This window comes from Ochotona curzoniae, unplaced genomic scaffold (genome assembly GCF_017591425.1).
Source record: "Ochotona curzoniae isolate NIBS_2020 unplaced genomic scaffold, NIBS_Ocur_1.0 contig_54, whole genome shotgun sequence".
NCBI lineage: Eukaryota > Metazoa > Chordata > Mammalia > Lagomorpha > Ochotonidae > Ochotona > Ochotona curzoniae.
The window spans coordinates 4,190,963-4,317,500 of NW_024466464.1; the positions used below are offsets into that span (position 1 = coordinate 4,190,963).

General features: G+C 49.9%; 1 protein-coding gene and 1 long non-coding RNA gene across 2 annotated transcripts; both read left to right on the plus strand.

Moving 5' to 3' along the window:
* The first annotated feature begins 29,652 nt into the window (after positions 1-29,652).
* LOC121162826 lies at positions 29,653-50,350 on the plus strand. Its single transcript, XR_005884860.1, has 3 exons — positions 29,653-30,348; positions 48,821-48,922; positions 49,412-50,350. It is a non-coding gene; the product is annotated as an uncharacterized LOC121162826 (long non-coding RNA).
* A 942-nt stretch (positions 50,351-51,292) lies between these two features.
* On the plus strand, positions 51,293-100,971 carry LOC121162766 (rho GTPase-activating protein 20-like). Its single transcript, XM_040989971.1, has 19 exons — positions 51,293-51,834; positions 53,007-53,150; positions 56,470-56,511; positions 57,275-57,359; positions 63,636-63,713; positions 66,532-66,598; positions 68,655-68,834; positions 72,189-72,313; positions 73,758-73,919; positions 77,425-77,528; positions 78,295-78,481; positions 79,846-79,999; positions 82,430-82,471; positions 85,471-85,512; positions 86,929-86,970; positions 94,132-94,170; positions 96,979-97,016; positions 98,741-98,778; positions 100,534-100,971. The coding sequence occupies exons 1-18, from the start codon at positions 51,659-51,661 to the stop codon at positions 98,747-98,749; spliced, it is 1,716 nt and encodes a 571-aa protein (XP_040845905.1). The 5' UTR covers positions 51,293-51,658; the 3' UTR covers positions 98,750-98,778; positions 100,534-100,971.
* The last annotated feature ends 25,567 nt before the right edge of the window (positions 100,972-126,538 follow it).

A 126,538-nucleotide genomic window follows, 5' to 3' on the forward strand; every position in this document is an offset into this window, starting at 1 on the left:
CCGTGCACTCTCCCCTCCTCAGGGTGCCATCCCCTGGCTGGGGCACAGGCAGAAACTGCACTCTGAATGCTGGTCTTTGCGCAGGCTCCGACATCTGGTCAGTCCTCTCTTGTAACACTGGGAGGGACGCCACTGACCCCCTCCTGTGCTGTGCTGCTGAGCTGCCTTACTCAGCACATCAGGTGGGTCTAAGGGGACCACACATGGGGGAAACACCTTGAAGCAGGCGTGAGATGCCCTGGAGAGAGGCAGCCAGGGATGGGGGGCAGTGGGACAGCCGTGCAGGTGGTGAGGGGCTCCAGGGAAGCTGTGGTCAGAGCGTCTTGGGGTCAGGGATGGGGAGGGTTGAGGATGGGCACCAGGAAGCTGGGTCTCCTTGGCCGGCTGTGGGACTGGGCGGGCAGGCTGGACACTGTAGACCAGGCAGGACTCCCTCCCCTAACTGCATGAGCACAGCTCCTTTTCTCTCCAGAGTGGAGGCCTGGCTGGGACTGCGGTTTGTGCCCTGCCTCTGGGCTTCTGGTTATCTGCTGCTCTGTTCTGAATCCCAGCCTAGCCCTGCAGCATGCTGCCCAAGGCCGTTCTCCTGGCCGGCTGGGGCAAGTCTTACGCCCACACCCTTTCTCCTCACGGGTCACTCTGAAGGGCAGGGTGGACACAGCCCTAGGACTGAGTGGTGGCCACCAGCTGAGGGTGGCAGCCGCTGCCCAGGAAACTGTGGTGTTTCCAGATCAGACACACTTACCTGCTGGTCCATATGATGCTGTGTGTTCCTCACAGGCACAGCCTGGGTGGAGCAGCTTTGAGATCTCCCCTGAGGTGGTTCTCTCTGGGAGACAGTTCTGTGCTGGCCTCCCCAAGGCCCTGCCCCTCCTCATACCCAGCCCAGGCCTGACCTGGACCTCCAGCCCAGCCTGGGACTCTCCGTGCTGGCCCCCAAGGCCATGTCCCCCCTTGCCGCTCCTCAGGCCCAGGTCACTGACTGTCAGAGTCTAGTTCCTGACACGGGAGATGACCATGGAGAACCACCTAGTGACCACTTCCTGTCACAGTGGCCTTCCTGGAGACCCACGTCATGTGGGCCCTGGAGCTGGGTGCCCGGAACGCCACTGTGGGCAGGTGAGGGGCCGCTTCCTGAGGTACCCACTGGTGAGCGCTGGCTGAGTGGGGTTGTGGTGGCCTGGTTACATTGAGTGTTGAATTCCCCTGCTACTAGTTCAAGGATGTTTGACTCACATGAGCAAGCGGGCCACATCTTCCTGTATCTGCTTCTGTCTCCTAGTCAAAGGGGAAACCTCCGAGAAGCCTCTGGTGGGGTTACTCTCTCCTGTTCTTGCAAGCCACACAGGCTGGATTCCCACGACCAACAGGCAGCCGCCAGCGGTGCACTGGCACAGCCGGTCTCAGCAAGGACTCAGCGCACAGATCTTAGTACATGCGTGTACACACGTACAACATGCCGACATGAAGAGGGGCTCAAGGCACGCCCATTGTGCAGACACGGGCACATCAACGCACGCGTGCCTCCCTGCACTTGTGTGCTTGTCCCTCGAGGGTACATGATGCATGCGTTTGTATTGCCTGCACCGTGTGAACTCATAGTGACACAGGAAGTCTTTCAAAGTGCAGGAACTGAAGCCGAGTCCTGCAGCCAAGACCCTCGTCTCCAGGAGGATCCAGACCCTCCCAGGTCCTGGGCCACACTGCCCTCTCCCAGGTCCGCACCCTCACTGCCCTCTCCCAGGTCCTGGGCCACACTGCCCTCTCCGAGGTCCTGACCCTCGCTGCCCTCTCCCAGGTCCTGGGCCACACTGCCCTCTCCCAGGTCCTGGGCCTCGCTGCCCCCTCCCAGGTCCGCACCCTCACTGCCCTCTCCCAGGTCCTGGTCCACACTGCCCTCTCCCAGGTCCTCACCCTCGCTGCCCCCTCCCAGGTCCTGACCCTCGCTGCCCCCTCCCAGGTCCTGGTCCACACTGCCCTCTCCGAGGTCCTGACCCTCGCTGCCCTCTCCCAGGTCCTGACCCTCGGTGCCCCCTCCCAGGTCCTGACCCTCGGTGTCCCCTCCCAGGTCCTGACCCTCACTGCCCTCTCCCAGGTCCTCACCCTCGCTGCCCTCTCCCAGGTCCTGGTCCACACTGCCCTCTCCCAGGTCCTGGTCCACACTGCCCTCTCCCAGGTCCTGGTCCACACTGCCCCCTCCCAGGTCCTGACCCTCGCTGCCCTCTCCCAGGTCCTGGGCCTCGCTGCCCCCTCCCAGGTCCTGGGCCTCGCGACAGTCTGCAATCCGTTTGCTCCCCACTCTCCCCGGGGAGCAAGGAACTTAGAAGTGGAAGTGTAATGTTTTTGTGCCTGAAGACAGAGTCTTAGTGTCACGCTTGATTTGTAAAAACTCAGAATCCACAGGGGTGGGGGACATCGGCCCTGCAGATGCCGCCTCTGACTGCTCTGGGGGACACTGCTTCTGCCTGCCACACGTAATTGCAGCTGGCAGCAGAGGGTGGCTGCGTGGAGTGTCGGGGAGGTAGAAGAGGGGCTGCCACCCCGGCACCCCCAGGGCAGGGAAGACGTGGGCGTGATGCCAGAGTCTCTTCTGATGCAGCATCTCTCAGAGAGTGGGCACCCTCAGCAGCCAGAGCCTGGGGCCCCGTCTGCCTTGTGGTGCCCACCTGGGCTGCGCATCTGGCCCCCTAGGGTGATGGGTGCCATAGGGTCGGGGAGGCTTGGACTGTGGCACTGGGCCCACACCCACGTGTCCAGTCCATACATTGGCCTCCACGGTAGCAGGAGACACACAGGGCACTCGTGACAGGCTCACCAGGCAGAGAACACAGGGCCTGGCCCAGAAAAGAGCAGCGCTGGTGAAGAGGCTGGGGGCACTTTCCCAGCGTTCCTTGAAGGAAAGCAGGCAGAGGCTTGCGTGCAGGCCAAGGATAGATGAACTGAGGACAAACGCAGAGTGCTGGTCATTTATCACGGAGGGCCCGGAGAGGAGCGCAGCGCGCTGGCCTGCCCTCCTGGCTCAAGGTCGGAAGCTGCTGCCTTCCCTCATTATTTCTATTTTTAACAATTGTGTTCAGCCCTCCTGCAAAAATAGCGAGAGGTGAGACCGTTTCCAGAGCCAGCATGTTCTACTTTTGTCCAAAAACCGCAGGGTGCGGGAAAAGCAGCCGTTCTCCGGCAGCCGACCTGAAGGCCCCAGCCACTCACTGGGCAAACCAGGCTGTGCCCACTGAGCTCAGAGACGGTGGGCACCGACCTGCCCAGGGCTGCTCAGTGTCTGGGACCTGGAGCAAAGGGTACAGACCCACCTGCAGTGCAGGGTTGGGGCCACACAGCTGGCGAATGGTGGCTGGGGTTGGCCTGCTACATGGTTGCAAGGCTGACCTTGTGGCCCCGTGGTACTGTGTACCCTCCTGGGTCACAGCCTTGCTGCGGAGGCTCTGCCAGCCCCAGAGGTGCCTCTGCCCCCTACGAAGGGCCCAGGAGCTCTGGAGCAGAGGTTAACCTTAGGGATCCGCTCAGCTGGCTGTGAGAAGGCAGATGGAAGAAGCCAGCAGGACACTTGGGGAATACCAGGCCGTGCTGGCTGCCACCTGCTTGCAACCCCCAGTGCTCATCCCTTGCTGGAGACTGTTGCCCAAGAATGACCACTGGTGACCTCAGATCCCAGCCTCCCTTTCTACTCTCTGGATGGTTGAGCCCCTGGGGTGACTCATACCTGCAGGAAGTGACACCCCAGAGATCTGTGTGAGTGACTGCGCTCTGTCAAGGCAAGGTCCCCAGCTGAGCCCCTGGGAGTTCCAAGATCTGGGCTCTGGGGCCCGGGCTGGGCTTCCACACACCCTTCCGACTCCTGCCAGGTGGCCTCACAGCCAGCAAACACAGTCCTGCACATGCAGGCCATGCTGGGCTGACCTTGCACCTCTGCCAGCCAGTCAGTGCCCGTCTTCCTCATTCTCCTTGGGCAGCCTGCAGTCTCACCAGCACAGGTGTCCGTGGCCTCCAAGGCCTGCTCAGCTGTTCACAGCGGCCAGCCAAGGAGGGGAGATAGGGAAGGGGTGCTTCCTGGACTGAGGGATGGGAGGGTGAGTACTTGGGAAGTTAGTGTTGATGGTGACAGTCACCAGGAACAGGTCCTAAGGAAACAGGGTTCATGCAAGTGAATCGGAGTGACACATTTCTGAGATGGTGCTGAAAGAGACAGGGAGAGAGCTGAGGTGTGTGGTGGCCACTCAGCAATGCAAGGCTGCATTTGTGAGAAGGGTCCTGGCGGGGACAGGCCTGGGAAGGAGCCTGCTGCCCACACAGCCTCTGCTCAGGCCTCCCACCGGATTTATCACAATTAACGGAGCGGGATCGATGGCGCCAGGGCTCTCCCAAAATGATGATGGAGAAACTAATTACTGAGAAAGAAACACTTTGAGGTGATGGGAAGTGAGGTGTGTGCACGGGAATATGCCTGAAATCAATTGTGATTATAAAAGCAGCATCTTGAGCTGTCGTGGGGACAAGACACATCGCCTCCTTCCACAGTTCTGGCCATTACTTAACCAGGGGCCTGACGGCAGGACACAAATCACAACGGGGCGCGTTTTCCGGCTCATTAGCCAGCCGAGCAGACACTCATTACTGCTGTTCGGTATTAAGGAGACTTTGAAACGTATGCATTGCTAATGACACTGGAATTAGTGGAGGTCAGAACAAACATTAATGGAATCCCTCTCCGCACAGAGCAAGCCGACCCATTTCCTCCTTCTGGTAATGGAGTGGGTGCTATTAAAAGCCAAAGAGGAGCTGTTCTCCCGGCCAGAGGCATCCACCGTGGCTACCGTGACAAGGACTGAGCGGCTGGTGGCTGTCCTGGGGTGGGGGAGTGTTAGGTGGGGGTGCAGAGAAGCTGGCATCTACTCCCCTGGGAAACACCCCCTTGGGGTTTCACACTGAAGTGTTTGGATTTGATGGTGTCATGCTCATGTTTTAGACTCCGAGCAGCTACACACAAAATTGAACAAAACCAGAGCAGCTGTTGAGGGGCTGCAAGGCCCAGCCCTGGAATCCTCCAGGGGTCCTCTATCCTGCTAGCCCTGGGCTCCAGGGGCATCTCACAGTCCTGCCGGGGCCCAGCCAGTGAGGGACCTCACCCAGGCACAGCCCGAGACAGGAGGCTGCAGGGTACTGCCACTGCCCTGCCTGGTACCTCCTCCACCTTCCTTTTAGGCAAATGGTGATTCTGGGGTGATGCTCCCAGCACCCTAGAAGCTCTGGGCATTCTGTCCAGCATGAGCTTCAGGCCAGTGTCCAGGGCTTAGAAACGAGAGGACAACAGTGAGGACCGTTGCCTTGACTGTCACTCCCACACGGGAGTCAGGGGCCCGCACACTTTGAAGGCCTGCTCCCCACCACTTTCCAACAGACTCAAGTCACTTCACTGACCTAGCAGCCCTGGGGCTTTGTCCTCAGATCCCTGTGGGGTCTGTGAGGTGGTAGCGGCCTCCCTCCTGCTCACCCTGTGGGCGCACAAGGTGCTGAGTGGCACTGAGTGGCACACTCAGTGCAGTGACTTCGTCTTATCTTGGCACCAAGTCCCTGGAAGCTCATGAGAGTTTATCCTGGGGGCGACCATCCTCACCCCCTCAGCGTGGCCTCCTCTGACCTGTGAGCACACAGCCCAACCCCTGTTGCCCACCAGCAGGATCCCTCTACTCTACCCACGCAGCCCCCTTCCAACTACTGTCAGCCTTACTCGTCCGAGACCACCGGCTCCTGTGCCGTCTCTCTGCCTCCACCAGGGCTGAGATGAACAGACCCAGAGGGCTAGTTCCAACCCCTGCCTCCCCACCCCCCCAAGGCTAGGGTTCAACTGCTCAGTGTCAACTGAACACTTTGTGGCGGAGAAAGCCCGCCACCAGCACAGCCACAAACAACAGGTGCAGAATTACTGAGCATGCGCGGAGGACTCCCGCAGGAGCGAGGAAGCCGGAGGATTCCGATAGACTCTTAGAGCAAGGGCAAGCAGAGGCCTCTGGTGGGCTGTGCGGAGGCAGGACACTCTCATGCCCAGCCCCGAGGGACGTGGGACGTCACCCCATGGAGGGCGAGCTGCATCCCTGGAGCCTCCATCATCCCAGAACAGGTGGGCTGACGTTGTTCACAGAGCAGGCTGGACTCAGCCTGGACAGAGAGCTAGAGGCCTGCAGCTGCCGGGCCTGCTTGGCAGCTCTACTACCTGACCCTGGCCTTGGGAAGCGTCTCCTCCACTCTCAAAGGCGCCCCCGCCGCCATCCCCCAGTCACACATCCTTCAGGCCCCACTTTAACGTCTGCCCATCAGTGTCCTGCTGTCGGCGTCCAGCCTTGGCTCCCAGGCCATGCCCTGAAGGTGCCTGCGACACACCAGGGACTCCCTAGCACCCAGGTGCTGAGTGAGAAAGGCCGTTACAGCTGTGTAATCGGGAACATGTGGCTCCCAGACCCCTGTAAATACTCTCCCAAGCCTCGCAGTGCCCCTGCTCTGCAGTGTAAAAGGACTCTCTCTCCTGACCTTCCAGCTGGAGAAAAACCACTGAGTGACAGGGGTCCTTAATGTCGCTGTTTATCTGTGGTGCCTGGGAAGCTGCGTTCCATGCTGTGTGGGCCCCAGGCCTCCCTGGCTTGTCACAGAAAAGAAATGGGTGGTCAGATTCTGCAAGAACACCTGCATGAGGCCGGGGATCCCACCTGGCTCTCCATTTAACCCCTGCTCACACACAGGCGCTATGCGTGCTGCGAGGTGCGCTCCAGTGGCCCAGCCTCGCAGGGAGCTGGGAAGGGATCCCTAAGGCCACACAAGAGGTACACCTGCCCCGGGTTCTCTGCACCCTGGCTCTCCTGAGCAGGCACTGACCCTGCCCAGTCTGGCCAGGGATAGGCTGTGAACCTCCCAGGGCCAGGACCACTGTGCATTTGCAGAGGGCGGAGGGAGGAGCGTGCCTGTGGACATCCTGCCAGAGACAGGGTCCAGTGCACTGAAGGCTCTGGGAAAGCTCTCGTCTTTGGGGCCGCTGTGTCCTCATCTGCTGGCTGTGCTGAGTGTAGGGGCCAGGTCCTCTTGCACAGTCACTTCTGGAGTCATCCGTTCCATTTACAAGGGAGCAGATGCCAGGGTCTGCCAATGTCTCGAGCCGTGTTTGTTTCCTCCTTAATTATGCCCTGGCAGCAACATTGCCCATGTGGACAGTGGTGGAGGCGGCAGGCGGGGCTCGCGCAGTAGCCTAAGGGACAGGGAGTGAGGGAGGGGAGAGGCACTGCACCACTTCCACACTCTAGGGCAGGAGTGCCTTCCCTGGGCTCCCCCTGGTCTGGGGGTGATGTCCTGGGAGTCCCTTGTCACAGCACAACCCTGGTCCTGCAGCAGGCCTCCAAGAGGGGAGTGTCGCTCCTGCATGCACCTCACGTGGGGGAGAACCCCACTGACATGGCCTCTTGGGGAATGAGGCAGCAGCTGATGAAAAACGTTTTTCACTCTCTGTTTTCTGTCACTCTGCTTTTCAAACAAACGCTTTAATCTTAAGCAGAAAATGAGCAGTCTGTCTGAACCCCAAGCATTCCAGGATAGGATGTGGCCCTTCCAAGTGGCAGCATTACCTCCTGGACCCCAACACCTGTGCCAAGGTCATTGCGTCCCAAGGGTCACTGGCCTCTTGACCACTAGGCCCACGCCTGGTCTGGTTGTTGGCATGTTCCTTGAAAGGACAAGTCTTGTCGGTGAGGTCGGTGAGCTGTGGGGTTGGGCCAGTGTGGCTCATGTTGGTTTTATCCTTTCAAAGGCAGGCCAGCTGTGAAGTACACCCTGGTGACCCAGCAGGCCTGTGCATCACTCTGGCCCTCTGACCTCAACCTTGGGGTGCCCACCAAGTGCTAACCTGCCCAGGGTGACGCGGTGTGTACCACGCAGCACCTGATGAGCCAATTGCTGACCCGCCCAGTCAGCATGAACATGAAGTACATCCCTAACTGTGCAGATCTGGTTGTGCCATGAGGTGGTTTCCTTAGAAACCAGGTGACCCCAGCAAGCGGTGCCTGGCCCCTGCAGCACGGCAGGTGTAGAACCCGCAAGGACTTAGTCTGGTGAGGAAGGAGGCAGACCCAGGCACGCTGTGCTGGCAGTATTCCCCTCACTGACACATGCACACCTCTAGGACTAATCTTAGTGACCCAGCAGTCACAGCTCATTCAAGTCCTGAAACAGAGCACTCCTTTGTCGTAAACGCCAGGTGACCAGCTGGTTTTCGCGGAGAGCTGCTGTTATTTTTGGCCGAGTCGTGTGTCTGTCAGGAGGTTGGGCTGTGTCTCACCAGGAGGGTGCAGTGACCACTTAGCAACTGGGGGGCATGTGGAGGTGCCCCCTCCTCTCTCGCCAGCAACCTGCCTGCTGCACTGGGTTGTTGTCACTGGGGGCCGGTCCAGCCCTCAGCGTCCCAGTGTGACAGCTCTGACACACCGCACCATCTGTTGCCTGCACCATGTCTTGGGGACCAGTGTTCACTGGATGAGGGCTGCCCTCAGCGGGGAGCTCAGCTGTCAATGGAGAGAGAAGCAGGGCAGGAGGGAGTCAGGGCCCCCTTCTGGCCGCAGCCTCTGCCAGTGCTCCTCATGGCTCCCCTTCAGCGCCTGCTGCGCCAGCGAGGACCAGGTGGCCTGTCTTTGTTGGCTCATTTTCCCAGTACGTGCTCCACCCCCACCTCTTCAATCTCCCAATTAAAAGCCTGCAGAGGAAGATGTCCAGTGCCTGAGCTTCCTGCTGGGACATGGCTGCCGACAGAAGCCACAGCTGGCCCTGGTTCCAGCAGGGCCATGGAACCAGGATGACTGCATAGGGCAGTCAGGGCCACCGCAGGCACAGTGGGAACCAGAGGGGCCCCGACAGAGGTCTACCGACCCAAATGGCAACAGTGACAGCGATCCTGTGTGGCTGCTGGCGAGAGGGGGTTGTGATGTGCCAGGGCGGGGCAGGTGTTGGGGGGGCATGCACCACCCACCTGCTAGGGTCTGACCGTGCCCCAACGTGCAAGCGTAGGAATCCTCACGCAGGTCCTGCTGAGGGAGGTGACCCATGGGGAAGCTGGCCTCTCCATTCCTTTTCCCTTGCAGGGTCGCAGGGCAAAGAAGGGCTGTGAGGAGGAGCCTGGGTCTGGGACAGCCAGTCTCAGCCCCTGAGAGGGACCACCTACTGTTATGGGCACATCCGGCTGCTTGTGCCACTAAGAGGGAGAAGCAGCAATGGTGAAGTGTGAGTATAAGGAAATGTAACTGTGGCAGGACTTCAGAGACCCTTGCTTAATCAACACTCTCAGAGTCAGGAACGCCGACCCAGGGGAGTCTGTCTATGCCCACTACTCCAAGCACATCCTCTGTCGACCGCACAAAGCGATCGCCAGACAGAAGTGCGGAGGCAGAGCCAGGCAGAGCCCGCAGTGCTGGGGACAGCCGGGACCTGGAGACCAGACAGGTATCCACAGTCGCAGTTAAGAGCAGAGCTGGCAGTGGGCACACGGGGGAGCAGGGCCGCCTCAGACCCCGCTCCTTTCAGCGGGCACACGGGGGAGCAGGGCCGCCTCAGACCCCGCTCCTTTCAGCGGGCACGTCGGGGAGCAGGGCCGCCTCAGACCCTGTTTCTCTGACACACTAGTGCTTCTGTGTGCAGTGTGTTGGTTCTGCTGGCTGCTGCGGGGCCCAGCTCTCTCTGTCCTGTGGCTGTCCTGGCTGCTGTGGCACTCTCTGGACGGTGGCTCCTGTCTCGTGTCCACAGCCTGCCTTGTCCTGGTGGCTCATCCTGCCACTTAGTGGCCTCCCCCTCTCATTCGCAGGTTGGTCTGTGGCAGATGACTCTACAACAGCTTTTCTTCCTGGAAACTTAGTCGTGACAAAGTGTCTAGCAGTGTAGCATGTAGTGGCTTGTTTCACCATCCACGCCAAATTAGGAAGGGACTGTGTCACTTGGGGGTCATTTACCCCATGCAGAATTACCCACCAACAGGCTGACAACCCTGACAATCAAGGGGAGCTGCTGAAGGGGGATAGACATGGGGCTTCCAGGGACGGAGACCAGACGGGGCTGAGGGGCCTCCCAGGTGGTGCAGACAGAGGGACACCGTCCCCCCTTCCTGTCTCCCCACCTTGATCTCAGAGACCTTGGCGCTCCCAGGCAGGCCAGGCCATCATCTCTCAGTCCACCCAGGTGACAGACACTGGTGTCCAGGTCAGTGTCCCAAGTGCTGTCCTTCACTCTGCCTTTGTGACCGATGTGAAATGGCCAGTGTCACAGAACAGGTGTGACCAGTGTGAAATGGCCAATGCCTCGGAGTCACATCATTTCTACATTGGTCCATGAATGCCTTTGGCAGGGGTTCACCGCACCCTGTGGGGTGACCTGGGCTTTGTCTTGGGGGGGTTGGCCTCGGGGAGTGCCTGAGTCCCCACTTAGGTAGGCTGAGCCTCCATTCTGGGGTTAGAGGATGGTCTTGGGAGCAGGTCTTCTCACTTCAGGATGTGCCAGGAGCAGGGCCTGTTGTGACCCCCACGACATCTGACTCCCAGGGCTGGATTTGCCAGGAGCAGGGCCTGCTGTGACCCCCATGACATCTGAATCCCAGGGCTGGGCAGAGCCTTCTCCATGGGGACGTCCAGGAGGTGGCTGCAGGGTCGTGGCAGGGCCCTACCCTCTGCTCCTGCAGCTTGACCACCTAGGCCCGAGATGAGCTAGGCTCCCAGACCCAGCAGGGCCACCCAGGCCTCCACAGCAGCTGTCCTGCTCATGGCCTCGTGTACCATATGAGGACTGGAGAAGGCAGAGACGGCTCCTTGCAGAAACTCTGCACCACCCACACTTGGAGCTGAACATGCCCAGAAAAGTTCGGTGAGCTCCTGGCTATCTGGGGCTTCCTTCACACTCCTTCCTTCTCTGCTCACATGCTGGAGAGGAAGCTGCAGGCTGTCTGTCCACTGGGCACCTGGCTGCACAGACAGGGGCGCTCAGAGAGGAAACGCATGCCCAGTCTCCCCAGATGATGAAATGTGCAGAGATCTCGTGCTGTGGCACATGGCAGTGACCGTCCCTCCCGCAGCAGAGCCACAGATCTGAGTGGAACAGTGCGCAGCCCTGAGATTATCTTTTGAATAAACAGGTGTTCAACACATCTCAGGCTTGCTGGAGGGACCTGAGACTTTCCTGTGAGTGGGGGTGCTGACACCGTGGGCTCCCTAGTTTACCTTGTTAGGATTCTAGCACAGGCGTTTCCTGTCGGTTAGGTGACACTCATGAATATTCAGAATATTCATGTGACCCCAAGTTCAGTTAGCTTTTCTTCCCTACGATTTATTTATTCTGTCTTAAAGAGTTATGCCTATAGATAGATCTCCCATCTGCTGTTTCAGTCCCTAACTGGCCATGGTGGCCTGGCAGAAGCCCACAGCAGGAGCTTCATCCAGGTCTCCCAGGTGGGTTCAGAGGCCCAAGGAGCTGAGCCATCTGCTACTGTTTTCCCAGGCATATTAGCAGGGAGCGGGACCAAACTGGAGCAGCCAAGTTGGGTCCCATAACCATGCTGGTGCTGCAGGCAGCTGCTTAACCCGCTGTACCCCAGTATTGGCTCCTCAGTATTTCTACCCAGTCCTTACTTTAAAGTGGAACTTTTAAAAAAATACTTTTTTTTTTTAATTGGAAAGGCAGAGAGGAGAGACAGAAAGATGTTCCGTCTGCTGGTTCACTCCCCAAGTGACCACAGTGGCTGGAGCTGAGCCAATCCGAAGCCAGAGCCAGGAGATTCCTCTGGGTTTCCCACATGGGTGCAGGTCCCGACTCTGGGCCATCTTCCACTGCTTTCCCAGGCCATAAACAGGGAGCTGGATGGGAAGAGGAGCAGCTGGGAAATGAACTGGCTCCCACATGGCATCCTGGCACGAGCGAGGTGAGGATTTAGCCGTTGAGCTGTTGTGCCTCTGTAAAGCAGTTTCTGAAAGCAGCGTCTTTTGTGCAGATGCTGGGGTTCTGCAGTTGGAAATGAATGCACATGTGGAACTTAAGTTTTGTGGAAGATGCATTTCTTCTTTCCCTTTGAGAGCAACAGATGGAAGAAGCATTTTCCCAAACCATGGTCTGGTAGCAGCTGATTTTAAGAAGGCAATAAAAAGCATAAGAAAGCAAACACCCAGTTATTTTAAACAAAAATGTGTAAATATTTATTCATTAGCTTTTTGTAACAAAGGTAGTGGTGTGGGTGAGTTCTGGCTTTACCAGTGCATCAGCACGCTGGTGAGTTCAGGAGTCATGTGCTAGGGAGCTAGTTCATTTGTTTTTTAGGATTTATTTCTATTGGAAAGGCAATCGACAGAGAAGAGACAGAGAGAAAAACATCTTTCATTTTCTGGTTTACTCCCTAAATGGCCGCAATGGTGGGAACTGAACTGTTCGGAAGTGAGGAGCCAGGAGCTTTTTCTGGATTTTCCATGCAGGTGCACGGTTCCAAGGTTTGGGGCCACCCTGCACTGCTTTCTCAGGCCACAAACAGATGGGAAGTAGAGCAGCCAGGACGTGAATTGGCACCCATAAGAGATGCTGGCACTCTTAGGTGGCACTATTGCGCCAGCCCCTAGCCAGTTCCTAACCTTGAAAGCCCCTCCAGGCTTGTCCCCCCCACCTGAGTGCCCCTTGCTCTGGCACCATTCATGAACCTCGGCCCCCCACACTGCTCCCTTTCCTGCTTTGGTGCTCAGCCTTCTGTCCCACACAGCCACTAAATCTATCCTTCCAGGACTCCAACTTGAGTGTTCTTTGGAATTATACAAAGTATATACCAAGACTCAGAATTCCTGTAAATACTTACAAATCAGGTTTCATTTTCAAAGAGTTAGCTTGTCTAAATCAAATTCAGTACCTGTTTTTAAAGGAACTGCAACTTTCTCTGTTCACTTAGCTGGTTTTAACAGAAGCACTGTGTTAAGTGTTGTAGCAAGGGGAGAGGAGCAGGTGGGGGCAGCCGTGACTCACCTCACCAGGCAGCAGCAGGCAGGCAGTACCCTGTGTGGTCAGCTGAGTACGCCCAGGTGGGCAGAGTTGGCTGCCACTGCGTGGTGTTGGTGGCTTCCTTAAAACACTTGGGTCGGGCTGGGTTCTTTTTGCCTTGGAAAGTAGGGTTCCAAGAAAAGACAAAACAAAAAACAAAACAAACAAAAACCCATGGCCTCTTATTCTGAGCTCAATAAAGAAGCAGCTCACGAGGCTATGGAAAACAAAGAAAAAATGGGGTTTCACCTTGCTCTGAGGGTCAGCCTGCCCAGAGCCCCCGTGGGTGTGCCCGGGACTTTCTGCATCTCCCTGTCAGACACCTGAGCCCAGAACCCCCACAGAGCAGGGATGCCCGAGAGAAGCATGTGACAGCCAGGCATGCCTTTCCCCGGAGCTGTGCCTGACCCATGGCGGGCAGCACGGACTTTCATTCCTTGCCTGCCAGCTCCAGGGGCCTCAGCCCTGGGTCCTTGCACCTCTAGCATGGGTCATTTCACCAAGGGTTCTGGTGGCTCCTTGACTATCCCTCCTGGTTCAATGGCTGCTGTCATTTTGGGACAGCTCAATGACAGTAACAATTGTAATGACGCTAAAGCCCCACTCCTCAAGGAAGCCTTGGGTGTGGACTCATGTCCACTCCCTTGGCAGGTGCTGCTGCAGGGGCAGGCGGCAGTGCCTGCTGTGAACGGTCCCTTTGGAGAAATCTGAAAGTTTTCTGAAAGTCTGAGCTGGAGATGACGAACAGAGACCATTGCTGGTTGGCTGTTGACTGGGCCCTCCGCTGTCCAAGGCACCCTTGTCCCCTGAGGGCTGACTGGGCCCTCCGCTGTCCAGGGCACCCTTGTCCCCTGAGGGTTGTTGATTGGGCCCTCCACTGTCCAGGATGCCCTTGTCCCCTGAGGTCACCCCACTAGCGTTTAGGCTGTTGTGATAGGTGTGGGATTGCTGCCTGTGGAAACGGGGATGAATTCAACGTGTAGGGTGTGGTTGGGGTGGGTAGAGACCGGTCTTGCAAGTGCTTGGGAATGCAGTCTGCTCCCTGGTTCATGAGCTAAATAAACATGTGGCCTCTGCTCCTGGGCGTCCGTTCCTGTGCGCCTCACATGCTTGCTTGGGAAAGTACACCTTGTGGTCCCACCAGTTCCCGAAAGTGTCTGCAGAGGCAACGCAGGAGGCCGCTGCCCTTGACTTTCTCCCAAACATAACACAGCTCTGCTATTTACTCAGCTTTAGCCCTTTCCCTGGACTCCGTGAGTGCAGTTGCTAGGGTTAGGCGATGCCTGCTTCTGCTCCCAGGTGCCTGTGGTCCTGCTCGTCCCCTCTCGCCCGTTTCCCAAGGCCTGGTTTTGCTTATTTAGGTAATAAATAAATAAACAAATAAATACAAATGCATCTGCCACTCAACCCAGTGAAAAATGCACCACCTCAAATTAGGAGGTAAATGTAAATTAGAGCAAGGTTTTTACGCTTCTGTTGGAGGATGGAGATTAAGGCAATCCCAACGACCCACCTGCAGAGGGCTGCAGGGCACAGACCACCTGCTCAGTGGACTTGCAGCAGGCCCCACTGCTGGCTGCACGGTGATGGCACGGTCCTTAGAAAATCTCAGAGAAAAGCCCTCAGGTCCCTGTGGGGGGATTCCAAAAATGCATGGGGTGCATTCACTCCATAAGGTTGATCCTGCTCCCTGCACCCAGTGTGTCTCGACCTCGCTCCTGCCCACCTCACCTCCTGCCCACCTCATCTCCTGTCCTCCTCATCTCCTGTTTTCTTCGTTTCCTGCCCGCATCATCCCTCCTGCCGGCCTCACCTCCTGTCCTCCTCATCTGCTGTCCATATCACCTCCTGCCCATCTCATCTCCTGTCCTCCTCATCACCTGCCCACCTCATCTGTCCACTTCAACTCTCCTTTTCAGTTTCTTCAAGAATCTGTCCTCCCGAGCTCCCTCTGCCTAGTCAGCCACTGACTGACAGGCAGCCTGGGTGCACAGCACGTATTGCCCTGTGTGTCCTGCTGTGGATTTTAAGCCACATGTCTGTTTCCAGGGCACTCACACTCTCCTATGTGTAGCTCAGCCATGCTCACAGAAACGTCAAGGATGGAATCTACTGAGTCCTGCTGTGAGGCCAAGGAGGCTTGGGTTCCTCCGTTCTTCAACATCCTACAAGAGTGTGGACGTGGGCCCCTTCCTTGGTGGTCCTACAAGAGTGTGGACGTGGGCCCCCTTCCTTGGTGGTCCTACAAGAGTGTGGACGTGGGCCCCTTCCTTGGTGGTCCTACAAGAGTGTGGACGTGGGCCCCCTTCCTTGGTGGTCCTACAAGAGTGTGGACGTGGGCTCCTTCCTTGGTGGTCCTACAAGAGTGTGGACGTGGGCCCCTTCCTTGGTGGTCCTACAAGAGTGTGGACGTGGGCCCCCTTCCTTGGTGGTCCTATAAGAGTGTGGACGTGGGCTCCTTCCTTGGTGATTCTACAGAGCATGCATGGAACGTGGGCTCCCTTCCCTGGTGGTCCTACAGGGTGTGGACAGGATGTAGGCTCCCTTCCCTAGTGGTCCTACAGGGTGTGGACGGGAGCAGGAGTGGAGTCTGACTAACGTATGGGCTCTGAGGGTGGTGGAACTGGCAGCAACTTGCTCTCAAGGCTGTCAGAAGGAAAGTCCTCATTGGCTCTTCAGAGTACCCAGTGTGCCTGGGGTGGCCAGACAGACACTCACTGCCCATAGCCTTTGGGCAAATATGAAGTCCTCAGCCAGCAGTTCTACTCTGGGAATCTCTCCGGGGAGAATGGAAGTGTCTTTTTGCCCAAGTCGTGTGTAAGGAGATGTTCAATGGGGCTGACACTGTGGTGTAGTGGCTGTACCATGTCAGCTATGGTACCATCCGTTTAGGTCTCCTGGCGTCCTGCTGCCGGCCCTCCTGCGTTTTCTCAAACTGTCTTGAGCTGCAGGGCCTCCGGCCTCTTTGCTGCCTTCTCGCCCCTGTCCTGCTCATCTCATCTGGGACGAGCTGCTGACCCAGCAGTCAGGCTTGTGCCCTTGGGGCAAGACGTTTGTCCCCTGTGTGGTCATGGCCTGCCAGGCTCGTGCTGTCTCCCAACCCCTCCCTGAGGGTGGACCCCAGTGCTTCGCTCATCAGCTCTGCAGTGATGGGTCAAGTGACGGCTGCTAGAACTCAGTGTCTCCGCTCCCAGATGCACTTCATCCTGGTAGGCGTGACACAGAATGTCCCAGAGACACAAACAACCGGGCCTGGCGAGATTGTGTCTGCTTCCTCTGTGAGCTCAGCAGGTGTGACTCATAACTCGCCTGTAGCAGCCCACCTAGGACACCTGTGCTCTGTAGCTGAGAGGGGGTCCTAACCTCTGCTGACTTCCTGTGAGTTACCCTGAGTCAGGTCCGTGAGTAACGAGGAGTGTATGAGCACCCGGGGAGCAATGGGAGGGACAGCTCCCGGTCGGTGTGCCAAGTGGCCCCAGAACAGCAGCCCGCTGTGCCCAGCCTCTCCCTTTGCAGAGAACGAGGCTGAGCCAGGGGCAGCAGTGTCCCCAGCCCGTACCAGGGCTGCTGCTCTTGGTGCCTGCTGGCCTGTGTGCCCTCCTTCTCCGTCTTGCAGGCGATTGTTCCTGTACCATAAGCAGCTTTGTCGAACTACACACGCTCACACAGCTCCCCGTTCACGCTGTGCATGTCCTTGTCCAGTCTTGCTCTCCTGTTCACCCTGTGCCAGTTGTGACCTCACAGTCCAGCTCTGGTGTTGGCGGGTCAGGGACTTGGGGAAACAGGTGACATTTGGAGGATCAGGCTGGGCTGCTGAGCCCCTGCAGGAATTCGGTGCCTGTGACTGCCAGGGTCACCCCCAGGAGGGGTTAGTGGGTGCCGCGGGGGGTGGCACACTCACTGCTTGGTAAGAGAGGACGGGCCCAGTCTGCGGCTTGTTCTCACGAGCTTTATTCGTTCCTGTGCCTGGTACATCCTGGCAGGGACTTCAGGGCTACCTCCCCAGGCCTTCTACCCGTGCTGCTGTCTCCTCCCTGCTTCCTGGCTGGCCACGTGCTTTCTGCACATGTCCCACCGCATGTCAAGCCTGTGTTGCACCATGGGGACTGGAGGCGACGTCACTTCTTTTTCCCTCCTCAGCACGGTGCTCAGTGCAGGCGTGAGATGCTGGCCCCGCCCGTCTGTCCTCACAGTGCCCTTCCCTGGGATGGGCAGCTAGGAGGGGCAACACTGGCTCTGCCCTCCCACTCTTCTGCATTTCTTCTTGGGTTAAGCAGGTGCGGAGAGAACTTTGTTCTAGTTGGCTTTTTACTGCCCTCTGGAGGTGGCGAGGGGTATTTCAGGTCACAGTTTAAGGTCAGACAGCTTGGTCTGGCCTCTGGTGAGGCGGGCACAGTGGCGGCCCACACAGAGGGAGGACCACTGGTGAGCCTGGAAGCAAAGAGGCTGGGCAGAAGGTGGCTCCAATAGCTGGACCGCTTCTCAGAGCCCACCAGGGCAGCCCCTGGCAACCTGAAGCCTTCCTGATTCCGCTGGCTGTCACCGGGTCAGTCTGACGTGCACGTCTCCATCTCCTGCTGCCCCTCCCCTGCCCCTCCACCTGCTGTGCCTCCCTTCTGCCTGTGGGAGCCCCGCCCGTCCTTCTCACACACTCAGGCCACTGTGGGTTCTCGGGTGTGGGTAGCGGTTTCCCTTCCAGACAGGGCCTGATTGCGCTGTGACCTCTGCAGCAGAGGAGAAAACACACAGATTCCAAGTGTGACTCAAGGGACGTGAGCGAGCTACATGCATCAGGCGGCTCTAAAAGTGGGTGGGTAATTGCTGGTTTCTCTTCCTGGAATGGCTCTGGAGGATCACGCGTGTTTCCTCCCCCGCAGAAACCAGCTAGAGGCTGTGCACAACGCAGAGAGGAGCTGCTGAGGCGCTGGGGAGAACTCCAGCCAGACCTGCAGAAGAGCGCGGAGCCAGTTCCTGGCTTTGTGCAGTGAAAGTGGGGCTTCTCTGGGGACAGCCACCATCTCCTGGGCCACGGAGGAGGGGGAGGAGAGGGAAGTGGGGGAGGATGGGGAGGTGGGGGAGGAGAGGGAGGAGGGGGAGGAGGGGGAGGAAGGGGAGGAGGGGGAGGAGGCAAAGGGCAGTGCCCACACCCGCCCACCCTTCTTTCACTTGTCTGTGTGAAAGGCGGTTACAGAGTAGTGGGTGTATGCAGAGAACCCTCCATTCACTGGTACGCTCCCCAAATGGCTGCAATGGCCAGAGGGAAGCCAGGAGCCAGGCACTCCATCCAGGCCTTCCACGTGGGTGCTGGGACCCAAACGCTTGGGCCATTGACAGGGAGCTGGGTGGAAAGTGGAACAGCCAGGACTCAAACAGGTGTTTGTAAGGGATGCCGGAATTACAGCTAAGCACAGCTCCTATGCCACAGCACCGACTCCTACCCGTCTTCCTGGTGGGTGCTAGACTGGGGCAGTCATCTGGCTGGAGGCCCGTGTGAGACTGGGGCTGCTGTGCATGGTCCCCTGCAGATCACCATCCACTAAAGTGCAGAAATGGACAATAGGCTCCAGAATCTACCCCACCCTGACGTAATGTGCAGGACCCCAGAGCTGTGAACACCTGGGCAAGGAAGTGTGTCCGTGGAGATAGACCCTCAGGTGACCTGGTGCAGTTTCCAGTTAGCATCTTACCTCGCAGAGCCACAGGTGCAGGGACACTTAGCGTTGCACCTTTGCTTGACAGGTGGGACATTTCAGTATTGTTTGTTGAGGTGCCTTTTTCTGTTCTCTTTTTGGGATTCCAGTTAGGTCTATCTAATTACTGCTTCTCTCTTAGTTTCTGCTCATAGGCAGGGCTGCTTTCCCTCTGTATTTGTCTCGGAATGGTTCCATCCCACGCTTTCAGCTCACAAGTCTTGTGTTTCTCAGCGTCTCATTTGGTGCCATCACAGGCTTTGTTGGACGTGTGTTTGCCCTCCACATCTGCACTTTGCCACCTTCCTCCGCCTTCCCCCACACGTGGATGTGACACTGACTGCTGTGTCCCATCTCTGTGAACTCCTTCCTGTGCCTTGTCTCTGAGTTCCAGCTCACTGAGTTTCCTGCTCAACACATGATCTGTTTTCCGGCTTCTTTGCATACCTGGTGCTACTTGGAGGTCCAGGCTGTGTGCTGTGTGTATTCCTAGGCCTGTACTGGGCACAGCTGGCCACAGGGACCTTGGGCACCTGTGTGAGCGGAGGACTGTGTGTCCAGCATCCGTTCTGCATGCTGCATGTCACTCCTGTGGGGATGTGACTCTCCCGGGTTCAGGGCCCGTGGGCCTCGTCTCGTCACCGCTGTGTTCCACTGAACCCTTGGAGCAGGCTGGCGTGTGGTGCTGTAGGGTAAGCTGTGGCCTGTTGGGAGCCATCATCTACTTCCTCTCAGGCACATTTACAGGAAGCCAGATTGAAGTGGAACAGCTGGGACTTGAGCTGGTGCTCTGAGGTGGAGTGTGAGCCCCAGCAGCGGCTTCCACCCTGCAGTTCTCAGAGAACCAGGACAGCTGTCGTCACGGGCCTATGCATCTTGTTGCATGAAGGTAATGGGTCTGACCCACTGGCCACAGCAGCCTCCACCAGCTGCTGCTCTTCAGACATGGGGTCTCAGACCCAGCGATGGGCACGGCTGTGGCTCCTCTGTCCATGTGGGTCTGAGGCTGCTGGTGACGCACCTGGCCCGGTGGGTCCTCGAGTGACAGCATTTCCTGTGGGTTCTGCTGCACTTGAATAATTCCATGGGGAAGTTGCTTACCAAATGAAAATGTTGAACAGGGACCCCTCTATAAATATTTGGGCTTAAAGTGAAGAAGGGGCCTTCAGAGGCCTCCCCGTGAGGCACCTGGGTCCCGATCCCTGTGTGGGTTCTTGCAGGGGAATCCAGTCCAGCAACACGCAGGCCCCTAGTGAGTCCCCCACCTGGGTGGGAAGCAGGAGGTGCTGCGAGGAAGCACCTGCACACTGCCGGATGTGGCTGGGGACCCTCATGACTGTGTGTGCAAGCTTGCACAGGGATGTGAATATATGTATGTGAGCGGGGTGTACACTGTACGTGCATGAGTGTATGTACAGAAACACGCACCTCAGTTCACGTGAGCATACATGTGTGAATGTGCATACACGAGTGTGTACATTCATATATGTGTGTGAGCATAGTGCATGTGCACATGCTTGGGGAGATGCTTTCCTGGCCAGCAATGCATTGTCATGAGCTTTATGGGCAGTCCTGCATTTGTTTTTCAAGGCTAAAGTTCATGTTAGAAAAGTAATGGACACAGCAGGACTTTGGGCTCAGCACCAGCTTGCAGCTGGTGGCATCTGGCTTGAGCATGGCACCCTGGTCACCGACTGGCTGTGCAGAAGCCCCAGCGTACTGGGGTGCCCAGTTTTCCCTTCACGTCCTTGTCACGGCAGAGCCACGTGGACAGCACGACTGGACCTTGTGTCCCTACGGCTGCCATGGCATTGCCGGGCCTCACACTTCCCTTGAGGGCAGTGGCGGGGATGGCCCAGCTCTGGATCTGCTGTCTTTCTACGATTAGTCTGTGGGGATGAGGAGGGGGCAGGTCCCTCTTGTCACAGCACGTCGAGGGCCCTCGCCAGCCTTGGGACCCCGTCTGGCTGGGGCCAGCCCTGGTCATCTGCTTTTGGCAGTCAGCAGCTCACTGTTGTGCAGTTATGTCCACTGCTCACACTCTGGAAGACACCGTATTCACTCTATACAGTTAGAACACTTTGCCTTGCGGCCGGCGGCCCCCCACACTATGAGAGGCACGGTGCTGTGGGCTTGCTGCTTCTGAGCATTTCTTAGGACCGTGTGCACACAGTGCAGGCCTCAGGGATGCTTCTATCACGTGGGCAGACTGAGGTTCATGCCTGCAGCGTGTGGTGTCTGGGTCATTTCCACCTGATGCTCAGCAGGTAGCACTGCCATGAACGTGTGCCCGCAGGTGTCTAGCTGGGAGTGGTATTGCTGAGCACACGACACCCAGGTCATGGCCTTGGGTCTGGGAGGGCTGTTCTGCCGTCGGGGGCAGCGGGATTCTGTCTGCAGATGTGTGCTAGGTCGAACTGGTTCTGAGCATTATGCCAAGCTCATGGTGCTTGCCGCTCTACCTGCTTGTTCTGGGCCTCCAGAATGCCAGCTGTGCCCAGAGTGGGCACAGCCCTCCCTGCAGAGGCAGCCCTGCTGTGGCGTGCACAGGTGTGCGGCTCGGAAAGCTCAGGTGCCTAACAGTGACGCCCATGGTTCCAGACCCCTTTTTCGTGTATTTTTTAGACTTGTTTATTTGTTTGAAAGGTAGAATTAGAGGGACACACACACACACACCCAGTTCTCTCTACTGGCTCACTCTCCAGACGGCCACAGTGGAAAGTGCTGGGTCAGGCCAAACCAGAAGCCAGGAGCTTCATCCAGTCTCCCACAAGGATGGTAAAGGTCTGGTGTCCCTCCCAGGCTACTAGCAAGCGGCTGGATCAGAGTGGAACATGCAGGATGCCAAGGAGTGCCCATATGGGATGCCAGCACTGCAGGCGGAGCTTCACCTGCATACCGCACCGGCCTCAGTATGTTCTCACATTTCTAACATACCTCTTCCATTTGGCAGGATGTTTTCCATTTGGCAGGATGTTTTCAATTTGCCAGGTTCTGGGGAGTGGGTTTGCTGGTCCCCAGGAGGACCGAGAACTGGCTCAGGGCCTTGGACCCTGTCTTCCCCTCCCATCACATTTTTCTTTTGTTCACCTTACAAGATTTGACTTATTTATTTCCACGGCAGAGTTACACACACACACACGTACACATGCACACACACACGTACACATATATCCACACACACTAGCATGCATGTGTACACATACACAAGCATGCATATGTACACATACACAAATACACACATGCTGGTTCACTACCCAGTGACTGCCGTAGCTGGAGCTGGGCCAATCTGAAGCCAGGAACCTCTTCAGGGATTCCCACGTGGGTACAGAGTCCCAGGACTTTGGGCCATTCTCTCTGTTTCACATAGGCAGGGAGCTGATGGGAAGTGGAGTAGCTGGGACATGAACCGGTGCCCATGTGGGATGCCGGTGCTGCAAGTGGAAGATTAGTAGCTTGCCACTGTGCCACACCTCCCCTTCCATGTAGACAACCCATACTGTGGTCACAAACCATCAAATGACGCAAGGAGCCACCACCCAGGTGAGTGGTAAGGGTGTGGCATCTGTCTCCTGGCTGCAGAGGAGCCGGGCCACTGCGTCAGAAGGAGACAGTGCCCATCCACCTGCAGTTCAGGTGGCAAGCCTTGTGGGCACTCTGAACCAAAAGCTGCCTCCCACACTCAGCCGAGCCAGAGTGGCTGATGTGTGAGAGAGAAACTGCATCGCCAGGAGCAGAGTTCCAGCCAAGTCCTCCAGGCTAGAGAAACAGGGGTGGATTCCTGCAGGAGGAAGGCTGGGTCCAGGGTCCCCACAGGACATGCTCTCAAGGGGCAGCTCCTTATGGGAGGGACTGCCTGGTAGGACCCCAACACGTGGCAGAAATCTGGCGGGGTCCAGGAGAGTGCAGAGCCAGGGCAAGTCCATTCTCAGACTTCCCGGGTTGTCAGCACCATGTTCACACCTACGCCCCATCCACCGGGCCACACACCTGCACACCAAGGTAAACCTGTGGTCTCATGACCAAGACCTGCTTCCAGGGACCCCATGGTCTCCTTGCCTGACAGGAATGTATCTGGGTTCTTGTCTTGGCTGGGTCTGGAGGTGGCTGGAACTGCTGGCGAGAGGACCCCAATACAGTTAGCTCCCTGTTTGCTCAGATGATTCTGTTCCTTTATAGCACGTTCCGTGTGCACTGCTGAAGGACTGGCCAGGAGGAGGGTGCCTGTTCTTAATGACTTGTCGTGTGGTGCCTGTTGGTCACAGCTCAGCTGGGAGTGTCATCAGTGGCGGTCACCTGCCCCTGGGCTGTGCTGGTTAACTGCAGCAAGCCGCGCGTGCTCTCGCGCGTCCTGCACTGAGCCCAGGCAGGTGGGAGAATTAGAATGTGTGGCTTAATTGGATTTTCACAGTGTCTTACTGACTAACAGAGCTCCACTCTTTATCACTGTGTCCGGATGCCAGCTTTAATTCCAAGTGTGCGGCTCAGAGGCAAGAGGCGTTTGCAGCAAATGGTTCATTAGGCTGCACCCCCAGCCTCTGCATCCACTTGGGGTGGCAGGGATTTCTGAGGGAGGGGCCTGGATTTAATTAACAGCCCAGGAAATGGCCAGCATCATGCCGTGGGCCAGAGATTGCTCCTTGGCATTGTGGGGCTCTGAGCAGAGCTAAAGTTGTGGCTCAGAGCGGGGCTGTGTCTGCACCCTTTGGCCACTACTGTTGTTGCACCACCTGAGAGCAGAGAAATGGGGTGCCAGGGGGATTCCGGAGGGCAACCCAGATCTCCCAGCCAAGGTGGGGGAGCTGGCTATTCAAGCTGACCGCCAGAACATCCCTTTGAGCCGACAGGTGGACCCTGGGAATCAGTGCAGGGATGTGTGAACGAGTGTGCATGAATAGGGGCTTTTGGGGTGACCCTGAGTCGGGGAAGTGGACCAGATGCTGTCAGGAGTGAGGGGCAGAGAAGAGGCAGAAACCTGAGCAGAGGGTGGCACCTGCCTCACACTGTGTGCAGTGACTGTCCCCAGACCTCCAGCCATGATCTGAGGCCTCTGCAGAGAAGCTCCTGGACCGAGAGGCCAAGTGAACCTCCTCAGAGCAGGGCTGCAGCTGGGGGTGGACTCTCCATCCCAGGGGCCACAAACCCACAGCCCCGTGAGAGCACCACAGGCCCAGGCACCTGCTGGTGGCATCCAGCCTCTGTCCCCATCCAGCCCTCAGTACCACCTGTGTGATGAGAGGATGTCATGGGCCTTCAGCAGCCCCAGGTCAGCCCATCACACCCACAGACACAGGGGGCTCCAACTTAGAGATGTGACGTGCACACGAACATATCCTGCCCCCCACACTTGATGCTCTCACACAGTCATGTACACATGCTCCCAGGATACCCTCTCACACATACCCACTCAAACACTTTTATACGCTCGCAGTCATACCTGTGCTGTCACTCACTCACACCTCCACAGTCACACCCGTGCTGTCACTCACACTCATATACCCCACAGTCACAGCCGTGCTGTCACTCACACTCACACCTCCACAGTCACAGCCGTGCAGTCACTCACACTCACACCTCCACAGTCACACCTGTGCTGCCACTCACACTCATATACCCCCACAGTCACAGCCGTGCTGTCACTCACTCACACCTCCACAGTCACACCCGTGCTGTCACTCACACTCATATACCCCACAGTCACAGCCGTGCTGTCACTCACACTCACACCTCCACAGTCACAGCCGTGCAGTCACTCACACTCACACCTCCACAGTCACAGCCGTGCAGTCACTCACACTCACACCTCCACAGTCACACCCGTGCTGTCACTCACACTCATATACCCCCACAGTCACAGCCGTGCTGTGACTCACACTCACACCTCCACAGTCACAGCCGTGCAGTCACTCACACTCACACCTCCACAGTCACAGCCGTGCTGTCACTCACACTCACACCTCCACAGTCACAGCCGTGCAGTCACTCACACTCACACCTCCACAGTCACACCCGTGCTGTCACTCACACTCATATACCCCACAGTCACAGCCGTGCTGTCACTCACACTCACACCTCCACAGTCACAGCCGTGCAGTCACTCACACTCACACCTCCACAGTCACACCCGTGCTGTCACTCACACTCATATACCTCCACAGTCACTCATTTACACTATAATTTCACACACACTCCTACATACACATACTCTGATCCACACACATTCCTACACACACTCTCATTCATACACACACTCCTACAGACACACACACTCTCCCATGCACACACACAGTTTTGTACACACTCTCACACACTCTGCCATGCACGCATACACACACTCCTTCACATATCCCTTTTCAGTTCAGGGGCTGTGGATGCCACGCAGCTCTTTTCTGGGGGTGACAAGAAAGTCCCACACTTCTTGTCAGTAGAGGCTTCTAACCCTTCACTCTTCAGACCTGAAAGGACTAAAGGTAACCCTGTGCTGGGTTCAGCCTGGAGCATTTCACAACTCCTGGCATGTGGGGCTCGCCTAGGGTGAGCTTCTGGGCCAGGAGCCCAGTGCCTCCCACACACTCCTGCATCTTTCACCTGTGGGATTTCCTCCCACAGGGAAGAGCCGTCACGACCCAGGAAGCTCATCCCACGCATGCAGAGTCTGCGGTACATGGACACCTTGACACACTTACACCTGCGAACAACTTACGACTTTGGAGTTGGGAGGATTTCTTAGCAACCACGTAAGAAGTCCTGATTACAAATTACGAGGCTGATGGAACTGGAGTGCTTCCAAAACAAACCATCTATCAAAATCACCATAAAGAAAGTCGGAGAGAAGCTACAGACTAGATTTTCACTTGGGGACACTGCTGGCAGAGGGTGGACAACAGGCACACGAGTTGGAGCCCTGTTCTCCAATGGTTCCCTCAGCCCTGCCCCCAGGCCCCCCAACCATGCCGCCTCCAGGGAAGGACCTGCCCAGGGCACTCTCGTGTCCTCGCCTGCCCCGCTCAGGAACCAGTTCAGCTGCAGGTGGGCAGAGGCTGAGTCACAGCTGGAGGTCTGGGTTGTGGGCGCCTGTGTGCCCAACCACGGCGGGGGAGGCCATGAGGAAGTGGTTCAATGAGTCAGAGGTCCCAGTGGACACTGACCTCCCCATGGCCCTGACGGATGCCGGATGAGGAAGTGTATGGGATGTGGCTTCTGCCAGTCATGTGAGCCAGCAGATACAGACCGCTGGGTTTGGCAGGACCAAACGCCGCTGTCCCCTGAGGCTGGGGTCAAGGCACAGCCTGTGGCCACCTGGTATGTCCAGGATACCCAAGAACAGCAGGCAAGGAGAGTCCTTAGCCAGCTGGGTGCGAGGGTGGCCCTGGATCCTCTGTGGCCCTTGGTGGAACAGAAATGCTGTGGGTGGAACACAGGTCCCTGAGGGGGCCTGCAGTTCTGGAAATTGATGCTGGACAGGGGTTAGCAGCTTGTGGACAGGGCGCCCACAGTGGATATCACATGACAAGGTGGGCTTGCTCCCACAAGGCTGCCAAGGTCTGGTTGAGCACTGAAGGGACACGCACGCTGAGGAGGGAGGCTCCTGGCTGGGGAAGCAGGGCTGGGACTCCTGCGGAGCCTTTGGGAAGTCCTGGGCCCCGCGGCTGGCTGTCTATTCAGACTTCTCACCTCCGGAGCCACGAGGTGTGGCAAACCTTGCTGGGCAGTGACCGGGAAGCAGAGTGGAGACCTTTGGGCAGCCCCACAGTGTGGGAGCCTGAAGCGTGTGCCCTGGCAACGCTGGGTCATGACTAATGGGTACCCTGACCCTAGGGGAGCGTCACCTGCAGAGCAATGAGAGTGGCTTGGGGGCCGCAGTGGTCATAGTGTCTCCCAGGAGCACGTGTGTCAGCCTGGGAGCCGCTGCCCGTCCTCCTGACCTGCCATACACCTCTGCTCTAGAAAAGTCTCCTTCAGGCTCCTGTGGGAGTGTGCAGAAGGGAGGAGCTGCTGCTGGCACCACAGCATGGTTTGCCCATAGCCAGACCTCCCTGGCCCTGGACATGGCACCCTGGAGTGTGTCCTGGAGACCAGGAGCTCTGTGTGAGCACAGTGGGAAGCTCTCAGCTGATGGAAGACTAAGGAAAGACCCAGGGAGAAGACCCTGCAGTGCTGCAGCAGGCTGAGGGGCTGCTGGGCCACCCTGGTGAGCAGCTGTCCCCCAGGGCAGAGCAGAGGCCAGCAAGACCCAACTCTGCATCTCCCAGGCTGAGGACTGCACTGTGCCCCTGACAGGAATGTGGGGCACCTCCCGGGGTGCTGACTCTGCCTGGCTAATCCTCTGACTCTGCCTGGCTCATGCAGGTCCTGTGGACGCGGAGGGACTTGGGGGATGCCAGCAGATCCCTGGGGGCCTTACTGCAGCTTGTGGCTTTTTGAAGGGTCCATGGGAAAGGGCCAGGTCCGGGGGGGGGGCATCCTGGCTTCTGACCTGTGAGCATCCCAAGCAGGATCAGACTTGAGAAACAGGCTTGGGGGCAGGGCTTGGCATGCAGGGTGCTAGGCCAGCAGGGGCTGGAGAGTTTCATCTCAGACACAGCAGGCAGCCGGGCTCACAGCCTGCACTCACACCGCTTCCTGTCACATGCCGACTCATAGATACACAGACTCATAGATACACAGGTGCTGACACATGGATACAGAGTGGCACACACCCACACACTGAGCCATGGATGCACACACAGCCTGAGGCCTGCTCTGAGGCGCTGGCCTTGCCTGGGCCACTGGCTCGGGACTGAAGCAGGTCTTTGGGTTATGCCCGTTGGCTCCCAGGGGTGTCGAGGCAACCTCTCCAGGAGGGAGTCACTGTCCCATGGAAGTCTGCAGAGCAGCACAGGGCTGGATGCAGCCTTGCTCCTGGCTGAGGGCCAGTGCACACAGGTCCTCTCTGCTGGCCTATGCACGTGTCTGTGTAGGGAGGGAGGGTGGCTGGGGAGTGGGGCATGAGCCACCCACCCTGAGGAGGGCCTTCCAGCAACAGGCGCGTTCTGAGGCCCGAGCCTGGATGGACCTGGTCATGGTTCACAGAAAGGGCTTTGCTGGGGTGGGCACTGCGCAGACTTGTGTCCATTTAGGGTTTGTTATATGTAAAGAAAGAAAAGCTGAGCTGCACGAGGGAATGGTGAGCTGGATCCCAGCAGGTCTCACCTGCTGACCTCACCTCCCAGGCTGAGTCCTTAAGTCCTCAGGGACCTCACAGGGACTCCCCGGGGCTCAGGGCCTGGGTGGCCACAGAGTAAGGAGCTCCTCCCAGTCTCAGCCACTTGCCCTTGTGCCCACAGCATGCCAGCCTGGCTCAGGGTCCAGCTGTGTCTGCACAGGAGGCCAGAGCATGTGACCACAGGCCAGTGAGGCACAGGCATCCTTGCCATTCTCTCACAGTGGCAGGTCAGGCAGGTGGGTCTGCAGCCACTTCAGCACCCTAGGGTTCTGAAGGCCGGTAACCCTCAGAACAACCCTCTGGCAACAGAGCCAAGCTGGAGTTTGTCAGTAACGTCCCTGTCCCAGGGCAGGGTCAGGGGCTAGGCCAGCCAAGGGTGGCTCTCCTCAGGTGCCCTGTGCCTTGTCCTAACACCACGTGCGTGACATCCTGTTTTGTAAAGTCCATCTTATTCCAGAAGCAGCCCACTGGCATGTGTAGTGGAGCAGCCTCCACAGTCACTAGAAAGCCCAGAGCCTGGACAGCTGTTGCAGAGACAAGGTCAGAGGTCACCTGACTGCAGACAGGCTGTGCCATGACAGAGGTGCTGTGCGCCTTTCTGTCCTACCCTGGTCTGCCCTTGAACAAGCCCAAGTCCAGGTAACACCAGGACTGGGACACACATTCTAGCATGCTGAGGTCAGCAGTGCCACCCCTGAGCACCAACAGCATGGACGACCTGAGCGACCAGCAGGCCTCGGCCAGGGCAGCTCTGGGCAGACAGAGGCTGTAGCAAGACCAGCTCTAACCCTGTGTCTGGGGCTTTTCCACATGCATGCAGAAGAGCAGCTCAGCTACCATCACCACTTCCCGGGGCTTCACAACTGTCACACTTGGAAACAGGGTGAGGGCAGTCCCTCTGCAGGTTTCACCACCCAGCACGCCAGCCCAGCCTCATCAGGACCCACACCCTGCATTTCACATAGGTGCCTCAGCTGGTGGTGCCGAGCAGCTGCTCTCTCCACAGGGCCCTTCTGTACCTCACCCCCTGGACAGTGTCCAGCCCCAGGCGTGGGTGACTGCAGGCAGGTACAGCCTCCTGCTGCAGACCACCCGAGCTCACGGCTGCCTGGGCACAGCAGACGGCCATGCAGGAGCCACAAGGGCAGCTCCTGACCACGAGTGGGCATAGCAGACAGCCATGCAGGAGCCTTTGACCGCCCGAGCTCACGGCTGCCTGGGCACAGCAGACGGCCATGCAGGAGCCGCAAGGGCAGCTCCTGACCACGAGTGGGCACACGGTGTGGGCTCCGGGCACGCACGGTCCTGTCGCTGGTGCCCGGTTCCCCCCCGGGCCCCCAGGGGCGGGGAGGCAACAGGGAAGTGGCCATCGTGTGCCAGGTCGCACGCGGCGGGCACAGGGGCCACGCGGCCTCCTTTGAGGACAGGTAAGCCCCGACCACCGCGCCTGCGCACCGCGCCTGCGAACTGCACCGCCAGCAACCAGTACCGCGCCTGCGCACCGCGCCGCCCGCCCCGAGCATCACGCCTGCGCACTGCGCTGCCTGGCCAGCACTGCATCTGTGCAGAGCGGGCTGTCCTACCAACGCGCATGCGCACCGCATCGCCTGTCTCAGCCGTGCGCCTGCGCACCGCTCCGCCTGCCCCGAGCACCGCGCCTGCGCAGTGCGCTGCTGGCTCCTCCGCTCCGATCCGCGGCTCTCTCGGCTCCTCTCCCGGAACCACTTCCTCTCCTGGCCTCAATTGTTTCTTCCGGTCACGCTTTGCTACAGCCTCATGCAAAACTGAGGCTGAAGCTATTTCAGCGACTCCCAGCCCTGGAAGATGTTAAAAATAGCGACCGGAACAGACAGTTTCCCGTCTGAGGGCTGGGAGAGAGCCTGCTGGCTCACACGCACTTTCCACTTGCTGACCGCGGGGAAAGGGGAAAAGGAAATTGCTGACCACTTTGACGAAACGCTTCCCTTGACGATTGCCCTTGGAAGAGACGGTGCTCTGGCCGCAGAGCTGACCCGGACCACAGAGCTGACCTGGGCTGCATGCCTGAACTGGCTTGCATACCGGACTTGGACTGCATGCTTGACTTGGGGCACATGCCGGACCCGGACTGCATGCTTGACCTGGAGCACGTGCCTGACCCAGCTACACGCTTGACCCGGGCTGCATGTCAACCCCCATGCCTCATGCCTGACCCAGGCTGCGTGCCTGACCTGGCCTCATGCTGGTCCCCGGACAGCCTCATGCTTGACCCAGACCTTGGGCCGACCCCTTGACTGCATAGCTGACCCGGCCAGCATGCCTTACCTCCAGACCTCGTGCCTGACCCTGGCCTCAGAGCTGGCTTAGGCTGCAGTCTGACCTGGGCCACATGCCTGACCACCAGGCTGCATGTCTGACCTGGGCTCGGATGCTCTGGTGAGTCCCACGGGTACACCCTCCCCACACCTGCCCCGTCCAGCTCCTGCCTGCACGGACAGGTGGACACAGGCCATTCCCGTGTCTCGGGCTGCAAGTACCACCCCTGCCCGGCACTGGGTCCTGAGTGGCGGCGTCCCCCCGAGGTTCTGTGTGTTTCAGTGGAAACTCAGGCCGTGGATACACAAGGAAAGCAGAATCCGGTGTGGGTTTTGGAGATGGACAGGTTGGAGCTTGGGAGCTGAGGACATGCAGACTAAAAGGGAGGGGACACAAGGCCCCCCCCCCCCCCCCCCCCCCGCCCTGCGAGAGGGGACTGCAGGGCCATCCACAGTGAGAGGACTGCGGAGGCCCTCAACACCGGGAGCCCCTTCCCTCCAGACTCCCACTCCACTGAGCCCTGGGAAGCCTGCTCTTGGCACCTTCTTGGGGACAGGGCTGGGGAATGCAGCCTTGGCTTGGGGTGCTTGTGCAGGCACCCTTCCCCCGTGTCTCCTCCCTTGAGCTGCCCTGGAGGCTGAGCAGTTTCAGGGTGCCTGTGACATAAGGGTGAATTGATGGGAAGAACAGCCAACAATCAGTCCACCCTGAGTGCTTGAGCAAACAGTGCTTTGGGTTCATTTTTAAAAATAAGATTCGTTATGTGTTTGAAAGAGGAAGGAGAAACTGAGAGCTCTTCCATGTGCTGACTACTTATTTCCCAAATGCCCACATCCATGGGAGCTGGGCCAGACCAAAGCCAGGAGCCAGGAGTTCATCTAGGGCTCCCTGGTGGATGCTAAGGGCGTGAAGATGGGGAACTCACCTGAGGTGTGCAGTGTGGGGGGCAGACACGCTGAACCTGCAGGGCAGTGGGTGGTAGTCTGAGCCTGCAGGAGGGCAGCGGGAGGTGATCTGAGCCTGCAGAGTCAGCTTACGGTGGGCAGCACATGCCCGCCACAGAGGGAGTTGTTCATCAGAGTCCAGATTTCCTGTATCCGTCTCTCCTGGGGTCTTCTGTCCAGCAGGCGCCGAGACCACCAAGGGGTGAGGAGGCAGTGTTCTGCAGCAGAAACACCGGAGACAAAATGGTGGTGAGGGATGTCCCTTACCTGGAGAGAAGTCACAAGCTTATGTAGGGTAGGAAAAGGGGGCAGGCAGAAGGGTGGTCCCAACAATACTCCCACCCAGCAGTGACACTTTGACAGGCTAGTAGGTATGTCTCTCTTTGGACCCTCCAATGAAGTTAAAGGTCAGGCAGCAGAGGAAGCTGTGTCTCAGAGCAAACTTGTTACTTGCTGAAAAGCGGGTGGAATGTAACATTTGAATTTTTAGAGTTGTTTATAGAGGAAGTCCTAGCAGAGTAGGGAAGAGACTGGGGTGCAGCCCATGGCTCTTGTTGCATGCCCAGTGAACAGGTGATGTTGGGGTCATGTGTGTGTCATGTGCCTATGGCCTCCAGTATGGGCTAGGCAGGCAGAGATCCAGGGGTGAACTCCCATGTTCTCCTGACTGTAGATTCTATTTGCTCAGACCTCCCTCCTTCTCACTCGTTCTCATATTCTTTTATTTGAAAGGTGAGATGCAGAGAGAGATGTACACACAAAGACACAGACACACACACAGTTTTCCACCTACTGCTTGACACACTAAGTGGCTGCAAAAGCCTGGGCTCCATGTGAGCCTGCAATGTGGGCGCAGGCCCATAGCACTGGGACCACCTCCTGCAGCTTTCCTGCCCTCCTGCAGGCTCAGACACCTCCCACTGCCCTCCAGCAGTCCTTGAACCACCTCCTGCTGCTCTCCTGCAGGCTCAGACCAGCTCCCGTTGCCCTCCTGCAGGCGGGGCACCTAGAGAGATCAACCTGGTCCTGGTGCTCAGGAGTACTCAGAACATTGCATCAATCAGCCCCCAGAGATGCCATGGTTCCCCAAGACCCATGGACCAGACACTGAGTCCCCAGACTGCAACATGTTCAGAGAGAAACCCAGGTAGGTGTGGAAAGATTGGGGACAGTGCTGCTCAACTCTGCCCACGTAGCTGTGATGCCACCTGAGCTCCAAACAGGAAAGAAACTGGACTGAGCTGCCAGGAAATGAGGCCATTCCAGGGGTGCAGCTCTGTGCTTCTTTCAGGAATTGTGGAAATATGCAATAAGAAAACCTCCGTAAAGAGCACAGCCTCTGCTGACGGCCATGTCCCAGGTGCTGCTGACCGCCCGGGCATGGAGAAGTGGATGATGGGGTGGAAGAATGCAGGGACAGATGTGAGAGATCCAAGGAAGGGCACACTGCCTGGGTGTGCGGGCTGCCTGGTGTGGAAAACAGGATGTTGCTTTCTGGGAAAGCCGCAGGAAGCACTCTGTCAGGGTCCGTTCACCGATCAACGTGTGGCTGTACAAGCCTCTCTGGGGAGAGCCAGAGCCGATTACTGAGCTAATGAGCTAGCTTGCACTCCCTGGTTTTTTGTTTTGTTTGTTTGTTTTTAGTTTTGCTAATTTTACTATTGACTGGAAAAGCCACTTGAAAGGTGGTACTTCCTTGGCTCAGTAGTCTTTGATTGTCGATAAGGAATGGCAGTTGCAGAGGGCTGGGTTCCTGAAGGGAGTTGCCCACCCAGCTGTCTCCTAAACGGAGCAGCAGGATTCCATCACACACACATCCAGCCCCTCCACACTCTTGCCCACCACCGATGGGACTCCAATAGCCAAGTGGGAAATGGCCTCTGAGGCTTGTCTCCATAGGTGCGTGGGGGATGAGGCAGCCTCAGTTGCTGAGGGAAGGAGGGAAGTGGCCCCAGGGCTCCTGACATCCACTGTGGGTGGCCTGCTGTCATCTGAAAATGGTCTTTGGGGATGCGTTGGTTCCAGCGACCTCTGGTTGCCCAGCAGTGCCCCTCTGGGTGCTACTGGGATGGCACACTCCTCTGCTTGGTCCTTTTAGGTGCAGCTGGCCTCAGGGCTCACTGTCGGAACATCCTTCCGTGTAACTGTTGTGGAAGAGACGCTGTGCCTGCCCCTAAGACCAGCTTTGTCCAGTCGGCTCCTGCTGGCTTCTTGTTCCTCTCCTGTCCCCCCACAGGCTCTGCCGGAACATGGGAATGAAAGAGGAGACAGCCAGAGACCTGTGGTCTGGCAACAGAGGTGGCTCCACGGGGCAGCTGGTGGCGGGCTGGTCTAACCTGGGGCATGTGCTGTGAGCATAGCCCAGGCCTGGGACCCTGAGGAGACAGAGTAGGTGCAAGTGCCGGGGTCCTTCCTGTGTGAAGAGTGGAAAATTACTACCCAAACTGGGTACGTGTGGCTGCTCAGGACACCTTGTAGGCAGGAGGGATGGGGACAGGGGAGGGAGAGGTTTCCTTCACCACACAGCAGATGTGATCAGACGGGAGCCATACTTATGCTGTGAAAGCAAAATAGACTCCGTGACACTAAGGGGCACATCAAATATGGTGGGTGGCAGGAGTGTCATTAACAGGCACTGCGTCATCCATCATTTAAACACATCAGAGTATGGTAGTCCACCTTCTGTGGCTATGACAAAATCTCGTGCTGGGTGGTGTCCAGGACTAGAGACCCCATCTGTGTGTTCTCTGGTGAGGTGGGTGTTATCACAGTCAGAGCCTGCGTGAGGGGGTGGTCATGTGGCAGGCAGGACACTGGAGGGCCAGGCCAGCCTCGCCCTGTCTCTGTAACCAAGGTCCCAGGAAAAGTCCTCAATCCCTTAAGAGGACACTGGGTGCCTCCACTGTGCCCCCACCATGCACCCTGAGCACAAGGCCTCCAAACAGGAGCCCTGGGGGAGGAAGCCAGCTCTGATCCATTGCAGGAAGTGAGGGGCTTCCTGGGGACCCAGGAGAGGAGACTTGGGGGTGACTGCTCTGTGGGGCGCTAGGTCCAGCACCAAGCCGTGCATCTTGCTTGATGTCCAGGCCTTTCCCCAGCACCTGCAGGCACCAGGACAGATCCACCAAGTTGTGTCGCAGAGTGCGTTGCTCACTGGCATGAAATCTCAGCATCCAAAATGGTGCTGTGGTTTAAGGAACTCTGCAGCAGCAGCCACTTTCTTTTTGTAAGATTTTTATTGTAAAGTCAGATTTACAGAGAAGATGTACAGAGAAAAAGATCTTCTGCCTGCTGGTTCACTCCCCAAGTGGTCAAAATGACCAGAGCTGAGCCAATCCGTTGCCGGGAGCTTCTGGGTCTCCCACGCAGGTACAGGGTCCCAAGGCTTTGGGTCTTCTCCCACTGCTTTCCCAGGCCACAAGCAGGGCATTGGAAGGGAAGCGGAACAGCCAAGACATGGACCGGTGCCCATATGGGATCCTGGTACATGCAAAGTGGGGATTCAGCCACTAGGCTATTCCAGCAGCCACATCTGAAGAATGTGTGTGCCTTGTGGCTGTTAGTGAGTGTCCCTTGGCTATGTGTGGATCTCTGAAGGATGTGCGTGCCTTGTGGCTCTGTTAGTGAGTGTCCCTTGGCTATGTGTAGATCCTGGTGTGCAAGAGGAGTGGATGGCATGGTGCATGCCTTGGTGTCAGGATGCCCCAGTTGGCAGAGGAGACTGGTGGAAACACAACTGCTGGTGGGATGGCCGGGCGGTAGGGTTGGCTGGCAGGGCTGCTCCAGAGGCATGCTGCTTTCAGAAGCTCAGCAGCAGGACTTGTCTGTGGTGTTGGCAAGCTCCCTGGGGCACCCAGTGTAGCTGCAGTATGACTCCTTGGGAACTGACCCTTAGACCACCCCTACAGTGGACAGAAAATGACAAATGCAAGTCAAGTAGCTGCCTAAAGGGAGGCAGAACCAGAACAGTGTTAGGTATGTTGTGACTGCCCTGAATGCCTGTTGGTGCACAGGAAAGGCCTGTTTCTGGTGACAGAATACCTTTCACATTTGATATCAAAATTTGGAATGGCCTTGCCCAGAACCGTTCTCCTAAGTCAGAGTAAATCCTCCCAATTTCTCGTTGTGGTGAAGCTGGATGTATTTGCCATGATGACCCAACTCAAGGGCCCAGAAAGAAGGAACTGGAGCAGGGTTCTGGTATCAACCGTGGATGTAGTGTTGACACAAATGAATCCCATCCACAGGACCTGAGTGAGGCAGGGCTGCAGAGCCCACCCAGGAGGGCCACTCAGGAGGGCCCACCCAGGAGAGCCACCCAGAAGGACTCACCCAGGAGGACTCATCCAGGAGTGCCACCCAGGAAGAACCACTGAGGAGGACTCACCCAGGAGGGCCACCCAGGAGGGACCACCCAGAAGGGGCCACACAGGAGGGAATACCCAGGAGGACTCACCTAGGAGTGCCACTCAGGAGGGCTACCCAGGAGGACCACCCAGGAGAAACCACTGAGGAGGAACCACCCAGGAGGGTCACCTATGAGGACTCACCCAGGAGGGCCACCCAAGAAGAACCACCCAGGAGCACTTACCCAGGAGGAACCACCCAAGAGGACCCACCCAGGAGGACTCACCTAGGAGGACTCGCCAAGGAAGGCCACCCAGGAGAAACCACCCAGGAGGACTCACTCAGGAGGGCCACCCAGGAGGACCACCCAGGAGGAACCGCCCAGCAGGTTTACCTAGGAGGGCCTACCCCGCAGGGCTACCCAGGAGGGACCACTCAGGAGGACTCACCCAGGGGGGCCACCCAGAAGGGGCCACCCAGGAGGGCCTATCATGTAGAGCCACCCAGGAGGGAACACACAGGAGGACTCACCCAGGAAGGTCCACCCAGCAGGATCACCCAGGAAGGGCTACCATCCAGGAGGGCTGCCCAGGAGGGGCCACCTAGGCCAACTCACCCAGGAAGGTCCACCCAGGAGGACTCACCCAGGAGGGCTATGGGGGATGCTGGGTCCTGGTGGGCAATAGCAGAGCAAGCAGCCATGTTGCATGGAGCAGGCCCACGGAGGGTACAGGGTCAGCTGTGCCCCCAGCAAGACCCACTCCTACCCACACTGGCTGCATACCCCCTGGACTCCCCCAAAACTGTTTTCATCATTCCCTCATAGTGCTGCATGCCTGTCCACATTGGGCTGGGCCTCGGTTTTGCCTAGAGACTGCCACCTGCTATGGGCTGCATGCCCAAGCCTCTGGCTTCCAGGAGGACCTTGCCGCATAAACGTGGGACCACTACTGCTGCTGTGGGTGATCCCTAGGCCTTGCCTCCCCTGCCCCACCACCACCCTGTGGTTGCACATGGAACAGCCATGACAGCAAAGGTATATGGGACAGAGGGCAGAGACAAGCTGCTCTAGGTTGGAGGCTTCCTGGGGTGGTGGCTGCCAGAGCCCACCATACCTGCGCTCCCTGCTATGGTCCCATCTCTGGCTCCCCCATCAAAGCAGGCTCAAGAGCTCCTTGTCTCACCCCACCATCGTGTACCATCTGCATTGGAATGTTCTCTAAGTGGGATCCCCTGGTGGGATCATGCTCACCCCTTGGTGAGGACTCCCCGGGGTCTGTGGAGCCTGCAGCTGGCCAGGCGACCCTTGGTGAGGGCTCCCTGGCATTTGTGGAGCCTGCAGCTGGCCACTGGAATCAGTGCCCCTGGAGCAACCCCATGCTGACCTCCGGAACTAAGATGAGATTGCCAGCAAGTCCTCACAGCAACAACAGGAAACGTGTGTGGGCAGACAGACGGGAAGCAGTGCACAAGCTGCTTGGTCATCAAGTGGCCAATCCACAGAAATGTGGCTTATTTTGTTTCAATACTATATGTTTTATTTGAAAGTCAGAGAGAGGGAAAAACAGAGACACAAAGAGGTCTTTCATCCACTTGTCCACTCCCTAAGTGGTCACAATGGTCAGCACTGGATCAGGCCAAAGCCAGCCATCAGAAGCATCATCTGGGTCTCCCAGGCAGATGTTGGGACCCAAGCACTTTGTCCGTCTTCTGCTGCTACCCCAGGCTCATTAGCAGATAGCTGGATGGAAAGTGGAGCAGGTGGGACACCAGCCTCGCTAGTATGGGATGATATCACCACAGTCGGAGGCTTTATTCACTTTGCCACAGTGCCAGCCCAGAAATGTTAAATCCTATCTTCTCTGTTAAAAATGGAAGAAAATTAATGTAACTCTCATAAACATTCAGTAATAAATCCAGTTGGAATTGTAATCATCATTATACCAACCTAGTCACAAGACAGAGCCTCAATACTTTCAAGGAAGGAGTGTCTGATCCTGGGAGTGAGCACGCAGCCCCACTGGTGGGCAGGAGAGTGGCCAGCAGCTGGGCCAAAGAGAATGAACGCTAGGGGAGACTGAGACAAACCATGATGGAGCCTGCCCATCCCCAGCTGCTCCTTCTGCAGACAAACAGGGAACAGGTGACCCATCCCCCAAAAAAGGTCCCAAACACAGAGCTTGGCTCTGAAGGCTGGTTGGCAAAACAGAGGGCAATCTCATCACTGGCACACAGAGTCCACATACAACTTCACCTGCACACAGAGGCATACACCTGCACACACAGGCACACATGCACACACCTGCACACACAGAGAGACACACAGATCACACTCACAGGCACACACACACATACATACCTGCACACAGAGTACACACATAGATGAACAGCCCACAATAACCATGGAAGTGTTAGAAGGGAATTGGCCAGGCTCTGGTGGTGGCAACTTCACTGATATTCCTGAGCAGAAGGCAAACCTGGGCCATATCCCTGGAACTGGGACTTCTCCCATTGAAGTGGGGACTGACACACTGAGTGTCTCCTCCAGGTCTGTCCCTGCAGAGCAGCTAGGAACTGGCCGCTGGAACAACCTGCTGTCCTTCCTGCTTTCTCAAAAGAAACGGGAGGCTGATGGTCATGGCCAACTTCCTGTGCGGTGGCAACTGGGACTTGCCTGATTATTGTCGTTCTGGGTCTGGTGCCCTCCCGAGGCCTGGGGATGACACTGGATCTTTCCTGAGTGTCAGCACAAGAGCTGGTTGCTCTGGCTGGTGCTGGGGGTGAGTGACCCAACACATGGTATGGGGAAGCAGGTGCCCAGACTTCCCCGGGAAGCCTCTGTGGTGCCATGGGAGGGACTCCCAGCAGTGACCCAGGTGCGCAGTGAACCTGCGGCATGCCTCCCTCCTGCATCAAGAGCCCCTCTCCCTCCCTCCCTCTTCTCTGCTGTTCCCTTCATCTTGTTCATTCCTTCCCTCCCCTCTCCCTCCTCCACCTCTTCTTCCTCCCCCCTCCTCCCCTCTCTCCTCCCTTCCCCTCCCTTTTCCCTATGCCCTTCCCTCCCCTCTCCCTCCTCCTCCTTCCCGTCTCCCTCCTCCAGGGTAATGGTAAGTGAATGCATACTCCACACTCCTCGCTCTGCTTCTGCAGGGCACGTTGAGAAGACCCAGAGGGTCTTTCCTCTCCAGCTGTGCTTGGGACAGCTCAGCATTTGGAGCCACCCCTCTGCACGCCTGGTAGTACCGTGCCCCACCCCATCACCCTACCTGTTTTGTGGCTCTTTAGTCCTCTTGGGACACTCGTGTCTGTGCGTTTGCTTTTTCCAGGAGCTTCCACTGGATACTGAGCCATGATATGGGCACCACAGAGAAACACATCATGGGTTTGTGTGTGGGAGATGAAATAACCCTGCTGGACACTTTGAAGAGGAGGCTTGGTGCCTATCTTGCTCTTGACCTTGAGGTGTCCTGCAAGGCCATTGGAAGGGGAGCTGGAGAGCTGGGAAAGAGATGAAAAAGAGCCCCTGTGAGACCAGAGCCCCTGTGGTGTGAACAGAGCCCGTATGGGTAAGCAGAGCCTCCCCGTGGTAAGTTGAGCCCCTGTGGTTTGAGCAGAGCTGCTATGGTGAGACCAAAGCCCCCGTGGGTGAGCAGCGTTCCTGTGGTGTGAGCAGAGCCCCTGTGGGTGAGCAGAGCCCCCTGTGGGTGAGCAGAGCCCCCTGTGGGTGAGCAGAGTCCCTGTGGGTGAGCAGAGCCCCTGTGGTGAGACCTGAGCCCCTGTGTGAGCAGAGCCTCTTGTGGTATGAGCAGAACCTCCTGTGGTGTGAGTCCAGCCCCTGTGGGTGTGAGCAGAACCCTGTGGTGTGAGCAGAGCTCCCTGTAGGTGTTATATCTGGAGGGATTGCCAGGAGGGTTTATCCCTGTCCAGGGTTGTCAACATACTGGGAGGGGCCCAAGTCCTGGCTGCAGATTTCCAAGGTCAGGTCTGTGTCTGCTTGCAACGTTTGTCCTGTCAGCACCCAGGCCCACACAGAGGGGCAGCTGTGAAGGAGCCCTTCGTGGCTCCTCGCTACGTCCCAGTCAGCGGAAGGGACTCAGCAAGTGCCCCCTGATTAGCGCCAGGAAAACCTGTAATTGCCAGGCCTGTCTAGGGCCCAGACCGCGAATTACAGTCCAGCCCCAGTCTCATTTTAGAGCTCTGCTTTGGTAATGAGGGCTTGGGAGCTGGCGTAAAGTGCACAGCAGCCGATCTGCCAAGTGCCGCAGCCACCGTCCTGGAAGGGGAACAAGCTCCCCTGGGACATCTGGCAGGCTGGAGTGTCCAGAGCAGAGATGGTGAGATGGCCAGGCCAGCACAGAGGAAGTGCTTCTGCCGTCCTGCCTGGGGCCTGGGCCTGGGCAAGCACGGTGCCGGTCAGGGGGTCAGGCAGCTGCGGCCTGGAGGTGCTGCTCTGGCACCCTTGCTGTGCTCCACCAGCAGCTACAGCCCTGGGTGGCCTGGCCAGATGTTCACTGAGCAAAGGGATCTGCAGAAAAGTTGCATCTTTCTGACTCCCACCCTGCTTTGCTCTCCATGAACACTTAATTACCTCTGCCCAGTCCCTGCTTGCCCCAGTCCAGGCCCTTAGCACGAGGCCATGAGATCATAATGGACCTCCTCACTGCCAGAGTCTCCTCCTGCACCCCAGCCCGCTCTGCTGGTCTCCTGAGGACCCCTCAGGGACCACGTCAGTGAGCCTCTCACCCCACACAGGCCATCGGTGTGGGGCAGCTCCCTGCAGGCACAGGCGTATCTGAGGGCAGGAACTCTGTTGTGTTGTCCTCCACAAAGCAGTGCCAGGCTCTGCCCAGGGTTGGGGACCCGGGCTCATCCAGGGAACTCCACTCAGAAGTGTGCAGTTGCTCTGGCACCACCAGCAGGAGGGATCCAGATGGAGACTGGCTCCACGAATGAGCTGCGCCTGAACTGTTGGCCTGGCACTGTCGCTAACATGAGTATGATGGAGGTGGGGGGACAGCAGATGAGCCCCCAGCTATCCCAGCAAGGGCAGGAGCAGTCCCCGCCCCCAGCACCACGGCTTCCCAAGGTCACACGGCCAGTAGGTATGCCAGCCAGGATGTGTGCCCCGCTGCCTCAGGAGAGTCCCGGGCCTTGGTGAGACAGACGTCCATTGGAGCTGGTTCAGTGGAAGCAGAGTTTACTGAAGGAGGAGTGTGACAGAGCGGGTCTGTGTGCAGGTGGGGTCTGGGGGCACCAAGTGGGCAGCCCAGGGCTGTACGCTGTGGCAGAGAGAGGAGAGCAGCTATGCAGCACGGGCTGGCATCTGGGGGCTGCGTGTCTCTTCTCTCCTGTGAGCACTGAGCGGTGGCCCGGGGCTGTGACAGTGAGGAGAGCAGGTGTCAGTTCTGGTGGCTTGAGGTGGTCCTGCTTAGCATGCTGGGTCCAAGCTGCTTGCCACCATTTTTCCCGTGTCTTTTTGTCTGCCTGCTTCCAGGTGTTGCCCTCTGGGGCTTGCTGCGGGCCCTCTCAGCATCAGGTGGATTTTTATGACTGGAGGCCAGCTGTGGGAGGGGGCTGCAGCCACATCTCTGGCAAGGGTAGGGCTGAGCTATTCCCACAGCTATGTATGCTGTATTAGTTAAGGTTTAATTTAACTTCCTGGGTTTCATGGTGCTTTGACACCTGGGGCCTCCCTGACCACTTTCTGGGCAGCTGACCCTCAGCGACAACAAGGGGTTCGCTGCATGCGCTCCCAGTCCTGTGGAGGTGTCGCTTCCAGGAGGTTCTGAGCCGGAACCTTTTGGGGATTTGCATCCTGCCTCAGCCAGCCCAGCTGGGAGCCCTCGGGGTGACCTGGAAGGAGGGACCTGGGGAACATGGTGGCCTGGCGCCCCCTGCTGGGAACACACAGGAAGACCAGGGGCTGGCCCCGACGCTTGGAGGCACCTGCTTCACCTTGGGCTGGCCCCTCACCCTCAGAGTGGGGGGTGCCCAGCTGAAGATGGCATCTGTTCTCGTGTCTGCAGGAGAGGCTGAGGAAGGCACTGAGTGGGCGCAGGGAGTGGGGGCAGAGGGCAGCAGGAGGATGGTCCTAGGCCTTTAGGGCAGTGCTCAGGGCATGGCCGGCTGAGTGGGTGACCATGCTTGAGTCCAGAATTGACAGACTCTGGCAGCTCCCATCATGCCAGCCTGTGTCAGAGGTGGACCATTTTGTTGGGATGACAGAAGCCCAGGCCTGGAAGCCCATAGCCAACACATTGTTTTCCCTGTCCCACCTGGAGCCCTGGAATAAGCTTCTCAGCCTGCTCAATTTGCTACAGGGTCCAGAAGAGGCTCTTCAGAGGGCTGTGTGCTGTGAGCCCTGACGGGGTGCAGGGAGGGGTGTGTGCTGTGAGCCCTGACGGGGTGCAGGGAGGGGTGTGTGCTGTGAGCCCTGACAGGGGTGCAGGGAGGGGTGTGTGCTGTGAGTCCTGACAGGGGTGTGTGCTGTGAGCCCTGACGGGGTGCAGGGAGGGGTGTGTGCTGTGAGCCCTGACGGGGTGCAGGGAGGGGTGTGTGTTGTGAGCCCTGACAGGGGTGCAGGGAGGGGTGTGTGCTGTGAGCTCTAACAGGGGTGCAGGGAGGGGTGTGTGCTGTGAGCCCTGACAGGGGTGCAGGGAGGGGTGTGTGCTGTGAGCCCTGATGGGGTGCAGGGAGGGGTGTGTGCTGTGAGCCCTGACAGGGGTGTGTGCTGTGAGCCCTGACGGGGTGCAGGGAGGGGTGTGTGCTGTGAGCCCTGACAGGGGTGCAGGGAGGGGTGTGTGCTGTGAGTCCTGACAGGGGTGTGTGCTGTGAGCCCTGACGGGGTGCAGGGAGGGGTGTGTGCTGTGAGCCCTGACGGGGTGCAGGGAGGGGTGTGTGTTGTGAGCCCTGACAGGGGTGCAGGGAGGGGTGTGTGCTGTGAGCTCTAACAGGGGTGCAGGGAGGGGTGTGTGCTGTGAGCCCTGACAGGGGTGCAGGGAGGGGTGTGTGCTGTGAGCCCTGATGGGGTGCAGGGAGGGGTGTGTGCTGTGAGCCCTGACAGGGGTGTGTGCTGTGAGCCCTGACGGGGTGCAGGGAGGGGTGTGTGCTGTGAGCCCTGACGGGGTGCAGGGAGGGGTGTGTGCTGTGAGCCCTGACAGGGGTGTGTGCTGTGAGCCCTGACGGGGTGCAGGGAGGGGTGTGTGCTGTGAGCTCTAACAGGGGTGCAGGGAGGGGTGTGTGAGCCCTGACATGGGTGCAGGGAGGGGTGTGTGCTGTGAGCCCTAACAGGGGTGCAGGGAGGGGTGTGTGCTGTGAGCCCTGATGGGGTGCAGGGAGGGGTGTGTGAGTCCTGACAGGGGTGCAGGGAGGGGTGTGTGCTGTGAGCCCTAACAGGGGTGCAGGGAGGGGTGTGTGCTGTGAGCCCTGACAGGGGTGTGTGCTGTGAGTCCTGACAGGGGTGCAGGGAGGGTTGTGTGCTGTGAGTCCTGACAGGGGTGTGTGCTGTGAGTCCTGACAGGGGTGCAGGGAGGGGTGTGTGCTGTGAGTCCTGACAGGGGTGTGTGCTGTGAGTCCTGACAGGGGTGCAGGGAGGGGTGTGTGCTGTGAGCCCTGGCAGGAATGCAGGGAGGGGTGTGTGCTGTGAGTCCTGACAGGGGTGCAGGGAGGGGTGTGTGCTGTGAGCCCTGACAGGGGTGTGTGCTGTGAGTCCTGACAGGGGTGCAGGGAGGGTTGTGTGCTGTGAGTCCTGACAGGGGTGTGTGCTGTGAGTCCTGACAGGGGTGCAGGGAGGGGTGTGTGCTGTGAGTCCTGACAGGGGTGCAGGGAGGGGTGTGTGCTGTGAGTCCTGACAGGGGTGTGTGCTGTGAGTCCTGACAGGGGTGCAGGGAGGGGTGTGTGCTGTGAGCCCTGACAGGGGTGCAGGGAGGGGTGTGTGCTGTGAGTCCTGACAGGGGTGCAGGGAGGGGTGTGTGCTGTGAGTCCTGACAGGGGTGTGTGCTGTGAGTCCTGACAGGGGTGCAGGGAGGGGTGTGTGCTGTGAGTCCTGACAGGGGTGCAGGGAGGGGTGTGTGCTCACTTTGGTGCAGGGAGGGGTGTTTCCCATGGAGCCTGTTTATGGTGGTTTGTGCTTACCGTCCCCAGGCTCTGATGGGCTTAACTAGGGCAGGTCGAGTGTGTTGACAGATCACTGATGTGGAGAAAGGGACAGCCAACTGACAGGACTCAAGCATTTCTGGGATTTAGATGGTGTGTTTAGAGAAAGTCCTAGCATGGAGTCAGGACTGCCTGCTGCCCAGCGTTGGTTTGTGGGCCTGTTGAGCCGGGCAGGGAGCAGCCCTGTCTCACTGCCGTCCCTCCCACATGTCCTAGGGCAGCAGAGGTTAAGACCCCTTTGTGGGATCGTCACTTTTGGGTCAGCCCATGGAGAAGGGATGGAAGGCCAGTGGTGACCCATCCCAGAGGAGGCGCTGCAGCCCACTCCAGGGAGGCCAGAGCTGCTGCTCCCATCCCTATTTCCCCCGGAAAACCTGAGCCTTCCCCACACAAGCATCTCCTTCCTCTCTCTCCCTGCTTCCCCTCTCTGCCATCTGTCTGTCGTTCTCTCCCAATTCCCCCCTCCTTCCCTTCTGCTTTTTAAATTTATTTTTATTGGAAAGGCAGATTTGCAGAGTGAAGGAGAGACAGAGAAACATCTTCCATCTGTTGATTCACTCCCCAAGTAGTCGCGACAGCCGTAGTTGAGCTGATTTGAAGCCAGGAGCCAGGAGCCACTTCTGGGTCTCCCACGTGGGTGCAGAATCACAAGGCTTTGGGCTGTCATGCACTGCTTTCCCAGGCCACCAGCAGGGAGCTGGAAGGGAAGTGGAGCAGCTGAGATACATATGGGATCCAGGCACATGCAAGAGAGGACTGTAACCGCTAGGCTACTGCGCCAGATCCTCTCCCTCCCTTCTTTTCTCCTCTCTCTCTTGTTTTTGACTAGGCAGCAGTAGCAACATTAAGGAAAAGACATGGAAAGGCCCAAGGTAGACCTTGGTAAGCCCTTGGAAATGGGCCAGGTTTGGCTCCTGCTAAAACAACTTCACCGATCGTTTCATGGAATAACACTGGCCTCTTGGAGAAGTGCTCCATGGGTCCAGGCACCAGCATGCTCACTGCCCACACACTCCTGGACAGCTGCTGACTTTCTGGAGCTCTTCATAGACCCTGGATGTTGGTCCTCTGTGAGCGGCAGAGTTTGCATGCATTTCCTCCCGTGCTGCTGGCTGCCTCCTCAGTTGTTCTGTTCCCTTTGCAGTGCAGAAGTTCCTTAGCTCGCCGTGATCCCACTGCCATCTTGCTTTTACTGCCTGCGCATCTGGGGTCTTGCCTGTGCCCATGTCTTGGGGTGTTTCCTCCACGTTTTCTTCCAATGATTTGATGCTGTCAGGGTGTGGCTCCTTCACCCGCTCGCATTAGTTGTATAAGCTGTCAGGAGGAGCCCCGTTTCACTCTTGGGCACACGTAGAACCAGCTTTTCAGCTCCATTGGGTGAAGATACTGTCCTTGCCCGGGGTTTGACTTCAAGTCGTTTGTAGAGCGTTGGTTGCAGCGGTGTGGCCTGATTTCCGGGATTTCTGTCTGCTGTCCATGTGTCTGCTGTGTACGCTGCCAGGCTGTCGGATTGGAATGACTCTGCAGCACGTCTGAAGTCTGTGCGGGGACGCCTCGGCTTGCTTTTTGTTGTTGGAGATTTCTTTAGCTGTTCTGTGTTATTTGTGTTTCCATGGAACTTGAGCATCGTATTTTCTATATCTGAGGAGGATAGCTTTGGTCATTTGAAGTCACACTGAAAGTCTAAATTACTTTCAGTAATATGGACATTTTAATAATATTCTTCTAATCCAAATTTCCAGTAGCAGATTGTTTTTTGTTAAAAGTTCTTGCTCCCTGTTTAAAAATGATCATTAATCAAGTAGAATTATTTCTTGTTCCTAGTATCCTTAATTTTCAGCGGAAAATCTAGCTAGCAATTCTGAGCATCTCAGTTGGAACCTGCAGGGGGAAGGTGCTGCTTGAGTTGGAGTTCACAAAGTGCCCGTCGTGTCAGGGCTGGAGCAGGGCATCTCGCCTTCCAGGGAAGCTGTGCCTGCGTGTTGAGACCACAGGGATGCTGTGCTTCCTTCTCACCCTTGCTGCCCACTGTCAGCTGTGCCAGGGGATTAGTGGGAATGATGACAACTGGCTTAAGGAGATCAGGGTGGGCAGCACTTGATGACCATGGCATCCTGTGTGGGCACCAGTTCTAGTCCTGGCTGCTCCACTTCCAGTCCAGCTCTTTATTAATGCGCTTGGGACAGCAAAGGATGGTCCGAGTTGCTGGTCCTAGGCACCCACGTGTGAGATGTGGCTATAGCCCTGCTCAACTCTGGCTGTTGCCTTCTGGGGAGTGACCCACGGCATAGAAGATCTCTCACTGTCTCTCTCTTTATCTCTAACTCAAAAAATAAAACAGGTCAGGTTTTGCCCTGAAGCTCCCCTCTCCTATCCTTTAGCATCTAGTCATGCAGTTCTTAATTTTTTCTTGGGGCCTGCCCCCCACACCTAGAGACTCTGCACTCCCCACAGACTTTTTGTGCACTGTGGTCACAGTGGTGATGTTGTGGCAGGGGACCAGGAGGACGAACAGCTCTCAGAAGCTGCTGGAATGTCCCTGCAATTGCAGTGCCAGGGCAGCTTGCCATAGAAAGCCCGTGCTCACATGTGGTCAGCAGTCATTGCTGCTCTCTGGTGATGTGAGAAGGCTGGACCCCTGGGAGGGGTGTGCTCCCTATCCCAGCTAGCTTGCCAGCTGATGGTGGGAAAACTGGGGCTGGGCTACTCAGTGCTGGGCAGCCTGTAAGCCAGGGATGGGCTGCTTCTGCAAGAGGCCCCAGCCACAGGGACAAACAGGCATGTTCCATGTCAAAGGGGCATCGCGGAAAGACACATGGGCATTGAGGGGTTAGCTGTGTTGGTTGCCAAGCACGTGTCTGGAGCGGGTTGTGGCCAGGGGGCAGTGGCTCCTTTGTGCTGCTTTGGCTGAGTGACCAGTGGCTATGGATCATGGTCAGGTCTCTTCCTGTCTTTCCTGGAGGTCCCTGGACTTCCTGCTGTTCTGTTGCGCTGTGCTGACTCACAGGCTCAGCACTTGGCTCTTCTGAATGGGAAAGCAAAGCCTGTTCATTGCTGATGCGCCAACTCCCCGTGGGTCCAACTCCCCGCAGGTGTGTGCCCTCCGCCTGTGCCTTCCCCTCCCTGGCCCTCAGCTTTCCCATCTGAAAAACAGGGCTCTTCCCATCAAGGTCATTCACTGATTCTGATCGAAAGCAGTCTTTACCAGCTCAGGAAACTGTCTGAAAAGCCATTTGGACACAGCAGAACTGCTCCCGTGGATGTTTCCAGAAGAACTGAGTCCTGCATGGTCTCCTGTGCTGGTGGCATCACCAGGAAACTGCAGCAGAAGCCCATCGTGCAGTACGTGCGCTGTACAGTCCAGTCCAGCCTCCGTCCATGGCCACCCAGGCCACCAGGGTCAGCGACCGGTCGCTGAGGAGGGAGAAGCAGCCAGTATGATGCTGCCCTGCAGAGCCGTCCTGCGCTGGCATCTGCCCGACACCCCGAGTGTGCACTTCTGAAGGTGACTGGTGCCTGCAGGGGGATGGCTGCACTTGTGATTCAGCGCAGTGGTCACGTGTGCACACCTAGAGTGTTTCTAGTCCTCATCTGCTAAGTGTCAGCTTTCCAAGGAGTGGCTGCAGGCACACGTCGGTCTGTACAACAAAGGTGTCATTTTGTACATTCTTCCACTCTTTCTGCTACCTCCGAAGATAAAAAGTGTTGGCTTCCATAATTAACTTGTTTCAGGTCAGAGGGCTGATGTTTTCAAATTAAAATATATATATGTTTGAATGGCAGAATAACGCAGAGGGAGATAAAAGGAGATCTTCCATCCACTGGGGGTGCGGGGGCCTGAGGGCTTGGTGCATTCTCCGCTGCTTTCCTAGACCGTTAGCGAAGACTTGGACCAAAAGTGGAGCAGCTGGCACTCCAACTGGCTCTCCTGTGTGGAAAGCTAGCGCGGGAAGCAGTGGTTTAAGCTACCACTCCCCTGTCAGGTGGAGCCCTTGGTGTCAGCATTTATGGAGCCTGCTGGGCTCCTCCCCACGGAGGACGCACATCCTACACTAAGCCCTGGTGGCCACAAGAGGGCACGCGAGCCCGCCTTTTCCTACCTTGCCTCACTACATGGAGAAGTGCCAGGTCCACAGTGGGAGGCTGCCTGGGGTCAGCAGAGAGGCGTCCTGGGGAGGGGCTTCAGGCAGAGCCACAGGGATCAGAGAAGTACTGCCTTCACCCACAGCCAGAATCGTGCCTGCTGGTTTAGTGTTGCATGGTAATTTCTCTTACTAACAAAATGTTTGCAAACTCGGCTCTTGCCTCCAGCACTGGAAGGGTATTGTGCATAAGCATGAATGGACAGATGGCCGTTGTTGAGTCTGCTTTGACTGGATCGTATCTCTGTGTTGTTCTTCAGGAACCCTGGTCCACGGACATTCCCACAGTGCCATGCACTGAGTCTGTGATGGAGTCCTCCAGAGGTGCTGATCTGTGCTCACCTAACTCTAAGTGAGAGTGTGGGTCTTCCCTGGGGTTTTTTGGCGTCCATATATCATCTTGGAAGAAATGTCTGTTGGAGGAACAGCATTGTGGCACGATGGGTTAAGTCACCGCTTGCAATGCCAGCATCCCATGGGGACAACAGTTTGAGTCCCGGCTGCTCCACTTCTCATCCATCTGTCTACTCAGGTATTGGGAAAGTATCTGTGGACTGTGCCCAAGTCCTCGGGCCCCTGCCCGCGTGGGAAACCCAGGAGGAGCTCCTGGCTTCAGCCTGACCTTCCTCTGGCTTCTTGTGGTCATTTAGGGAGTGAACACCATTGTGTCAGTAGTCCTGTCTTTCAAATAAACCAGATAAAGTGTAGAAGTCTGTGGAAGTCCTTGCATAAGTGTCCCCTTTTGATGTTTGATGCCAGTCACGTTTCCAGTCTACCAATAGGGTTCTTCGATCAACAAAAGGCTTTAATTTTGCCATTTAATGTTTTGTTTAAAATTGTTGTTCTGGTGTTTTGTTGCCATATTCATTGCATCACTGCGCAGCCCTAGGCAATGAGGAGTTTCCCTCTTTCCCCCTAACTGACCCATTTAAATTTGCGATCTGAGTTGAAGACCCCGGTGTAGTAGATGGAATATGTGTTTTTCAAGCAGCTCTCATTTTTCAGGGGAGTTTGCCGTGTGTCAGTCGTGAGAGACAGACATATTCCTGGTGGTGAACAAATAGATCCTGAGGTGCTCAGCTTCAATACTGATGGAAACCATGGAAGGTAATTGTTAAATCAAGAGAACTGCCTTGCTTGCTAGCTTGACCCCAAGACATGCTGTCATTGTGTTCCAGTCTGTCCTCAGTGAGACAGTCAGAGCTGGTCTCATGGTTTGTCATCTCTACCCAAAGTAACGTGGCAGCTGTTACAGCAGTTCACTGCTAGGATGAGACAGTGGTTCCCAGGGAGAAGGTGATGCAGCGGGAGGGTTCTTTGCCCTGTACTGACGTAGCACAGTCACCCCTAGTTAAGTTAGCAGATGTGCACCCTCACACAAAGCAGTCTGTCTCAACCCTTTGGGCTGCCGTAACCATGATAAACACAGCTGGTCAACCCAGAGGCCCGTTTCTCATGGCTCTGGAGGCCCTGGGGGCTCTGTGTCAGGGAGGGCTGTCCTCTTGCCGCAGCCTTGTGTGTGTGTGGGGGGGCAGGCTGGGGATATGAACATTTGGCTCATATTGGTCTCAGGGTTTTCTGGTTTTTTCTTTGCAGGGGTGCCTCTTCAGTGGTCCACGCAACAGATAAGAGAGCTGAGCCATGGGTCATGGCTGCAGCTAGCTCTGGCACAAGTCTCTCAGTTCTGCATGGACTCCATGTAGCTGTCACTCTGCTGGTTAAGCCAGCTACTAAGCTCACTTCCAAAGGGAACGAGTTTGCATCTTAATTAAGAAATGAAAAAAGGATTTGTGACCCTTTCTTATCTACCACAATGTTGTTGTTGCAGCACATTTGGTCAAAAAACAGCATGATATCAGGTTATTCAGAAATATGGTGGCTATCTTTCAAATATCTGAAGCTCTTCTCAAGTTCTGTTTTATTTACTTATCTAAGAAATGGAAATACGTCACTCGCTGGCTAACTTCTGAGATGCCAGCAACAGTTGAGGTATGGCCCTAACCTGGGGCCAAAGTCAGGAGCTAAAAACACATTCCAGGCCTCCAATGTGGACAGAGGAACTAAAAACATATTCCAGGTTTCCAATGTGGTCAGAGGAACTAAGAGCCATTCCAGGTCTCCCCTGAGGATGGCAGGAACCCAGGTACTTGAGCCATTGCTGCTGCCTCCTGGGATCTGCACTGGCCAGAGCCGGAGCCCTAGATGTGGTCCCTGCCAGCCAGTGGGAGACCAGGATGCAGTCCCCAGCTCCTGGTGTGGGCCTGGGCCAGGACCTGTCGTGGCAGCCAGCAGAGGGAAGACCTCTCTCTTTTTAGCTCTACCCATCTCTTCCTCTCTGTCATGCTGCCTTTCAAATAAACAGATATATAAATCTTTTAATATTAAGTATCAAGTTAATACAGTCGTTAAGGTCTGCATGCTGCTGAATGTTGTCTGGTTGTTTCATCAGTTACTCTAGATAATTTAATAATATATACTTATATATAACATAAGACCTGAGGCCATATGCATATATATAATTATATATAACAATATTGTATATAATATTACAGGGATTCACTACCTAGTGACACAGTAATAATATTATTGTCATATAGTTTTGGGAAATATTGCACTTTGGGCATAGTGCATGAAAGATTTGTGGCTATCTGTATTTCTTACAGGAATGTGCAGGAATGATTATCTCAGATTAATTTGAAGGAATTGAAAGCCAGAGCCCAAATACAGCAGACTGCTCTGTGAGTTTGTCAGTTGGTCAGTTATGGCATGAGCCTTAGAACTCTGACATCATAGTGCTGGGTTGGCCTGGCTACTGCTGAACCCTCAGTCTTTCTAGAGGTGCCTGCAGTGTTTCTACATGCTGGTATAACTGAGTCCATTTCTACGCCCAGCATAGTGGAAAAGAGAGTCTTTTCAGGAGCTGAGCACAGCTCCAGCCCTTCTGAGAGTGACCCTAAGGCCCACGGCACAAGGTAATCTTTTCACCCTCTACTTGTGATCCCCCAGGCTGACTAGCAGTCCCAAGAAGAAATCTGAGCTGCCTCACTTAAACATGGAGAGTAACTCATGATTTTGTTTATAGTGTGAGAAGGTACTCAGGTTCTTTTGATTTAGTTCTGCTGACCTCAAGGGAGTAGGCTCTGTGTTATGGCTTTGTGTCATCAGGGAGACGATCCTTGGGCTCCTGCCCATGTGATGGGGTCATTCTCTCTGGCCCTTCAGTTCTCTCTGTCTTGCATAAATGAATCTAGATGATAGCCTGATGTGGAGAGCTTTGGGATTAACTTAGGCCTACAAGGACCATCTCTCCATACAAAGATTTCTCAGTCATTTTTTATCTGCAGTTTCTTTTTGTAAGGAACACATTCTTAAGTGGCATCAAGCAGTAACTTTTATTTTGGGTAGGATGTGTCACTCCACTAACAATCAGCAAGGTTACCAATGACCTTTGTATTACTGTGTCCAGTTTCCAATCCCCAGTAATTGCATGCTTTACCTTCCATAGCTTTTGATGCATCCAATGGCTTCACTTTTGTTGCCCTCTAAAGCTTTGGCTTTTCTCTCCTTCCCTGACACTTCTTGTTTGAGTTGCTGTTTTCTTCCTTCCCATTCCTGTAGGACCTGGATTCCCCTAGATTCTTTCCTGAAGTGTTCTCCATCTAGCTCCCCAAGTGCCCTCTGCTCTTTCAGACCTTTAAAACATGGAACCACATTAGATTTAGTTGGAGATACTTGTTTAGCAAATTGAGGTTTTAGTTTTCTCATGTGTCGCCATCAATGTTTGGCATAAAGCTCACTCTGACACATGTTTGTGGCCATTGACTCTCTACTCTGTGGTGTTTGATGTTGAGCAGGCCCTGCCATACTTCTGAGACCAATGACCCAGAAGCCATGAATCCATTGGAGAATCCCCCAAATCCAGTTTTGGTGCATGGACCCGTGAAGCTAACCAAGAATGGTCGAACTAAGAAACACCAAGCATTTCTCTACGACGAGGTCTTACTCATCTCGAACTCCAAGTAGGTACATGCCGAGCATGCTTTCCTGGTTTAAAATCGTTTTGTGTGCCCTTTCTCTAAGCAAACAGAATGGTTTTGCTTTGGTCATTGCAAATGTTTTGATTTTTTTACTTACCCATGAAGTATTCCTGGAAGGTTTAATCTGTATTTTTTCTTATAGAGAATGCAATCAAGAATAGGAAAGTCAGGGTTCCTCTTTTCTTGGGACTCAGACATATGATAAAATAGGAAGCAGACAATTGAAGGCTGTGGTAAATGTAGACAGTGTCATTATAGGAGGATAGACGTGGTGCAGAGAATAAGGTAAAGTGTCAGAGAGGAGTCCTTGCAACATTTAAATTCCCTGTGGCATGAGAAGCAGCCACCTGTCCTAGACTGTGTGCCCCAAGCTGCCTGACTGCGGTGACCAGAGGCACTATTGGGTGAGGGTTATAGGGATGCCTGGTGGTCCTGGAGTTCATTGCTGTTGACCAGATGGCATGTGAGACTGAACAAGTCTCAGCATTCTGGACACATATGATTTTGACAGACCCTCTAATAAGGAGTTGGGGAATTATGCTTAAGGGTTTTTCTTACAAAAGTGACAATTTCAGGTAAGTATTTTAGAATGTGTTGTGGCTGCTAAACAGAGTAAGTACTGGATGTGGCAACCCAGGTCACTATTACCAGAATCCCACCATGGGAGTGACAGACATAGCAACCTAAGTGACAGGCAGACTTGGAAGTGGACACAACTGGTTACTCATACCCTTAGGCCTGAGCACAAATGCAAAAATACCCAGCCTGAAGCATGGTGACTGTCTAATAAATGCATGCAAGGCAAGAAGGAATGATCTGATCTGCTTATCTACTAAACCCAAGTTTTCATGATGTACAGTACAGAATGCTATAGAAGACAAAGAATAACTTTAAAAATCTCACCCAGAAACATTGTTGCAAATAGAGAAAAGTGAACCTTTTATGTGCTGCCCTACATGGGCCTCCAGTCCTGGCCTAGTGAAGACCAACAAGCCCCAGGCCCAATTTCATAAAACGCACTCACATCTCAGTGACAATAATGTGAGGTCTGAGGGTCAGGGGTGTGTCCTATATGATACTGGGGTTGTCTCAGAAGCACAACTGTTCGGATCATATTTAAGAAACAAGCATCTCATTTGATACTCTTTCTGTAGGTTCAAAAAGAAGTTCACCATCAAATACCGGGTTCCAGTAAACAACATATGGTTTGCTGAAAGTACTGTTGGCGAAGGTGACAGCCGCAAAATAAAATCTCTTCAGTGGGGATGGCCAATGCAGAATTTTAACGCCGAATTTTTGTAAGTACCTTATCTGAGGCTTGTAATATCACTTCGATATGGACACCCATATCGTCTTTGCCTTATCTGAGAAATACAGAGGTGTGTAATTAAATTCCCCACAAAACTTTTTTGGGAAAAGGAAAATGTTTTAACCTGATTCTGTAATTAGTACTGACTCACATTTGTCTTTTAGTCATGGCACTTGCATGTTTTCTACTTTCTCCAAAAAGATTTGATGTGGAGGTTTGTGCAGGAGCCATGGAATGAAAATTTCAAAGTAGTTTTTTTTTTCTTTGTTTGGAGCACTGATTTTCCAAGGGCTTTGGGAGCTCCATGGAGAGTAGGTAGTCTGACTGAGGAAGAGTGGAGAGCAAGCCTCTGGGGACCCCTCTCCATCATCCTCCAGCCTCTATGTCCACACATCAACTGCGAGTTTCAACCAGTAGAGCTGGTCTTTCTTTTGGAAATACAATACAAATACAATTAGAAAAGTCCCTTTCCACTCCCAAGTTCATCCCCTGAAGAAATGGTATTTAATTATAGAAATGCATCTCACCTTCATTCAGATCCTGATTTGCCAGAATTTCGATATGGTATTTTCAGTGACAAGGCCACCTAAAATAAATATTTGATTCAGGGGGTGTGGGCAAGTTTTCCAGGACAAGTTTGAGGCTGATAAGAGGAATAGTGCTGCATTCCCTGGGCATCATGGGAGTGTATCCTTGAGTACAGTGTGTCCATGAACTCATGCCTGCTGCCCTGAGGAGGCTCACCCCACACCCTGTGTGCTCCCTGCTGCCCTGAGGAGGCTCACCCCACACCCTGTGTGCTCCCTGCTGCCCTGAGGAGGCTCACCCCACACCTGTGTGCTCCCTGCTGCCCTGAGGAGGCTCACCCCACACCTGTGTGCTCCCTGCTGCCCTGAGGAGGCTCACCCCACACCCTGTGTGCTCCCTGCTGCCCTGAGGAGGCTCACCCCACACCCTGTGTGCTCCCTGCTGCCCTGAGGAGGCTCACCCCACACCCTGTGTGCTCCCTGCTGCCCTGAGGAGACACACCACACCTGTGTGTGTGTTCCGTATGCAAAGTGCATCACATGTGCTCAATGTCATTTTTTGCTTTCCTCATTCTACTAAAGTCTTACAGGTCACGTTGAATTTGAGACAATGGAAATGTATCCATACTGTTAATGTCAATTATGTGGTGGAGATCTTGACTGAAGGAAAATAGCCATTTATACCGTTCTGTCTGCTTTTCCAGAAATAATTCTAGTAATTCTCAGGTTGTGTTGCTTAATGTTGTCTCAATCTTCAAGTGGTTTTTGAAGCTATGTGGCATTTTGAGAAGTTTGACTGGATACATTTGAATGAGGATAAGTGTGGGCACCCGATGGACACAGGTCGTGTTACCTGTGAAGAGTTTGGACACAAACAAGCAGTTACAACGATGCTCAGGACACAGGACTTTCTGCTGGCTGTTACCACTTTTATGCAAACCAACAGAAGTTAGCAGAAGTGGTACCTACGTGTATAGAAGGATGTAAGTCAGAGAAGGGTCCAACTTGCCACTGACACATGTATTGAGATAGCAGTGTGGAGTGGAGGTACTGTTGGTGGCAGAAATAGGAAATGTTGCAAACCCTGCAGAGAAAACTGTGCTCCCGTGAGTTCAGGCTGTGACTGAGCAGTTCAGCTCTGGAATATATCTAACAATCTGTAAGTACGCATGCACACCATTTTTATCCACGTGTTAGGATCCTGAACCCTAGCAGCACTGCTCCAAAGAACCAGAACTGACCAACAAAGCATGTGCGGCAACCGTGAAGGCATGCTCATGATGTTGTTAGGATGTGGCGATGGTGGAGACTGGAAATGGCTGCTTGCTGAGCTCACGGCTTGTTCTGATAAGGAAAATATCCTGAAACAAGGTGTTAGTACAGAGGCTTGCACAGGATACCACCAGGCCAGTGCTCAAAGTGATCTGTAGTTAAACACGCCTGTTTTGAATGCTAGCAATGTATAAGCCATGCATGTTTGAGTATTAGGAGCTGTTCACTTTAGATATTAAATACATCAGTGATATTCCAGGAAGGATTTTAAACATTTGTCTTTCAGCAATAGGAGAGTTGACATTCCTCAGCACATAGTTCTGAAAAAATGTTTGCTAGGTGTTCATTTAACATATGACAATTCTGTTTCTTTTTAAAAGATTTATTTATTTTTATTAGAAAGGCAGATGTACAGAGGAGGAGAGACAGAGAGGAAGATCTTCCACCCGTTGGTTCACTCCCCAAGTGGCCACAATAGCTGGAGCTGAGCCAATCTGAAGCCAGGAGCCAGGAGCTTCTTCCATGTCTCCCATGCGGGTGTAGGCTCCCAAGGCTTTCCCAGGCCACAGGCAGGGAGCTGGATGGGAAGCGGGGCCGCCGGGATTAGAACCGGTGCCCATATGGGATCCCAGTGTGTTCAAGGCGAGGAGTTTAACCACTATGCTATTGCACTGGGCCCACACACGACAATTCTACAATTCCCATGAACAAGTACAGTAATACGAATCCAATGCTCTGTCTTCTAGCCCCAAGGAATATTTTTCTCTCTGAGATGGGTATTCCACCCACATAGTCAATCTCTTAATTTGTACCTGACCGGAATCATAGTACTTATTACATTTGAATACACTTCAAGATACAAGAGCACTCAGGTTTGATTACTGGAAGCTGAGGCTTACATCTCTTCAATAACTTTCCTGTGGTCACTGACTTAGCATTCCATTGGGCTTTGGGGCCCGGCGCGGTGGCGCAGTGGTTAAGGTCCTCGCCTTGCACCCCCGGGATCCCATATGGACGCTGGGAGCCCCGCTTCTCATCCAGCTCCCTGCCTGTGGCCCGGGAAGGCAGTCAAGGACGGCCCAAAGCTTTGGGACCCTGCACCCGCGTGGAGACCAGGAAGAGGCTCCTGGCTTCGGATCGGCATAGCATCGGCCGTTGTGCTCACTTAGGGAGTGAATCATCGGACAGAAGATCTTCCTCTCTGTCTCTCCTCTCTGTATATCCGCCTTTCCAATAAAAAATAATAAAAATAATAAATCTTTAATAAAAAAAGAAATTTGGGCTTTGGTTTAGAATCAGTTTCTATTGTAGAAGAGTGAGCAGAGTCTATGCAGAGCCCAAGCGTGGGGGGCAGGGAGCGTTTACATCTGAGCTCCTGTTGCCAGCTAGTGCCTGTAAGTATATATGTATGTGTGTATATTATATACTCTTATCTAAATTGAACTTCCAAATCAGATGGAATCCGTTTTCTACGTAGTTTAATATTTTCTCCCACTTCTCTACTTGCAGGTCTGTGGCATTTAAGGAAAAATGGCATCGTCTTCTGGAAAGGTATTTCTGCAGGATGCACATTTTGTGTCTTTAGTTTATGATCAGAGAACATAATCTCTGGAAGCAGTGCCACCACATGATACCTCCTTAATAGCACTTCAGATCACCTTCAAACACTCTCCCTTGGATGTCCTCTGTGAGAGCTGTGGAGCATGCTTGTTCATTCTCATAATGTCCTATGCATTGTTGATGAAGTGTGCCTCCTTCTTTCTCTCCCTAAGACCTTTGCAATGAGGCAACTGTTGTTCTTCGTCTATAGTGAACTCCCATAACCGCAGGCTGCCCTGCCGAGTGACTGTCAAAGCCAGTACTGCTTGTTACCTTTTACATTGTGTGATGGTGATGTCAGTTCCTTCAGTGCAGGCAAGAACGCAACCCTCAAATGACACACCGCAGCACTTACTGGCTTTGAGACCACATGTTCTTTTTCTGAACTACTTTCCTGCTCATTTTGACTTTGGTGAGCCATTCTAAATGTAGACACATTCCATGAATACGTCTTACAAGAGTAAAAAGGCTACAGATAAATGTGCATAGTAATACATGCATAGCCAGTCTATAAATATATGTCTTAGATAAGTAAAGTTTTCACAAACATCATATATAATGTATGTATAACATGCAATGCACAATGTATATAATGTATATAATACACACACAAGTACAATGTATATATAACATACATGTATATATAATATATGTAAGAATGTGGGCTGATTTGAAAACAATTTCTTTATGTTGGGTATTTTATGCATTTTATTAGATCGGTCGTGCATGCTAAGCAGTTGGATGGTCTGCATAACACCCTAGTGAAAATCCATGCAAGTGATGTTAACAACACTTCTTGTGTAAGTGTTTTTCACCAAAAAATTAAAGGACAATTGTATGATTTAGGCATAATGAAAGAGAATCACACAGGGATAGAGGGGCTAGAGAAAGTGAGAGCGATCAAGAGGCAGGGGAGGGGTGACAAAGGAGAGGAGAAGGGAGGAAAGGAGAGAGGAGATGGACTGGGGGTGTTAGTGAGAGCATTTAAAAAGAACCTGGCTTTAATGTACCTTCACATATACATGCAATACTTCATATATGTCTCAAAGGTGTTAGATTACATGAAACGATAGGAATCTGATTACTCAATGCTTATGCTAAGAAAGAATATCTCCTGTTAAATATCCATCAGATGTCTTCTCTTAAACCTTTATTTTCCTAAGTCAATATTCTGGGAATTAAATCTTTCCCTTGGATTTTTACTACTTTCAGACAGTGATTCCATTTCCAGTTTTCATGTTTGTTTACTGTTAAAACACTTTTATTTATTTTGATGGAATATTTTAAGATAGTGCAATGTACAAAGCAGGGATGGATATGCCATGCGCCGTTTAGGCTTTGATGCACATGTGCCTATTTGATATTTTGTCCTGTTTGGATCTGTAAAATGTCTTTTCATTGTCCCTCTAGAAAATGTCTTCATGTGCCTGTTTCCTAAGTCAGTTACGTGTGGTGTACCCTTTAATCCTTGAACACCTACACAAGCCCAAAATAAAATTGTATTCTTGTGTAGCCACCGTCCAGCCCTCACCTGGAAATTGAACACTAATGAAAACAATGCGTCCACCTGTTTTTCATATTCCCCTTGATAGTCACTTTGTGATGCTCCCTTTCTGGGTCAGGACCCACTCCAGGGTCAGCTGCTGCTTTGAGCTGCTTATATCCAACAACTACTTTGCCAGAACTGAATAGAATTCTGAAGGGCCGAAGCATTTAGGAGAGCAGCATGTGTCTGCCTCATCTTCTGAATGCTGTTGGAAGGAGCAGCTTCAGTGGGATCACACTTGATTTCTGAAGTTAGGTGCACTAGCCAATATGTGAATGGGTGTGAGCAGCACAACAGATGCACTCTGTGACTGTTTATACCAGTGTCAGATCACACAAAGTGCCATTGCAGGGGAAAGAGATAGTGCAACAGACTTGTTGGCAGCAGATATTCATCACCAGGCATCTTTTAGCAACTATTTCCAAAAACCACAGGAATCGTCTGAAGGAGTTAAGAATAGAGTTCTCCCATTGGAAGGAACACCCTCCTACCCGCTTTGTTTTCATCGTGGAAAATGATTGCATTGGAAATGATAATGAAAATCATATTGAAATATTTCCAAATCAAACTTAGTTGGCATAACATACGTAAAGTAACAAGACCTTCCACTGTTATTCATTCATACCTGCAAATCTGTTTCCTTTTAATGTTTTTTAACTTTATCTTACCAAAACGTATCATTTTTGGCAGAACAATTCTAGTGCATGCTGATTTTCTAATTTTCTTTCACCTGAAATTGGGTGTGTTTCAGTTTCACAATGGAATGGTGCTTTTTGCTGAATCTAGGAAAAAATGCTTTAGTTGATATTTCCCTCTCCGCACGTTATGGTCCACTGCCGGTTGTTCTGCCTGCTTTCTGGCGACTAGTCGGGCCCTCCTCGGCTGACCTTCTGCGTGTGTCTGCTTTTTCACATTCCTGTTTCCAGTATTCTCTGTTTCTGATGTGGAGAAATTCAACAGTATTGTGGCAAAACATGGCTTTCATCAGTGCAGTCTATTTTGTGTTTTTTATTCCTTGAATTTGTAACTTTTTGACTTTACCATATTAGGGGAAATTCCATTTCTATCTCAAGTCCTCCACCCCTGTTATCCGTGCCTTCTCCCTTTCTGAGTTTCTAAGGATACAGATAATATGTTTTTTAGCACTTCAACTTGATAAACTTCTCAATCACCATTTTCTTTCTTCTTGAGACTGGCTGACAGGCTGGGCTAGGCCACTGCATCTACTGGCACATACAAAAGCCAGACTAAGTGCAGGCTGGTTTTGTGGAACAGCCTCACCTCCCAACTAGACTGTTGGATGGAAAGCTGAGTAGAGGAAAAATCAGAGACTTGTGGTCTGATCTTGGCATGTGTGTGTCAGGATGGTGCCTCATTTGGTGAAGCCTTGTGGTGGACTGCATGCTTATGTGCACATGGGGGACCTGAGAGCCAGCTCGCTGAGGGTTAGAGATTTCAAGTACATTAGAAAATGTGGGAAAGAACAAATTGGACAATTCTCCTGGCCAAGCTTTGACAGCAAGTAGCTGGGTGAATGGATACACTGAGATGGACCATGTCAGTCAATGAACCTTGGAAAGATTTGCTCAACTTTGGAGCAATAAAACTGACAGCATCTCAGAACTATTAAAATACATGCAGTGCACTTGGAACATTCTTCTTCACTTCGGGGATCCTAGGATGACATCAAGTGGCTGAACCCCATCCTCAGATACTGATGTTTGGCTGCTGGGAGCCGCCCTACTTCTCTTCCCTGAACCCTGGCTACTCACCCTCCTGTCCCCACCGACGGAGGGGAAAAACTGTTGGAAGCATTTGTCTCACGTTCCCTCATGCCTCTACCCTCCCCACCTAATCAGTGGTTCACATGGGCACACATCCTTCTTAACATGTAAATAACATCAGAAGTAATTAAAACTAAAGATTGTCTGAGACCTATTAAGGAATTAAAAAATTTTCCATCTTCCACTTGTCATCACACATGCTCCTTTTAGCCTACCCATAATTGTAAGATGTTTTTTCTGACCTAAGATTTCCATTTTCATATATTTGTTGTATCTGTACTAGGATAGCCTATGCATTTTAACTTTTCTCCACATATGTCTGCGATGTCTGGGAGCATAGCACTAACAGCTGAATCTTTTGAAAATTGTAATTCATATAATATCTCAAAAAGACTGTCATCAACTCTTTAAGATCTGGTCTCTTCCCTGGGTCTTCAATGAACAAGTCACACCTCGTATGTGGAAGAATTAGCACTTCTTCCCTTAATTATTATCTGGATTTATTTAACTTACTTGCGTAGGAACAGGCCTGGCTCCTGGATGCTCATGTCTGTTAGGAGTTCTGTGCGCTCCCAGTACTTGAATATCCACTCAGTTCTTAAAGGGGAGATATCTGTTATTCTGGATTGAACTTCTAAATCCTTGGCTGCACGTCCAGGACTTCCTCAGATATGTATGATCTGTCACTACATGGTATTCCACAAATCTTGAACACTATTTTTAATTTTTCTCTTTTTAAAAAGATTCTATTTATTTTTATTGAAAAGTCAGATATACAGAGAGGAGGAGAGACAGACAAGAAGCTCTTCCATGCACAGATTCACCCCTCAAGTGGCTGCAATGGCCCGGAGCTGAACTGATCCAAAGCCAGGAGCCCAGAGCCTCTTCAGGGTCTCCCACGCCGGTGCAGAGTCCCATCGGCTCCTTTCCCAAGCCACAAGCAAGGAGCCTGATGGGGGGAAGCAGGGCTCCCGGGATTAGAACCAGCTCCCATATGGAATCCTGGTGCATTCAAGGCGAGGACTTTAGCTGCTAAGCTACCGTGCCGGGCTCTATTTTTAATTTTTCTATTGTTTTTTCATCTTGTGTCTGATCATTGAGGTATTTCCAAGGTCTTGTCTTCCATCCTAGATATTCTCTCTTTGCCCCAACCTTTGGTTGAGGCTCTCTAGTATATTTTCTACTTGGCATATTAACTTCTTTTCTAATATTTCCACTTCTAATTCTCCTTGATTTTTTCATATTAATAATTTGGTTCTGTGTGCTCCTGAGGAATCCTGTGCTCACTTTTTTTCTACTGGGGTTCAGGCGTTTAATTCATTTTTTTTTTTACATTCATGTTCTCATATAAGCAATTGCTGTGTTCATTTTAGGGAATTATAGTGCCTTCCCTGCTTTCTTTCAGTGTTTCTGGCGAGGGGGGTTAGGGTTAGTTGTGTTTTCTCCCATGACGACTTTTTATGATGGAACTGTGCATCTGTGACTTGGTGAAGTCACTGCTGCTTCAGTGAACACACTGGTTGTGTGTGCTGCATGGAAGCAGTGTCCTTTGGTCAGCACTCAAGTGTGGAATTAAAAGCCAGCATTCTACTCAAGCTGGGCTTGTTGGATCACCTATTTGTCAGCATGGGCAGGGCAGTGATGAGGAATTTTAGTGCCATCACGGCCACAGCCCCTTTCTTTGATTGCTATCGCTGTCTGAGATTAGCCCACAGTGGTTACAATCCCCATCCACACCAGCACATACAGCACACAAAGGATTGGTGCAGTTCTGTTTGCCCAGAGACCCAGAAACACTATCATCGAGACACAAAATTTCTACGGACATGGTGCACAAGACCCCCAGAGTCACAGGGTGCTGAAGCTCACCTCAGGACCTTGAGTCTCCCCCTGACTGCAGAGAACAGAGGCATTGCCAGGGACCTGCGACCTATGAAGGCCCTTTCTTGAAATCCTGTGGCAATGGCCTGCAGAAGGGTGTGAATCTGGGCACCTCGCAGTTCCGGACATATACATCACCCCCTTCCTGGCCACTAGCCCAGGTTCAACATCAGTTGGGGACCTGTCCTCTTGACAGAATCAGAGAATTACGTTTCCCTGTGTAGAGCAAGCTGCCCGTGCTTAGTGAGGCATGCACTAAAGCCACCACAGCCACCACGAGATGCTGGTCCATCCCCTCCAAGCTCCTTCCTAACTAAATGACAGCTGGTCCACCCCTCCCATCTAAGTGTGCCTTGTCCTCTCTGGTCCAGCTGCTTTGTGGAAGAATGGGGAGAACTGTGCGCCTTCCCTGCAGTGACCTGCTAGGAGTCGTTCTTCCTCTCTGGCTGCAGTCTGAGCCCAGAATCGGTGGGGTGTGCCAGACTTCACATCTGATCATGTCGCCCTGATTCCGGCCACCATGGTCTGCTCCCATCTCTGTCTCTGCTTCTGGGATTTCCTCCAGTTTCTAGCTTTGTGTGTCTTCCCACTGCTGCTTGACCTCACCATCCACACTGCTCTGTGTTGTATCTGTGGCTTCTGCAGAATTTCTACCTCTGGATTGTAACCAACTCTTGTCTCCTTTTCTAACCTTCCCTAGTCAGAATTAATGCTGTTTTACCCCAGTCATCCATCTTGACATACCCTTTTACTTTATTTTGTTTATAGAGATATCAGAATCACAAGGAGAGGCAGGTATCCTGCTAGTGATAATCTGGAATGTAGCTTCTTTTTTTTTTTTTAAGATTTATTTCTTATTGGAAAGGCAGATACACAGAGGAGGAGAGACAGAGAAGATCTTCCATCTGATGGTTAACTCCCCAAGTGGCCGCAATGGCTGGAGCTGCGCCGATCCAAAGCCAGGAGCCAGGAGCTCTTCCGGGTCTCCCACGTGGGTGCAGGGTCCCAAAGCTTTGGGCCGTTGTTTCCCAGGCCACCAGCAGGGAGCTGGATGGGAAGCAGGGCCGCTTGGATTAGAACTGGCCACCATATGGGATCCTCGGCACATGCAAGGTGGGGACTTTATCCACTATGCTATCACGCCAGGCCCTGGAATGTAGCTTCTATGTATCATGGTAAAACATTATTTTATGGAGTACATGAATTATAAAAAATAATTCACCCTTCCAAATGAAAAGAACTTCTGTAAATGAGTAATGCAGAGTTTTAATTTCTATGGAAGGATTATCAGGTATTTCCAAAACAGAACTTAAATACTGAACATTTTTGTTTTGAACTGTGGATTCACAATGTCAATGAATATGGGGAATTGCAATCTAAGTGGGTGGGATGTCTGTCTTTGGGAGGGTGCTTTGTAGAAAGTGGCTTACCAAGCAAGAATTGCTGCCTGAGTGTCAGCGCTTATGTGAAGTGAATCTGACTGAACATAAACATGCAAGCAGCAGGGGAAGGAGAGAGTCCAGCCTTCTTTGCAGCACAATTCCCTGTGTGAAGGAAAGAACTTTTGCTACAAAGAATCAGTCCCTGGGCCCTTCCTGAATCTACCTTCTTTCTCTTTGGTCCGATGTTGTTATATTTTCTGTACCATGTTAAAGTATTTCCTATACTTTAATGAAATTCTCCTCCTGACTTTGGGTTGTGTAGAATGACGCAAATACATTATTCAGCATTAGCGTTTTTTATCTAATTTTTATTTAGTAGTCCTCAAACTCCTTGAAACTGGGTAAGAATTTCGTAATTATGGAATCATTTGCTGAAATATTTTTCTGTATCACCAGTTTATATTCTAATTTTCTCTTTTACAGTCTACTATTTTATCAGTTCACAATTTAGATACCATCAGAGATGTTATCAATTTGGCATTGCCAGAGCTAGGATTAACTGTAAGTAACCTGAAAACTACTGTAAAATAACAACTTTGATCTTTGATAACTTTCCGTATTGCTACTGGTACACACCTACAGTGTGTATGCTTGTATGATGTACCGTGATGCATAAGGGACCAACTGCATATACAATGTATATTGCCCATAGAAACATGAACTCACACGATAGAATGCATTAGAGATACCTGTCTGTGTATGGGCATTGCTCTTACATTTTGATTTTAAATTTTGCATGAGCTGAAAGACATAGTTTACTAAAACATGGATATAATTTCAGATTCCTCTTTCCATGAACTTTAATCTAAATGTCATAAATGTGGAAAACATGCTATCAACTTTCTAATATCCTAATACGAAAGTAATAGACTTGTGTGTTGGGTTGCTCTTTCTGTATATTCTCATTGCATTTATTCTATACCTAGTGAATGTATCACTCAATATCATAATTTCACTATAAATATCCCTAAAGTATATGTCTGATATTTTTTGTTTTGTTTTGTTTTGAGAATCAGGTGGGGAGGGAGGGGCGTGGAGCGAGAGAAGCAAGCAGAAAGATAATGAGAGAAAAACAGATACAGGGAACATTCTCTCTTCCATGGGTTCAGACTCCAGATGACTCGAGTGTGCTAAGTCGAGATGACTCGACTTCTGGAACTAAGACCTGGAGCCAGGAATATAACTGATGAACCCCAAGTATTTGATAGGAACCCAAGTACTTGGGCATTCTCAGTTACCTCTCAGGGTGTACCTTTGCAGGAAACTAGACTCAGAACTTAGAACCCAGGTGTTGTGGTACACTTCTCAAGGATCTCGGCCACCGCTAAAATTCCTCTTGTTGTAAATCTTGACATAAAATATATGAATAGAATCGTGCTTTAGAAACTGGTCCTGAGAATGACATGCCCTGTGCCTCTGAAATTCAGTAAAGATAAGGTAAGTTTTGAGTGGAAACTTGGCTTCTGGGGAATGTGTATAGACACCACTTGCATTTTTAAAAATTTCCTTGTTTGAAAACAGAGGCATACAGGCACACATAGTCGAGAGTTCTCTGCTATGGATTCCCTCCACAAATGCTTAGTGCAACAGCAGGGCTCATTCTCAGAGCTGAGAAGCTCATCCAAGTCTCCTGTGGAGCTGGTGGGAATCCAGACACATGGGCATCAGTGCTGCTTTGGGATGTACATCTGCAGGATTCCGGGAGGGTCCAGTGGCAGTGTCCCAGATCCAGTGTCCCGGATTAACCCCACACACTCTGTTGTGGGTGGTGAGTTTTCTATCTGATTTCTAACCCATCACATGCCATTTTTCTTTTAAGTGACTGCTCCCTTACAGATGTATGGGTTTGGCCTTAATTGTTGATGTTTTTCCTGATAAAATGAGCATTTTTAAACTATGTATATGTGGCATTTGATGCTAAGAGTAAATCTCACACAAATAAGTAACTGAAAGCCTATGGTACCCTTGAAGGATGCAGTGGCATTTATATTGGGACCATCAGAATTCCATCCTCTCTCTTCCTCAAGAGCATGCCATTCTATCAGTAGAAAAACAAGGAGTAATTGGATAGCATGGATTCCTGAAGCTGCTAACATTACCTACTATTCTGACACGCTTTGCAGTATTTCTCTAATATATTCTGGCCTTCTAAAAACAATCAGGGCAATTAGAATTTGGCATAAGAAACCAGTTATTTCCACTGCAGCACAAGTGAGTTATATATTTGAAAGAAGGATGAATTGCCGAGTTTCCGTGTACTGAGTAAAACATATACCTCTGCACTGAAGTCTAGTGAGTAATATGTGTGGACTATGGAGAAGAATTAGACCTTGGAGGAGAGTGAGTTGTTATAGGAATGGGGTTGGTGACATGGATTCAACTTTAAATAGTTACTTAAATATAGGGTTTTACTTGTTGAAGTCTCAGAAAAAAAAAGGAGTTTCAATTTAGAGATGAGCGGATTGCAATTGTATCTGAACGTCCCAGTTAAGGCACTGCAGCGTAAGGGTCCCATGCCTTCAAGCAAGAGTTTGGTTAGATCTTTCTGCTTCCAGAGTAACTTTTAGGCAGTGAAGCTCTATGTATGTAAGTGGATGTTTGTGTGAGAGAGCCTCCGTGCCTCCTGGTGCATTTCCTGGATAATCCAGGCTATCATCAGCTGAAAGGAATTAAAACACTGAACAGAAACAGGAAGTTGGTGTGCTGGTTTCAGCTGGCAGTTCTAGAGTTGTGTGGGTAATCCCGTTCTTGTGGCCTGTTTTTCCAGCTGAGAACCCTCCTTCCTGCCATCCCCACAGTAAGAGTGGTGGGAATGGAAGCTGGTGGGTTAACTGCTTTCTCTTCCTTGCCTTCTGGTCCTGTGCCTGCTCTTTCTGGATGGCTGAGCTTATGATGTCATGCAGGTGTCACCTTGTTTCGACAGTCTTGGCAGGCAGTAAGTGTGCATGGACAGGGTCATGGAAAAGGAAATCATGCCATTCTCTAAGGAGTCTGCCGACGGCTGAAAGAATGATCAGGAATAGACCTGTCTTCATCAGTGTAGTAGCATAAATGCGATTCCAACCCTTAGGCCACTTTGTTGACCAGAACTGCGGAACATCAGATCCATGACTTTATTAAATCTGGGGTTCATGCTTGGGGTCTCCGAGAGGGACAGGCGTCAGTTCTCTAAATACGACTGCACATCCCGAAGGATAAAATAGCATTGGCACTGGTCCCAGTTACTTTCTTCTTTGGAAATGCGGAAATGCTCTGGAAATATGTCTTTAAGTTCTCTGACAAAGACACGTTTTGAAGCCAAGTCCTTTTTGTCTCCAAGGGCTCAGAAAGAGATTACCAACTGTGGGTCCATTATGGCAAGACCGAGGCCCCATTCCCACTCATGGGTAAGTGTTCCGGAAAATAAAAACACGTTTGGGGAGGGTGGGGGGGGAATCCCAGTACCTAGAAAACTGTCACATAATGCAATGTAATTTAAAAATAAATAAATAAATAGATAAATAAATAAAGAAAAGATAAAAAAAGAAATAAAAATTGCAATATAAAGCCTGCATAGTCATGTTTGCCCAAAAGATTGAACACTCTTGCAATGAAGAGCGACTCTCGCACTCATCATTCACACATTTTAAACCGAAGCGCCACATGCTTATTCCACGGCAGCTACAGGTGCCTGATCGCTGACTTCACACTCTGGTTGTTATTACAGAAGGAGCAAAGATGAAGTTTATCACCTGCTTTTCTTGGACTTGTTCCTTTCATATAATGAAGTGAAAATGTGATCAAACGTCATTTCTGCGAACATATGCTGGATACATATGTCTTCATTTAAATTCCCCCTTTTACCTTATGTCTCCCTGGTCACCTATGTATTTTTCCTTTCTCTTTTTCTTTTCATGATATGTTTGCATATGCATAGGGATTTCCCCTATTCTTCTTCTATTTTTTTTAAAGAGATTTATTTTTATTGGAAAGTCAGACATACAGGGAGGACAACAAACAGGAAGATCTTCTGTTGATGATTGACTCCCCAAGCGGGCGCAATGGCTGCAGCTGAGCTGATCCAAAGCCAGGAGACCGGAGCCTTTTCTGGGTCTCCCACACGGGTGCAGGTCCCAAGGCTTTGGGCCGTCCTCGACTGCTTTTCCAGGCCACAGGCAGGAATCTGCATGGGAAGTAGGGCTGCAGGGATTAGAACTTGTGCCCATATGGAATTCCGGCTTGTTCAAACCGAGGACTTTAGCCACTAGGCTACCTTGCAGGGCCCTCCCCATATTCTTACACTGTATTTCCCCATAATATTACAATAGTATAGCCCTTCAGCAACAGTCACAAGTTCTTCACTCTGCAATTTAAGTGTGTAATGACATTGTAAATATGGACAATTGTAGGAAATCCAGCATTCTATTGTCAAGGTATAGTTAAAAGATTGATTGGGAATCCTCTTTCTATTTGGGAGTATAGATGCATGCTGCAATGTGCCTCCACTTCATATATGTGTGTGTATCCTGTGTGTGTACACACGTGCATATATACACATATGCACACATACAAACTATTTCTACATGTGCAAGTATTTGTGTGTATACATTTATGTGTATGTAGGCATGCACATATGTAAATCCACCTGTACTTTTAAAATTCACTTGTCTTTTAAAATTCAGCCATACCCGGGCGTGCATTTATGTGTAAGCATGTATTGTGATAGCACTTTGAGATCATCACATTCAGATTCCTCAAACTATTTCTGGAGAGGGCCTCCCTGTGTTTGTTAGCTGTGAAGGACCCCAGAGAGGCCCAAAGACGGAGGGTGTGTAGCAGCAAACCATGTTTGCAATGCCCTTGAAAATCCCTGCATATAGATCTGAAAGTGGAAATTGGAGTCTGTTTTTATGAGCCAACATTGTGAGGGAAAGTTTCTTCATCATAGCAGCTGATGAAATGTATGGCCCAGGTTGGAAAAGACTATTAACCACTGATATTTACTCATGTGTTTGTACATAGAAGTCTATGCAATAAGGAAAGTAAGTATGGCAAGTGCTGCCAGCTTGCTGATAATGATTGCGTCTTTATACAAAAGGCGCAAAATCTAGCTGGCCTCAAGGCAGGCATTAGAAGGCCTTATGTGTTTTCAATGAACATAACAGATGTTATCACCATGCAGTGTCCTGAGGGATCTATGCTTTCCAAGTGAGGTAACGGATTTCTGTTTCACTTTCTCTTTACTTTGGAAACATCCTCTGCTTGGGTACCTTCCTTATGCAGTGTCTCTCCAAAGAGATTACACACGATGCTCACTCATAGCATCGAGCTTTCGTCCATGCAGAAGCCCCAGGGAAGCCTGAGTTGCCTCTAACTAGTGCAGTTCCCCCACTGACAAATGGGTATATTTGCTTATACTTACCAGCATCAGCCTGATGTAAATGGAGATTCTTCTCTGCCTAGGCCATGAAAATCCGTACGCAATTCAAGCACACTACCACCAAGCTTCACTCCATCAGCAAGCACTGGGGAAGCCCACGTCTCCCTGCAGCCTTCTGGAGTCCATCCCAGAGATTTTAGCAGATGGAAAATTGCAATTTATCCTTAAATGCCGAAACAAGACAAGACCCCAGGTTGGAGGCGGTGAGTCCTTTCATCAGACTGCAATGGCCTACCCTCAGCACACATTTGCATTCCTGAGAACAAATTCAGAACACAAAGGTATTCTAACCCCAAGCTATTCCCTACATGGAAGGATGAGCGTGTAGATACAAGGACCCAGTACCTGCCCAGAACCAGCATCAGACAAATGCTTTGAAATCAGAATCCAGCTTCGTTTTAGGATTTTGCTTGTTCTTCTAGTGTTAGAATTTCTGTCAGCTCTTGATGTCCTGTGCATTTTCCCCATAAAAATTAAGCATGCACAAAACGTGTAACTCCAGAGAACAGCTTCTGAGTAGTGGACAAAAGAGCAAAGTGAGTTAAGATGCGCCCTGCAGTGCTGGTATCCCCGATGGTAGTACCAGGTTGACTCCCAGCTGCTCCCACTATAACAGACCTTCCTGGCAATGTGCCTGAGATGGCAGCAGAAGGTACCCAATACTTGGGCCTCTGTCTTCAATGTGGGAGACTCAGAGTTCCCATCTTCAACCACATCCCTCAATGTGGCCATTTGACGAGTGAATGAATGAATTGAAGATCTCTTTGTGTGTCCTTATGCATTGCAAATAGATTTTTACCAGAAAGCATATTGCTTCTGAAGGCCTGAGAAATGATAACTTCCCACTCCAGATCTTCCAGGGGAAGACGAATGAGGGTTAAAAGTGTTGGGATTGAATTCAGATCTGTTATGCTTGGGCTAAAGTGACTGTGGACAGGGTCTTTGCTACATTGATCTGTTCTTTATCCCCACAGCATGTTGCCTTTTCTCACGCTTCAGATGTAGGTCTGCACTAGACAAAGACTGAGGCAGTTCAGAGAACTTTGAGGTTCTTCCCATTTCCCCGTTACTGTTACTGATAAAATTTTCTCTAAAGAACATTAATCAATAAAATGGAAAATATTTTGGCAAGGATACAATAATTTCCACTCACAGTAGTATTATTGTTGATCTATTCTGTGAGTTGTTCCAAAACCTGTATATATTATTAAAAAAATTTATGAAACTCTAAAATATGATTTTGGTTTTTATGTAATGATATTCTATGTCAATATTCCTCTTCTGCAGCATTGCAGATATTGGTTTTATTAGACATCTATAACTTTCAGCGATGTTCAGTATTCCTGATGTGATCCCATTGGTTTATGTGACATTTCTCATATTAAATGGGCCCTGCTTCCATTGGTCACAGTAGCAGCATAAACTCTCACACTACATAATTTAGTTGATGAAAGCCTCAAGTAAACATTGAAAATACTGTTTTTGAGAAAGCACAGGATGTAATGGTATTCTTCTCTTAGCCTTTTGTTTCTATGTAATTCGGATATATAGATTTCACGTGAAAGCATAGAACATTCTGCTTCAGCGCATAGTACAAATAAGTAATGGGCTATGTCTTCGTCATTATAGAGACAATGTAATTAAGTGAGTAACAGGAACACCAGGTTGCACACAAGTTAGGCTGTACTTCTTTGACTTAAAATTTTGAACATGACAATATGCAGAATCAGGTTTCTGGATATGAGATTGTATTTACTACTTTTTAAAATGATGGAACTGTGAATGCTTGGCGTTGGTTTGCTCTGACTTCATGCCCATGTGAAAGCTACTATCACAGAAAGAGTGAAGATGGAGTCTCCATTGGTGGCAGGGAGCCTGATGTCTGACTGCTTAGGTCATCTTATGAAACAACAACAACAAAATCATCCAATGATTTGATGAATCAAGTGAGCTGTCACCTTGAGGAGCACATCACGTTACACAGTGCAGTGAGATTCAAATAGCACCGTTCTTGTACAAGTGGATTGACCCTGAAAATTGAAGATTTGAGGAACTGGGCAGATGAAGTGGCATACCTGGAGCTCATCTCGGTTTCCTCTCTGATTCAGAAAATAACAATTGCTCTCCTGTTATATCTGATGGAGATGCATTCAGGGGCCCAGGAATGCCAAAGAATGGCCAACAAAAGACACTTGGAGGAATGTCACCCGTCTGTGTCACACCCACTTGGCTCTTCTGGCGTCTTTTTCAATACTAGGAGTAAGTGGCTCATTTAAGGAAAACATTTAGTTGCCTCATGACCAAAGCATGAATAGCTGAGTAGACATTTAAAACTCACGTTTTGCTAGTGATCTTATCTGTGGTAGAGCTTGATGAGTAGTAAAAAATCTAGTCTGTGTAGCTTGCCACTCTAAGAGGAAACTAGATTACCCAGGAAGCAACCTGAGCTTTGCGATCCTGTAGAGCGAGAGAGGCAGATGCTGACTGAGTTAAGTCAGGGACCTTGTGACATGAAGTGCAGATCTCTTTGAGTGGAGTTAATTGACAGTGATTTGGTGTACCAAACAGGAAATCTCAGAGGGAAAGATAATATAGTATGAAAATAGACTATGAGAATATACTTGATTTGAATTTGAACTTGAACTACTTTTTTTTAACTTTTCAAGTGAGATCTGACTCCTGAATCCACTGCTTAGACTTAACAGAATGTGCATACAATCCAATGCAGGGTGTTCATGATTCCAAGGCAAAAACTGCCTGAGAAGTATCACTGCCGGAAGAATTGAGCCTGAAAAACATCCTCAACTATCTGAATTTAACTTTCAGTAGATTACTGAATTTAGGAGATGAAACACAAAGAGCAAGGCACACAGAGATAGAAGCTTCCTGTCCTTTTCCACACTCCATAAATGTCATGATTGTGCCCGGGCCAGGGTCAGGGTCAGGGCCGGAAGCTGGGATCTTATCCATGTCTCCCCTGTGAGAGGTGGGTCAGGTTCAGGCCAGGGTCAGGGTCAGGGCCAGAAGCTGGGATCTTATCCATGTCACCCCTGTGAGAGGCAGGTCAGGTCAGGGCTGGAAGCTGGGATCTTATCCATGTCTCCCCTGTGAGAGGCGGGTCAGGTTCAGGCCAGGGTCAGGGCCAGAAGCTGGGATCTTATCCATGTAACCCCTGTGAGAGGCAGGACTGGAACTGGAATTTGGGGACTTATTCATGTTGTCCTTGCCAGAAGCAGGAACTTCATTTTGTTAGCCAGGGCCTAGATTCGTAAGAAGTTGGAATTGGAACCTGGAGGACATCAGACTCAGGTACTCTGATAAGGGCTTCAGGCATCTTATTCAGTAAACACTTGCCTGGCACCTTACAGATAATTTGGAGGAAAATGCATAATGTCACACGGATGCAACTAGCTAATTTCATATGGTAAAAATTTGTATGTGGAAAGAAATCTATGTTTTTTTTTTCTAAATCTGACCCCCAAAAATCTGTCAAATGGAAAATGTAAAGAGAATCTGTCATTGATAGCATACATGTAATAATTTTACTTTCTCCTCAGGATTTTTAAGAAATTGTATGTCTTGCTGGGGCGTTACAGCAGACCAGAACGACCTGTCCCAGGACACTGACTGTTATGCACAGCCAAACGGGCTGGAATTAGAAGACCTTACAGCAGTCACTTTGGTAGGTGTCATTATGATCTTCTGCAGGCCTCCTGAGCACTGAGCATCCTGAGGGGTTAAGTGTCCTCATTCAACTCTGCTTCAGATGTGGCAATCATTTGTCAGCCCCTGGCTTTGGCTGACAGGTTCTCTTATTATGACCTCAAAAACAAGCACAGTCTGATTACAAATTACAGTCTTACTTAAAACACAACAGGAAAAATGCTGGTCTATTTCACTGGTTTCTGCAGTGTCATCCAATGACTTGCTCACTGGTGTCAGAAAGGCATGCGTATTTCACTGGTTTCAGCAGTGTCACCCGGTCACTTGCTCACTGGTGTCAGAAAGGCACGTCTGTTTCACTGGTTGCAGCAGGGTCATGCAGGCGCTTGCTCACTGGTGTCAGAAAGGCACGCGTCTGATTCCCTGCGAGTCCACGTCCCTCATTTGCAGCCTCTTGCTGGAACTGTTCCTCTACTCCCTTTGTCTGGATGAGTCAGACTTCTCACACAACCTCTCTCACGGGAGTTTGATTTGTATTTCAAATGCTTAAACACGTTATTCTCAAATGCATTCATACTTGTATCATAAGAGAATGTGTTGAACAAAGGCCACAGAATTTGGCCTTTGTTATTTCCAACAAGGATTTTTAATAGCATGCACACTGGTTGATTGCCCAGTGTATCTGTTTGCACTCTCCTGTACATAAGAGATGTCTCCTGGGTCGGAAGGAATTTATCAGGCTAGGTCCTTCTTGGACGTTCTCCCAGACCTTACTCCATTCACAAGTTCAAGGAGCTCCCAGGGTCCTCATCAAGATGATGTCATCAATGGGTGAAAAAGTATCAGTAAGATACTACATTATGTTGCAGGCATGAAATATAAAGAGCCTAATAAATGACAAATTCCCTGGGATGTTTGCAAAAACGCGTCTTGCTCTATTGACATTAAGATGAAGTAGAAGGCAGTGGAAGTCTGGCATAATGGGCAGTCAAAGAAGGCATTCTGTCATAAGTGGACTTTCCCCCTGGTTTTAGATGAGTGTAGACAACCACAGCATGTAAGAATGCAGCTCACAGTTATTTAGATAAAGATGGGCTGATGGCAATAACAGTGGCAATGACGTCTTCCTAGTTGGGAAAACAGGTTTTTGGAAATAGTAACAGCAGGGTAGACAGTAGAGATTGATTCACTGAAAGCTTGAAGAAGAAAACTTTGTCTTAAAAGTTTGGTTTCTTGGAAGAGGAAAATGAGGTGAAACTCAGCATTCAAAGTGTATGGGCACAGATTAGATGGATGACTGGAAAATATATTTAGAGGCACTGAAACAGATTTCCTTTTTCCCATCAATCAGCTTTTGCTATGTTGGTTCACGCGCTGTATTGGTTTCTCCACAGATGTAGTTCGTGTTCTGGGCTGGTGGCTGTGAAACGTCCTGTAATTTGTTTACTTTTTATTCCTTGCAGGAGATGCTTCACTATTTAAAGCAAAAAGGGCCATCAACAAAGGGTATTTTTCAAAACATTGACGATATAAAGTCATTTCTATGTCTAAAGGAAAAAATTATGTTTGGATATATATTAAATTGTGAGAATGAGTCTCCACTTGTCGTGGCAGCCGCATTAAAGGTAGGGGGAGTTCTGTTGTCATCAATGCATAGTATGAAATCTCTGTGATGGGTTTCATTTATGCTGGCACTTCAAGAACAGTAACAGGCCAAGTGTTTAAGCATCCAAGAAACTGAAAAAACACATTGGAAATTCCAAATTGTAGGTAACTACTCTCTCTTTTGGACAAATTCTGCATGTGAAACAGGCTTTTCTAGGTTTCAAAATCCACTCCCACTGTCTTCCTCTGAATAATGCTATCATAGTTTCTAATACTTACAGAAGAGCCTTCCAAATTGTTTTTATTCAACCAGAATGTTGGCCAAAGCAGTCCTGCACTTGTTGAGCCTGACAGCATCTTCCTTATGACATCAAAGTTTACTAAAGATATCTCATTGGGAACTGCTGAAAACCACTTTATCAGTTTTCTACATTAAGCAAATGTCTACTTCAAAATGAATTAAAGTGCACACAGAAGCAAAGACGAGGTCCATTGATCTCATGCTACTTTCCCAATCTCTTAAGTCCTTGCCACTCACTCGGGAGGCAAGAATAAAGCTCTTGGCGTTTGGCTTCAGCCTTGACCTGAACTTGATACTTTAGTATTGTAGTCATTAGTCCATGCATGCTCTCACTTTCTGCCTCCCCCCATCTTCCTTTTCCATCACTGCTCCTGACTCCCTCTCACTCTGTGTGTGTGTTTGTGTATGTGTCTCCTTCTCTCTGTCTCTGACCACTGAGAAAAAATTTCTAAAGACTCAAATTTGAGGACAGACTTGTTTCCTGGAGCAACTACCACTTGCAATAGCAGCGTTGTCTATGGTTCTAATCGTAGCTGTCCCACTTTCCACTCATCTCCCTGTTGATGACTTTGGGAAGCAGTGAAAGATGGCTCAAGAGAATGGGCCTCTGCACCCAGGTGAGAGACTCAGATGAATTTCCTGGATCCTGGCTTTGATTTGGCCAATCCCTGATTTTTGGTGTCATCTGGGGAGTGAACCAGCAAATGGAAAACTCTGTCTCTGTAATTTTCCATGTCAGATAAATACATGTTTTTTTCAAAAGCTAAACTGATATAAAATATGCATTTAAAAGTATGCAATGGAGTTACAAGTATTGCGGATTTCTACAGGGATATAACGAAACCACACAAAATGAATTGTTGGTAATTTTAGCCATTGTGAAACAAAAACCTGTTAATTTCATAATAACACATATAAAATTTTGGGAAACTCATTATCCTTGCCTCTTTGTTGCCACCCTGCCCCCCCCCCCAATAATGCCATATGACAAGTAGAAACATTTCTGTAGTGTCATGTAAGCCATCAGCACTATGCTGAGATCATGACAATACAATCTAGGTTGGGCAATCGCAAGTTTCACCACCCTCTTTAACACACACATGCAATTGATGCTACAGTTTTTTGAAAGATGTGGCATTTAGCTTTCTGGAAATGTTGCAGTGTGACTCTGGATAAATATGATGTGAATCACCTGGAGAGTTGGTCCAGACTACAAATAAATGCAAACACCAGATTGAATTTGCCTTTGAGCAACCTAGAAGTAGAGGTGCAGTTGCAAATTTCTGTGTTCCCCTTGGATCCTTGTGTGGCTTTCATAACATACCACATCTATTAACTTTGAAGCCCAAGGAAGCCGAGAGGGAATACCTATCCTGCACTCATGGAAATGCAATACGCAGCAGATCAAGAACCTCCCAAATCAACTCATTTCCAGTGATTCAGAGCTGGAGAGTTCCTCTCACAGACACTTGGGTCACTTCTTGGGAAACAGGGAAAGAATCTATCTGCCAGGTGACTTCATTGCACACCGATGACACAGTCAAGATATAAAAGGACTTGCAATTTCTCTCTTTATACTGTTCCTAGTAGTACAAACTGTGTATGGAATAAACAACCATTCAAGACAATGAACACGAATGAACAGTGACTAGATTATAAACCCCAAAGTACTGGGAGGCATTTACTACACTCAGGGGCCATCCAAAAATGGCATTGGTCCTCTAGTGAGACCAATGCAAAGAAAGCTACCTAGGTGATATGACCAGGAAATACAAATCCCACCATATATTTAACACCACAAGCTATTTTATTTATACAAAGTTGAACACCTTTCACATATTTAACAATATTAATTTCGAAGCCTAGGGAAAATTCCAACCTCCAGTTCCTCCTACTTGCATCCTTACCCTCATCATCCTTAGTTCTTAAAAAATGTTTGTACTGTCATATTTTAGCTTTCTTTGCAGTCGTAAGTTAACACTTAATAGGTAAACAAAGTAGAAGAAAACCCGTTTTTCTTCAAGAATACTTGCAAAATCTATAAACAATAGTCAAGCATCAAAATGTCAGTGTTGCTCACATAGGTTAGAGCTTTTCTGTACTTTGTGTATTAGTTATCCTAAGACCATGGAAAACATATTTATCTTGTTTTGGCCTGGCTAATTTCACTAGGTGCAATGGTTTCTAGTTTTATGCATCTTTCTATTGTTTTTAATGTCTGAGAAGGATTCCATTGTTTAAGATTTGGCTAAGTAGGCAGTGAGAAAGAGGAAAGTGAGTGTATTTGGCGAGTTTATTGCTGAGGGACATGCACGAGTCCAATCAGAACAGATCCTCACTTAATTTTGCATGTGAGCGATGTGTTGTTTGACTTTGATTCACTTGGTTCACAAATTTTGCTGCTGAGACATAAAGGACTAGGTCTGAAATCAACATTTAAGGTACACGTTGTTTATTGTACTCATGTGTTATCATTAACACATGTTCTCAGTTTGGCAGTATGGTTTAGGCTGATGGATACTAGTTTGCTAAAATATGCACAAAGATATATATCTCTATCTATCTATCTATCTATCTATCTGTCTATCTATCATTACAAGGGGAATAAAGCCTCACTCATAGTCTCTGTCTGTCTCTGTTACTCTATTCTTCAAATATTCATCTTTTCATCTTTCATTAACATACACACAAGGACAAACATTTGCATCTGCACACACACATCATCATCATTGTTACTATACGCTAGTTCACTCCCCAACTGACCACAATGGACTGTGCTGGACTGGGTTGGGCCAGGCTAATGCCTGGATCCCAGAACTCCACCTAAGTCTCCAATGTGTCAGGAGCCCAGGCAATTGGACAATTATCCATTGCTCTCCCAGGCACATTAGTAAGGAGCAGCCAGAGATTGTACTGGTCCTCTGATGGGGATCACTGACTTTCTTTGTTAGCAGCAATTTAGCATGCTGCCATAGCTGTGTCCCAAAGAAGAATATTTAGACAATTAGGTATTTTTTGCCCCCCAGAATTTCCAAGACACTGGTTTTACCCATCTCATTGCAGAAGAAATTGAAGCATCCATTTTTGCAAATACACATTGATGTAAATGGCAGCTTAAGTTTTATGGAGGTCACGGTTTGAGTTTCTAGAAAGGGTTATTGGATATTACAGTGAAATGTAATTTGTCATCAAATTTTTATGACTTTTGTTTAAATTTTTGTAAGGATTGTCTTCGAATAATCCCTGGTACTCTTTTTACAACGGAACTCTATGATAAATGGCTTCGTGTTCTTGATGAGGATGAGGAGAAAGTCACAGAAATCAAAAGGTGATTATATAATTAACATCTAATCCAGACATGCTTCCAACTATAGTCAACACAGCTTGAGGAAGACAGTAGCTTCTGCTTTAGAATGTTAACCACAACAAGCATGAGCACCGTGAAGGGGTTCAAGTAGTCACACACACAAAGATCAGAATCAGAAGAGAGGTAGACTTCAGCACACCCACTGAGTGTTGGTATGGAGTTATTGACCATCGGGCACTTCCTGAATGTCATATTGATGGAGCAGAAACTCGCTGATCCCAGAGACATGCCGTAAGAACAGTTCTTTGTTGCTCTCACTGGCAACCTGTCAATGCTAATTACATGGAAAACTATGTATACTTAAAGAGTTGACATCAAACAAGCACTTTTGCTTGGATTCATACCTTAAATGTGTTTTGCTTCATTGTTTGACTATTGCCTTGAGACATCATTCCTTCACTTTACCTTATAAGGTAAAATGTAAGTCACATGCTGTTAAATTTCCTCAGTAAACTTTTATTTTTTTTTTCACACATTCTGAAGTGAAACAACCAATTTTAAGACTTGTGTAAATTGGATATTCACAAAGTTGTTCAAGTGAAAATACGTTGTGATTTTAACCTCCTTCCCGGGAAAAAACCCACTGATATTATTAAGCACTGCTTCTCCATTTGTCTGTATTTTTATTAAGAAAATGGAATTTGAAATATTCTATTCACTATCTCTGTTTCTATTGCTTCAGCATGGAAGTGACTGCACTTATTTTTGTGTGTGTGTGTATGTTTAGGCTCTTACAAAACCTGCCCGTATGTAACTTGGATATCCTCAGACAGTTATTTTCGTGTTTGCATGAGATTTCTAAACAAGCATCCTTCAACCTCATGAGCGCACCAAAGTTAGCTTTTTGCATCACAACAAGTATATTTCCGCTCTGGACATCTACATCAAATTTGGAAAGTGAATTACTTAAAAAGGTAATGAGGTGCCCCATTCCCATTGTGATGAACCAGTTTTTACAATGATAAGTGCCATATTCCTTTTTTCAATGTCAAGGTCACTTATTGTATGTTTGGAGTTGTGGGAGTGCATGGCAATAAGCCAGGATTGGAGAGCAGTGAATCACTTCTTTCCGATGCAGGAAACAGAAGCATGAGATGTTAATGCATAAGGAACAAACTTGCGTAGCATTAGAGAAGGAAACGTAAGGGTTTTGGTAATGGTCAATCCGAGATACACTTCCAGCAGTCATCATTGAGGACCATGCACTCCTGAACCAATGTTTCCTTATCAAGCCTTCTCAGCTGAGTAGTGTCAGTAGTGTTAACGACACTATCCTCAGATCAGCAGTGACACGGCCTGTTCAAAATGAGCAAATATATTCCCCTACTCAGTGCCCCTTCCTGTAGCTCACTCAGTGAAACGCCACTTTCCATCTTACCTATGCTACTGGAATGAAACTGAGTCAGTTTTAAAGCGTCCTAATAGACCCAAATGTCTCCAAGTACAATGACAGCTCTTATCAAGCTGACATAGACGTAACACTAGAGTGAAGCAGAGCAGTGGTTGTGGAGGGAATTGCAGCTAAACAAACAGACATTTCCTTTGTAGTTGACTCCATTCATGTCAAAAGATCCACAAAAACCTCTGCTTCCCAAGTTTAATGTAACACATGTTTTCTTCTGTTGAATACTTCACCAGTTATATGAAAGAGCATACCATCACCTCAAACATCCTATATAGACTCAGAAAAGGAAAGGCAGAACAGATTCCAGAGATAGTGAGACAGACAGATGTTTGATCTGCTGGTTTACTCCCCACATGGCTGCAACGGCTAAAGCTGAGCTGATCCAAAGCCAGGGGCTTCTTCCAGCTCTCCCACATGGGCTTAGCGTCCCAAGGCTTTATGCCATCCTCTACTGCTTTCCCAGGCCACAAGCAAACAGCTGGAGCAAAGTGGAGCAGCCAGAATGTGAACCAGCACCAATATGAGATCCTGGCACATGTGAGGTGAGGATTTAGCCATTGAGCTATTGTGCCTAGCTCTTATATATAGACAATTGTGATATCTAAACAAAAAAGTTAAGAAAATATTAGCATTTTATTGCACTAGGACACAGAAAATATTGTTTTTCTGAGGGGCAGCATGTTTTGACACGTTACTATCTTTATTGAATTGTAGTTCAGGAGATAAAATTGGTTCATACGTGTTTATGTCAACTGTGAATTTTGTTTAGAATTTATATTTCATATTTTTGTAATGTCCAGTGTTCACATAGAATGCATGACTCATATTTGCAGGTGAAAAAGAGTACCCTATTTCTATCTTTTTGGGTCACAGATATCTATCGTTGAGTTTTTTATTGAAAACTATGCACGAATCTTTGAAGAACATAATGATTTGCTGCTTAGAAAGAGCTGGGAAAATCCCAGTACCAGCTTTGGGAGCAGCACTGAACAGGATAAAATTGTGTGGGAACCAGAAAACAGCACAGGTGAGAGCTCACTGAATTGGGATCACGGGGCAAACACGTCATATTTTGTACATAACTGAACTGGTTGTACTAAAAAACAAATAAGGCTTCCAAGGGTCATGGCAAACACTTAGATTTGCCCAAACCTTGAATAGACCTGATCTGTCTGTATAAGAGTGCCAAACATTCAGAGCCATTTCAATAATTAAGACAAAAGTGCAGCTGAGATAATGTCTTTGATTTGCAAACACCAACTCTTGCTTTTTTCAGAAACTTTTAAGTAAAACTTGAAAGTCAGGCTTGTTTTTTCCTCGGAAAAATTAACTCTGTGAATCATTTTTCAAAAATATGTGTTTCTATAGATCTATGATCATATTAAATCAGAAACCTCATGTAAGGCACCCTTGTATCATATCTGAATGCAATGTGCTTGTTTTCGGGGGATATGAATGAGTTCCATTCACCAACTGAATCCTCTCACAAACAATGTACAAGGGTAGATAACGCCGTGGAGACTCAGTTCAAAGCCAGACGCAGTGCAGAAAAAGACCCGCATGCGTCATGAGCAAACGTCTTCTCAGTCACTGACGAAAGCAAAGACACCCCTTCTTATGATTGTCTGAGGGTGTCCACATGTGCTTGGTGCTTCAGTACGTCTGGAAGACATTGCTAACTGGTGCTCAAATTATATGGCAATTTCAGATATAAAGTAATGGGTGAGGAAGAATCCATATGGAACCTAACCTAAAGTGCAGACAACCATCCTGGAATGTATAATTTCCACACTGCGTCAGAGAAAAAATGGCACATTCTGCATTCTTTCATTTTTTCAGTTTCAATATAGGAAATAGGAGGCTGTGTGTTATTGAAAGCAGATGGAAACTTGGGTGTGTTGTATGCTTGGGCTCAGGGGAACACTGCAAGCCCAAGGTGAACATGGAAATCATTATGTAATGTCTGTACCACACAGAATGAATACAGGGCCTAAATAATCACTATCAGAATTCATTTTTATGTTCACGATTATATCAGGGTCATAAAAATAATTGTTCATAAAAATGAAAACTAAACTTAAGGTGCAAAAACTACTCAGGTAGTGCAGAAGTCCCAAAGCTAGAAGTCCAAAAGCAAAACAGAGGCCACAGAGAAAAAATGCAAGGAAAACTAAGATTTTTCAGAAAAAAACCAGATATGGTGCCATTCTCCCATGCTACATGGTGGTGAGTATTAAGGGTGCCTCAAGCTCTGCAAGACACATGTTTAGTGCTGGGTGTTCATGGGGACACAGAGTGGCACCCAATTTCCGAAGGGAGAGCGCCAGAGCCTGTTTCTTTATGATATTCTAGGGGTGACGGCCAAAGGTCCAATGTGCCTGCATGACTACCCTAATTTGTAGCGCATTCAAGAGTGGGTGTTCTCAGACAAAACTCAATGTTGCAGAATGGCCCTTGTGTCCACTGACAGAGCAAGAATATTACCATCATATGTTCCTTCATTCCATCCTGTGGTTCCTTGGCTCCCCTAGGAACACCAAATGAGAACTTCCCTACAGGGCCCGATGCGGTGGCCTAGCAGCTGAAGTCCTCGCCTTAACTCACTGCAATTCCCTATGGGAGCTGGTTAATCCCGGCAGCTCCATTTTCCATCCGACTCCCTGCTTGTGGCCTGGGAAAGCAGTGAAGGATGGCCCAAAGCCTTGGGACCCTGCTGCTGCATGGGAGACCTAGAGGAAGTTCCTGGCTCCTGGCTTTGGATCGGCACAGCACCGGCCGATGGAGTCACTCGGAGAGTTAATCATTGGACAGAAGATCATCCTCTCTCTCTCCTCATCTCTGTACATTTGACTTTCCAATTAAAATAAATAAATATTTAAGAAAAAACTCCCCTACATTCTGAAACCTTTGCTCTCCCAATGCTTATCAGCTCCCTTTTCAAAGAGGAAGTACAAGTCTCAGCCAGAGTCAGAAACAGTCTGAATGGGAGGTGGACATGAAGCAGGGGTCTAGCGTGGTACTTGAAGCTGTCTCCCACCTAGGTCTCGTCTGCCTGTGCATCATGTTGTCTTTACGGTGCCTCAGAATGCCAAAGGACCCATAGTAGGAAAGTATGATGCCTAGGTGCAGATTAATCTTGCCCCTGCATTAAAGGATGTGATTGGAGGCTATTACCTAACACACAAGCAGTCCCAAGTAGACAACCCTACTTCTAAGAACATGTTGAAAGGGACCAGTGCTTTGGCCCAGTCTAATAAACAGGTAGCCATGCCATTCACCCAGAAAGCAAGGCAATGGCCTTTCCCAAGCGTGCTTCACACATCTCACGGATCTCAACTTTGGATATGGTGGCAGTAGGTATAAGAGACTGTGTGTTGCTGCTTGCCTGTGTCAAGTTGGGCGTGTTCCATGCCAATATGCACAGGTGAATCATTGATCTGTTTTTCTTTTCCTTCAGAATTGACATCGAATACCAGTCTGGATTCGGGCACAGATCCAGGTAAGGAGACAGAGCTGGGCTCCCAGGGGAACAGGAGGGGCCAATCCCGAGCTTGTTGTGTGGAACTTCAACTGTCTTCCTCTGCCCAGTGAGTGGCTGAACGGTGCCCATAACAATCTCTCTGAGAATTCCCTTTCATGTCCCCTACCATTGCAGGCCCTAACCTCGAAAGGCTCCCGTGTGCTGCAAGACGGCCTGAGTTGCGTCCATGCTTTGCACCAAGTCTTCCAGGGCACACGGGAGACGTCCGTGTCCCAGTTGCGAGGCCCTCAGACACAATGTGCAAGGGCCCTTTCCTTTTCTCAGACACAATTCAGCTCAGGTGCCATTCTCCCGTGCTGGATGGGGGTGTGTGCTGGAGGGTGCCTCAAGCTCTGCCAGAAACGTGTTGCCCGTGCACGTGTAAGGCAGGTTTTGTTTTGTGACTCTCCTCTGGAACACTGGCAAAGGCGAGTCCAGTGATTCCAGGCAGCCAGAGACCCGGGATGGCCAGCATGGCAAGCCTGAGCATGCCATGGGCCGACACTCTCGTGTACAGCCTGCATTCTGAGCACTCCAGAGGTCACTGAACTGAATTCTGATTCAATCACATAAAAAAATGGTTTCTCTAACATTCCTCTGTGCTATTGGTAACAGCAGCTTTTTTTTTAAATAAATTTTTTTATTTTGACAATCTTTACATTGTTAATTTGGGCAAAAAGGTTCAAGGGCTACAGGAAAGTGTGTAAGACTACTATTTCTATATTGTTTCCTTCATGTATCTGAGGTAGAGGGCGATATTGAGGGAGAAGCCCCACCCGGTTTCCCACCCACCCCAAGTCCTGCATGTGGGGCATGCTCTGAGATATTCGCTCAAGAGGTTTCAATAGTTCACCAGTTATGAATTGCTGCCAATCTCGCCCCTCCAAACACGATGAGGTTGTTGAAAACTCCACTGATTGACATTGTCCATCATAGCGTCTCTATTTGCCTGGTATTTTGTTGCCAACCTATAGCTGAGGTGGTTGATTAACTTGTTCCATTTTCTGTCCTTTCATGGTTAGGGTTCTGAGTCTGGCATTTCAATTGGGGAGATCACCAAAGAAACTTCGTCTGAGGTGTTCCCAGGCCAGATACTTGTATGCACCAGCAAGCACAGGGCCCAGCACAGTCCATCACCCTGGTCAGCTGGTAGTTGCAATTGCTGGATTGGTTCTGTTTTCAGCCCTGCTTTCCACTGGAACCAATGGGTGTTGCAGTCCAGCCTGGTTCTGCATAGCACATACTCGGTCTTCACCTAAACCAGTGGGAACCCGAAGGGAGCAGCCCTGGAGCCGGGAACAGCAACTTTTGAGGCCCTGTTGCCATACGGAAGCCACGGTGGCGGTGCCATTCTGCCTGGGATGGCTGGGACTGCTTGAGGGTCTCATGCTCAGGGGGCACTGGCTCAGGGCGACCCAATTCCTGCCCGCAGGCACTGGGAAATCTCCTGGCAGCACACTCCAAAGGCACTTGCCAAGACTCTCAGGATTCAACGTATCTCTTGTGAATCTTTGACTGTCTCCAAGAGGTCCATGCCAGGCTCTGGGGTCCACTGCTTGTCATTTGAAATGGCACATCTGAACGGTCGTGGGCGTGGAGTTTGTGTAGCTCCCACAGCAGTCCATGTGTGCATTTGTGTCCACTCCTGTGCACCTCCCTGCCATTTTCTGTGGAGGTCTCAATCACCCTTAGGGCAAACACCATGGAGGGAGCCTGAGCTGGGTAGGGCAAATGTCCCATCTTGCTTATGGTCATGAGACGAGTGTGTTTCCTGAAAACCTCGTAAGTCAGCTTAGGGTGGTGCGTCCTAGCGTGGTGAAACAGCTTGTGCATGTGAGCCTGAGCTAGGGAGTAGGACTGCACCCAGTCTTTGACATAGGGGTGCATCAGCTGGGCTGTGGTGTCCATGGGCCCACCCTGCTCGGGTATCATTCTCTTCAGAGAGACTGGAGGGGATCGGTTAGCATGGCTTTCTGGCATTTTCTCCTTTCTACACTCCACTTCCTTGAAACACCATGCCAGTACCACGTTGCCACAACCTGCACTACCATCCTCCTGTGGTCAGGTGGCTCAGAGCTCACCAGGACAGAACAAATATTCCACCTCGAGAGCTGCCCATGTGTCATTGAATGCAAGATGGGGTCATCCTGTTTAGTGCTGAGTGTTCATGGGGACACAGAGTGGCACCCCTCTTCTGAAGGGAGAGTGCCAGAGCCTGTTTCTTTGTGATATTCTAGGGATGACGGCCAAAGGTCTTGGCAAGTTGCAATGTGTCTGCATGACTTGACTAACTTGTAGTGTATCCAAGAGTGATTGTCCTCGGAGATGCAACTCAATGTTGTAGAATGGCCCTTGTGTCCACTGACAGAACAAGAGGCTTGCCATCATACTGTTTACTTAGCTCCACTGGGGACACCAAATAAGAACTTCCCCACACTCTGGATCCTTTGCTCTCCTAATTCTGAGCATTTTCCGTTTTGGGGGGTGGGGGAGACATACATGCCACAGCCAGTGTCACAAACCAAGGTTGAAGGAGAGGTGGACATGAAGCAGGGGTCTAGCTTGGTACTTGAAGCTATCTTCCCAGTTATGTCTCCTCATCTGGCTGTGCATCATGTTGTTCTTAGTGTGTAAGGAATGGCCAAGAGTTTTTTTAGTATCAGAGAGTGATGCCTGGCTGAGATGTGTTTGGAGACTCTTACCTAACACACAAGCAGTCCCAAGTAGAGAGTCGTAAGCACACGTAAACGGGACCAGTGCTTTGGCCCAGTCTAATAAACAGGTAGCCATGCCATTCACCCAGAAAGCAAGGCAATGGCCTTTCCCAAGCGTGCTTCACACATCTCACGGATCTCAACTTTGGATATGGTGGCAGTAGGTATAAGAGACTGTGTGTTGCTGCTTGCCTGTGTCAAGTTGGGCGTGTTCCATGCCAATATGCACAGGTGAATCATTGATCTGTTTTTCTTTTCCTTCAGAATTGACATCGAATACCAGTCTGGATTCGGGCACAGATCCAGGTAAGGAGACAGAGCTGGGCTCCCAGGGGAACAGGAGGGGCCAATCCCGAGCTTGTTGTGTGGAACTTCAACTGTCTTCCTCTGCCCAGTGAGTGGCTGAACGGTGCCCATAACAATCTCTCTGAGAATTCCCTTTCATGTCCCCTACCATTGCAGGCCCTAACCTCGAAAGGCTCCCGTGTGCTGCAAGACGGCCTGAGTTGCGTCCATGCTTTGCACCAAGTCTTCCAGGGCACACGGGAGACGTCCGTGTCCCAGTTGCGAGGCCCTCAGACACAATGTGCAAGGGCCCTTTCCTTTTCTCAGACACAATTCAGCTCAGGTGCCATTCTCCCGTGCTGGATGGGGGTGTGTGCTGGAGGGTGCCTCAAGCTCTGCCAGAAACGTGTTGTCCGTGCACATGGGGTTTTGTTTGGTGGCATGCTCTCTGGCCTTGGAACACACCCTCAGTGGACTCTGACGTAGGGAGCTCCAGTAAGGCAGGTTTTGTTTTGTGACTCTCCTCTGGAACACTGGCAAAGGCGAGTCCAGTGATTCCAGGCAGCCAGAGACCCGGGATGGCCAGCATGGCAAGCCTGAGCATGCCATGGGCCGACACTCTCGTGTACAGCCTGCATTCTGAGCACTCCAGAGGTCACTGAACTGAATTGCTGATTCAAACACAGCAGACATGATTTCTCTAACATTGTCTCCTAATGGTGGTTAGTTTCCTTTTGCAAGCGGAGATAAACACATGCCACAGCCAGTGCCACGAAGCAAGGTTGGTGGAGAGGTGGACCTGCAACAGGTTCTATCTGGAAGCCACGGTGGCAGTCTCATTCTGCCGTGGATGTTTGGAACTCCTTGAGGCTGTAATGCACAGAGGGCACTGAATTCTAAGAACTCCCGTACTTTCTGAACTTTTGCTCTCCTAATTCTGAGCAGTTTCCTTTTACAAGGTGACTCATGCCACAGCCTGTGTCACAAACCAAGCTTGAAGCAGAGGTTTACGTGAAGCAGGGGTCTAGCTTGAAACTTGAAGCTATCTTCCCATTTAGGTCTCCTCAGCTGGCTGTGCACAATGTTGTGCTTAGGGTTCCTCAGAATGCCCAAGGACCCTTAGTAGGAAAGCGTGATGCCTGGGAGTGTGAGTTGAGACTGTGCCTAGTCATAGATATCCTTCAGAAGAGAATCTTACCTCTGAGAATGCGTTGAATGGGCAAGTGCTTTGGCCTAGTGTGGATATACCTGTAACCAGACCGTTCACCTGGGATGCAAATTCTGACATGTTCTGAGCACACTCCACACATCTCTTCCATCTCAACTTTGGAAATGGTGGCAGTAGGTGTAAGAGACCGTGTATTGCTGCTTGCATGTGTCTAGTTGGGTATGTTCTATGCCAATATGCTCAGATGTATTATTATTTTTTTTTTCCAGAATTGACCTCAAATACCGATGTGGAATTGAGCAGTGATCTAGGTATGAAAATAAGTGCTAAGGCTCCGCAATGAAATGACGACAAGCTCGACTTTTTCACAACGCTATTGCATCCTGTCCTGCGCGCTCCCCCATGTGTCACTGAATTGTTCCAATTGCTGTCTCTCTGGAAATTTGCTTTTGTTTTAACCACCATTTTTTGACCTTACACCAAAAGTTCCTGTGTCCTGCGTTACTGCCCACGTTGCATCCTTGGCATCAGGTCTTCCCTTGGACATTGGAGACGTTATGGATTAACTGGAATGACCTCAGACACAATTGCAAGACCACATATCTTTTTCAGGGCCAAATCAATCTGGTTTCCTTCCTTCTGTAATATATGGTAACATTTAGTTATTTGTTTATCCCACTCGGCCAAAAATCCATTTTAGTGCTTATGTTGTTTTGTTTTTGGCATGTTTTCTGGTTGTGGACGCTGCCTTAGGGTGCTCCAGTAAGGTCAGTTTTGTTCTTCTGACCCTCCTTGAGAACTTCAAAAGTGGCCCCTTTGTCCCCCACCATCCTCAGGCCCAGCAGAGCCTTCATGGCAATCCTGCACATGCCATAATCCAAAATTTCTTGTGTCTTTTTCTTTCTGAGCACTTTGTGGTCAGTTAACTGAATTGCTGATTACACACTTTTGTTCTGTGCACTCCCCAGTTCTAGTGGAAATGTCTGCTTTTCAATAGCTTGCATTTTTCATTTTATCTGCATGACTTCCCTATCTTGTAGTGTGTTTATCAATGACTGTCCAATGGAGACCCTATTGAGGTATCAAAATTAGCCCCAAGGGCTAATGGTCATTTTTTGCTAATGACCAAAGTAACATTTTATATTTATTTTTATTGCAAAGTCAGATATACAGAGAGGAGGAGAGACAGAGAGGAAGCTCTTCCATCCGATGATTCACTCCCATTTGGGCAGTGCTGTGCCAATCCAAAGCCACAAGCTAGGAACCTCCTCCAGATCTCCCTCATGGGTGCAGAATCTCAAGGCTTTGGGCCGTCCTCAACTGCTTTCCCAGTCCACAAGCTGGGAGCTGGATGGGAAGCAGGACCACTGGGATTAGAATCGGTGCCCATCTGGGATCCCGGCAAGTGGCAAGTGCGAGGAGAGGACCTTAGCCACTAGGACTGCACTGGGCCACAATGTAACTATTTAAATTGAATTCAATTTCCTTAGCTTGGCTTGGAACAATGGGTTTATTTTTCCTACTTTCTGGATTATTCCATTTCCCGGTGTCTGTCTACTTTCTGAGTTGGGTAATTCGCGGGAACAGTCAGTTACAGAAACCAAGCTTGAAGAAGTGTTTTCTTTGGTATAGCAGCATGACTCACTTTTTGAAGCTATCTTCCCACCCACATCTCCTCATTTGTCTATTCATAAATTTTCCTCCCCACCTAAATAAATGCTTTTCATTCTAGGTTGTTTTCTTGGGTCCTCTTAGAACGCAGGGGAAAACTTTCCCACTTTCTGAAACCATTAATTTTGTAATGCTTATCTACTTCCTTTCCAATGGGAAATATACACAAACCACTGCCAGTGACAGGAACCAACCTCAAAGATCACATTGACTCGAAGCAGTGATGTGGCTCAGCACTAGAAGCTGCCTTTCTACCCATCTCTTCTTGTTTGCCTCTGTACAAAATTAAACTGATTGAGTCTCAGAAAGGCCAAGGGTCCTGTGGTAAGAGATGATAATGACTAGGTGGAGATAAACCTTGTTTTTGCTTTCAGATGTGACTGGAAGACTATTACATGTCCATATATTGAGTTCAATTTGCTTTGATTTTCTTCCACAGTAATTGTGACAACATCCTTCATATGGGACCCATTTACATGTGTGGAGAAAGAGCTATAATATGCACTGAGAAAGCGTGACAACATAAGCTTACTCAAAGCCGATATGGCTTCTGCACTTTGTACTGTTGGTTTCAGCAGGATGGACAGGTTGTGACGACTTAGAATATCTTTCATTGTCTGTGCCATTTTATGACCCCGACACTCAGCGCGACTTCATGCCAAATGTCACCAGAGTTGTCCTTCAATGCTTTAGATGCTCTGTTTCTGCACAGGAGGGATGGAGTTCTCTGGCTGAGACAGGTCCCTGTGGCATGAATGTCAAGGCCACAGTTTGGTATGGGCAATATTTTGTGGGGTGACACTGCCACTCAAAAGGCTAATTTGCATTTGGTGACTCAACATAGAAAATGCTTGTTTCAAAGTGGCTAAGTCTAGCTTCATTTTCATGAAAGTGGAGGGAGGCATTTCTTTCCCCAAGCAGTAGTAAGTAGAGAATCCTATTTCTCAGAATGAGTTGAACGTGTAAATCAGCATGGCCCAGTCTGGATGAGAAGTATGGATGGCATTGTGCTAGTGTGCAATTCATTGAAGTTTTCTGAGCATGATTCAGACGCCTCATGAATCTCAACTTAGGAGATGCTGATGGTAAGGTCTTTGAGACTGTATGTTTATGTTTCCAAATGTAAGGGAGGGGCTGTTGTATGTAGATGCACTTAGGTGATTTTTTTTTCTTTAGTATCAACCCCCAACACCGAGCTGAAATCGAGCATCCATGTAGCTATGGAAAAAGAGCTAGGGCTCCCCAGGGAGAGTGATGCCAAGCCCGAGCTTGTTTGGGGTGCATATATCATCCTGTCCTGGTCTCTGCCCAGTGAGTGACTGAAGGATGCCCAAAGCAGTCTCTCTGGGAATTCTCATTCATATTAAATACCATTTTGTGACCTTAACTTGAAAAGATTCTTTTTTTTTCAGAAGGACAGGCTGAGTTCCATCACAAGTTTCTGGAAGTGTACCAACTCTTCCAGGGCCATGGGCCATACCTATGTGCTTCCAGGGCATGGGCCATACCTTGCAATGCCCTCAGAAAGGTGGTGCAGTTTAATCCAGGTGCCATCTCCCCAGGCTACACATTGCTGTGAGTACTTAAAAGTGCCTCAGCACACTGCCAGAAATCCATTTTTCAGCTCTAATGGGCTTCTGTTTTCTGGCTGGTACGTTGACATGCAGTGGGTTCTGTTGTCAGGAAGTCCAGGCAGGCAATTTCTGCTTTCTGATCCTCCTCCATGCACCTGGAAAGGTGGGTCAAATGAACCCAATCAGATGAAACCCGGAAAACCCTTGATGGCAAGACTCAGCTTCCCAGGGGCTGTGATTCTTTTATTCTTCACCTTCTGAACTTAAGGGGGTCACTTAGCCAGATTCCTGATTCAAACACCTTGGTTCCTTTTCCAGTGCTCAGTGCTAGCAGGAAGGGCTGCTTTTGCGTCCATGTTGGCAGTATTGATGCATTCCAGCATTCCTCTTCTATCTGGGAAGGATGGAATTCCTTGATGGTCCCGCTCCCACATGGCACTGGCATTGAGGCAACCACTTTCCTCAGGTCCTCAGGCACTAGGGTTGTCTCTTAGAGACACACTGCAAAGACACTTTCCAAGACTTCAGGAATTCAATGTACCTCTTGTTATACATTGGTAGCCTCCAAAAGGCATTGAGTAAGGATCTGAAAGCCCCCTGCTTCTCCTCGAAATGGCACATCTGAGCAGATTTTGGGACAGAGTTTGTGTAAATCCTATGTGACTCCAGCTTTGTATCATATATCCTCATGTGTACTGGACTTTGATTTTCTTCCTGAGGTCTTGACAAGCACCAGAGGAACCTGCATGGTGGGTGTCAGAGACTGGCAGGGAAACCTCTCATGTTCACTGTGTTCATAGATGCATCTGTTTCCTGAGAACACCATCAGTCTGCCGAGAGCTGTGTGCCTTAGCATGGTGAAATGCTTGTGATCATGACCCCGTGCCAGGGAGTGAGAGTGCAGGGATCTTCCACCCAGGGGTGCATAGGCTGGGCTGCAGCTGTGAAAGTCTCCATGCAAGTGTCAGCTTCTTTTACTTCCTTTACTCCAATTACTTGAAACACCCACCTGTACTGAATTTTCAGAACCTGTGCAACCTTCCTCACCTGGCCACATTCCTCAAAGCTGTCCACTTGAGATGAATTTTCTGAGAGTTGCCTGCAGGTTCTGGAAAGCAACAGTGGTTATCCTTTCTTACTTGACTTTCACCGCTATCCAAAATCACATATTTGGGCTTATTGTTTTCTTTATTTCCTCTAGACCTAGTTCCTTCCTTCTACTTTTTAAAAAATATGGAATGGGCAGTTTTGAGGCACCAACTATAACCAACTATCACATTCCCCTTCCAAGAATGACTTGTAGATGAAATTTGATGAGGTCCGCATAGTATACTCTCTCAGTATGCTCTTGAAAGACTTAGCTTTAGTGAGACTCAGAAAGGCTTGAAAAAAAGAAAGAAAAAAGGAAGGGAGGAAGGAAGGAGGAAAGAAAGAAGGGGGAGAGAAAAAGGAAAGAAAAGAAAAGAAAAGAAAGGAAAAGAAAAGAAAGGAAAAGAAAAAAGAAAGTCCACGGTGCAGAGGATCTTGATGGAATTGTTCCTAAGCAGTGTGATTCCAACGCACATTAGTCTAATCCTCATGTGAAATGGCTCCAGGTACATTAGAACAATCTTGATGTGGGATGATTCCAACATACATTAGTACAGTCCTTAGTGAGGCACTTCCAATGTACATTAGTATCGACCTTATATGAGATGGTTCCAGTGTACATTATGTGAGACAGGAATATTTCTCCATAAACCTCAAAGGAGATGTGCTTATAACCCAATATTCCCACAGCTAGGAATTCATTGAAATAAAAGGAAATAATCATGTAAAGGTTTTGGGCCCTGCGCTGTGGCCTAGTGGCTAAAATCCTCGCCTTGAACACATCAGGATCCCCTATAGGCACCGGTTTTAATTCCGGCAGCTCCACTTCTCATCCAGCTCCCTGCTTGTGACCTGGGAAGGTAGTCGAGGCTGGCCCAAAGCCTTGGGACCCTGTGCCCGTGTGGGAGACCTGGAAGAAGCTCCTGGCTCGTGGCTTCAGATTGTCACAGCACTGGCCATTGTGGTCACTTGGGGAGTGAATCATTGGATGGAAGAGCTTCCTCTCTGTCTCTCCTCCTCTCTGCATATTTGACTTTGCAATAAAAATAAATCTTCAAAAAAAAAAAAGATTTGCTGTATCCTCATGTTAATATTAGTCCAATTCACAATAGCTAAGATCTGTTTTCAACTTAGATTGTTCCTGCACTAATTACTACATAACAATGGTGTATACATAAAAATGTATATATACATTATGGTATGCTATTCAGCCATGCAAAAAATAATTTATACAATGGAGAAAGCAGTATACCTGGAGAAATTAGGCACTCTTCCTAAGCCAAATATATTTTCTAGGAGAGAATACAGTTAGCATTGAGTATCAAATATATGTACTTATAGGATAAATAAATATATACAGACATTTGTATAAATATTAGTGCATAAATATCTTTCTATATATAATATCAAATATATATATGAAGCATATTTGCAAACAAAGAACAGAAAGGAGGAACAAAGGGAATCTGAGGCAGAGGTCCTGGGAGGGGGATGGTATCATGGACATGGACTTATGAATGTACCTGGGGAATCAAGGTTGAACAGCAGGTTTTATGTCTGATATTGTAATGAGTATGTCTCCTAAATATATTCTTAGGCAGCTTTGGGCTTGTCTGCAGTGGAACCAACATAACCTGCGTTGCAGTCTGAGCCAGTGTCAGAGACACTGACTGACCAAAACCTCTACTAGGGGAGGATGTCATGCTCGGTTTCAAAGTAGATCACCCCAACTTGACCTCTGTCTTAGGAGTAGCTGAAGAGCTGGCATGACGCCTAAGTATTTTCTCCTGCCTTTCCTATATATAATTGAACATTTGATCAAGAACACACTTGCCAAAATGCTAACAACCTTCCCAGTTTGTATTGAAATCGTAAACCAGTTCCTGCTGAGGAGGAACAAGTTGTTGATGTGCAATTGGCATTGTGGTCCCTGAGCTCAGGCAATGGTGCTGCAAGTGCATGTTCCATGATAACAGATTCTGTACCTTTACTCTTCCTTGTGACTATGGTTTTTGTAAAGGGAAATTGCACTGTTTTCAGACAAAGATAACATCAGGAACAGTAGGGAAGCATGTGAGAATTTAAAATAGGTCTTTTTTGTCTTAAGGAAATGAAATCTGTGAATCATTTTCCAATGATATCTGTTGCTATGGACTGATTGTGATGAATCCAAAATCATGTAAATCCACTATAAACATGTATCTTATTTAAATTCAGGATATACCTTCTTTGCCAGCCATCTGCTGCTAAGAACGGAGTGTTGCTTGAACAAGATATGTTTGGTTTTTGTTCACCAGAAAACTTGATACTTCAGTGGTGGTGTGACACAGTACAGAGAATCATGGCTGAAAAGAAATGATGTCAGACCTGAGTGAAAAGGCAGCAGAGTCTGTTGCTGGGACATGTGCACTCCAAGCCTTTGCTGTGTCTCTTTTCATTTCCCAGAATTTCCTTTTCTGTCCTTTATCAATGTTTTAACAAAACCGAAGTGGCTGTTTTTTTCACACATGTTTTCATTGCATTTCCTCACTCCACTTGATTCATTTGGTCTCTACCCTAGGCGGATAGAGTTCCTTGAAGAAAATTGTCTCAGAGGCACATAGATTGAGGCAACCACTTTCCTCAGGTGGTAGAGTGACAGTTCACAGTGGCACAGAACATGTGCAGCCTCCCCAGTTGGATGAATTCCTTGGAATTGTGCAGGTAGACCATTCTTCTGGGTTGAGAGTTGTTTTGTGTCCTGAAAACCAAGACAGTAGTCACCTGCTCTTTCCCTGATGCATCACAGCATAGAGTGGCATTCATCTACTGCCCAGAAACTTTCCTCTTACTTTTCTGGGTCTGTAAGGGGCAGTTCTTAAAACACAATGCAAAATCAGTAATGAATCCCATCTTCAAAATCTATTTGAACACAACGAGTGTTGTGGCTCCAAACTGGTTGACCCCTCCTTGTCAATCGCTCATAGAATGCCTTGAAACGATTTTTCATCATGGAGCCTCGCAAATGTCATGAGTCTCATTGAAGGAGACTGTGATGTCTGGGTGTATGAATATGTGTGATGCTGTTCTCAAATGTGGATATAGTGTCTGTTGCCTGAAGACATACTCAGTTTATTTGTTTTACTTTTCCTTCAACAGAGATCCTGAACGCCACGATGGATTCAACCTCAGACTCAGGTATGGAAAAAAGCTTGGATTCCCAGTGAAAACTGATGCCAAGGTTGAGCTCGGGTTTCATGTCTACTGTAACTCTGTCGCATGCCTCTTCTGGTTCTTTTTTTCATAGCTTGGCTACGGTTTTTAAAATTTATGTCTTTGACATCCTCAATGTATGCCATAGGCATAGAGCGATAGATTTTCTGGATAGAGAAGTGCTGTTCTGGCACATGCACTGAGACCCCCGAATTCTCTAGTGATTTACTCTGTTTCAAATGGACAGCTGCCCATTGAATGGCCACTCTACATGTTACCAGAACTTTTCAGGATTCCCAGCTATACCATTGATTCAGATCAGAGGGGTATTTCAGTGCTGGAGCTATGCATGTTGCTCCAATATAAAGAATAGTTTAGCAGTGAAATTAGAATGACAAGTGTTTAGTCAGAAACTCTAGTCCCTTTACCCTTTGTGTTCTAAGTGCATTCTACATCACCGACTTTTTGTTTTGGTCTCATAAAGTCTGTGACTCAATGGGATAATGCATGGATGTCAATGAACTTATTTTGGTTGATATTGAATCTATTTTCTGCAAATTATGGAGAGAGTTTAACTTTTTTATTGAAAGTACAAAGGACAGCAGAACACAAATCTGATATAACATTGACTAGTCTAAGTACTCTTGTGAGCATGCATTAATGGATGCAAATCTGGGTGCTGATTTGGCTAATCCTGCCTCCTATGTTGCTAGGGAATGATGTGTCAAATGAACTTGGTAAGCCAGAGGTCTACGATGCCAAGCCTGAGTTGGCTATGGACCCAAATTATCTTCTAATCTGTGCCCTCTATTTCATGTGCTCACTTAGCCAAATCCCTTGTTCAAGCACCGTATGTTCTCCACCAATCCACAGAACTAACAATAAGATCTACTTCTCCTGCGATGTCGGCATTGGTGCTTTTCAACATTCTTTCTGCCTGAGAAGGATTGGATTCCTTAGTGGCCAGTTCCCACAGGGCGCATACACTGAGGGAGCCACTTTCCTTCCTGTGATGCTGGGGTTGTCTCTCAGTAGCACACTCAAGAGGCACTTCCCGAGACACCAAGAAGCTTGTTTTCTCTCTTTTTCTACTTTGGCTCTGAAAGCCACTGCTTGTGAATCAAAAATACACATCTGAGAGGAATTGGGGAAGGAGTTTGCATAACTTTCTTTTTTACATTGTATTATGCAACACAGTTCCATAGGTACTGGGATTCCTCCCACCCTTCCCATAACCCTCCCCTCATGGTGGGTTCTTCCACCTTGTTGTGTAACCACAGTTCAAGTTCAGTTGAGATTCCTTCATTGTAAGCATACACCAAGCATAGAGTCCAACATCTTATCATCCAGATAGGTTCAGTGGTTTCTAGGGAGACCTTCTCTGGTCTGAAGGCAGAGCCAACAGAGTAAAATCCCGATCGATCAAAAACCCCAACATAACATCAGCAACAGTATACAACGCTATGGTACTAATTGACATAGTATCGAGTAAACAATATATTGTAAATAATGCAAGTTCTTAACCACATCCTATGACTACTCCATTGACATTTCCACAATTGAGGTGCATAACCGTTATAGGAAGGGTGTGCAGAGAAATCTTCAGTACCTTGGTGAGGAGTACTTGCTCTGTGTCCTACCTAGTAAAGTATGTGTGAGTCCATGCTGACCAAGCTTTCCTTGTTGTTCTCCGTTTATCTATTCTGATTTGTGTGTGTGTGTTTGGAGGGGGGGCTCTGGAGCAACCCTGACAGTTGTTGCAGAGAGGGTGGAGACCCAAAGTTGGAACTAAGTAAGGACAAGAGAAAGCTTCTCTCCTTAGTCCCGAAGGAAGTTTACTGTTCTTTTGATTCCGAGGACTGCTCTGGGTTCCTGGCTGTTGTTCTGACGTCCTTGGATCCTACAAGGAAGATTTTGGGCTTCTTTCATCCCATGTAGTAGATCCAGGGCGGGGGGGAGGGGCAGTGCATAACTTTCAAATGATTCCATCATTGCATTTTATCTCATGATCTGTGCTTAAGTTTGGTTGTGTTTCTGAGGCTTCAAGAAGCCTCACCAAGAAATCCACTGTGAGTGATTGATGCTGGGACGGCAAATCTCCTATGTGTGCTCTGATCCAGAGCGGAGTCAGTTTTCTGAACACATCCACTGACATCATGAGCTTTTCTGCGTTGTCACCATTACTGGGGAATGCTGCTCAGTGTCTGTTACTGGGACTGGACCACATCCTCCAAGCGTGAATAGGCAAGACCACAGCTTGGAAAGGGGTGCACCCATATCAGAAATCCTCTGTCTTCTGAGGGACTTAATGTAGTATTATGCATGGTTTCTTGGCTATTTGTTCTTTCTGCCTTATAGTTAGATGAAATACCCACTGTGAACTAAGTTGCCAGAATCTGAGTAACCTTCTTCACCTGACAAAGTCCTCAGAACTGCCTGCATCAAGCAGAAGACTGATTTTGCACTTTTCTGCTTACTATAACCTTTCCCTTTTCTATGTATTTACCTTTGTTCTTTAATGATGAAACTACACTGGTAAAAATGTGATTTTACTCATAAAGTTAGAAATACAATAGTGTATTTAAAGTAATACTTGTATTGCTCTGAAATGACCAAAATTATGAACTATGTTATCGTGGATAAGTTTCCATAAAGTGTGTCGTATGCTGGCAATCTCATAAACACCCACATTGTGAGGATGCCTGTGGTGTAAAGCATTGTGTTCTAGTTTCCAGTTAGTTAAACGATAATTGAAAACATCGTAAGAATTTATTTATCTCCAATATTCAACAGATGATGTCCTACCAATATGGAGTCTGATGCCTTGTCAGGTATGTTGACTGAACAAATTATTTCAATGGCAATTGATGACTTCTGTCCCTTGACCTCTTAGTCAATACAGGGTAGTGTCAGCCTAGTTTCTTAGCGTTTTCTTTCATTTTCCTTGGGCTTGCTTTCGTGTAACACAACGGGCAACCCTGTCAAAACCACATGTTTGAGTTTTCTAGCTTCACTTGAGTCCTACAGCTTATGCACAAGGAGGACGGGGTTCCTTGGGAGAGAATTAGCCAAGAGGCCCTGCAACTGAGACTACACGTTGGCTTCATGTTTTTCGATCCCTTACTTGTTGTGGGACACGAAATAGGCATTTTCAGCTGCTTTTTCACTTGATTTCTATCCCTTGTCTTTTGATTTATCAAAGTGTGGCTGTGCTGCCAAGTACAAAAATGTAATCATTGACAAAAATGTAAAATCGAAAAATAAATTTAGCATACAGGCTTGTTTTCTCCAAAAAGTATTCAGTCTAGGCATCAAATTCTCATCAAGCATTAACCATGTAGACTTTATTGTGTCTCAGAAACCACATGAGATCCACATCATGGGCCTATCAGGTTTTGATATTTTTTCACTGCCACTCAAGGTTGAAATGAGTATATTATCTTGAGCTATACTGAGAAAACGCCTGGCTTTGCTTTAGCAGAAGAAATTATGCCAACACTGACATCTAGACCAGTGTCACACAGAATGGCTGACCGAAATTCTTGAGTGGCAGATGATGACTGACCTAGAGTATGGGCCCATTCATGTCTCCTGTGCTCTATCTACTGAGTTTTAGAAGAACACGGTTGGCATTATTCTTTAGGATTTTATTTCCCAATCACTTCTTTTGACCTCACAATAAGGACTACTTTTTCTCAAATGCTTGCATAAATTTTCTTACATTGCTTGAACTCTCCTGGTTTTGTCCATGAGGAATGGATGGGATTCCTCAGGAGAGCATGCCACAGTGGAACCTGCACTGAGACAACCATTTGCTTCAAGTTATTCAGTCATCGTCTTGCAGTTGCATACTGAATGGACACCTTCCGAGTTACCAGATCCATTCAACTAATCCATCTTTATCCATTTGTGATATTATAGTGTAATCCTTTCTTTCTACACAAATAGCATTCATAGATAAAAATAAAACATTTTAATGGTGAATCCAGAATACAAATGTGTTTTAGTAAAACATTTAAGTCTACCCATCATACCACGAACTATGTTAATTATTCCGCATGAAATATCAAAAGTCTCATGAAAATCTTCAGTATAAGTGTATGGTGCTGTATTTATTTTGCCACTGTCCTGTACGTAAGTGCATCTAGTTCTGTAAAATTTTAAAATACAGCTTCATTTTCCTGCAACAGAATGAATAAATCTCAATTAGAATCCCACCCATTGTTCAAGAATGGTGAGTGTACAAGGATCATGCAGAGAGAGGAAGTCAGGCCTGAGCTTCAGCTCAGCATTATTCATGAGTCCCCTAAACTAAGACAACCATTTTGGCTTCATGATGAATGAGAAGCATTTTCCCTCAGAAACTACTAAAGCCACGAGCCTTTTTGCATTATGTACAGTTTACTAAGCTGATCTTAAGGCCGGCTTAGAAGACGAGTAATCTGCAATAGGAGCCTGTGCTCCTTGGATATTGAATGATTTAGTTTGTTCCCATCAGATGTGCAGCTGGGTCTGATATGTAAAAAGTATCCTGACAATTTTTTTTCTTCAACAGATCATGTAATATGGCTACCAACATTGACCCAGAGCCAGGTATATTGAATGACCCAAATCTCCTAATATGAAACAACACCTCGCCTGACCCTATAGGAGCCCACATTAGTCACCTGTCCTCTGCCCTCTTAGTTACTGAAAAGCTGATTTACCGTAATTCCAGGAGATTAAAATGGTTTTCTGTATGTTATACTCAAAGGATTATTTTCCAGCACGTTTCACTTTTCTAACTTTACTTGAAACCGTAAGTTTCTATCCATTAATGAGTTCCTTCTAGAGAATCAGACATGTGGCATCTGGACTAGCTCTACTGTTAACTCTTCATGTTTCCCTGATATTGGTTTTCAGTAGAACACTGAAATTGCCGTTTGCAAGCTACTAGGTTATTTTTTATGTCCTCATTCTTTGGCCTTTACAAGGAGTAGTTCTTGTGCTCAGGATACACTGTGACATTGAATAGAAAATTTAAAAATGTATGAACAAGTATGCAATAGGAAGTTGTTTTGTTCCAAAAGGTATCATATCTATGCATTATTTTTCATCAATTGTAATTTTTTCATCAGCCAGTCTCCAAGGTGAATTGAATACCTTCTTAAAATTCTCATCATGTGTATCATGAGTATATTTTACTGTGGCCGAATTATTTTTTTACTTCCCTCAGATGTTGATATGAGACTGTTGCCTGAAAATATATCAAGAAAATAGCTTGTTTTTCTTCAGCAGAGGGAATCAAGCAACACATGCAAAGCAGAGACACTGAAGTGTGATGAATGACCGGATTACACAGTGAGATGGGGTCAGCCTGAGTGTAGCATAGGCCTGCCCATGTCTACTGTCCGCTTCCTTCAGAGGTGCTGAGGACTGAAGTGCACAGTTGGCATGATTCCTTATTATTATTTTAAATTTCCTATATACATACTAAGGACTACTTTTTTCTAGAATGATTTAAGACATTTAAAAAAAAACACTTTGCTTTAGCATCTTCTGTTTCTGTCCACTAAGAATGATGGAATTCTTTGATACAAGGCATCTAAACTAAAACAACCATTTTGTTTCAAGTTATTTTATCATTGTCTCACATTTGTACATTGAATGGAATCATACCAAGCTACCAGATCCTTCAGTGGATCCCTGTTTTTTGCAACGTAACATGGTAATCACAGTGTTTTCTGTAAATATAGTATTAAAAGATAAAAACAATCAATGTAATGAGGATTTTGAATATGAATTCATTAGGACCAGAAAGGATTAAGTAACTTTTTTTCACAACTTGTTTTTTTTCTGAAATTTTCTGTATGAATTCTCAGAACTCCCATGAATATCCTCAGGATGAGTGTTGATGTTGGGTTTATAACAATCTGTTTTTTACTCTTTGTTGTGGAGTCTGGTTTGTAAAACTGTCCTAAGAGAGCTTTAGTCATTTTTTTCTTGGATGGATTAATAACACCATTCCCAGATCTGATCCACACTGAATTTCAGTGATTGACCTGGGCCTTCTATTTAGAGGGAATCGCAGGAGTGATGCTGGCATGCTCACTGCCACGTCTTCTGTCCTTTGTCCTGTCAGTCACTGAAGGGCCCATTTGGCATGATTCCTTAGGATTTATTTCTTTACTTTCCCTGTAACAGTTCTAACACAAACTCCTTACACTGCTGATTATTGGCAATGGTTTGATATTCCCTTCATTGCTTAGAAGACAATTTTGGAGGAAGCCCTTAAATCAAGATTCAAGATGTCTCCACAATCTGAGAAGATTATTAACCAAAGCAATCTTTCATTTTTTCCTTCAACAGAGAAACAACCCAGCAACTGGAAAACTAAATGATTTGCAACAAGGCTCAAGAAATCTTACTAACTGAAGACACATCTAGTATGGGGCCACACAGCTCTTCAAAATATTTTCTGCATATTCAAGTTTTATTATTTTTCACACTTCTGTATGACTGATTTTCCTAAATTCCAATATTAGGCCAGCTACTTTAGAACAAAATGCAAAATATTCAAATTTAGATGAAATTTATGTCCAGAAATAGCCAACACGTTTGTTAATCAACTGCATAGGAATCACCACAAACTGAATCACCACAATTTCTTTTAGCATTGATAAACTTCATACAGATCTTCATGCAGTAAGAAGCTGTTTGCAAAATACCAGCTTAATTATTTTCACACTTTAGTTTCCAACATTATTGTTCAAGGGGATGTGACAGTTCCTACATTTCAATTTCAAGATAAAGTAAAAAAATATATAATAATGAATTAAAGACATGAGAAAGTATTGGTACAAAGCTTTAAATCTATGCATTTTCAGTATGTATTTTTGTAAATTTTTTTCTGACCTTGTCTCAGAATATAATATTCATATTATATTCATGAATATTATATATATTCATATATATCATGAATATTATATTCTGAGACCTTAGAAAAAAATTTATGAAAATATATACCATAGAAATGTATGCATGTATTTAAACTGTTTGCGCCAGTACAACTCATGCTTAACTTCATTTTGATGTTATTTTACTTTATCTGTTATTTTTTTGTTTTGAAATTTTTGTTAATTTGTAATTTTTAAAACTATATTTATATACCATTCATGAACTGATTGACATCCCCATGTCAAATAATGACTTAAAATACCATTGAAACTGAAGATTAAGTATCAATATTACAAACCATTTCATCGGCAAATATACCAGTGCTATTAAGTAAATATTGCATGTGAAAATGTCAATATAGTGGTGATTCCTAGCCAACATTGGAAATACTTGCTAATTGAACAATTTAATATTAAATATCCAGAGATCTGATACCTAATTTATTTTCAGACAAAAAAAAAAAGAATCAGAACATCTTTCTAAATACATTTTCTGAATTTTAATTCCTGGAATAAATTCATCAATTTGAAAATAATTTATCAAATATATGAACTAAAAATCTTTGTTATATAAGTCACATGCAGAAACGCAAAATGACTTCTGTAAAAAGTATCATTTATAGACATGTCTGTGATACAACTCCCTGGAAATATTCTAAGTCATAGCAGTTTCATGTGACATTAGACAACCTGGTGACTATTCTATATGTATTCATGTGAATTTCCAAAATCTGAATGACAGAGCAATGGTACCATATTTATTGAAAATAGGGTACTGCTCACTTATACCTATGTTGACATATACCAAATTTGACTTATACCTACTTTGACCTACTTAGGAAAAGGATTTTAAGAACAAATTTAACAACTAAAAACTGAATGAAAGGTATTCTTAAAATCTTAGTTCCTAATACCAGATTTTACGACCTATAGAGATGACCTGTACATTAAACAGGTAGAGGAAGACGTAGGACCGACATTCAACAGCAACTCATGCGTCCTATAACTACTTTAACTATCATATATATGTATTCCATAAACACATTTTATGAATCCACTATAAATCTATTCATACTAATTTTTCATCATAACAAAGAATCTGTTGATTCTATGTCATGTCAAGCAATAATACTGCAAAGTACATAGTACATTTTTATTTGAGAATATTTTCCTTGATCTACCTTTGAAATTCTAGACTTTATTCTGAATTTTTTGTTCACACAATAAAGATTGTTCATGACTTACTGGCATTGACAATTTTGTTTGCTCGTGATTAAAGCATGCCTAGGTGCCCAGCTCAGCTGGGTATTTCTGGTCTCACTGGGTCATTCAAGGCCCTGCAGTCAACTGACAGTGTCACCGGGGTACTTTGCTGGCCTTTCAGCTGCCTTTTTAAAAAATCTCTTGATGACAGCATGTTTGCCCTGCCTTCTGTTTATGGAAAAGGAAGAGTTTCCAGTAGCAAGAGATGTCACTTTTCACACTTCTGCTTGCTTTACACTGGCCAAAGTTCAGCGGTGCATGGTGGAGCTAAGATTCAGTGAATGACGGAGATGCATAGAGCAGATACTTCTTTTAAGTTGACTCCTCTCTCCAGCTGCATTAGCCCCACTACTCCAGTGTCGTCACTGTAGATTTGGAAAGGCTCTGGATTGTGCACTCATTTGGAGGAAGGAACCAGCAAGTGGAAAGTCACTCTGTTCCTCCTTAATTCTTAAATTCTTAACCCTTAAATCAAACATTCCTGGTTTATTTTAACAGACCATGTTGGAAAAGTCATGTTTTTCAACATACATATTTCCCATGTACTGACTGAATAACCTTGAATAAATACATAAGATGTCATTCAGTTGCTTACTAAACAACTGAATACAGGGTTTTTTGACATTTAGGAACATTAGTTTTTTTTGTGACATATATTTATGTGAGTTCTTCATACTTATACACATAAACTTGGTGAATTTTCAGGCATTCTGTAGAAACCAGCAATGGGTGGAGTCAGGTGGTGTGGGGTGGTGTGGGGTGGTGTCCCAGGGGGCCAAGCCTCAGCCAGCCTGCCTGGTGGATGATCTGTATGGGTGATGATTCAAATCCTGGCTGCTTCCCCTGCAGCCCAGCTCCCTGCCACTACTCATGGGAGAGCAGCAAAGGATGGTGCAGGGGCTTGTGCCCTTGTGCCCCTGTGAAAGATCTGGAGGAAGCTCCAGGTTCCCAGGCTTGTTGTGGTCCAGCCACAGCTGGCTCTGGTGGTGGTCCTTGGGAAGCGTGCCAAAAGATGCAAGAAAGATTGTTCTGCCCCCTCTCTGTTCCTCTGTGCTTCAAAGCCAATAGGACAGAGGCAGGCAAGCAGGCAGGTAGAAACGGAAAGCTGCCGGCCTCCTGGGAGGGAGCATGCTGTGTGCTGTGCTCTGGCTCTAGACCGCTTTTGACTGCCAATGTAGACCCCAAGGGCATGTGTAGGGCTTCTGTTATGGCACTCCTGTGCAACTTGTAAAAAGAATGTCCTTGAGAGGGACTGCCTTTGTGGCTGGGCTGCTTCCCTAGATCTGGCAGGAGAGGCCTGGAGGAGCGTCCTGCAGTGAGTGCTATTGGCCACGAGAGGGCGCGCAAAGCTGCCCTTTGTATCCCGGGTGGACTCAGGCCTTGTGAGTGCTAGACAGCCCAGCCCTGAGCCGCCCCAGCGTCAGGTGGGGGTCCCGGGCAGTGCTCCCGGACACATGTCATTAAAAGACCAGGGGTCCAAGGCTGAACGGCCCGCATATCAAGGCCCAGGAGGGGGTGTGGGACGCTTGGTGCCTAGCATGAGCCCGGGCCTCTGTGGTCAAAGTGTCAGGGTGCCTTCCCCAGCAAGATACTCCATCAGGACACCCAAAGAACTCTGGGAGTTGCAGTCCCACGTCAGTGTGCGTGCTCAGGGCTCTGTGGGAGTTGCAGTCCCACGTCAGCATGCTGAGGGCATTGTGGGAGCTGGGGTCCTACGTCAGCACGCTCAGGGCACTGTGGGAGTTTGAGTCCCACGTCAGTCTGCGTGCCCATGGGCTCTCTTTTAAGTTGTAGTCCCACGTCAGGCCACTTAAATACTCTTGCCGCTGGCGTGATGAGGCATTTTGAGAAAAGATGTTCCACTAGGTAGCCTTCGAACGGGCGCTCTGGGACAATAGACACCATCATCTTGTCTCTCGAGGTGCATTCTGAGACGTCTATATTCCAAGCACTGTTCTGCCCCTCCCCCCGTCCCTTCCGCGCAGCACAATTGAGCACAGCTGAGCACAGCCGAGCTCAACCAAGCAGGCATGCAGTGCTATGTTCGTGTTGCAGTGGAAGGAGATGGTCAGGCTTTTATTTTTATTGGAAAGGCAGATATACAGAGAGGAGGAGAGACAGAGAGGAAGATCTTCTGTCCGATGATTCACTCCCCAGGCGGCCGCCACGGCTGGAGCTGAGCCAATCCAAAGCCAGGAGCCTCTTCCGGGTCTCCCATGTGGGTGCAGGGTCCCAGAGCCTTGAACCGTCCTCGACTGCTTTCCCGGGCCACAGGCAGGGAGCTGGATGGGAAGCGGGGCTGCTGGGAGTAGTACCAGCACCCAATTGGGATTCTGGGTGTGCAAGACGAGGACCTTAACCACTGCGCCACCGCACCGGGCCCAATGGCCAGGCTTTTGGGGCACACTTGGGAACTTGTACTGTAGGTGGCAGAAGTCATGAGCAGGTATGACGGTGGCCGGGGAACCACCTGGGCCTGGACGAGGGAGCGCTTTCAGGGCCTGTGCTCCCGGCAGCACAGGCCTGGACCCCTGGACTGTTTCCCCGCAGCCCTTCCTGCACTCTGTCCTGAACCCTTCTTTTGGAGAGGCTCTTTGGGGAGGTGCTCCCCCGTATCCCTGCCCTCTACTCACACACTCGTCACCCCTTACCCACTTGCCTGTGCCTTGGCCGTGCACCCCAGACCCTCCTGGAGGCCCCCCGCAGCTGTCTTGCCTACCCCTGCCCGCTCAGTGCTTGATCTCAAGTTGTCCTGATAGACACGGCTTTCCTGCTCACTTGCTTAGTGCTGGGCTCTGGCAACAGGTCTGTTATCCTCCTGCTTTTTGGCAGAAGCCCTGCCCTTCCTCGTGGGTGTCTTCAGGCTCCAGGCCTTCTCCAGCGCTCTCTCTGGTTGCTCCTCATCCCTTTTCACAAGACACTTTCCTACCTGGTCGCTCGACAGCTCAAGCCCACGTGGATGGCTGTGGCCTCCCCACAATGGCCTGCTTGCTTGCTTGCTCTTCGTGTGTCAGTGCTCATGACCCCCTTTCCCAGGTGCTGGAGTCTGTCCCTGCCCTCCTGCCTGCCTGCCTGCCCACTGTCTTTCTCTCCTACAGGGCCTGTGTGTGTATGTGTATGTGTGTGTCCATGAGGGCCCACAAGCCTCCTCTTGCCACAACCTCGGTGGCATGGGTGTCCAGCGTGGCCTCCCATGCCATCTCTGGGCATGGGCTCATGAGGACCCCTTTCCCTTTGTCAGGGGCTCCGAGGAAACACTCGAGGGCTTAGGCATCCCTGTCGTGTGCATTTGAGGCAGGAATTTGGCCCCACGGCCTCCAGCCAGATGCTGCTGCCATCTCATTCACCAGAGAACGCTTCACCCTCCACCAGGGCCATCCCGGACTCACGACTCTCTCTCCTGCAGGCCAGCCATGGACCATCGGCCACCGCTGATGTGCCACCTGCCACCTGCCACAAGACACCCAACGGCTGATGTGTGTTCTCCACAGAGTTCCTTCTCACCAGGACAGGTAGAGTAGCAACATGCCTGGATCCATCTCTTTCTCTCTCTCCCTCTATTCCTCTCCCTATTTCTCTCTCTCTCCTTCTGACTGTCTCTCTCTCCTCTCGCTCTAACTCCCTCTGTCTCGTTCTCTTTCCCTCTATATGTCTTTCCCTGTCTCTCTCTTTTCTCCCACTCTCTCTTTCTCTCTCACTCTCTGTCTCTCCCTCTCTCTGCCTCTCTCTCTCCCTTTGCATCTCTTTCTCACCCTCTCTCGTTCTTTCTTTCCCTCTCTCTTTCTCCCTCTCTTGCTCCCTCATTCTCCCTCTCTCTTTCTCCCTATCCCTCTCTCTCTCTGTCACTCCCTCGCCCTGCAACTGTTTCGCTCCCCCTCTCTCTGTCTCACCTTCACTTGCTCTTTCTTTCCTCTCCCTCTCTCCCTTTCCCTTTCTCTCAGTCTCTCTCTCTACAGCTGTCTCCTTCCACCTCTCTTTGTCTCACCCTCTCTCGCTCTTTCTTTCCCTATCTCTCTCTCTCGTTCCATCTCTCTGCCTCTCTCTTTCCCACTATGTCTCTCTCTCTCCCTGTCTGTACGTCTCTGTCCCTCTCTCCCTTTGTTTGCCTCTCTGTCTCCTTCTCCCTCTCTTTCTCTCTCTCCCTCTTTTCCTTTCCCCCTTTCTCTCTCTCGCTCTGACTGTCTCTAACTCTCCCTCTGTCTCTCCCTCTCTCTCCATCTCTTTCCCTCTCTCTGTCTCTCCCTGTCTCTCTGTTTCTCCCCCTCTCTCTCCCTCTGCCTCTCTTTCCCTGCGTGTGTCTCTCCTTCTCTGCCTCGCTCTCTCCCTTTCCCTCTCTTTCTCACCCTCTCTTGCTCTTTCTTTCCCTCTATCTCTCCCCCTCTCTCTCCCTCACTCTTCGTCTCAATCTCTCTGCCAGTCTTTGCCTCTCTGTCTCTCTCTAACTCTCTCTATCCCCTGTCACTCCCCGTCTCTCACCCTGTCTCTCTCACAATCTCTTTCTCTGTGTCTCTCACTCTCTCTGCATCTCTGTCTCTATCTCCCTGTCTCTCTCTGTCACTGCCTCACTTTGCCACTCTCTCACCTTTTCTCTCTCTTTCTCCCTCTTTCTCTGTCTCTCTCCCTCTTTCTGCCTCTCTCTCCCCATTCCCTCTCTTTCTGACCCTCTCTCGCTCTTTCTTTCCCTCTCTCTCTCCCTCTCTCTCTCCCTCACTCTGCCTCTCTCTCTCCCTTTCCCTCTCTCTCTCTGTCTCTCCCTCTCTCTGCACCTCTCTCTCTCCCTCTTTCTCTGTCTCACCCTCTCTCGCTCTTTCCCTTTCCCTCTCTTTCTCTCTGCTTCCCTCTCTCTCCCTCTCTCTCTCCTTCTCTCTCTCTCTCCCTCTGTCTCTCTCTCTTCCTGTCTCTCCTTCTGTCTATCTTTCACTCTCTCTGTCTTTCACTTTATCTCTCTTTCTCTTCATCTCTCTCTCTCCCTCTTTTTCACTCAGTCTCTCTCCCACTCTTTCCTCTCTTACTGTCTCCCTCTATCTCTTTCTGACCCTCTGACTCTCTCTCTTCATCTCTCTCTCTCCCTCCATTCCTCTCTCTCTGCCAGTCTCTCTCTTTCTTTCCCTCTCTCTCCCTCTTTCTCTCCCCTCCTCCGTCTCTCTCTCTCCCTCTTTCTCCTTCTCTCTCTCTGCCTCACTCTCTTTCTCCTTCTCTCTCTCTGTCTCTCTGTCTCTACCTATCAGTCTCTCTCTCACTCACTCTCTCCCTCTCTCTCTCTGCCTCTCTCTCACCCTCAGTCTCCTTCCATCTCTCTCCCTCTATCTCCCCACTCTCTCCCACACTCTCTCTGCCTCTCTCTCTCCCTGTGTCTGCCTCTCCGTCTCTCACTCACTCTGATTTTCTCTCTTTTCCTCTCTCTCTCTGTCTCACCCTCTCTCCGCACCTCTCTCTCTCCCCCACTCTCTCTCACCCTCTTTTGCTCTTTCTTCCCTCTGTCATTCTCACTCTCTCTCTAGCTCCCTCTCTCTGCCTCTCTCTCTTTCCTTCTCTGTCTCTCTCTCCCTCTCTTTGCCTATGTCTCTCCCTCCTTCTCCCTTGCTTTCTCTGTCTCTGTCTCTTTCTATCTGCCTCTCTCTTTCCGTGTCTCTGCCTCTCTGTCTCTCTCTCCCTCGCTCTCTCCTTCTCTCTCTCCTTCTCCCTCTCTCTGTGTCTCTCCCTCTCTCTGCCTCTATCTCTCCTTGTCTCTGCCTTTCTGTCTCTCACCTTCTCTCTAAATGTCTCTTTCTGTCTCTGCTTGTCTCTCTCTTCTCTCCCTCTCACACCGTCTCTTTCTCTCCATCTTTCCTCTCTGTTTCTTTCTCTCTTTCTGTCTCCCTCACTCTCTCTCTCCCTCTCTATACCGCCATCTCACCTTATCTCTGCATTTCTGTCTCTCTCTGTCTCTGTCTCTTTCTGCTTTTCAAACTTTCTCTCTCTCTCTCCCTATCTCTGCCTCTCTGTTTCTCTCTCAGTCTTTCTCTTCCTCTGTCTCTCTAAGCCTTCTCTCTCTTTCTCCTTAACTCTCTCTGCCTCTCTCTATCCATTTCCTTGTCTCTCTCTTTCTCTACCTCTCTCTGCATCTTTCTCTCTCCCTCTCTCGCTGTTTCTTTCCCTCTCTTTCTCTTGCTCCGTCTCTCTGCCCCTCTCTCTTTCCCACTCTGTCTCTCTCTATCCCTGTCTCTGTCTCTCTTTCTCTCTCTTCTTCTCTCTGCCTCTCTCTCTCCGTCTCACTCTTTTTCTCCCTCTCCCTTTATCCCTCTTTCTTTTTCTCTCTCCCTCTGACTGTCTCTCTCTTCCTCTCTCTCCCTCTCTCTCCTTCTCTTTCCCTCTCTGTGCCTCCCTGTCTCTCTATTTCTATCCGTTTCTCTCCCTTTATTTCTCTCCCTCTCTCTTTCTCTCACTCTCTCTCTCCCTCTCTCTTTCTCTGTCTCTCGCTCTCTCTCACTCTCTCCATTTTGGTTCCTCTCTCTGCCTCTCTCTTTCCGTGTCTCTGCATTTCTGTCTCTCTCCCCTCTCTCCTTCTCTCTCTCTGTCTCCGCCTGTCTCTCTTTTTCTCTCTCTCTCTCGCCCTCTCTTTCTCACCCTCTTTTCTCTCTCTTTCTCCCTCTCTCTGTCTCTCTATCTCTCTTTCTCCCTCTCTCTACTTCTATCTCTCTGTTTCTCTGCATTTCTGTCCCTCTCTCCTTCTCTCTGTCCCTCTTTCTACTTCTCTCACTTTCTCTCCCTCTCTCCCTGTCTCTGCCTCTCTGTTTCTCTCTCACATGTTCTCTTCCTCTGTCTCTCTAAGACATCTCTTTCCTCCTTTCTCTCTCCCTCTCTCTGCCTCTCTCTCTCTCTTTCTCTCCCTCTCTCTGCAACATTCTCTCCCTCCCTCTCTCTGCCTCTCTCAATTTCCCTCTCTGTCTCTCTCTCTCTCCCTGTCTCTCTCTCCTTCTCTCTGCCTCAGTTTCCATCTCTCTCTTTCTGTCTCTCTCTCTCTCTATCTTTCTCTCTCCCTCTGTCTGTTTTTCTATGTGTCTCTCCCTCTCTGCCTCTCTCTCACCATTTCCCCGTCTTCTCACCCTCTCTCGCTCTTTCTTTCTCTCTCTATATATCCCCCTCTCTCTTCCTAACTCTCTACCTCAATCTCTCTGCCGCTCTCTCTCCCTGTCTCTCTTTAACTCTCTTTCTATCCCTCTGTCACTCTCCGTCTCTCACCTTCTCTCTCTCACAATCTCTCTCTCTGTGTCTCTCACTCTCTCTGCATCTCTGTCTCTCTCTCCCTCTCTCTCTCACTGCCTCACTCTGCCACTCTCTCTCACCTTCTCTCTTCCTCTCTCTCTGTCCTCTCTCCCTCACCCAGCTTCTCTCACTCTCTTTCCCTCTCTCTCTCTGTCTCTCCCTCTCTCTGCACCTCTCTCTCACCATCTCGCTGTTTCTTTCCCTCTCATTCTCTCTAGCTCCCTCTCTCTCCCTCTGTCTCTCTCTCTTGCTCAATTTCTCTCACGCTGTCTTTATCTCTCCCTCTCTCTCCTTCTGTCTCATTCTTTCCCTCTCACTGTCTCTCACTGTATCTCCCTTTCTCTTCATCTCTCTCTCTCCCTCTGTCTTTTTCATTCCGTCTCTCTCTCACTCTTTCCCTCTCTCACTCTCTCCCTCTATTTCACTCTCTCACCCTCTGACTCTCTCTCTTCCTCTCTCTCTCTCTCACTCCCTCTGTCTGTCTCTTCCAGTGTCTCTCTTTCGCTCCTAATCTATCCCTGTCTTTCTCTCCCCTGCTTTCTCTCTGCATTTCTCTTTCTTCCTCTCTCTGCCAGTCTCTCCCTGTCTCTCCCTTTCTCTGCCTCTCTCTCTGACTGTCTCTGCCTCTCTGTCTCTCTCTCACCCTCATTCTCCCTCCCTCTTTCTCCCTCTCTCTTCCTCTCTCTCTCCATTTCCCTTTCTTTCTTTTTCACTCCCTATCTCTGCATCTCTATCTTTGCCTCTCTCTTTCTCACCCTCTCTCGTTCTATATTTCCTTCTCTATCTTTCTCTCTCTCTCTATTGCTCCCTCACTCTGCCTCACTCTCTTTCCCTCTCTGTCTCTCTCTCCCTTTCCCTCTCACTCTGTCTCTCCCTCTCTCTGCAACTCCATCTTTCCCCCTCTATCTCTCCCCCTATCACGCTCTCTTTCCTTCTCTTTCTCTCTCTCTCCCTCTGACTGTCTTTCTCTCCCTCTCTCTCTCTCCCTCTTTCTCCCTCTTTTTCCCTCACTCTCTCTCTTTCTCTCCCTTTCTCTCTCCCACTCTCTATAACACTCTCTCTCTCTCTCTCTCTTCTCTTCTCTCTTCTCTCTGCTCTCTCTCTCTCCTCTCTTTCCTCTCTTTCTCTCCCTCGCTCTCCTCCTCTCTTCTCTATCTCTCACTCTCTATGCTTCTCTGTCTCTCACTCCATCTCTCTCTATCTCTGTCTCTCTCTCTCTGCCTCTCATCCTCTCTCTCTTTCCCTATCTCTCTCCTTCTCTCTATCCCTCACTCTGCCTCTTTCTCACCCTTTCCCTCTCAATTTCTGTCTCTCTCTCTCTGCATCTCTCTCTCTCCCCCTCTCTCTCACCCTCTCTCGCTCTTTCTTTCCTTCTCTATCTTTCTCGCTCTCTCTCTTGCTCACTCTCTCTGCCTCTCTCTATTTCCTCTCTCTCTCTCCCTGTCTCTGTCTCTCTGTTTCTCTATCTCTCCTTCTCCGTCTCTCTCTCTGTCTCTCCCTTTCTCTCCCTCTCTCTCTCTCTCTTCCGCTATCCCTCTCCCACTTTCTCTGTCTCTCCCTCTGTCTCTCCCCCCTTCCTCTATCTCCCTCTCTTTCCCTCACTCTCTCTCTCCCTGTCTGTTTATTTTTCTTCCTCTCTCTTTCTCTCTCTTTCTTTTTTTCTCCCTCTCTCTTTCTCTCTCTTTCTCTTTCACTCCCTCTCTCTTTCTCTGTCTCTCGCTCTCTCTCACTCTCTCCATCTCGTTTCCTCTCTCTGCCTCTATGTTTCTTCTCTCTCCTTCTCTCTCTCTCCCCTCTCCCCATCTCTCTCTCTGTCTCCGAATGTCTCTCTGTTTTTCTCCCTCTCTCACCTGTCTTTCTCTCCCTCTTTGGTGTCTTTTTCTCCCCCTCTCTCTGTCTCCATTTCTCTCTCTCTACCTCTATCTCTACTTGTCTCTGCATTTCTGTCTCTCTCTCCCTCTCTGTCTCTTTTTCTACTTCTCTCAATTTCTCTCTCTCTCTCCCTGTCTGTGCCTCTCTGTTTCTCTCTCACTGTTCTCTTCCTCTGTCTCTCTAAGCCTTCTCTATCCCCCTCTCTCTGCCTGTCACTCTTTCTCTGCACCACTCTGTCTCTCCTCTCTCTCCTCTCTCACTTCTCCTCTCTTCTCTCTCTCTCTCCTGTCTCTCCTCTCTCTCTCCTCTCTCTCCTCTCTCTCTCTTCACTCTCTCTCTCTTTGTCTCTCCTCTCTCTCCTCTTCTCTCTATCCTCTCTTCTCTCTCCTCTTTCTTCTCTCTCCTTCTCTCTCTCTCCCACTGCTTCTCTCTCCCTCTCTCTACCTCTCTTTCCCTCTCTCTGTCTCTCTCTTTCTCTCCTTCTCTCTCTCCCTCTGTCTCGCTATCTCTCTGTGTGTTTCTCCCTCTCTCTGCCTCTCTCTCTCCCTTTCCCTCTATTTCTCACCCTCTCTCGCCCTATCTTTCCCTCTCACTCTCTCCCTCTCCATCTCCCTCATTCTGCCTCTTTCTCTCCCTTTCCTTCTCTCTATCTCTCCCTCTCTCTGCACCTTTCTGTCTCCCCCTCTCTCTATCTCCTCCTCTCTCGCTCTTTCTTTCCCTCTCTTTCGTTCTACTTACCCCTCTCTCCCTCTGTCTCTCTCTTTCCCTCTGTCTCTCTTGCTCAATCTCTCTCTTCGTCTCTCTCTCTTCCTCTCTCTCCTACTGTCTCTCTGTTTCCCTCTCTCTGTCTCTCAAATTATCTCTCTTTCTCTTCATCTCTCTCTCTTTCTCTCTCTGTCTTTTCCACTCCATCTCTTCTCTCTTTCCTCTCTCTCACTTCTCCTCTTTCCATCTCTCTCTCTCTCTCTCTCTCTCTTCCTCTCTCTCTCTCTCTCCTTCTCCTCTCTTCTCTCATCTCTTCTTCTCTCCCTCTCTCTCCTCTCTCTTTCTCTCCCTCCTCATCTCTCTTTCTCTCCTCTCTCTCCTCTCTTTCTCTCTCCTCACTCTCCACTCCTCTCCTCTCTCTCCTCTCTTCTCTCTCTTCTCTCTCTCTCTCTTCTCACCTCTCTCTCGCTCCTCTCTCTCTCCTCTCTCTTCTCTTCTTCCTCTCTCTTCTTTTCACTCTCTCTTCTCTCTCTCTCTCCTCTCTCTCTTTCCTTCTCTTTCTCTCTCCCCCCGTCTCTGCCTCTCTGTCTCTCTCTCTCCTCTCTTCTTCTCTCTCTCCTTCTTCTCCTCTCTTCTCTGTCTCTTCCTCTCTCTCCCTCTATCTCTCTCCCTCATCATTCTTTGTCTTTCTCTCTCTCTCCCTCTGTCTTTCTCTCCCTCTCTCTCCCTCTCTTTCCCTCTCTATCCCTCCCTGTCTCTCTATTTCTATCCCTCTCTCTCCCTCTCTTTCTCTCCCTTTCTCGTTCTTTCTCTCTCTCTATCTCTCCCTCTCTCTTTCTCTGTTTCTCACTCTCTCTCCTTCTATATCTCTCGGTTCCTCTCTGCCTCTCTCTTTCCGTGTCTTTGCCTTTCTGTCTCTCTCTCCTCTCTACATATCTCTCTCTGTCTCCTCTTCTCTCTCTCTTCTCTCTCTCTTTCTCATCTCTTTCCTCTCTCTTTCTCCTCTCTCTCTTCTCTCCTTTCTCTCTTCTCTCTCCTCTATCTCCTCTTTCTCTCCTTCTCTCTCTTTCTGTCTCTCTCTCTCCTCTCTCTGTCCCTCTTCTTTCTTCTTTCTCATTCTCTCCTCCTCCTCTTCTCTCTCTCTCTCTTCTCTCTCACTCTTCTCTTAGTCTGTCTCTCTAAGCCTTCTCTCTTAACCTCTCTCTCTCCCTTTCTCTGCCTCTCTCTCTTTCTCTCCCTGTCTCTACATCACTCTTTCTCTCCCTCTCTCTGCCTCTCTCACTTTCCCTCTCTGTCTCACTCTCTCCCTTCTCTCCTCTCTTCTCTCTCTCCTCTCTTCTACATCACTCTTCTCTCTCCCTCTCTCTGCCTCTCTCACTTTCCCTCTCTGTCTCTCTCTCTCCCTCTCTCTGCCTCTCTGTCTCTCTCTCGCTCTCTCTGTCTCTCTCTCTCTCCTTCTCCTTCTCTCTGCCTCTCTCTCTCTCCTCTCTCTCCTCTCTCTCTTTCTTTCTCTCTCCTCTCCCTCTGACCGTCTCTCTCTCCCTCTCTATTTCTCTCCCTCTCTCTCTTCTCCTCTCTTCTCTCTCCTGTCTCTCTCTTTCTCTCCTTCTCTCTCTCCCTGTGTCATTCTTTCTCTGTGTTTCTCCCTCTCTTTGCCTCTCTCTCTTCCTCTCCCTCTCTTTCTCACATTCTCTCGCTCTTTCTTTCCTTTTCTCTCCCTATCACTCTCCTTCACTCTGCCTCGCTTTCTCCCTTTCCCTCTCTCTCTCTGTCTCTCACTCTCTCTGCACCTCTCTCTCTCCCTCTTTCTCTGTCTCACCCTCTCTCGCTCTTTCCCTTTCCCTCTCTTTCTCTCTACTTCCCTCTCTCTCTTTCCTCTTTCTCCTTCTGTCTGTCTCTCTTCCTCTCTCTCCTTATGTCTCTCTCTTTCCCTCTCTCTGTCTCTCACTTTATCTCTCTTTCTCTTCATCTCTCTCTCCCTCTTTCTCTGTCTCACCCTCTCTCGCTCTTTCTCTTTCCCTCTTTCTCTCTACTTCCCTCTCTCTCCCTCCCTCTCTCTCTCTCTCTTTCTCCCTCTGTCTCTCTCTCTTCCTCTCTCTTTCTGTCTCTCTCTTTCCCTCTCTCTGTCTCTCTCTTTCTTTCCTTCCTTTTCTCCGTCTCTCTCCCTCTGTGTCTGTCCCTCTCTCTGCCTCTCTCTCTCCCTTTCCCTCTCTTTCTCTCTCTCTCCCTCTCTCTCACCCTCTCGCTCTTTCTTTCCCTCTCTTTCTTTCTACCTCCCTCTCTATCCCTCTCCCTCTCTCTCCCTCTGTCTCTCTCTCTTGATCAATCTCTCCCTCAGTTTGTCTCTCTTCCACTCTCTCCTTCTGTCTCTCTCTTTCCCTCTCTCCGTTTCTCACTTTATCTCTCTTTCTCTTCATCTCTCTTTCTCATTCTGTCTTTTTCCCTCCGTCTCTATCCACTCTTTCCCTCTATCACTGTCTCCCTCTATTTCTCTTTCTGATCCTCTGACTCTCTCTTCCTCTCTCTCTCCCTCCCTCCCTCTCTCTGTCTCTGCCAGTCTCTCTGATTCTCTGCCTCTCTCTCCCTCTCTTTCTCTCCCCCTCTCCGTCTCTCTGTCTCCTTCTCTCTCTGCCTCACTCTCTATCTCCCTCTTTCTGCCTGCTTCATTCCTGTCGCTGCCACTCAGACTCTCTCTGAGTCTCTCGCACCCTGTCTCTGCCTCTCTGTCTCTCTCTCACTCTCTCTCTCTCCCTATGTCTCTCTCTCTGCGTCTCACTCTCTCGCCTTCACTCTCACTCCATCTCTCTCCCTCTCAATCCCCGCTCTCTTACCCCCAATCTCTCTCCCACTTTCTGCCTCTCTCTCTCACCCCCCTCTCTCTCACACTCTCTTGCTCTTTCTTTCCTCTTTCTCTCTACCTCCACCTCTCTCCCTCTATCTTTCTCTCCTTCTCTCTCCCTCTATCCCTCTCCCTCTTTCTCTCTCTCTCCCTCTGACTGTCTCTCTCTCTCCCTCTCTCTCGCTCTCTTTCCCTCTCTCTCTCTTTCTGTCTTTCTCTTTATGTGTCTCTTCCTCTCTCTGCCTCTCTCTCTCCCTTTCCCTATGTTTCTCACCCTCTCTCGCTTTCTTTCCCTCTCTCTCCCTCTCTGTCTCAATCTCTATGCCTCTCTCTCTCCATATCTCTGCCTCTCTGTGTCTCTCTAATTCTCTCTCTATCCCTCTGTCACTCTCCATCTCTCTCCCTCTCTTTCTCACAATTTCTATCTTTGTGTCTCTCACTCTCTCTGCATCTCTCTCTCTCTCCCTCTCCTTATCTGTCACTACATATCTCTCCCTCTCTCTCTCACCCTCTCTCTCTCACCCTCTCTCTCGCCACCTCTCTAAATCTCTCTCTCTATTTCTGTCTCTCTCCCTCACTCTGCATCTCTCTCTCTTTCCCTCTCTCTCTCTTTGTCTCTCCCTCTCTCTGCCCCTCTCTCTCATCACTCTCTTACACTCTCTCTCTCTTTCTTTCCCTCTCTTTCTCTCTACCTCCCTCTCTCTCCCTCTCTATCTCTTTCTCCTTGTGTCTCTCTCTCTTTCTCAATATCTTTCTCTTTCCCTCTCTCTCCCTGTCTCTGCCTCTCTGTCTCTCACTCACTCTCTCCCACTCTCTGCTTCTGTCTGTTTTCTTCTTTCTCTCTCTTCTTCTCTCTTTCTCTCTGTCACTTTGTCTATCTCTCTCTCGCTCACTTTCTCTCCCTCTCTTTCCCTCTCTCTCTCTCGCTATATTTCTCTCTCTCTGCCTCCCTCTCCCTTTCTCTCTCTGTTCCCCTGTCTCTCTCTCTGCCTTTGTCTCTCTCTCCCTCTCTCACCCTCATTTTCCCTCTTTCTCTCTCTCCCTGTCTCTCTATTTCTCTCCATCTTTCTCTCTCTCCCTCTGACTTTTTTTCTCTGTCTCTCTCTCCCTCACTTTCCCAACTCACTCTCTCACTTTCTTTCTTTCTCTCTCTCAAACTACCTGTCTCTCTTCCTCTGCCTCTCTCTCTCGCTTTCTGTCTCGCCCTCTGTCTCTCTGTCTCCCTCTCTATCCCTCTTTCTCCATCTCTCTCCCTTTCTCTCTCTTTCTATGCTTTTCTCTATTGCTCTCCCTCTCTCTCCCTCTTTTTCTCTCCCTCTCTCTTTCTCTCCCTCATTCTGCATCTGTCTCTCCCTTTCCCTCTCTCTCTCTCTCCCTCTCTCTGCCCCACTCTCTCAAAACTCTCTCTCTCACACACTCTCTCGCTCTTCTTTCCCTCTCTTTCTCTCTACCTACAACCCTCTGCCTCTCCTGTTCTCCCTCTGTGTCTCTCTCTTGCTCGATATCTCTCCCTCTGTTTCCTTTTTCACTCTCTTTGTCTCTCACTGTATCTCTCTTTCTCTTCATCTCTCTCTCTCTCTCTCTCTCTCTCTCTCTCTCTCTCTCTCTCTCTCTTTTCCAATCGGTCTCTCTCCCATTCTTTCCCTGTCTCACTCTCTCCTTCTAGTTCTTCTCTCTCTTACAATCTGACTCTCTCTTTTCCTCTCTCTCTTTCCCTCCCACCCTCTCTCTCTCTCTGCCAGTCTCTCTCTTTCTCTCCCTCCCTTTCCTTCTTTTTCTCTCCCCCCTCTCTCCTTCTCTCTTTTTTCCTCTCTCTCTCTGCCTCACTCTCTCTCTCCTTCTCTCTGCCTCTCTCTCTCTCTGTCTCTGCCTCTCAGTCTCTCTCTCACTCACTCTCTCCCTCTCTCTCTCTCTGCCACTCTCTCTCTCTCTGCCTCCATCTCTCTCCCTCTTTCTCCCCACTCTCTGTCCCCCACTCTGTCTCCCACTCTCTGCCTCTCTCCTTCCCTGTCTCTGCCTATCTGTATGTCACTCAATCTGCTTCTCTCTCTTTCCCTCTCTCTCTCTCCCCCTCTCTTTCTCTCTCTCTCTGTCACTTTTTCTATCTCTGTCCCTCACATTCTCTCCCTCTCTATCCCTCTCCATCTCTCTCCTCTCTCTGTATCTACGCCTCTCTCTCTATTTCTCTCCCTCTCTCTTTCTGTCCCGCTCTCTTTCTCGGTCTTTCGCTCTCTCTCACTCTCTCCCTCTTGTTTCCTCTCTGTGCCTATCTCTTTCCGTGTCTCTGCCTCTCTCTCTCTCTCTCCCTCTCTCTCCCAATCTCTCTCTCCTTCTCCCTCTCTTTCTGTCTCTCCCTCACTCTGCTTCTATCTCTCCTTGTCTCTGCCTGCTTATGCCCCTGTGCCCCGTCCTCCTGTTGATAGATCTGGAGGAAGCTCCTGATTCCCACAGCCTCCAGCCAGATGCTGCTGCCCTCTCATTCACCAGGGAGTGCTTCACCCTCTTCCAGGGATCATCTGGACTCAAGACTCTTTCTCCTGCAGGTCGGCTGTGCACCATCGCCTGCCGCTGATGTGCCACCTGCCACAGGACACCCCAACAGCTGACGTCTGTTCTCCACAGAGGTCCTTCTCACCAGGACAGGTAGAGAAGCAACATGCCTGGATTCCTCATCTGTACCAGCCGCTCTCACAGCACGTAACGGCATATGTTGTGCAAACCAGGCAGGCAGGGACCTTCTCTGGTCTTTGTGAAGGAGCTGCTGAAGGAACCGTCAGGGGCTAGAGTCGGGTGGTGCGTAGTGGCGCAGGGTGTTGTCCAAGTGGGTCAAGCCTCAGCCTGCCAGGCAGATGGGCTGTATGGGTGCTGTTTCAAATCCTGGCTGCTTCCCTTGCGGTCCAGCTCCCTGCCGATCAACCTGGGAGAGTAGCAGAGGATGGTGCAGGGGCTTGTGCCGCTGTGCCCCGGTGGCACTGTGGCCCTTGTGCCATTGTGGGAGATCTGGAGGAAGCTGCTGGTTCCCGGGCTTGTCCTGGCCCAGCCACAGCTGGCCCTGGTGGTGGCATTCGGGGAAGTGAGCCAACAGATGCAAGAAAGTTTGCTGACTCTCCTCTCTGTCTCTGCCAGTCTCTTTCTTTCTCTCCCTCTCTCTCCCTCTCTTTCTCTCCCCCCTCCGTCTCTCTTTCTCCCTCTCTCTCTGCCTCACTCTCTCTGTCAGTCTCTTTTCTGTCTATGCCACTCAGTCTTTCTCTCTCTCTGAGTCTCTCTGTCCCTGTCGTTCCCTCTCTGTCTGTCTCTCACTCTCACTCTCCCTATGTCTCTCTCTCTGCATCACTCCTTCTCACCTTCACTCTCTCCATCTCTCTCGCTCTCAATCCCCGCTCTCTTAGCCGCAATCTGTCTCCCTCTCTCTGCCTCTCTCTCTCCCTCTCTCTGCCTCTCTCTCTCCTTGTCTCTGCCTCTCTATCTCCCTCTGCCTCTCTCTTTCTTCTCCCTCTCTTTTTTGTCTCTCCCTCTCTCTCCTTCTCTGTCTCCCTCCCTCTATCAGTCTCCCTCTCTCTCTCACTCTCTGACTTTCTCGCTCACTCTCCTTCTCGCTCCCTCTCTCTCTCTTTCCCTCTCTCTGTCTCTAACTGTCTCTATCTTTCCTTCTCTCTCTCCCTCTGTCTCTCTCCCTCTGTGTCTCTCCTCTCTCTGCCTCTCTCTCTTTTTCATTTTCTCTCTCTCCCTCTCTCTCTCCCTTTCCCTCACTTTCTCTGTCTCTCCCTCTCTCTGCACCACTCTCTCCCTCTCTCTCTCTCACCCTCTCTCGCTCTTTCTTTCCCGCTTTTTCTTTCTACATCACTCTCTATCCCTCTCCCTCTCTCTCCCTCTGACTGTCTCTCTTCCCCTCTCTCCTTCTGTCTCTCTCTTTCCCTCTCTCTGTCTCACTTTATCTCTCTTTCTCTTCATCTCTCTTTCTCATTCTGTCTTTTTCCCTCTGTCTCTATCCCACTCTTTCCCTCTCTCACTGTCTCCCTCTATTTCTCTTTCTGACCCTCTGACTCTTTCTTCCTCTCTCTCTCCCTCCCTCCCTCTCTCTGTCTCTGCCAGTCTCTTTGTTTCTCTCCCTGTCTCTCCCTCTCTTTCTCTCCCCCTCTACATCTCTCTTTCTCCTTCTCTCTCTGCCTCACTCTCTATCTCCCTCTCTCTGCCTGGCTCATTCCTGTCGCTGCCACTCAGTCTCTCTCTCTGAGTCTCTCACTCCCTGTCTCTGCCTCTCTGTCTCTCTCTCACTCTATCTCTCCCTATGTCTCTCTCTCTGCCTCTCACTCTCTCACCTTCACTCTCGCTCCATCTCGCTCCCTCTCAATCCCCGCTCTCTTACTCCCAATCTCTCTCTCTCTGCCTCTCTCTCTCACCACTCTCTCTCTCACACTCTCTCGCTTTTTCTTTGCTCTCTTTCTCTCTCTCTTTCTCTCTCTCCCTCTATCTCTTTCTCTCCCTCTCTCTCCCTCTATCCCTCTTCCTCTTTCTCTCTCTCTCCCTTTGACTGTCTCTCTATCCCTCTCTCTCTCTCTCCCTCTCTCTCCCTCACTTTCCCTCTCTCTTTTACTGTCTCTCTCTCCCTCTCTCTCTCACTCTGTCTCTCTCTCTCTCTTTGTGTGTCTCTAGCTCTCTCTGCCCCTCTCTCTCCCTTTCCCTCTCTTTCTCTCCCTCTCTCGCTTTCTTTCCCTCTCTCTCTCTCCCTCTCCCTCTCCCTCACTCTCTGTCTCAATCTCTATGCCTTTCTCTCTCCATATCTCAACCTCTCTGTCTCTCTCTAATTCTCTCTCTATCCCTCTGTCACTCTCCGTCACTCACCCTCTCTTTCTCACAATTTCTACCTTTGTGTCTCTCACTCTCTCTGCATCTCTGTCTCTCTCTCCCTCTCCTTCTCTGTCTCTACATCTCTCTCCCTCTCTCTCTCACCCTCTCTCTCAAACTCTCTCTCTCCCTCTCTTTCTGTCTCTCTCCCTCACTCTGCATCTCTCTCTCTCTTTCCCTCTCTCCCTCTTTGTCTCTCCCTTTCTCTGCCCCTCTCTCTCACCCCTCTCTCTCTCACATTCTCTCCCTCTTTCTTTCCCTCTCTTTCTCTTTACCTCCCTCTCTCTCCCTCTCTATCTCTTTCTCTCCTCTTCTCTCTCTTTCTCAATATCTCCCTCTTCCCTCTCTCTCTCTCTGTCTCTGTCTCTGTCTCTCACTCACTCTCTCCCACTCTCTGCTTCTGTTTGTTTTTCTCTTTCTCTCTCTTCCCCTCTCTTTCTCTCGCTCACTTTGTCTATTTCTCTCTCGCTATCTTTCTCTCTCTGCCTCCCTCTCTCTCCCTCTCTCTCTGTCCCTCTGTCTCTCTCTCCCTTTGTCTCTCCCTTCCCCTCTCACCCTCATTTTCCCTCTTTCTATCTCTCCCTGTCTCTCTCTTTCTCTCCGTCTCTCTCTCTCTCCCACTGACTTTTTTCTCCGTCTATCTCTCCCTCACTTTCCCTCACTCACTCTCTCACTTTCTTTCTTTCTCTCTCTCTCAAACTACCTGTCTCTCTTCCTCTGCCTCTTTCTCTCGCTCTCTGCTCTCCCTCTTCTTCTCTTCTCCTCTCTATCCCTCTTTCTCCATCTCTATCTCTTCTCTCTCTGTCTCACTTCTTCTCTCTTCTCTCCTCTCTCTCTCCTCTTCTTCTCTCTCCTCTCTCTTTCTCTCCCTCACTCTCATCTTCTCTCCTCTTTCCTCTCTCTCTCTATCCCTCTCTCTGCTCCTCTCTATCACTCTCTCTCTCTCACTCTCTCTCGCTCTTCTTTCCCTCTCTTTCTCTCTACTTCCTCTCTCTCCTCTCTCTCCTCTTTCTCTCTCTTCTCTATCTCTCCTCTCTCTTCCTTCTTCCTCTCTCTGTCTCTCACTGTCTCTCTCTTTCTCTTCTCTCTCTCTCTATCTTTTCCTTCTCTCTCTCCTACTCTTCCCTGTCTCACTCTCTCTCCTCTCTTTCTTCTCTCTCTACCCTTCTCTCTCTTTTCCTCTCTCTCTTTCCCTCCCTTCCGCTCTCTGTCTCTGCCAGTCTCTCTCTCTCCCTCTCTTTCCTTCTCTTTCTCTCACCCCTCTCCCTCTCTTTCTCCCTCTCTCTCTGCCTCCCTCTCTCTCTCCCTCTCTCTTTCTCCCTCTCTCTCTGAACCACTCTCTCCTTCTCTCTGCCTCTCTCTCTCTGTCTCTACCTCTCAGTTTCTCTCTCACTCACTCTCTCCCTCTCTCTCTGCCACTCTGTCTCACCCTCACTATCCCTTCATCTCTCTCCCTCTATCTCCCCACTCTCAGTCTCCCTCTCTGCCTCTCTCTCTTCCTGTCTCCTTCTCTCTCTCTGTCTCACTCTGCTTCTCTCTCTTTCCCTCTCTCTCTTTTCCCCTGTCTTTCTCTCTCTCTGTCACTTTTTCTATCTGTCCCTAATATTCTCTCCCTCTCTATCCCTCTCTCTCCATCTCTCTCCTTCTCTCTCTATGTCTACCCTTCTTCTCTTTCTCTCTCCTCTCTCTCCTCTCCTTTCTCTCCTCTCTCTTTCTCTCCTCTCTCTCTTTCTCGTCTTTCACTCTTTCTCTCTCTCTCCTCTTCTTCTTCTCTTCCTATCTCTTCTCCTTCTCTCCTCTCTTCTCTCTCTCCTCTCTCTCCCATCTCTCCTTCTCTCTCTCTTTCTTCTCTCCCTCACTCTGCCTTTCTCTCTCCTTTCTCTCCTCTCTTTATCTGCATCTCTATCATCTCTCTCTCTGTCTCCTCCTGTCTCTCTCTTCTCTCTCCTCTTTCTCCTCTCTCTCTCTCCTGCTCTGCCTCTCATCTCTCTCTGATCTCTCTCTCCCTGTCTCTGCCTCTCTGTCTCTCTCTCACTCTCTCTCTCCCTCTTTCTCTCTCTGACTCTCTCTCTCTCACCCTTACTCTCCTCCATCTCTCTCCTCTCTCATCCTCCATCTCTTACTCCCATCTGTCTCCCTCTGTCTCCTCTCACTCTCCCTTTCTCTGCCTCTTTATCTCTCCCTCACTCCTCTCCTCTCTCTGCTTCTCTAACTCTCTATCTTCTCTCTCTGTCTCTCCCTTCTCTCCCTTTCTCTCCTCTCTCTCTCACTCTGTCTCTCTCTCTCGCTCTTCTCTGTTCTCTCCTCTCTCTCTCCTCTCTCTCTCCCATTCCATCTCTTTCTCACCCTCTCTCACTCTATCTTTCCCTCTCTCTCTCCCGCACTCTCTGCATCTCTCTTTGTCTCTGCCTCTCTGTCTCTCTCTAATTCTGTCTCTATCCCTCTGTCACTCTCCGTCTCTCACCCTCTCTTTCTCACAATCTCTATCTCTGTGTCTCTCTCTGCATCCCTGTCTCAATCCCTCACTCTCTGTTTCTACATCTCTCTCCCTCTCTCTCTCCTCATCTCTCTCTCACCCTCTCTTTCTATCCCTCTCTTTCTGTATCTCTCCCTCACTCTGCATCTCTCTCTCGCTTTCCCCCCCTCTCTCTCCCTCTCTCTCTCTTACCCTCTCTCGCTCATTCTTTCCCGCTCTTTTTCTCTACCTCTCTTTCTTTCCCTCCCTCTATCTCCCTCTGTCTCTCTCTCTTGCTCAATTTCTCTCAATCTGTCTCTCTCTTTCCCTCTCTCTGTCTCTCACTTTATCTCTCTTTCTCTTCATCTCTCTCTCTCCCTCTTTTTCACTCAGTCTCTCTCCCACTCTTTCCCTCTCTCACTGTCTCCCTCTATTTCTCTTTCTGACCCTCTGACTCTCTCTCTTCCTCTCTCTCTCCCTCCCTCCCTCTCTCTGTCTCTGCCAGTCTCTCTCTTTCTCTCCCTCTCTCTCCCTCTCTTTCTCCCCCCCCTCCGTCTCTCTTTCTCCCTCTCTCTCTGCCTCACTCTCTCTCCCTCTCTCTGCCTGTCTCTTTCCTGTCTCTGCCACTCAGTCTCTCTCTCTGAATCTCCCGCTCCCTGTCTCTGCCTGTCTGTCTCTCTCTCTCTCCCTCACTCTCCCTATTTCTCTCTCTCTGCCTCTCACTCTCTCACCTTCACTCTTGCTCCATCTCGCTCCCTCTCAATCCCTGCTCACTTACCCCCAATCTCTCTCCCTCTCTCTGCCTCTCTCTCTCACCCCTCTCTCTCCCTCTCTCTCTCACCCCTCTCTCTCTCTCACACTCTCTCGCTCTTTCTAGAGTCCCACGGCAGGAACACACAGGCGCTCTGGGAGCTGTAGTCTCACGTCAGTGTGCCAGGGCAATGTGGGAGCTGAATTCCCACATCAGCGTGCACATGCGCACTCCCGGAACTGCAGTTCCACATTAGGGTGCACAGGCACACTGTGAGACATGCAGTCCACGTCAGAGCACCTAAGCACTCTAGCCGCTGGAGTCGTGAGGCATTTTAGGAAAAGAGGTTCCACTAGGCAGCAGAGGGAGAGAGAGAGACAGAAGGAGAGAGACAGTAAGGGAGAGACACAGAGGCAGAGACAGGGGGAGAGAGAGGCAGAGCGAGGAAGAGAGAGATGGAGAGAGAGGGAGCGAGTCATTGAGAGAGAGACAGAAAGAGAGAGAGAGCAAGAGAGAAAGAGGGTGAGAGAGAGGGAGTGGCAGAGAGAGAGAGACTGAGATTGAAAGAGACAGCGGGAGAGGGAGTGAGAGAGAGAAAGAGGGAGGGAGAGAGAGGCAGAGAAGGAGAGAGAGAGAGAGATAGGCAGAGGATTAGAGAGAGAAAAAGGGAGAGGGAGAAAGAGAGAAAGAGAGGGAAAGAGAGGGAGAGAGTGGCAGAGAGAGAGAGACTGAGATTGAAAGAGACAGAGGGAGAGAGAGACACAGAGGCACAGACATGGAAAGAAAGAGGCAGAGAGAGGGATTTAGATAGAGAGTGAGAGAACGAGAGAGAGCGGGAGAATAAGAGAGGGAGAGAAAGACAGAGGGAGAGAAAATAGAGGAGAGAAAGGGAGGGAGAGAGAGAGAGAGAGTGGGAGAGAGAGAGACATTCGGAGAATGGAGAGAGGGAGAGAGAGGGAAAGAGAGGGAGACAGAGAGAGACAGAGGGCGAGAGAGGACAGAGGAAGTGATAGTGGTAGGGTGAAAGAGATAGAGAGGGAGAGTGTGAGAGAGGGAAAGAGAGGGAGAGAGAGACGGAGAGAGAAAGACAGAGGGAGAGAGGGACAGAGATGGAGAGAAAGAGAGAGACAGGGAGAGAAAGAAAGAGGGAAGGAGAGGGTGAGAGAGGGAGTGAGAGAGGGAGAAAGCGAAAGAGAAAGAAATTGAGCGAGAGTTAGAGACAGAGAGAGAGAGAGGGAAAGAGAGAGAGGCAGAGAGGGGGAGAGAGGAAGGGAGAAATTGGGAAAGAAACAGCTATAGAGGGTGAGAGAGAGTGACGGCTAGAGAGAGATATGCAGGTAGATGGAGAGACAGAGAGAGGGATAGAGAGAGGCATAGTGAGGGGCAATCTGAAACAAGAAACACCATCCCCTGACGTATATTCCCAGCACCTCTTTTCCTGTTGAGCTGAGGCAAAGCTGAGCACATCCACAGCACGGCCCGAACAATCAGGCATGCAGTGCTGCGTCTGTGTTACAGTGCAAGGAGATGGTCAGGCTTTTGGAGCACACTTGGGAACTTTTCTTGTGGGTGGCAGAATTCAGGAGCAGGTATGATGGTGGCTGGGGAGCCACTTGGGCCTGGATCATTTCCTTGCAGCCCTTTCTGCCCTCAGCCCTGAGCCCTTTTCTTGGGGGGGCCCCTTTGGGCAGGTGCACCCGCACATCCCTGCCATCTACTCAGACACCCGTCACCCCTTCTCTTCTTGCTCAAGCCTTGGCCATGCACCCCAGCCTCCCCCTGGAGGCCCACGCAACTGCCCTGAGTGTTTGGTGTGTGGTTGTGTGGTGTGGTATCGGGTGGGGTGGTGTCCCAGTGTGTCAAGCCTCAGACTGCCAGGCAGATGGGCTGTATGAGTGCTATTTTAAAGCCTGGCTGCTTCCCACTCTCACTCTCTCCCTCTATTTCTATCTCTATTTCATCCTACCTCTCTCTCCTCCTCTATCTCCCTCTCTTTCCCTCTCTCTCCCTCTCTCTCTCTTTCCCTCTCTCTCCCTCTCTCTTCCTCTCTCTCCTTCTCTGTCTCTCCAACTGTTTCTCCTTTTCTCTCCCTCTCTATCCCTCACTTCTCTCCCTCTCTCTTTTTCTCCCTCTCTTCCTCCCTCTCTCTCTATCTCACTCTCCCTGTCTCCCTTTTTGCTTGTCTCTCTCCCTGTCACTGCTTCTGTGTCTCTCTTTTCCCTCTGCATCTCTCTCTCCTTCTCCCTCTCTCTGTTAGTCTCTCTTCTCTCTCCCTTAATCTCTCTCTCTCCCTATCTTTGCCTCTCTCTCTCCCTGTGTGCCTCTCTGTCTCTCGCTAACTCTCTCTCTCTCACTCTGTCACTCTCCGTCTCTCACCCTCTCACACTCAACTGTTCTCTGTGTGTCTCTCTTTCTCTGTGACTCTCTCTCTCTCCCTCTCTCTCTGTCGCTCTCCCTGTAGCTGCCTCTCTCTCTCAATTTCCCTATCTCTCTCTGTATCTCCCTCTCTCTGCACATTTCTTTCTCCCCCTCTTCTCAATCCCCCCTCTATCTCTCATTCTCTTTCGCTCCTTCTTTCCCTTTCTCTCTCTTTGCCTGCCTCTCTCTCCCTCTCTCTCTTTCTGTGTCTCGCTCTCGCTAAAACTCTCTCCCTCTGTCTCTCTCTCACCCTCTCTTTCTCCCTCATTCTCTCTCTTTCTTTTCATCTCTCTCTCCCTCCCTCTGTCTCTCCGTCTCTCTGTCCCTCTCTATTCTTCTCTCACTTTCTCCCTCTATCTCTTTCCCTCTCTCCCACTCATTCTGTCTCTCTCTCTCTGCCTCACCCTCTGACTCTCTCTCCCTCTATCTCTCTCGCTCTCTTTCCCTCTTTCTCTTTATCTCTTACTATCTCTCCCTCCCTCTATCTCTAGCTCTGACTTTCTCTAACACTCTCTCTCTACCTCTGTCTCTCTCTGTCACTCTCCCTCACTCTCTCTGAATCTCTCTCTCCCCACTCTCTCTAACCCTCTTGTTCTCCCTAACTCTGTCTCTCTCCCTGTCTCTGCTTCTCTGTCTCTCACTTTCTCTCTCTCTGCCCGTCTCTCTCTTTCCCTCTCTCTCTTATCTCTTTCTCTCTCTCTGTCTATCTCCCTCACTTTCTCTCCCTCTCTCTATCTCTCCATCTTTTTCTCATTGGATCTCTTTCTCACTCTATCTCTCCTTGCCTCCCTCTCTCTCCCTTGCTCTCTATCAATCTGTCTCTCTCTTGCTCAATCTCTCTCTCTCTTTCGCTCCCTCTCCCTTTCTCTCTCTCTACCTCTCTCTTCCTCTCTTTAACTTTCTCTTTCTCCCCCGTCTCTGACTTTCTCTACCTCTCTATCTCTGTCTGTCTCTCTCTCTTGTCTCTCTCTCTTTCTCTTTCTCTCTTTTACTCTCTCCCTCTCTTTCTATCTCTCTCTCACCCT

What these genes read in the sequence shown, in the direction of transcription:
- LOC121162766 (XM_040989971.1), top strand. Translation starts at nt 51,659, where the DNA reads ATGTTGAGCAGGCCCTGCCATACTTCTGAGACCAATGACCCAGAAGCC. An exon ending in GGCCCCATTCCCACTCATGG is followed by an intron (nt 66,599 to 68,654) that starts GTAAGTGTTCCG and finishes TTCTCTGCCTAG; the next exon opens with GCCATGAAAATCCGTACGCA. An exon ending in GGATTCGGGCACAGATCCAG is followed by an intron (nt 85,513 to 86,928) that starts GTAAGGAGACAG and finishes TTTTTTTTCCAG; the next exon opens with AATTGACCTCAAATACCGAT.